Here is a 121,896-nt window from a genome sequence, read left to right as displayed (position 1 = left end):
GACCCTGCAGGCAGGGTGCTGGCCCGGGCGGTCCTGGTCCCAGTCCTGGTCCCGGCTGCAACACGTGCCTTTCCCCAGCCCTTTTGATGCTGGTGGGCTGCATCCTGCAGGGTCAGGTGGGAGCAGCTCCTCGGGCTGGATGGGCTGGTGGCAGGTCATGGCCAGCGCACATCATGGGGGTCTTGCTTGTGGGGTGTTGGTGCTGCTGGGGGGACAGGAGAAATGGAGCACAGAAATGCAGCTGCTACAACGTTTTATTGTTTAGTGCTGTGGGTTCAAGTGTTCAGTTCAGGATTTTCATATTGTTCAGGTACAGAGTGACACCGACAGACAGAGACGCGTTTGGGAGGAGTTGACAGCACAGCAGTTTGGTTTCAGAAAAGACAAACTCTCCATTTCCAGCCTCTGAACCATAAAGTACCAATTTTTCCAGAACAATGAATCACCCAGTCTGTGTATAAAATTAAATATAATTTATGCTTTGCTAATTGAAATCAAATACAAAATTCAATTTCCTGTGTATTCTAATGCTGACATTTGAATATTTTTTAAAAAAAAGTGTTATTAACCTGACTCTCATTTGGCAGGCCACTCTCTGGCCAGATAGAAAATAATTCCCCTGTCAAGGCCCTGCGTTAGCATGGCACATTCGGGGTGCATTTCAGAAAAACAGAAAACCGAATGCCTGCCCCAAGACCCCCATGCTGCCCCCCCATAGGTCCCTCTCCCTACCAGTGCCACAAAGGGGCCGGTGGCACTCTGGCATCTGGGGGTGGGGTGTCCCCCGTGTGTGGGGTGGTTGGTGTCCACAGGGGTGGAGGAGCAGGGTGTACCCTCCCACCAGGTGCTCAACAGTTCCTCTCAAGCTGGAAATCGTAGCCGATATAAAAAATAAACCTCTAAATATATGGCAGAAAGAAGGGGAACAAGAGCCACGGGCAGACAGGTGAGGCACGGGCAGGATCATCACCTCCCATGGACCATGCTGCTGCTGTAAACCATCAGGTAGCCCCTCCTGGGGGGCCGGAGCCCCAGTCCAGCACCTGGTTCCAGCTGTGGGATGGAGCTCCAGATGTGATCGTGCTTTGTCCCAGGGCAGGATGGATGTTCCTGCCTGGCCTGGCCACATGCTGTGGCTTACCTAGCAGGGTGCTTCATTGGGTTGTAACTCTCAGACAAACACGCGTTTTCAGATCCCCTGTCACTCCAGTGAGGGGCATGATGACAGAGGTGACCGTGGCTTGATGGCAGTGGGGGACCAGGGGCTGTTCCCAGAAGCCAGCACAAGCTGCTCAGGGAGACATGGGGCAGCGCTCAGACCAGAGCAGACCGCAGCTGGGCTGTGTGGGGAGACCTGTTGGGTGGGGATGGGCGGTCCTAGGGGCCCTTTCAAGCTCAAAGAGGCCTTGCTAGGAGAAAAAGGCTGCTCCCAGTTAAGCTGTGGATAGGGGCTGAGAGAGTCCAAGCCCTGGCCACAGAGGTGATGCACAGTGCCACGCCGATGGCCATAACACCAGCAGTCACGGGCAGCCACCAACCTGCCACGCGCCAGCCATGCCATGAGCTGGAACACCATCGCCCTGGAGCCAAGCCCCTCTGGCAGCAGCCAGGGCAGTCAGTCCCACCATCTCCACTAGCAGCCTCCGTTCCACACCGTCATGGCCAGCCTGCCGCTGTGTCTGGGCTGCAGCATGCTGGGAACGGGCAGAAATTTCTGGATATCCCTCTGGTGAGGAGCCTGGACACTGATCCTCAATGAGCCTCTCATCCTCCAACTGAATGCATCAAGCAGCTTGCACCAAATTGTGTTAACAACAGTTTTCACTTAGGAGATGATCTGACATTTTAATAATGTGTGAAACACTGTAAAATTATTCCTATTACATACTTCCAACTTTCATGTAGTAATTTGGGAACTTGTGGGTCTGTGAAAAACTGTGTTTTGTCAGGAGCTGTTTTTAAACCTAATCAAGCTAGTAGGAACTAGCATGACATTAGCAGGGACCTTGCGGTGCCCCTCCAGCATGGCCCACGGTGTAAATTTTCCAAATCACTTCAGCTCTTTTTTCAGCCAGTCCAAGGCACCAGCACCACTTCATGGCGTAACGAACCACACGACAGGCCATGAAACCCAGCGTAGCTTCAGCTTGTTACCCAACCTAACAGTGATTTCATTTGGTTAGCTGGATCAGCAGGGATTTCTTGCCACCTTAATCAAAACTGAGTCTTGGTGCTCCCACAGCTATCTCACGCTGCATTGCTGATGCTTTCCATCAGCCAGGGACTCGCTGCCCGAAAGAGAAAGGGGGGCTCGTGCACAGCTACGCTCCACCCAGGAGGCATCCTTACCACTCAGTAAACAAAGTAAGTGGCCAGCAATATTTGAGTGCCCTTAGAAATCACCTGCGTGAAGGGAACATCTCAGCAACAGTAGCTCTGCATTTTTCCTTTTGTTCCCTCTCTTCTTTTTCTCTCAGTAATGGAGATGGAAACGGTGCAGCTGTGTCAATGCGCTGCTGGCCTGCTCTCCACTGGACCCAGCATGCAGCTCTTGTCACATTGCTGGAGGATCCAGTTGTGATATGGGCTTGTTCTACAGTTTCTACCAGGATTTGCAAATTTGGTTGACTTGGTCATTTCCACTAGAAAGCACACATTTTTTGTGTAGAGCAGTGCTCACCCTGGGAATTAATTACATTTTTGTAATTCTGAAGTAAAGATGAAGTCTGCTTTCCTGTTTTGCAAACCCGGCTGTCAACAGCAAGCAGCAGAGATCTCGTTTTCAAGGTGCAAATGAAGGGCAGTGCCAGGGGCCCCGCTGGTCAGCCCTGCCCAGACCCTATGCTGAGGCTGACCCCCACGCCTCTGTCCTGCAGTTCCCACCAGGAATGCCTGGCTCCAGACCACAGAGCCAGGCACAGCACCGTGCTGCCAGGAGGTGCTGCCTGGGCACACGTCTCTCTGCACCATGCCTCAGCAGCCTGGCTGGGTGCTGAGACCCCGGCTCACTCCAAGCAGGTGCCTGGGAATGGTCTTCGCTACGGCTTCCAGGAGGAGGGGGGCAGTCCTGGGGAGGCCCCAGTTCTGATCCCACTGAGCACCCCAGCAAAGGAGGAACACTCTCTTCCAACAGTGTAGATAGATACACCCACTAGTCAGAGGAGAATCGGGCCCAGGTGTTTTGTGGCACTTGGTAAATACTAGTTTTAGTGCAACAAGTAATTGAAACATCTGGTGCAAATGAGATTTCTGTACATAGTTCCTTTGCAGCATAACTGGCTTTATTCCTTTCACACAGAAATACCGGTGTGCCTGTGGATGCACGTGTCCTGAATTTACCAGATCTGATGCTGCTGTTTGGGCAAAACTAAAAGCCAGGTCAGGAGAAATCAAATCTATGGGTTTGTCCCAGTGCTGCTGGGTTTTGTGAGCACCCTGCTGCTCAGCTAGCCATAGCAGAAGATGCTGGTCCTGCCTGCCTGGCTGTGAGGGGGACACCAGCAGCAACATGTCGACTTGAAGCATCCCATCGCCCCGAGGAGCCCCACTCCCTCCACCTCCTCCTCCTCCCACCTGCCCACTGATCCCTCAGCATCACGGTGGGAAGAGCCCGAGTGCAACCCACAGTGACGTGCCACTAAGGTTTCAGAGGTGGAAACATGGGACAGCTCTGGCTGCAACCCTGAGAGTGCAAGAGTCTTGCACTCACAAGGCTGAGCCTCTAACCCCGAGTGAGTTTTGGGTCTCTAATGATGATTCACTTCTCAAAAGAAAAGAGCTTTTTTCCTGATTTCATGGTTCTACTTATCACTTTCTTCCTGCTCCCACTGGAAATCTTGCCCCGTCATTTGGTAAAACATGACATTGAAAGGTTTGTAAAACTTCCGCAGTCTGTGAATGACGTCTGGGTCTATTTTGGGGTGAGTTCGACCCTTAGATTTGCCCAAGCACCGGGGAGCACTGCTGTCCTCTGGCTTCTTTAGACAGGGGAACCCCTTGGTTTTATTAAAATAAAAATGTTTCTCTGTCACAATCCTCTTGAGGCCTAAGAAGTCCTGGACCTTGGCCATTTCCCCAGCCGGGTCAGTGATGAGCCTCTCGCCACTGACAAAAAGGATTTGGGAGAGGGGAAAGTACTGCAGCCAGTTCTCCAAGTGCAGGGCGTAGATGCCGATGCGGATCGCGCTCCAGGAGGCGTCGATCAGCCCCAGGGTCCGGTTCTTGAAGGCCAGCACCTCAAAGGTGGGGATCTCTGGCTTCTTGGAGAGTGTCTGTGTGTAGTCCGAGATGGCCCGGGTGACTGGGTTCCTCACCACCACGATCAGCTTCGTGTCCTTGGCCATGGAGTGAATGCGCCTGGGGGCCTCGTTGGTGACGAAGTAGCTGGGGGTCTTCTCCATTGTGATCTGGCCGTCCAGTGTCTTGGGCATCACATTCCTGCACAGAAGCAGAGGAGGGGAGGTTAGCAAGAGGCCAGGCACGGGCGGGCACCTCGGTGTCCCTGCTGCCCCGTGCAGGTGTTGGCGGGATGTGCGGGAGGAGGGATGCTGCCACACCTGCAGGCCCCAGGGACCAAAGTACTTCTGGCTTTGCTCCTTCTTGGACCCTGGACATGATGGGCACCTAAAGTGTTAAATCAGCCTTGGTAACACATTATACAGTCAATTCGCCATAGGCATATGTAGACAAAAGTTAATTGACAATAAACCTGTACAATACCTGCCTGTTCAGCAAGCCATCTGCTTCCATTTGCTCAATTAAGCCTATTCACTTCAGAGCCTTGTACCAGAGTGGTGCAGTTAGGATTACACAAGACCTTTTTGTTATGATGACATGCTTTTAAATGTCTCAGCTAATAAAACTTAATATAGAATAAGATCCCTTGCTTCTAGTACAATAATTAAATTTATTTACTATCTTGTGTGTGAGAAAGAATGACTTTTCTTTTATCTCTAATTCACATGCTCTGTCAATAATTAATTGCTGCTGGGTTTTGAGCTTCCTGTGCGAGCACTTTTATTAGCCAAAAGGAATTTGCCTACTGGATAAATTAGCATGTAGCAAGACTTTCCTGGATAGCATATTACCATATTGTAAAATGAAACTGCAGTGAGATAGCATTTATATCTAAGAAAATGAAGAGGTAAATGCTTGTCCCAGCTGCCCCCAGTTAAAGATTATCATAGCAAGACGGAAGGTAGTAAATGCTGTCCTCTGCAAGAGCTTTACAGCCTCTGTCACGCCTCCTCAGCCGCCGGGCGCTGGAGAGGTGGCAGGGTCATATCACGAGCCAGGCACCTACCCACCTCCCGCTCCTGAACACACCATGGCCATGGGCAGCTCCAGCCCTGCCGCCATGCCCCCCGCCCCGCAGGGCTCCACTCTGGCACCTGCTGTGTCACCTGCAATGGAGACGCTCCAGTGGGAAACCGGCTGGGTCCTGAAAGCGCTGAGACACCCCACGGCAGCGACCCATGCAGGCACTGACCGCGCAGCGCCGGGGGAGCACCACAGCCTGGCCGCCCTTCCCATCGCCCGCTGCACGGACCACACGAGGTGACACAACACAGGAGGCCATGGGGCCATGGCACCCGTGGGTACTGCCACATCTGCCCGAGTGCTCCCGTGCAAGGCTTCCTGTCTGCCTGTGCAAAGTTTTACAGGCACAGCATTGGCTGCGGCTTCAGTGTATTTTAACAATTTCTTTATCTTAAGCTTTTCAAATGCTCCTGCATAGACACACTCAAATGAAGCATAGTTTGTTTAACTTGTTGCTGGCTTGTTTGCCCCAAAGGCACGATGCCTGCCTGGGAGGCAGGAGGAGCGGTGTCAGCTCCCAGGAAGCACTTGTAGCACTGGCCAGGCCTCCTGCTGCAGACATGGAGGATGGCGGCGATGCTCAAGGTCTTGCAGGATTAGCCCTTTATATTGCAACTATTTCCAGTACAAACATATGGTGAAGGAACAATGTGAATAGGCTGGAAATGGTTCTGTAAGAGCACCTTGGGCACCAGCGACCACAGCGATGCTGACGTCAAACTGCCAAGCCCCAGGAAACAGCTATATTAGCAATTACGTGGCTGAAGTCTGCAAGCAGAGGTGGCTGTCGGGAGAGGACCAGCTAGGTTTGCTTGTCAGTGATGCCTCATACTTGTGACTACTTAAATGCATCAGTTTGCTTTAAACCTCCCTGTAAAGTGTGTATTTAGTGTTGGTGTACTCCATCCACCTGGGCTGGTTTTATGAAGGTGCTGCTGGAGGAGGTGCTGGGTGTCCTGTTGAGGCAAGAGCAACGGTGGGTTTGGTGCTACTGCAGAGCTGCTCGTGCCTTCAGCATTTTTGTTGCAGAGGCTGGTGGGGTCCTGTGGCTCCCATCTGCAGGCAGCATCTTTCCTGTTGAACAACCTCTAGCTGAGTCCTGGCAATGGGGGTTTGTAGGGGAGCAGGCCTGCAGGACTTACCTGTTTCAGGGCCAGCACGTCAGTGGCCAGGCCCTGCCAAGGAGCTCGTCCCTCCAGCATCCTGCCCTGCCAGAGCTGCCTTCCCCACATGGCAGGGCATCTGCAGTCCTGTCTTCTGCCCAGAGCACTTCAATGCTTTGCCCCTGCATTGCATCAGCCATTTGAGTAGCAGCAATATGCAAGAGCAAGCATTAGTCTGAACCATGCATCTTAAGGTATTTTTCCTTTAAGAAAAACCTCAACAAATTAAAAGGGGTGCAAGCACTTGGGAACTGCAGATGCTGCAGAATTACAGAGTGACTTTCATGGGGAGGTATCCAGCACCAGGATTTAACAGCCCTGTGGGAAGGAAGCATCTCTTATGACTATCCACATCACAACAAGGCCCACAGAGTGATCAGGGATTGAGTGCTCAGGTGCCCTGTACAAATAGGGTGCTCTTTGGCTGAGCATGAGGTTGTGTAAGGGAACGGTGTGAGAAAGTGTACAGAAAATGAGGCCACAAGGTTGAGCACATGGGCAGGCAGCATTTGCCCCGAGGGGAACAGGAGGACAGGAGAGCATTGCTGACAGCCAGAGTGGGGCTTCCCCTCCCCAGTGCTGCACAGCACCAATGCTCAAGCTTCCCACCCCAGCTGGGGGCAGTGGCCAGCTGGGCACAGGCACCACTGGCTGCAGGGAGCAGTGGCTGATGACTGACCCTGCAAGGGCATCCCACCAAACCCCCGGAGCTGCTCTGGGGGTCACCTGACATCTCAATCTCTCTGCATGGTACTTATCAGTGTTTGTATTCCCATGGAAATTGCATTCACTCAACAGCACGTCTCCGTCTCCGAGAGCAACTGGCCAAAGACAACCCTCAATTTCATGACATGACCCACTGCAGAAACCTCCCTGCTGCAGAGTTGCACCCTCTGACCTTGGCGGGTACTGCCTTTGCATGCGCAGGGGGCTTGCAGGGCACCAGTCCTTTCTGTGTTGCCCACAAAATACAAGCATGGCTGTGTAAAATTTCTTTTTTTTTTTTTTTTTTTAGTATTGCTTAACAAACTTGGAACTGAAATGCTAGAATTTCTGCACAGAAATTAGGTCTCGGTCTTAACGTGACAGAGTGGTGAAAGCAAGGAAGAAAGCTGCAGGGCTGAATGGGAGGGGGGCTGCATCATCCGTCATCCACCCAGATGCCAGAAGGCAGTGGCACCCTTGGCTGCGCTGCCTGAGGTTTAGCCATTGCAGGCATCTGCGTGTTGCAGCCTGCTCCTCCAGCGAGCACAACTCAGGTGTGGTACTACATCGATCTTGCCAGGGTCCAGGCTCCAGCCCTGGGGGAAGCATCTGGCACTGGAAACCACTTTGGCAGTGGCTGGAGGTAGTTTCCAGCCCTGCTGGGATGAGCACTGCACATAGCCTGAGCCACAGTCCCTGCCCCAAAGAGCTTCCAGAAGAGTGGGAGCCTGTGAGGGAGCAGCAGCCAAGGTGCTGGAGCCTTGGGGCTGTGCGATTGGCATTGGAGAACTCGTGGAGGAGTGAGGCAGAGAACTGAGACCAGGGAATAAAAGCGCTTCCAATCCAGTGACTTTGCCCAGGGCGCTCCCAGAACAGGTTTCTATTGAACCATTAATTACCAAAATCAATGTGTTACTCTTCTGTTCCTTGCTTCACAAAATAGTTATTTTATCATCAGTTATAGCTAGTAATTTGTATGCATTTCCTTTTTAACAGATTCTGTCTCAAGGTAGTTGCAGACCATGTTTCACCCCGCTGCTTGCTGTCCTGTGATAACACCCAGAGCACCTCCATGGTACCAGAGGTGCCAGCCCCCAGGGACAGAGGTGCTGCAATTTTCAGTTTTCACCAGTCAGTAATGCAAGCCCCTGAGGAAGGACCAAGAATTTCTTAACCAGGTATGGGATTACTCTGCCCATGTTCCTTTCCTCCCGACTCCTATCACCGAACATTTAATGAAGTCCTGAAGCAGAAACTTTTATACTGCTTACCAATCTCTGCAGTTAGTGGCAACACTAGAAATGGTTAACATGCACAGAGGTATCCAGTCCCTCCTATGTCTTGCTAAATTCTCTGCTCAAAGACATCAAGCAGCAACAGGGTCCATGGACTCATTCCTCAGTGCTCGGGCAGTGTTTCTCCTTTGTGCCAGCCCTTTATTCACTGCTGTCCTGCTCCGTGAGGATGGGAGAACGGAGCTTCCCACCTTCTCCCTTTATCCCAGTCTTCCTTTTGCACCATGGTAAAATTTGGTAGGGCTGGACCAGCTCCAGTGCTCCCTTTGCCAGGTCTCCACAGGACTACTGAAGGTCTCAGTTCATGGCGAGTTCTCCAGAAGCATCCCTTCCAGGCCAGGGACATGTTTGATCCTGAGCTGATAACAAGGGTGAAGTCCTGGGGAGGCTGACCTGGGGCTGTCCTTGCTTCTCCTGCTGCTGGGAGCTTGGATCAGTGCTTTGAGACAAGAGGGTCAAATGGGACCAACTGGATTGCAGCGAACCTGTGGCACTATGGGGAATGGGATCAGGGAGCTCTGATTTCTGAGTGAAGAGGGCAGCAGCTGAGACAGTGGCAGCCTGGAAAACAGGAGAAGGAACAGTGTGTAGAAGTCCTACCTTGCAAATGGTGCTGGACTGCCCAGCAAGCACTGAACACTGTTACCCCATGGTGTTCAGTTACCCTGACACCCACACAGCGGCACAGCACACTTGTTTGTGCTGTCTTAGACAGGATAAGCTGTTTTCCTCTGCAATTGTCTGAGCAGAAGGAGAGACCAGCACAGGCAGAACTGGCTGGTGTATGCTCCTGTGAGTCAGACACCCTGGCAGCATGCAGCAGGCTGTCAAATGTCAAAACATGGCCATTATGAGATGCTAAAGCTCTGCTGGACGATGAGCAACGGGCTCTTAGACAATAGGGCTCAAGGGGACCATTGCCATGGCCATCTCTGACCCTCTGCATGGCATATGCAGACCTGCCCTGGCCCACCCTGGAGCAGCCGGAGCACGACCTCCACCAGCACATCTGCTCTGCAGACAAGGGCCAGGGGTTGCAGAGGGGCCAGGCAGCCCCAGGTTGCTCTGGGCCAGGGCGTTAGTTAACACCACTCCCTGCTACTTAGCACCTAGGCTGCAGTGTGAATTGGTCTAGTCACAGCCACTAGCTTATTGGTTTTCTGTAATACATCCTTGTGTCTGATCTCTCTCCCGGCTGACAAGATGCTGTTCTGCAAATAAGTGCCTGTGGACTCTCAAGCTAAAAAGCTCAGAGCAAACGGGGGCTGGCTGGACCCCTGCCCCTTGTGCTGATGCTCTGGCTGTGCAGTCAGACCGGAGGGTGTTTACTGACAGGATTTGCACTGCATTTGCTCTTGCTCCCCCCGACCAGCCTCTCCCCAGCACGGCGCGTTGTCCGCAGCCCCTGGGACGTTTGGGCAGGTACCCAGGGACCCGGAGCTCGCACAAGCCTTCATTTGTTCTGTATTATGTATGGACTGTGTCTGTGATTTGTGGGTTTTTAGACCGCAGTGCTCTGAAAGAGATGAAAGTGAATCAGAATTCAGAGGAAGTTCTGCTGCTTTTCTTCACCCACGCTGCTGCTCCTGCCCATCCAGCTGCTGGCAGGCAGGGGCTGGGTGACTGCCAGGAGTGGGGTTCCCTCTCCTTCCAGGCACTGCCATGCCACAGCAATAGCCCCTCCATGGACAGTTTTGTAAACAAGGACTTTGGTCCCCTCTGCTGTAGGGTCAGGGCAAGACAATTGTCTTGCCTTTTATATTATACTTACTTAGGTTTTACTTTAAATTATGGTTTCAATAAGCTGTTGCAAAAAAACCCCCTCAAGCCTCTAAGCCTTCTCTCTGTGGTGGGGACACTTCAGACAATACGCTGCAAGCAAGTTGTAATGCTGATGTTCAAATGTAAACCAAACACACCAGGAGTTTATAAAAGAAGCATGAACAAACTATTAATTACAATGGCCCCTTCCGATGATGTTATCATGATACACAGGAGCCCAGAAATTGCAGAGCTAATAATCTGAAAGTGTTGCCACATTTAAGGACTGTGTTAAACTCCACGCACAATAAAGACAAATGGATAGATAGGTTGGCACTGAGGAGAGACAGCAGGGAAGTAGCGATCAAGGGAAAGAGGAGGAAAAGCAGATTCAGCTTCTGCTGTACAGTTTTAAGGGTAACACTGGGAGCTGCGGTGTGTCCTCAAGACACCCCTGGCCCTGCAGAGCACCAGAACTACTGCAGCTCTGGGATGCACAAGCAGAAATGATTTTTCCTAGACTCTGCCTTGTTTCAGAGTTACTGTCTAGGTGCTGCCTTTCCTGGGCAGGCACACGGATTACCCTGCTGATCTCCCAGCGTGCACAGGCAGCTATGAGGGAGGCTTGAGCCTGTCAGCCCCAAGAGCCAGCACGTCCTGCATGCATCCTGCTGCATGCAATAACTGTTGCCAAGCACGCAGCAGAGAGCAATACCAGCACCATTGGCTCCTGTTGCTGAGAATAACAAGGGTGTTAAACCTGGAGCAGCCGAGCCTCTGGCACGGCAGGCGTACTCCTCAGAGTGGTTAACCTTCACAGAGCTGCTGCCATGTGCTCTGCCCTAATTGCGCCTGTGCCGGCAGAATGCTAACCAGCTCTGCGTGCTTGGGCAGGACACATCGCTCCAGATCGCTCCTCTCCGGTGGCTGCTGCAGAGCAGTTTGCAGTGCTGGGCTGGGGCTTTGCTCCCAGAGGGGACTGCATAGCCTCTTGGACATGCTTTGGCTTTTCTTGCAGTATCTCTTTCCCTTTTGATGCCAGGCTGACTGATGAAGAGGCACTGCCATGCTGCTGACCATGCCTGATGCGCCTCTGCAGAGCAGCCCAGGAGGTGAAGCGCTGGAATGGACACATCTACTCATGGCTCTGCCACTGGTCTCTACTCACCTCCTGCCCCTTCCCTGTCTTCATTGCTACCCACCTGAAAAAAAGGGGCAATGACAACAAGCTGCTGGAAGGAGCTCCACTGCCACCTGGCATTAATGACTCCTTCACTCAGTTAAGGAGATGGGCGTCATTTCTTCATGCTCTTTGGTAGCAGCATCTCTGCGCTGTGCAATGTCAAAATGAAACTTTTATTGCCATTCCTGGGCTTCGATCCAGGAATTACCTGGTCCTTCAAGCAGATGATCAAATATGTATTATTGGCTGCTTGCTTGGGCTTTTGATATGTCTCTCCTTTCCTATTCATTCCCCAGTTCTGTGACCTGGAGGCTAACGAGGGCCAGGCTGCTCTGCATGCCCCCCGGCACCCCCACTGCTCATGCGGCTCCCTTTGTGGGATGGCGGACTCGCTGCCATCCGTTCTTCAAGTTTTTTTGCTCCGTGCATAAAAAGGGCCCCCAGCTGCCGTGCAGCAATGGGCAGGACATCTGGCTCCTGGTCTTCTCTGGTTTGTGGCAAAGGCTGACTCTAAGCCCTCATTGGGAAAATGTGCTGTAGTAATTGTTCTTAACTGCTGGCTTCAGACAAGCTCTTTATTTTCAAAGGATACATTTTATAAATTTGTGAATTTGCATGTTGCCAAAATCCCCTTGTGGTTTATTTAAATCCAGATTATCTTGTTTATTCCTTCAGTCACAGCTGTCATTTATCTCTGTGTAGGCAGCTTGTTCACAATGTTGCAGGTTTCCTGCAATCCCACTCAAAAGAAGTCTTTGTTAACTGTATTTTCATGTTCTCAGCAAGAGAAAAAAGTTCACAGCAACTCCCAGGGCTTGGAGAACCACAGAGAAGGACATGGATTTGCACGATTGCTATTCAAGAGGCAATGGCCAGGTGCTGCAACAGTGTCACCTGCCCGTGGAGCTCATTTCTGCTGCTCCTCAGGGCGGAGCAAACATCTGCTTTTGTCTTCAAAAGACAAACATGAAGTCATTTTCCTTTTTATTATTAACACATTCCGGTATAATTGCTTGAGCTGTCAACTGTGACCTGCCAGTAATACAGCAGGCGTGGGACTTTCAAGGGGAGAACGGCATTGCAACTGAAGACTGCAATACGCATTAAAAGCAGAACCTATTTGCTGTAAGCCCCCAAGTCAAATCTCTTGTTGAATTTGTTCAAACATAAATTTACAGCTGAATTTACATAGGTTTAATGTTTTATAATCTTTTTGGTCTGTGAATCTATATTCAGGACTGAGTGCATTAGCTTAGAAATATTGTGCTTAACGCTGAAAATAATTTTAATCTGTCCAAAGTCCAATCCTTTGCACATCACTAAACCTCAGAATCCAATCCTTTCTAATAAGAGACACAAAACTTGCATCCGTCGCTGCCTAATAGATTCATACTACTCTAATTCAAATGGCTTGCACATGTCTGTTAAACATGAAACGCAAATTGTAAAGCACTTCCAGAAAAGCGGGTGCCAGTTCAGACTGGGGCTAAAGCAAAGCAAACCTCCCCCAGGAGACCCACTGAAGGAATTCAATGGTTTGGAAGCTGGTGGCTGTGGGAGGAGGAGGTGAACCACCCTTCTCTGTGACTTGAGCTCTGCTCTTACAGGACTTAATACCCAAAATTAAGGGCTGCCTGGGGCCGCTGGTTTCCCTCTCCAAGACAAGCAGCTTTCCCTTGTCCCAAAGTTTGTAAATCCATTTGGTATCCATACAAAACACTCTCAAGAGTGGCAGTTTGAGACTGCAAGGACACTTCCTTGCTCCATGCCAGCTACATCCCTGCTGAGCTTCTCCCCAGTGCCTCCCAGGCCGTGCAGGACTAGGGAGCCCAGGACACTACAGCCAGAGCCAGGGGCAGCCCCAGCTCCTGCTGCAGCCAGGGCAGTAAGGAGCAGCTGGGACTTGGGAGCATCTCACTGTCAGCCATGCCCCTGCTGCTGCCGTGCTGCCTGCTCCCCTCTCCGCGGCCGCCTGGAGCCGTGCCTCCAGCAGCAGTGCCAGGATGGAGACTGGTCCTGTGTTGCCATACCAACGCAGGTGCTAACACCGTGTTGACTAACTGCGAGCTGATCCGATCAGAGAATGGAAGCATTGAGTTGCTACGGTAACCGAAATGCCAAATTGGAAATTGTGTCGATAGCAAAGTTATCCAAGAGGAGGCAAGCGTGCATAGCGGGGTGCCAGCCTGCGCCTAGCCAGGGGCTGCTCAGCCAGTGCCTGCCCAGGCCACCCAGAGCTCCTGCTTGTGGGTTGATGAAACAGCTCAGGACACTGTGGAGCTCTTGGCTGCATCCCAGGTGCCAGCCTTGGGACCTCCCTTTCATGGGACACTGCTTCCCTGCTCCCTCCTTCCATCTCCTGCTCCTCAGTCTTCACTTCCCTGGCAGATGTGGCCAGAACATCTGTGCCTCTCATTGCAACAAACCCCAAAGGACAGGGCTGTCCTCTAGCGATGGCCCCGGCAGCCCGGGCTTGCAGGGCATCGCTGGTGCTGGCTGGGCACATGCCTGGAGGAAGGATGCCGCCTGCGAGCATCATTCGAGCTGCTCTCCCAGACGCTGAGGAAAATGCCTTTGGAGTACAGTCTATTTCTAATGTGATTTTTCATCATCTCGCCCACTCTAGAGTCCAACAATTGCAACGAGAGGGATTCTGTGTCTCCACAAAATACAAAATCTTTAACGGCTCATTGGCATGTGCTTAAGTTGGCCTGGATAAGAAGTTACTCCTGAGAGCCCACTATTGATTCTGTCAGGGATTCAGAGGTTTTATAGGCATCGCTCAGGATCTCTTTAGTACTTGTACCTTCTTAATGGCTCTCATCGCCGATAGAACTGAAAACATCCCCCCTGCACACTGGGAAGCAGCTGAAACTGTGCCAGAAGACAGTGCTGCGCTGCTGCTGTGGGAGTGTGGCTGCCTTCGATGGCCAAGCCTCCCAGGCAGCCCTGGGGAGAGAACCCTTCTGTGGTTCCTCTGGTGCATCATAGGAGGTGGAGGAGCTACCAGGGCTGGGGAAAGAGGTGGATGAACTTCACTCAGGAAGGCTCCTCTCCTCCTACCACTATGCAACAAAATCAGTGGGCAGCTGGCTGAGTAGCAGACAAAAATATAAATATGCTCTGATTTCACTGGGACCATCTGGCACATGCATGATAGGCGGGTAAGAATGCTATAATCATGGAGCAGAGAACTAAGCTGATCCATTAAAGTCTTTTAGCAGAAGCAACTATGGAACCTGTATTAATCCAGCAATGCTCTGTGAACAGACATCACAAGGTTAGATCCATTCAGTTGCAATTAAAAATAACCCTCACTGTTCAGGCTGGCTTGGATAGCTATTACAGCATTGTGTTCCCCAAAGACTCTCATGTATATAGATTGTTGATGCTTGCACAATGCAATCTGAAATTATGATCTTAATGCTAAATCTTGCTTTCTTCTGTTCTTTCCTCAAGTGGATCTCCTCTGGGATATGGCTGTTGCCTTGTGCCGAAATCCCTCGCCTATCTGACTGCACAGCTCACACACAAATTGGACAGTCTCCAGTTAGACAGCGCTGCTATGATTTCACTGCCTTCCTAATGGGGGGTGCCCTTAACCACCGCCTTCCACATCCACAGCGTGGTGCATGCACAGGGGTGTTGCTAACTCCTCAGCTGCCTGGCCTGGCCCAGCAGCTTGCCCAGAAACAGCCGCTGGAGCCCTGCAAGCCCCAGCACAGCTGGAAGTGCTCAGCACATCATGCACCGGCTCAGGTGCCTTTGACACCACTTGGCTTCAACTGTGCAAAGCAATCTCACTGCTGTGGATGGAGATGTGTGTTCAGTGTGACATCATTTTACCAGTGATAAAATTGGCCTGATGTCTCCAATTTTAGTGTAAGATTTATTGCTGGTCAGCGCTCAGCCATGAAACAAGTTGTGAAAAAGGCTGGAAATGCGTATTTCTAACCCCACTGCAGTCAGAATTGTTTTGACTAAGCCTCACTACCATTCTCTACAGAAGCACTGCAATCCTATTCACTGGGAAGATCTCAGTGTCGTCTAGCAGATTTAATTACAGTATTAATCACAGTTATAGCAAAGCAGCACTAGTCTGGGTGCCCTGCCTCTCGCACACGTGCTGGAACAGGGACTCGCTGACAAAGGCAGTGATGAGCCCTGCTTCCTTTGACTGAGGATGTTCAAGTCAAGGTGGTCTGTTCCAAGGCCAGGTTTCCCTTCAACATAGGGTCCCTTGAGTGCTAGCTCATTCATTTTCCACTGTCACAGGAGGAAGGGAGGGGACCTGGATGTCCATGACTTGGTATAAATCCAAGGGCTGGGAAAGCAAGCAGCCCACCCAAGAAGAAGCACTCGCCCGCTGAGGACTGTGTAATCATGTTGAGCTCCACACTGGAGGGAGGCTTGGTCTTGCAGACAATTTGGGGAGCAAATAGCAGCTATTTAATGAGCAAATAAATAACAAACTGGCTCTGAAACACTTGGGGTGTCTCAATACCCATGACTCAGTCATAGGCAGCTTACTCTGCAAAGTGGGTCCTGCAGAGAATGGAGGTGCTCCTGTTTCTCCCCACAACTGTTTCCCCACCTGCCCAGAAGACGCATCAAGCTGAGGGTGTCACTGCACCATCACCCCTGGGGATGCACCTGTGAATGCTTGGTGTGGGGCTGGCTGCAGACAGCAGCAGAGCAGGAGGGGAGCAGGGTGCAGTGCCCTCCCTACACCTCCTTGGGAAGTACCAATACAGCTGTAGTGGGATGAAAATATGCCAGGGGGGAAAAAACCCTGACACAAGTGATAAAGTCTTGCTGTTGGTCTCTGAGATCAGCCAAACCTGCCATGCACTGCAGAGCTATCGCTAGCCGGATTGGCCTGGAAAGCCACTTGCAGCCACAACTCCCCCAGCTCAGGCAGGAGCAGCCCCTGATGGTGGTCGGTACCCGGGGCTGCACAGGGGCATGGGGCTCCCTCCACCTCCCCCTTTCACGCCTATGCTTGCAGGACAGAAATCCACTCCGAAACACCAGATCCATTGCACGTTGTTTGTAGTAGGCTGTTGCAAACCTTTCCTTCCCACTTGCTTGGGAAGACCTATTCCCGAGGTGGGAGCTGGCCTCAGTGCCGCAGCAGGACAAGCCCCAGCGCAGCTGGCTGCATCCTCCTGCCCTGAACGCGGCAGGCAGGCATCTGCACGGGACTGCACAGGCACCTGTGTTTCCATCCAGCTTTGCCTTGCTGATTGCTAAGTATTATCTGTGGAAGTTTCAGGACTGTTAATAATACATGCTATTGATATTGCAGGCTACGGTTCCTGGAAAAGCTGTTTTGATATGGAAAAGATACAGCTGAGGAGAGAGTGCTGCAAACACAGTCCAGTTCACTTTAAATACTGATTTGACTCAACTGGACAGTTCAAACCATCCTGTTTCTCAAAGACGGGCCCTTCCTGAGAAGGAAGGCCATGAAAATAGAGTATTAAAATGTAGTAGTATGGAAACATATATTGTGCGGAGTCCTTTTTAATCTTCTGGAATATTTACTTCTGCTAGGAAAAAATGCCTGACAATAATGGCTGCCTAAGTGAAAGCACTGCTGCTGTATCATGCTAAAAGCTTTTCAGGGAAAAACAGTAAATAAATTCCACTCTTCAGATGTATCTGGATGTTATCCTAACACAGTGCCAGAGTAATAGGCAAGCCATCAACAGCTAAAAGGCTGGGAATTGTTATGGAGGGACAACAGAGGAGCGATATCTGCAGAATAGGTTGAATAACATAAGTAATTGCACACATCCTGCTGCTGAGCTCTTGCACCTCCAGCAGCCAGGGAAAGGAGAAGGACTCTCACCCCATCGGCACAGAAAGGTTTGACACAAAACTGCCAGGAAAGGCTGCCATAGGAACTCCGGGCAGGCCAGGCGCAGGCAGCCAGGAGCACAGTCCTCCTGCGGCTTCAAACCTCTGCTGTTACACGTTTGATTTCTAGCTGTAGATGAGATGGGTCCATGCAGGCCCAGTGGTGCCACAGGCAGAGCAGCTGAATGCAGGAGCAGCTGGGGAGGTGACAGGCTCTTGGGGGACAGCAGATGCTGGAGTTAGCAAAGCCAGTCCCAAATCCCTCCACATAGACATTGTGTGCCCAGATCTTCCCGACTGCATTAATCTCTCAGCTGTCCAAAACACAATATCCCACTTATTAATCTACAGCAGGGCAGTGGTTCCATCCAGCCCCTAGAGCCCAGCACATGGCCTGGGCAGAGCCCTGTTGCCCTCCTTCACCATTACGGGGCAGCAACAAACACCACTGCCCCGGCCCCCTTGACTACCTCTTCCCTGCAGCTCCCGACCTTCCCTGCTCAGCACCACAGGCAAGCTGGCTGCATCACTTCCAAAGTCCCCAGAGCACCCTCAAAGCACCAAGAGGTGACATTGTGCCAACTCAGTCCCAGCACGAGACAAGCCCCATGGTGGCCAAGGCACCCCCAAAGTGACTGCCAAGGACTGCGCAGACCTGAGACTCCTCCGTTCCCACCCAGGAGCTGCTCTCCTGCCCCAGGAGGGAGCGATGCCAGGCTGTTGCTGAGGGCACAGCTATTTATTATTTGCTTCTGTCGATTATTTTGGGGTTTAAGTTCATTTATTATGTATGCAAAAATGGTAATACACTGGCATCTGAATGTCTTTTAGGCATACAATATCCTTATTATTCAAAGTGTTTTTTCCTCCATAATTGAATGGTTTACCTTATTATTACTTTATGTTAATGACCCAGCATTTCCATTTTTCTATAGGATGCTTAATTGTAAGCAAAGTGCAATCAGAATCAGAGATGCCATCTGTAATTGACAGCATCATAATAACAGTCAGCATCGCAGGAACAAAGTACCAAAATCAATGGCAGTGGAGAGAAAGCTGCCTCTGAAAATACCCAGGAAGCTGTTCAGGGCTGGGACAGAGCCCCATCCACACAGGATCCTCTCTCCAAGCAGTGACAGTTTGGGCATTAACACAGATAGAGTGCTATTTATATCAGTTTGTACATTTAATCAGTTTTTTTGCAGTTTTCAGCGAGATGTGAACTATATCCCTGTCCAAGGCATTTGGTTCAAATCAGCTGAGACAGAGAATAATCAAGATTTATGATTCTCATTCTGACGCGGATCACACAGTCAGTGCAATCGGTACAGCAGAGCTTCCTCTCTGAGCCCCAGTGACATCCCTTCACTCTCCCTCGCAGAAGTGATTTAACGTCCATCTCAGGAGCTGTCAAAATGCTGCTGCAGCTCCAGATAACCGCGACTCCGGGCTTTCCCCACTGGTCCCCCACTGCACGTAGCCGCACACTCCCTCCCGGGCAGCGACACTGGAGGGGCACCACGACCGCGCTAGGGGTTGTTCAGCAGAAATAAATGAAATAGCACTTTGCAAAATAAAAGGGATTTCATCTTTTTCTGCCTCTCGGTACAGCTTAGAGCAGCCGGGAGAAGGAGTAGCCTGTGGCATGTCTGACCTTCCTTGTACAGAGCATCCTTTGCTGAGGGAACTACATCACAGGTTCTGCACAAGCCACTGGTGTCTAAGTTACACCTGCCCCACTACAAGGGGAAGGGGGCTTGTAACAGAGCAAGCACTGGGTCTGCAGCAGGGAAGGACCCTGGGAATGGCTCAGGAGGCAATTCTAGCAGCAGAAAGGGTTGTCAGCAGTTCCAGCAGACAGCTCTGTTTCCAGGGGCTCAGCACTGGTCCAGAGAGCCAGAGCTGTGCTGTCCAACACCTCAGCTGGGAAGCAAATGTTTGGGTAAAAATTAAATGATCCAAAAGCAACTCTATTAAAAAAGAGCCAGGTGATGGGAACATAGCAGCAATGAGGCTGTTTCCAAGCTGCTTTGAAAGCAGTCATGCCATGTGCTGCAGGCTGGACAGGGTGTGCTGCCGCTGGCATTGGCTCTTGGGATGCTCCAGTGGGCTCTTCCCCAGACATCTGCTCCTGTCAGCACAAGACAGACACTAGCCCAGGCCAGGCAGCTCAGTGACAACTGCTGAAAAGGCTGCTGGCACATCATTTGCTTTTGCACGTGAGAGAGACCCTGCAGGCTACATCCACACCACCCAGCAGACCTAGGCAGGACCACTCTATGGACAGCACAGCACAAGCCATCTCAGCCAAAAAGCCCCATCTCCTGTGTCTGGTTCATGAAAACAGAGTGCTGCAACCCTGGCAATGAAGGCTTGGCAGGGATGGTGGATTCATCCGATAAATGGTGTGACGGGAGCTCTGTCTTGATTGTAGTAGGCGGTGAGCTGGGAAGGGGAACACGAGCTCGTCTTCCCTTTCGCGCACCCTCAAAATAAAGGCAGACAAATATGCCAGCCACAAAAGCAAAATAAATGCTGTTTACTTGCAATACTGAAGTCTCCAGGTAGTGACTTTGTCAGTACAGGTCCCTGCTAATGTTTTGTTACCCTGAAGAGGGTTGGTTTAGCCATCTTTTCCCCACACAGATACACACTATGTGCAGCAGAGCTTAGATTTAGCCAGGACTCTGTTAAATTCACACATGCAGTATAACATTCAAGTAAGCGAGAAAACAGACTGATGCCATTCCAGTCAATACAGTAAACAATTGCTGGTTTGGATAAACAAAATTACTAGTGCTGAAGAGCCCTGGGCAGCACTGCACACTCTGATTAGTGTAAATGCTAAACACAAACCAATTAACACTCTCTAAGTCTGCTTATCTCATGTCACTTAGTGCTAAAATAAAGCCTAACACTAAATACACATATTGATTTAGCCATTAAATCTAGCATCACTCAAAATAGCTCATTATATTACTGAGAAACAAATAAAGTCATCTTAATTTTCAGAACCTACTGTATTATGAACAATGACTGAATTGCTCCATCCATCACCAAAGAGTTACTACTGATACCAAAAGCAGACTGATACTACTCAGCCTAAAAATTAAACCTAGTAGGACCACAGGCAGAGGTGGCATGAGGGCATCCCTGTGTTACCTCAGGTAGCTTCGCTGTGGAAACACTCAGCACACTGGCCTGGCACTTGCCAACAGCTTACAGAGCCAGGATACAAACATCACCATTGCTAAGAGTACTATCGCTTTGCTGGTACCAGACACAAGTCATAGGCATCAATTAGCTCCTCTAAAGAAGGGGACAAGACTTACCACACAGTCCTGGCAAGCACTACCGACTGCTGGTACCCTCTCCCAGAGCACAGCCTGCACTGACAAAATACCAATCTTAGTCCTTGAAGAACCAAAGCTACTTTTGGTTTGATTTGGGTTTTATATGCCTGTTAATTTAGAAACTATCAGAAGCTGGTGATGGGAAGAGCCTGGCTGGAGGTATCCCGCCCTAACAAGCACTGGGACAAGGCAGAGATGGGACATGTGGATGTTAGCAGGCAGTATGTGATGTTTACATTCCTAATTACAAGAGCTAATTCTTCGGTTTGGCCAGGTGTCCCTTCTGCAGACAAGGTTAATGGGATGTGAGAGGCCACAGCTGCCACAGCACCAAGTGAGGAGGACAGGCAAGGGACAGCAGTATTAATCAGCCAGGAGCAATGCAAAAATGGTTATCTCAAGCTGTTTGGAGGCACGGATTAAAAATAAATCTCCCTGAGTTTAATATTCTGCCAGTCAGCTCCTTTTTGTAGGTGGAATCTATTAAAAAATTATCTTTCTGCTAAAATGCTAAAGTATTTTTGACATTTAACAGCTTGCTTCAAGCAAAAAAGTGCAATAAATACATGGGAGAGCTAATTGGCTCCAGTACACCCAACATCCAGTCCATCATGAATAAGCAATGCAGTGCCAGCTTACTGATGGCTTCAGCAGACCCTGAACGCCTCCTCCTGAGCAAAGGCGCATCTGCTCCAGTCTCTCCAGTACACCCAGGGTAACTGGGAAGTTCCCACCGTGGTCCAGCAGCGAAAGAAAACCAGCTGCAAACTGCATGTTTAGACCTGGGGGTACCAGGGGGTGCTGCAGTTTGGTCTTACTGAAGGCTATACTTTGAGGTACTTAGTTTGCAGCAAGAAACAGAAGGAGCTGCTTGGCAATGTAGTCTTCTCAATAAAAATTAATGCTTTAACAAGAAGCCAAATAGCTACAGCTAATGTACTTCTGAATGAGGTCTAAATTTTATTCATAAGCATCAGTGTCAAGACTAAAATAACAGTTTTATGGACACTATGAGCATAAACAGCTCCGCTGATTCAAAACCAGAAACTGCACTTCTGAATGAATCAACTCATTCATTTGGAACAAAAGCATCATTTTAAATACATGCTTCAAATAAAAGAGAAAGCCAGAGACAATGTTCTTCTTGTGAGCCTGCTTCCAAGAAATGTGCTGCAAAGGAAAGGGGAGACGAGCTCCTGGCGAGGGGATGGTGACCGGGGATATGCTGGGGAAAAGGAGCAGAGAACACTCAGAAGCTGCCTGGGACATGGCTGGAGGTGGGGTGGGATGGCGTTCCCGTCTCCTGAATCATCTACGTGTGGAAAAGAATCCCAGATAGTAAAGTGCTATGGTGCTGTGGAAAACTCTGCTGAGCTCCAGCATTTAGGACATGCTGGCTCTGGTTCTTGTTGAAACAGCCTCCATTCATATGGGATGGGTTGCACCGTGTTTAGACATTTCTCTAGACTGCTGAGTACCAGGTATTGGGAAATCAGAAGGAACTGAAAGAAAAATAAGTATCAGGGCTGTGGACATCACTCATGCACAGAGCCTCTGAATGTCCTTCCACATGGATATGTGTGGATGCAAAAGCATCTGCATGGATGGCTGTATCCATGCAGCCATCATATGGGATGCAGCAATGTGTGATATGGCAGCAGCTACACTAAATTTGTGTCTCTGAAAAAATAATACAAATTAAAATAATACAAAGGAGATTCCTGTTTCTAGCATGTGTTTCCAACTGTTGCTGGTCCCAGGTCTTTATGCTCTACCTCTCCCCATATGCTGTTTTCCCCACCCTCTCCCTGCTGCCCCAGCGGCAGGGAAGCTTGGGCACGTTCCACAGTTTCGGACCCTTAGTGCTGACTTACCTGTCATTTCCAGATGTGCTTTAAGTGGTGGCCTGGGGAGTGCTCTGTAGTACATTGCACTAAGGACTCTCCAGAAGCTTAGTCTGGATCTTGATATGAATATTGATAATGCACAGATATCCATTGCTAGACCAACAAAGCTGTTACAAATGCAAGCTAAAAACAGTGACAAAACTGGAAAATGTGGAGAGTTGTACAGCTAACAATTAACTGATAAAAGATTTTTAGAAAAAAAAATCTTTTAGAAAAAAATAGTGCCATAGGGCACAGCTGAAGCCGAGGCAACAGAGGAGCCGTGCCTTGGAGATGGTGACCAGAGTGGTTTGGCTGGGCAAGGGATACTGAGGAGGCACAGTGACACAGGGGATGGGGCTCACTGGGAAGCTGAAGCCCTAAGTCCGCGCTGCTCACCCCCTTGCAGTGCCTCTAAGGAGCGTCTTTGCAGATGTCCAGAGCTCCTCCCGGCCACCTTCATCAAACCCCACCAGAGACCCCGGCAGGCTCCTGACGATGCCTTTGCAGAAGATGCTGAGGGCACCTGCCCTCCCCTGGCACACAATGTGGCATGCGTGCGTGGGCTGTAGCGTGATTGTGGCAGCCAGAAAGACTCCAGAGCACTGTCAAAACTCAGCTGAAAAACACATTGTGTATTCAGTGACAAGTTTGTTAAGTTGTTTGTCTGCTAATGAAACCATAACAGGCTCTGGACAGTTTGTTTATTTTACAAGGCCAATTAGGGGCCGTGCAAAGCTCCCAGCACCCCCCTGCTCCCACACGCTTTCTGCAAGTGGAAACGGGACCAAGCACTTTCAGCTGAGACTGAAACACCCCGAGCGAAGCAATCCCCATTCAGCCCTGAGCAGCCAGAGCTCCTAGCCAGGATGAGGCCAAGCTGAACCCTCCCACACCGGGCAGCCCCTGGTTCCCTGATGCTCCCCATTAGCTCCAGGCACCGCAGGGCAGCTCTCCCTGCACCAGGGCTGGGAGCACAGGCAGCCCGGCTCTTGCCACTGCCGTGTTTCCCGTAACTGGAGCAATATATCTGTGGCCACAAATGAAAGATCAATATTTATTTAACATACACACTACCCTTTAGAGGCCCTTAATTGTAAATTAATCATCATTAACTGACAGTAATTGAACATGCTGAAAGCTATGATCACAGCTTTGCCCTGCAGCGGGAGCCCCTGGCAGCAGAGGGGAGTGGGACGGAGGTGGGAGGCAGGAGCAGGATCCGGCACGAAGCACTGCCAGCCCCGCACACCCGCCTGCCCGGGCAGCAGGGCTGCTCAGGGGATGCTGTTGCTTGGGTAGCCTCAGCTTTGCTCAGCTCACAGCAATCCTGCGCCGGAGGGACAGAGCTCTGTGGCTGGCGGACACTCACCAGGCTGTGCCAAAACAAGAGGAGCAGGTGCCTCCGGTCCTGCTGCGGTCCCAGAGCCCTTGGTGGGAGATGCTTCTGCTTTAGCCCTAGTCTCACCTTCCGTGGGGAAAGGCTTTGGCCTCCAGACTGGACAAGCCCCCATGGCCCGTGTGTCCAGCACGGGGGTCTAAGAAGGGAAACAAGAGGAGTGAAGGGAGTGTCACAGGAGGAGTGCATCGTCTGCGCCCCGCCTGCCCGCCCTGGAGCTCCAGAGGGTCCCAGGCAGGGGAAGCACCATCACCTCACTCGGCTCAGAGCACTGTCTGCCAAGGCACAGCTCTAAATCTGTGAGGATGCCTTTCCTTTGGGAGGGAGAAGCTGCAGTTTGTTTCTTTCCAGATTTTACAGGAATACAAACCAGGAGGGCAAGTGCCAGCTCTTTCCTCCCTGGGCTGCCAAGTGAATCAGGTGTGAGCCTGCCCGCAGGGACCACCAGCAGCAGTGTTTTGGAGTGCTGCGTTTTACACCAACTTGCACACTGGAGGGCTTTTGAGATATTGGTGTCTGGGGGGTTAGAGCAGCTCTACCTTGCATTTCTGGTGTTACAGTGATTAAGCAACAAAATATAACTTAGTCCTTGGTGGGGAGTGCAGGAGAGTGCGGCTGATCTCCAGTGCCAGCAGGCTGTGCAGAGTGAGCTGACAGAAAGAAATGCAAATTCCCTTTCTGTAAGGATGACAGTGGCACGAATGCTGACTTTATTAAAATGCAGAATTATTTCAGGGCCTTTTGTTTAGCTCAGAGCCTGGAGGTAATTTATGCGCAAAGATGAAGCAGTGAGGGCTGTGCTTAGCTGCCTGGCACTGCCAGCATTTCTTGGCTCATGCTCCTGGTGTGAAGGCTTTCCAGCTCTGGAAGGAAGGTCTGGGAAGCTCACAGTCTCCCTGCTTGTTCTTGCTGAAGAAGTTTTCCTGTCCTCACAGCAGCTGCGTACGGCTCCTAAGGACTGGGCATTGAACATTCAGGCTAATTAAGTGCTCACTTATCAAGCAGGCTGGTCTACTACTCCACCATGCCAGAGCCTTTCCCTCTCAGCTTGCCCTTCACCGGCTGCTTGGAGAATGGCAGCCTGACTGCACTCAGGGCATGGAGGCTGCTGCACGGGAGATGCCATCCCTGAATGCTACTGTGCGGCGTCCACACGTGCCTCCCCTGTGGTTCCCTCAGGACAGAGAGGGGAGCATCGCCCCCACGCAGCCTGGCCAAGGAGCCCTTTGAGTCATGGGCAGCAAGGAGGAGACCTGCTCCCAGCCTCGCTACTGTGGCTCTGCCACGCTGCCAGGTGAGAGCTGCGCCTCCGGACCTGGGAAGGGCAGAAATGTTGCCTGCTACGGCCACTGGACTTGGCATTGCTGCTGGATCTGCCCCAAGTGCCCTCAGGCCAGGCAGTTCATGGACTTTGCAGCCCATGAATTCTGTTTGGATTTGGAGACTCATAGCTGGCAATCAGAGCCACTGCAAGCTCTGATCAAAATCTGGGGCTTGGTTGGCTCTTCCACAGCTTTGGCCTCTATATTGAAGGGAAGCTGGCAGCATTTGGCAGAAGAAACTCCAGAACCTGGCATTGAGATGACAATTAGTTTCTTATGATGAAATACTAAAACTCAGAGGGATGCAATTCATTTGCCCAGGTCAGGACTCCGGTGCGGCTCAGAGTAAACAACCTGGTCCACAGCAGACAGCTGGGCGGGTTCTTGGGAAGGGACCTGGAGAACATGAAAGGGGGGGTTCCCACGAGCCACATGAGGTGGACGCAAAAGAGAGGAAGATGCTGCCTGAGGTCTCTGAAGCGCAGCAGCAAGCACACTTGCTTATGACCACAGTCCTGGGAGAGACTCCAGCCAAGTCCTGGATGGCCTGGGGGAGCTGGCAGAAGGTGCAGGCTGGCGCATTTCAGGCTGGTGCAGGCTGAGCTGGGGGGTGCCAGGGGTGAGGCGGCACAGCCAGGAACATGGAGGGATGTCAGGGCAGGGGCTGGGTGCTGCTGAGGCAGTGCTGCGGAGATGCACTGAGGCATGGGGACCGACACCAAGCACTTCACCTCCGCCTGAACCATCACTGCTAAGGCAAACAAAGGCTCCTGGAGCTTGTTGACAGGGAGGTTTACCGAGATGAAATCTTTGCATCAGGTTATGTGCTCTTGTTTTGAGGAGCTTAAACTATGTCCAAGATCAGGCTAGATTAAATCTTTGACTTCCACGGCTGTCCAGGAAGCCTCATCTAGGCTGATTTGCATTTTCATCTGCATACTAATGCTAGGCTTATAATCAGCAAGAAAACCTTCCCAGCTCATTGGTCTGAAGGTAAACATCTGCAGTGGAAAGTAAACAGGGAGGAAGGGTTCTGCCGCGGTGCTGCTCGAACAGAAGCTCCCCCTGTGCTGCACGTACAGGATTTGCCGTATCCTGACTGACAGGACATCGGGGGCTCTGCTGCCTTAATCCGGAGAGCTGTGTGTCTGGCATTAGGATGCACACTGCTGGGGCTGTGTTTCGAGAATATTACAGTGTGTTTGACACAAAGTCTGGCTTCACTGAGCCAGGTTTATCACCTGATAAAAGCTGCTACACCCAGACATTACAGGCAGAGCAGAAGGCCCGCTATGAACAGGGGAAGGAGCCAGGAATAAATCCAGGACTTCTGCTTTCGTGCAGGTGGGGTGCAGATTTAGGCTGAAGGCGAAGAACCATGCTCTCTGGTACCTCCTGAGTTACACCAGGGCTGTGCATACATTGATCAGCAGCAGCTGATGACAAGCTGCAGGTCTGCAGGAGTCAGGGGAGGAAAGGGGGTGCTGTGAGCGTGTGGAGCTGAGGCTGGAACCAGCCACCCTTCTGGAGGGAGAGGCTATTCTTAGGTGGGTATTTGGACACAGTTCAGAGGAACCTGCCTTGTCACATTTAAATTCCTCTCCCTGTGGTGGCACGGTGACAGAAGCCTTCCCGTATGGTGCCATGAGAGGGAAAGCTTCCGCCTGCCATTGTCTGCGGCGGATACCAAACGGCGCACTGGGCGCTTGCCATCGGCAGCGGGCTGGCAGCCACATGGGTCGGCACCACTGAACAGCCAGCAAGAAGCCCCGTCCCCACCTCCCGCCCGGCCAGGAGAGCACAGGGAGCAAGTGTCACACACATGGCACGGACCCTGGCCACAGACCATCATTTCAAGGCATTAAATACACCATTTAACTTCCCCAAACACTCCACTAAACCTCTTCACTTCTAGTTTCTCTGCGTTTTGATCTCCTCACCACACATGCTGCCAATTACTATGCAAAATAATCATGTTAATTTCCAACTCCGTTAGCAAACAGCCAATAAAAATCTCTGACGTTTGCCAAGAGCGGGGGCCCTGGCACCCAGAGCGCGAGTGCGGTGCTGCCTGCGGGGAGGCTGGGCCAGCAGCGATGGGGCAGCACCACCAGGAAGGAGCTGGAGAAGCCCCAGGTTGCATGGAAGGAACGTGGCCACGGCCTCGGCAGCACACACGTTCTATACTGTGAATGGCTTCCAACCAGCAGGGCTGTGATATGCCACAGGAGTGCCTACCTGTGCCCTGTCCTGCCTGAGGCAGCTGCCCCAGTGCACCGTGTCCCACGGCGGCTCTCACACTGCCATCGCAGGGCAGCGCCATGTCACCCCTGCCCCGACCTGAGCTCATGCCTGCCCTGGTTCCCGGCTGCAAGGGTCAATGTCAACAGGCCTGGTTCCAAAAGTGGGCGCTGCATTCCCACAAACTTTCCTAGAGGAAATATTTCTCCTGTACTTGAAAGCATCCTGAAAGTTTCCAGCAAATTGGGGCTACAGAGAAGCAGAGCAGGGGTCAGCCCACGCTGCGCCAGAGGCAGATGTACAGCCGCGCCGTGGCACACAGTGGTACGAGGAAATTAATCACCATGGCTAAGCTCCTTTCCTGCCACTGTGTCACTGCCGAACCACCCTAATTGTGCTTGTTAAGTGGAGTGTCTTCCTTGCACTTGCTCGGGGCCATGGCTGTTTCAGATAAGACAGAGCCTGGATCAATGCTGTTTGACAGGTGATGCACTCCCAGCCAGCCTGTTCACGGGGCCTCGGGGTGCTACCGGGTGTTCGCAGTGCGCAGTCCCTGAGCAGGGAACATGGCACAGCGTGTGCCCGAGAGTGCTCCCGCCCAGCAAGGAGGGACAGCCTTCCCAGAGCCGAATGACCCCAATGTCCCTGGTGCACCGTGGGGAGGGACATCACCAGCATGGCTCTGTGCTGCCCTGCTAACACCGCTTATCTGCACTGCCGTCCCTGCGCTGCTTCTGCTGGGAAAGCACCAGCCTCCCAGGGAAACCTATTCTCATTGCCAGGAACGATAAACCCCAACACTGTCCCAGCCCTTCTGGAAAGGCCGTTATTTCTGTTTGACTCCCTGGCCTCTGAGAGGCTTTGCCACAGAGGACTCTGTGGGCTCTGCCCGTTTGTTTCTGCACTTAGCACAGGACAAAGCCACACACACATTTAATGCTTGCAGCATTGGAGGTAATCCCATTAGGTGTTTCTGTGTTATCTGAGTGGTCACAAATACCTTGTTCCAAGGAAGAGATGGCTGTGCTGGCTCCAGCTAGCAATGCTGGGTTTCAGTCTGGTCACTGCTGCCTGGGGGCAGGTGCTCACACTGCATCCCAGCTAGCAGTGGGCTTGGGAGCAGGGAGAGGGCCATGGAGCTGTGGCCAGTCTGAGCACACATGCTCACCAGGGTGGCCACCAGAGACTCCTTCCGAAAAACCACTGAAGCCCCCGGCTGACTGGCTGCATTGCCGCTTGACCCCAGCAGCAGCCCTGGTACCCAGCCCCGGTACCCTGCTGGACCCGGCTCCCTGTGCCTGCCCTGTCACACCCTGTGCCCCGGGGGAACCGTGGGGGGCCTGTGGGGCCAGGGCCAAGCGGCTCTTCCTGCTGTCACCTGGGGCTTTTCCAAACTCCAGGTATTTGCTGTGCCTTCTGCAGCTCGTGGGCACGGGCAATGCTTGCTGGAGGCAGTGGGACATTTTGCGTGCCTAAGACGGAGCTCCCGGGCAGAGCGGTCTCCATCTGCTCCGACCTGCTCAGCTGCCAGGCACCGTGGGGATGCATTTCAGACCAAATGCATCTCCAGTTTGGGAGTGCTGGGGGACCAGCAGTGATGGATGGTGGTGGTGGCGGCCCCGGGCAAACTCAGGCTTGTATGGAGAGACATCTTCTTCCTGTCACAGAAGAAAAAAGCCATAATCCGCCCTAAGTGCTGCTGTGATTTTCTTATCCATCACAGTGGCAGCTTATTTCTACCTGCCTGGGACCTGTTAGTGCTCAGGCAGTGGAGAAGGTGAAGTGGGGCAGCTGGCAGGAAAGCAGTGGGAGCACCTGATGGGCATCCCCTGCTCCCACTCACTGCAGCCAGACCAGCAGGATGAGTCCTGCTGAGCAAAGCCAGAAGCAGGTGCCCGCAGGTGAGGTCCCAACCACGCCAGGGTGGGGGTGCAGCATCAGCTGTGTGCACACCCCACCCCCAGGGTGGTGGAAAGCCCAGGTGGGTTCCAAGAGTGGGAGAGCAGATCTGGGGAGTTGGTACAGCAACAGCGTCACTGTCACGCTTAACAGCCCGGCAGCGTATGCCAGGGCAGGGTGGGGGCTGCTTGCTTGCTGTGTTTGCCAGGAGCGGTGCAAGATGCCGGCACGAATTGGCACAGGGGGCAGGTGAGGCCAAGGCAGGCAAGAAGGGTCTGCACCATTGCATAGCCCCACCGCACGCCAGGACATGTGAACAGAACTCCACCATGATTCTTCCCTTCTTCGGTAATCAAACCTGGGGCAGCACTTCTCTGAATTCAGTGGCTTCCTCTGGATTAGCTCCAGAACGTACCGCACTGCCTTTGGGAATGTGAAACATTTTCCTGTAAAGCTACAAATTCTTGTTTGTTAGCTAGCAGTGTGACCAGAAATGCTATGCTCAGTGAGCTCATCTGCTGACAGTGTCTCTGCTTGCTGTCTCCCATCTCATCTCTTGAAGGGTTAAACTGTAATCTTGAGGCAGGGAAAGGGTGCATGCTAGGCAAGGTCTGGGGAGCTGGGATGGCTGTGGGGACTGGGGATGCCAAACAGACTGTCAGACTCCAAGAGATACACGTGGGGAGACGTCACCACAAAGGAGCAGTAAACGGTCTCAATACTGGGCTGAAGTTTTAGAATCCTCATTTTACAGTGGCGAGTGTTCCTGTATGTGTTTGCATATGTCTGTATGTCTCCATCCCTGACGAGAGAGCAAACAGCCCAGCAGCAGCAGTTGCTCGAAGATGCACACAGTGAGAGCGTCCCCAAAGGAGTGCATCCAGCTTTGGGAAGGGCCTCTCCCTGTGTCCCCTTCCCTCCCTCACTGGCCTGGCGGGTGCGGAGCTGCAGCCTTCCTCTGCTTTCCCCACTGGCTGTGCCAGGGGTGGCCCTGCAGATCCCAGGCAGCAGCACCTTTTGTGCACTGGGTTGGTTTTGAGCCACCAACTAATCCAGCTGGCTCCGATGAATTTCTGGAGAGCAGCTAGACTCCTGGCCTGGGTCTGCACTGGAGCTAGGTGGCCCTGGGCTCTGCTGCTCCCAGCCCCACTGGGCTGAGGGGCAGCTGGCAGCTGGTGGCTCTTCCCTGCCTCAACACCATCCTTCAGCGCAGCCCCTGGGAAGCTCCATGGCCTCAGCTCCACACAGCGATCCTCAGCTGGGCAGCAGCAACCTGTGGCAGATGCACAGGCACTGCCAGGAGCGAACCTTCAGCCTGTGAAGGATCCACCCTTCACAGCCCACTTACCAGTTACACCTCCTGCACAGCTCCTCTCTATTTACAGACATAAATCCTCAGCATATCACAAGAAACGGTTCAGCTTTGCCAGACAGACTTGTAAACCACTTTACAGTAGCCCACGACTCTGACAGACATTTTAATGTGGCACCACTGTGTACTGAAGCTACACCTGAGTCAGCAATTGCCTTGTGAACCCCTGTTCCGGGGCTTGTGGCACTGCCACGAGACCTTCAGCATGGGTTTAACTCCCTGGATCCTGCCACCGCTTGCCAGACCCCCGATGCAGCTGTGGGGGGTTGCAGCTGCCCTGGCTCAGGACTCCCAGCCAAGCCTCCAGCCTGCCCGGTGCTCCCTGAGCCACATCAGCAGGAACCGCTGAGAGAAGTTCCAGGGGCTTCTGCCTGGCCCAGGGAAGGGAAATAGCAACTTTTAAAAAAAGTCAGTTAGCTGTCGATTAGTTTATGCTGAAGAATGTAATTTGTCGCTAGAGTACTCCTGCACTCCTGGAGAAGGCAAACATTCCTCCTCCCTGCCTGGCACAAATGATGTGGGCATGCGACCACCAGCCTCACCATCCCACTGCCCGCGGAGTGATGGCCAGCACTGCTGATCTGGGTGCCCCCTGCCATGGGCTGCCCTGGCACAGCACCAACGCACCCCAACCCACGCTGTTCCTGGCAGATCAGGCTTTCAGCACTTGCAACAATCAAGAAGAGAGTGAAAACCAGAACTGCAGAGTGACTCCCCGCTTTGCTCCGTGGCAGCTGCACGAACGGCCGCCAGCTGCTGGCGAGGGGCTCGTGGCAGCTCTGGGTCAGGCTTGGACACCGACTGTGCTGAGCCTCTTGCTCCCACACCTGATTCTGCTCTGTGCCCATGCTCATTTGCTCTTTTCTCTCCTGCTTTTTTACAGATGCTTCTCCACACCCTCCCCAAGGGCTGCTGTGCTGCAGCCTGTGGCTTAGCCAGCTCTGGGTGAGGAGAGGGAGGGATACACTGGGTGCTCCCACATCCCAATGGGATGCAGCATCTTATCCCGGTTGGCAGAGCCTGGTGGGCTCTTCTTTGGTGTTTTGCAAACACCACTGTTTTCCAGGCTGTTCCCTGCAGCGATGGCTTGGCAGACCCACCACAGAAACAGTCCCAAGTTCATAAGCTCCATCTCCAGAGGAAGATGTTCTCCTTACAGTGGCTTGACTTGCAACATCTGTGGCCAAGCAGCGTATCGCAGGTGTGTCAGGATAGGAAATCACCATTAAAAAATCTCCATAAAAAATAAAGCAAAATAAAAAGGTTCCATTGTAATCCTATTAATGCATCTCCACACAGGTTGCTATCTCCTGAAGAACACTTCCCATTAAAGAAATCAATTTAGTATTCAGCTTTCTTCCTGTGGTGCATATTGAAGTGGGATTTGACAATGATGGAAAACAGATTTGTGTTAAATACTGCCAATAATGTCTCATAGCTCAAGGTTACAGCTTCTTGTGAGCGACAGACGCTCGTAATCCAACGCGTTGAAAATACTGCACTCCACTATCAATTATCTGGAGTTATTAGGTTTTAAAATAAACTGCACATCCGGACTTCAGGCCACACGTTTATTTTACATTTTCCTTGCAGTTGCTTCACCGTGTTCTGGGCTTTCTGAAGCCGTCTGCTGCCAGCCCTTGCAAAGCGCAGGGCTGCTCTGTGGCACAGCTGTGTCCGGCTCCAACTGCAGACCCACCCCAGCCCATGGCCCCAAAATCCCACTTGGTGCAGAGTCTGCATCCTTGGTGCCCCCAGATTTCAGACCCGGATGGAGCTCTAGACTTCAGAGAGGCTTACAGCAGGTGTGTAATTTCCTGAGCCTCTTCTGTTCAGCTAAACACAAACTGCAGGTTTCAGATTCACCAGTTTAGTCAGGAATTTCAAACAACTGTTTTTCTTCCTCAGGTTTCTCAGAAGCCCACAGTAAAGCAGTTTGCTTTGTGTCCTAAATCCTAGCTTTGATGCTTGACAAAAGCTTTCTTTTCTTTGATAAACAGAAATGAAGCTAAACATTAATGGATCCTTTTCTTCTCACTTGAGAAGGCAGGGGAGCCTTGCAGGGGACTCAGAAGACCTTTCGGAGCATCTTTTTATTTTGAGGCTGGGGAAGTATCAGCTGAGCTGGCACCTGTCCCCATGAACTCGCTCGGCAAAGGAGATGCCCAGGCAGGAGCACAAAGCGACACCGATCCCACGGCAGCCAGGTGCCAGCATCGACACCTGCTGCCAAGCGGGATGTGGGGAGCTTGGTTTCAGCGCTGCCACAAGGAAGAAATGGGGCAACGTGGGCAACGCACAACAGGCTGGATTTCAGCCCCTGCTTGGGGATGCACGGCGTTAGGTGCCTGCGGAGGAGGTACTGCTGAATGCCAGGGAGCAAAAACAACAGCCAGAGCTGGGGAAACAGAGACGTAACTGACAGGTTCATCTGACAGGTGGGATGTGCAAAATGCATGCACACTTAGGTATTGGGGCCAAGGAATCTGGACCCCTGTGCACTCACTGCTAGGCATCTTCCCACTGATCTCTAATTTACAAGTCAGTAAAGCCATACAGAAGCCCTGTCCCATTTCTGGATTGCATTTTTGAAACAGTGTTCCCTGGGACAAGAAGTTTGTGGCATGAGTCCTTATGGACATCACTTTCCCCAAGCAATAGCAACAAAGTCAACCAGCTGCAGAAGAGACTACAAGGGTGAGCAGAAGGCTTGAGTTAGCCCAGTCTGGCTACGAGGTGATCATAAACTGGGGCACAGCCGAATCTTTTGCAGACCACAAAGACGTTCATTGGTCCTATAAAACCCAGGATAACAGTGAATTTTCTTGATTCCTATCTACCAGCACTTCATTAAGCAATTACAGATCTACAGACATTTCTCTTCTATAAAGTGTTCCTGCATCAATGGCAACAGCCTGCAAATATTCTAGAGGCATAAACAGAGTAATTAATCAGGGTGCTGTAATGGCAAGAAATTAACATAAGGAAAACACAGACTGAATATCAGAGAAAGTTTTCTGGCAGCAAACCACGTTAATCAGAGAATTGCCATCCCAGGGAATGGGGGAAACTCCACAGCATGATACAGGTCAGAGATCCCTGGCAAATTTCCTAGAGGGAATGCACAAATGCTAGCTCATGAGATGGACAGGATGATCCAATATATCGTATGACTTTTCTTAATATCAGTCACTGGGTGATTTCTAATGATGATTCACTGCTCTGGGTAAAGGCACATTCATTCACAGCTTTCCTGACAAGGCAGCAAAGTGCTCACCGAAGTGCCCCCCTTGATAAGAGCATTTGCTACCCGAGTCTCTCCATGCTCATTCTACCACCCTGCCACAGGCTGGGCTTTGCAGCAGGTTATTCCTTTGCAGCATCAGTCCCTGTGCACATGCTGTCAAAGCTGCAGACTCCCCAGGTCGTCAAGAGCAGCCCAGAACGGGTTGGCCACTGTTTGCTGAACCCAAGAGGCACAAGGTGCTGCCAGTGCTGGCTTCTGGTGGACTGGCTGATCCCAGGCCGGGCATGGCAAATGCTGTCTGTAGCTGAATGCTAGAGCTTGCACCCACCGCAGCCCCCTTGCCCCGGGATGCAGCTGTGCAGGTGCAGTGAGCACTGGGAGGGCTCCAGGACCAGCTGCACTGGCTCCTAGGAATTTCTGGTCCCACAGAATAAAAACAGTTTAATAGTTTGGATTGGCCTTTGCACATGCATTAATATTTTGGGGCAGGAACAGGGGTAACTGCAGTTCTGCGGAGGAGTCGCAGCTGCAGCCTTGCCTGGGAGCGGAGGCCTGCAGAAAGCGCAGTGGGACAGGGCTGGTTCCAGGTAGAGCGCGTCTGCCTGGCGGCTACCTGGAGCATCCCGCAGCTCCCCAGCAGAGACCAGCTCCTGCATGGCAGCTGCCAGCAGGAATGCTGTGCTCTAGCCAGCCTTTGAAAGAGTAAAAATTACAAGATGAAGGAATAAAATTACCCCAAACCATAAATTCTATGTTTACAGTGGCTTTTCCAGAAATTTGGGCACACTGTAGTGAGTGCAAGGGCTCTGCTGCACCTGCACCGACCTCCTCCTAGGAGACCCCTGTAGGCAGTGAACCCCATTTCTGAACTCACAGACCTTGGCTGAGGTTGAAACCCACTGGTGGTGGTACCCCACCTCTTCTCTGCTCATGTCGCCCACACAGCTCTGACGATGCTGTGCAAAGCTTGCTTGCTACACGCGACCATGCGCTTTGTGCATTCTTCAGGTGGTTTTCAAGGAATGTGCCCAGTGTGCCTCCCAGCCTTCCTTTAGCCAAGGAGACTCCACTGCCCTGTGCCACGGTGCCTGTACACAGGAGGGCCAGAGCCTGTACACAGGAGTGTTCTGCAATCATGGAAACCAAAAAAGCTCTCGATAGCTGTGGCAAAGATATTAATCCAAAGGGCTGGGACATTCAGTTGCTGCTGGCTGCTCCCCCCTTGCCTCCAGAAGGCTGGACCCTACCTGTCTAGATGCTGGAGGCTGAAAACAGAGAAGACACCGGCTGATTTTACAGCACATGCCAGGAACTTGGTGTAGTAACAACTGTCGCTAACACAGTCTTGGAGTGCAACTTGTGCAGCTACAATGGATGGCAAGGTTACCTTTACCTACCATCATGGGGGAGGCAGCCGCTTGTAGGATGCGTCCCCTCAAACACTGACAGATCATTTGCTCTGTGCATCCTGTTGCAAACAGATGTCTCTGTGCAACAGAGCAGCCATCCGAATGCTAAAGCAGTTTGTTCCCAGCGCTCCATAAAGTTGTTATATTTGTTCCCAGAAGTTAATCTTTAAAGATTTTTAGAGCGATCAATAACCAGTGGATGTATGCAGAGCAGTCTGGAGTGGCATCCAGGAGCACCCTCGCGCAATGAGCACCCATGCAGTGCCAGATGGTGGTGACTGGCCCCTGCAGCATGGGACTGGGGGGCACAGTGGCACTGGGGGCCTCAGGGGAATGGAACACTGAGCCCCACGATACTGGGGGCTCTTGGCGCTGAGCCCAGAAGCCATCAGGGGACCTGGGCAGCTCTAAGCCAGGCCAGAGGTGGCGGGGGTTTCCAGGGCACACCGAGTCCTGCTGGCTACAGTAGCTGGGGGCACCCCGATCCCCAGCTACACTGAGGTTCCCACATGCCTGTTCTGAGCTGCAGCCTCTGGCTGCTGCCCACTTCCCAGACAGGCTGTGGGAACACAGATGTCTGCAAGGAGCAAGGGGAAGTTTGGCTTCAGTGTGGCAAGCAGATTAGCAGGGACCGGAGAGCTCAATGCCCGGAAACTGGAAAACCACTTCATTTGCACTGGGCAAACAGCGTGATGCTGGGCTGTGCTGCTGGCAGGGATGACGCATGCTGAACAAAACACGACTGTTTCCACAGATCACGTGGTGCACCCTGGTCCCACAGTGACTGCTGGAAAACCAGGTGCCTTTGCACAGGCACAGATAATGCTTCTTCACCCTCACGGAGCTCCCCCAGATGATTTCTTGGGCCCTTACTCTTCTCCTCCTGAGAAAGAACTGGCCCAGCTGGTTCTCGGTCCCTGCTCTAGCACTGCCGCTGGCTTCCCAGACCCAGGAGGGTGGGGTGCTGCCTGTGAGGGTGCTCGCCCTGGGGGCTGTTTCAGACCTGAGCTGCCCATCACTTTGGCACGTGGCTTTCGAAGAAAGCAAGGATGTGAGCATTTCAGGAAAACACCCCAGGTCCCAGCAACCCCCCTTCCATCCTCCGAGAAGGATTTCCATATTCATGAGTCTTATCACTCCCCTCAAGCTGCTGTGTGAACGCAAGCAATTCAAAAAGCAGCACCACACAAAGGCAGATTTTGAAGCCATCGGGGAATCAGTAATATAGTTTCTCAAAGGCGCTCGCCCTGTGCCTGTCCTGCCTGATTTAAGCTTGTGTTCCAGCACCGCTAGTCCCAAGGCAGTGACTTAGTCCCCAGCAAGGCCAGTGCGGGTCTAACGTCCCTCGTGGCACTTCCCGTTTACAGCCAGCAGCAGGATGAGTCCTTGTGCTGCCTGCAGAGCCGGACACTCAGACTTCCCACGGGCACCGTACCCGCGCGGGCTGGCTCCTTGCTAGAGGCAGGGTGGGAACAGGCTCCTGGTGAGGTGCTGGAGGCGACGGGTGCCAGCTGGGACAGAGCTGGGGCAAGCCTCCAGCTTGCCAGATCAATGCTGTGACCAGCTACAAACTGCTGCACTCAGCTGGCCCGCGGCTGGCCTGCCCGGACAGCGCTCCTGGGCTGGGATGGCCACGCAGCCTTTGCTGTTTGCCACCTTTAACCCTGCAAGAGTGTTATATTTAGCATTTTACTAAGAAGAGCCATTATCATTTGAAAAAACATTCCAGACTTTGTCAGTGCTTATCCTTGTCTGACTCCACAATGCTTGTTCAGGCTTTTATCTCCTGTAGACTAGATTACAGTAATGCCTTGCAGCTTGCTGGCTTGCCAGGAGGACTGATTACCAGCCCTCAGCCCCGCGGGGCAGTGCCACTGTCAGCCCAGCGCCTTATCCCAGGGTTGGTCTCAGGCGATTCTCCCTCTTGGAAAGGTCTCAAAAGAAGAGTGCTCCGGGTTGCCAGCTTTAATGCGTGCTCCGCACAACTAGTGCTCCTAAGTGCCCCCATCACCCCAGCTGCAAAGCACTGCTGGGACTCTGCAACCATCACTGCTTTCATTCAAGGTTTGTCCCGCAGCAGAGGAGCCTTTGGTGTTTCATCGGCTGCCTTTCTGCTGTGCCAGGAGGGTGGCTGCTCTTAACAGCATCCCAGTTGTTTCCCTGCTCGCCCCTCACTGCAGGCAGCGATCTTACCTGGCGCTGCAGACTAAAATTGTTCTGGCATTCATGTGCCAAACACATCTGTTAATGCTCCTCTGGACTGGTGTGAAACTGCCTGGGCAGTGACTGCCAGAAAACCTCCTCCTCCCAGGAAAGGTCCACTTGCACCTTCAGGCAAGGACCGCAGCCGGGGCCCTGGGGCCAGCCACTCTGCCCGACCCTTCCCCTGCATGTGCCCACGGGGAAAGGAACATGCTGGGCACCGTGCTGCCCCATCACACCCGCAGAGCCCACTGCCCCACACAGGGCTGCCCACACGCACCGGACACCCGCCAGAGAGCAGGTGGTGCCATGGCTGGAGCGATGCTCCTGGGCCATCCCCACGGGACTGAGCCGCGGGCTCTGCTGGGCTGGCTGGGCAGCTGCTGGGGAGCAGGGCTGTGGTGAGACCTGCCCTGTCCAGCTCCTCGGCTTGCAGTGCTGCCAGCTGCCCTTCCCATCCTACACCACCTCCTGCGCAAACCGCCGTGCTGCTCTCCCTGCACCATTCTGCTGCAGGCTAAATTAATTTATTTCTAATAAACCCATGTTCAAATTACAGAAACAGGCAGGGGCCACCTGATTTGAGGGCTTTACACTCCATTAGCCTTACTGCAGTCAGCTATGGGCCAGGCAAAGCCCTCCACTGCAGCCCCGCGATCGGCTGAGATGGGGTCCCACAGCCCCCCTTCCTCTGCCAGGTGGGCTTTTACAGCTGAGGATCTCAGCCACTTCTTTGGGCCTAGGGACAGCCCAAAGGGGGTCACCGCACGCTCGATCACATGCCCAGCTCTGCGAGATCAGGAGCAAACACCGCATCTGGTTTATGCCAGTGACAGAGAAGATGACCCAGGCAACAGGGAGATGGAGACAAGCTAGCAGGCCTCTGATCAGCGCTTGCAGCTCCTGTTTCAGGGAAAGTGCAATGGTAATACACAATACAGAAAGAATGTGAATTTATAGCCAGCGCTGCTTAATGAGCAGGTGCTCCCAACAGGCAGCTACAGTCAGCAGGATTTACAGAGGCAATGCTGCTTTGCAAAGGCAGATACTGGGAAAGGGGACACACCACAGGGACAAAGGCTGAAGCACCTGGGTGGGATTTACCCCTCCCAGCCCCAGAGTATCTCAGCTTTGTCAGCCTGAACCCAGGCAGGCGAAGCAGAAGCTCTTACAGGCAGCAGGTTCATTTCAGCACGTTGCAGTCAGTGCATCTAAGCTTGTCTGGCTCCCCCCACAACTTATCTGAACTCTTCCCAGATGGCTTTTATCTTTAAACTACTGTACAGCAATACAAAAAAGACAACAATAATTTAAGATCCTCTTTGACTGCAGGCTTATACCAATTCACTCTGTTTGCCGAAGGATGTTACTTCCCCTTCTTTATATAGCCTCGGTGATTTTTTCAGCGTATGCAGATAATCTCATGCTCCTCATAAATGCAGCCATAAACTTTCCTCCCTCTGCCCCTTCAGAAGTGCATAAAACCTGCAGGATAACCAGCATCATCCCCGGAGGCCTCTCTGAGGAGGCAATGGCTAAAATGGGGCAGCAGCAGCTGGGCAGGTCTCGGGGGGGAGCTCCCAGAAACTGGCCCCCATCACTCAAGCCTGAGCAGAGAAGGGAAGATAAGTGCAAACTGAGGGACCTGAATTTGTGTACATTACAGTACTCCACAACTGTGGCTGCCGTCTGGGAAGGTCTCCACGGGCAATGCTCCTGGCTGGGCATGTGCTGGGCAGCGTGGGACCTCCGGATCCAAAGGGCTGGCTGGCTTGAAGTCCACGCCGGCTCGCTCTCAGAGCCTGCCAGGTTTGTCTGGACACCTCTTAGGGCCCTCTGGAAGGAAGCCCTGCTTACAGACCAGCTGGGAATGGTTCTCTTCTGAAGAGATTTTGGAACACAAAAAGCTCTTCCTGTATGGATGAAAGGTTGACATCTTGGAAAAATGTTATGATCTTTCAGCGAATTATTTGGGGTTTATAGAAATGTAGCCTTCCCAGATTTGAGCCCTGTTCGTTTTGGGTTTTTCTCACGTGCTAGGTCTGAATTAATTAAGCATTCAAATTCTGACTAATTTTCAAACCTGTTCACTAGAGAAGCTGAAAGAAGGCATTCTGTCAACAATGGAGCTTTTCCCCCAAACACTTTAAAATCAAAGGTTCATCAAAATCAACTTTAGTTTGCAAACTGTTTAGATTTTGACTTAGCAGCTTTTTTTCATGGCAAAAAGAACGGTTAAGAAATGCTCCCAGGCATCTCTGCTGCAGATTCTGGGAGAGCAAAGGGGGCTGGCACAGATCTCTGATCCTCAGCCAACTTCTCCAGCACCGGATTATAAGCATCCTTCTTCCTCTTGCTGGAGCGTAGACAAAAACTGCATGTTCTTGTAAAAGCCTCCAGCCATAAAGAAGACAAAATGGTGTAATGTTGAACAGAGCACGATCTCCTGGCTATGGCTCTGTGTCCTTGGGGTTACACAGTGGCAGCTTGGGCCACTGCTGGCCCCCATCGCTCTCAGGTACCCCTGGTGTGGAAGTGCATCTCTAGCTGAGCAGCAGGGTTGTGCTACCATGGACATCTGGGTGCGCTGTCCCCAGACAGCAAGTAGACCTTTCCATGGGGGCGAATTATTGAAAGCCCCTTCCCTGGCAGCAGAAACCTCTTGTCTCTCCGCTGGCTGCTCTTTCTTAATTCTTCACTGAGAGCAAGAACTAAAAGGAGCATTTGCATTTTCCCTTGGCGTCTGACGGTGAAGCTACCAGAAGTACGAACATCTCACACTGCTGGAAAAGGGCGCTGACATGCACAGGACCTGCACTCAGTGCCGACCTGGGCTCCGCAGTGCCCCGTCAGTGTTGGCAGCGAAACTAAAGGTTCTTTGGGTTCTCTTGCAAATGTCACGCTTGACCATCCCTATCGCAGGGATCGCCCAGGATCCCTAGGTTCAGTGCTGCATGTGCAGCTCCTCCAGCAAACATGTCCCACTTTGCTCCCTGCCAAGAAGCAGCATCTAGTTTTTCCAGGAGTTGTCTTGCTCATTACAGGTGTCTCCATCCTGCAGATGACAAATCACTCCCTGAATGTACGGGCTGCACAGCATGTCTCTGGTTGAGTTGAGATTTCACCCAGAACCACATCCCCAAGAGTTATTATCTGTTTCATTAGATTAATGATTGCAGAACCACCAGCAGCATAGCAGATGAGGCGTTTACTTTTGCATTCGCGTACAGTAGCAACAGTTGCATGGTTTTGCTTAAATCAGGGCAAGAGACTGACTGGAGACTGACAGAGTGAGGCGTGATTTCTTGCTGGCTTTAGCAGCAAGAAGACAGATTTATGATGCTTAAAAAATACCAACTGGACTGGGAAACGGACAGAAATCTTCTCGGTCTGTGCATAATGACACACAAAACTTTAACCCCTGACATACTATAAATGTCTTCCCAGTCTGTTCTCAGATTAGACTGGTGGTAAAACCCCTCCTAATATAATGGGGTGAGGAAAGCAAATTAGAAAACATCCTCTCACTGCCTAGTCTGTCATCTGCGCTGCTAATAGTCATGAGCGGACCACATGGTGGGCATGCTGAGATAAAAGGAAGCTAAGAGATTGTTTGTACCATTAATACATCTCATGATAAATGATGTGTAAAGTTTTACTGCAAGGTCTTAAGGAGGCTGTGAGCATGGAATACCAGCTGAGGGAATGCCAATTTCGGGGAAGGCAAATCTGGGGAGGCTGGGGAAGGGCTGGGAGCACCCCGAGCCCAGAGAAGAGAGGCAGGGAAGGTTAATCCCATCTCCTCCAGGTCCATGTGATACCCCAAAGCCAGACTCAAGGCACTGAGATGCCAGATCTGATGGGAGGCAGATGAGGGAGGTCAGGACATCACATCCACACCAGGGAGGTGAAGCTGGAGATTCCTGCGATAGCTGAAACACTGAGGCAGCCAAGGCTAATCCCGGTAGCTAAATATGCTCTTAGTGGGTTTTCTTGCTTTATCTTTTATTTTTTTTTCCTATGCTATGACCTAGTGTTAAATGGAATAAAGTAATTTTTCATCCTGAAACCTTGCCCGAGATCTCCGGACCCTCCTTCCCTTTGGGAGTGGAGCATTATTGAAGAGGCTGTACTCTGCAAAGTCACGGGGGCTGTTCAGAGCACGAGCTGCAGAGATCCCTGGCGTGGGGGCTGTGTCTGCAGAAGGCACAGGCGCTGGGTAGGGTGGGCTCCCTGAACCACTCACACTGTGACTCCCGGAGCGCTGTCCTTTGGAAACTGCTCAGCTTCTCCTTAGCAAATGCTTATGAAACTCAGGGCTGTTGCTGGTGTCTGCCAAGACTTCCTTGAAACAGCAGCTAAGTAGCAGCAAGAGAGACGCTGGCAGAGTCTACGCTTTCTGTGCTCATTCAGGCTAACTCTTCTGGTGCTTTGTCCCGGGCTCATGGCTGTCGAGAAGCAAGTGGTGGGTCAAAAGGCCCTGGTGCATATCGGTGAGTTGGAGCAAGCTGGTGTCTGTGCCTCCATCCAAAGCCTGTGTTTGAGCCTCTCAGCACTGCTCCTGGATCAAACCTGAGCGTCCCTGGGATGCTGCCACCCACCTACATCTGCTTCTATGTGCTGCGTTTATCGGTACTAGGTCCTGCTGTGTGGATCCTGATGCTGGTGCAGACACCTGTGACTGGCAATACTGCAAGGCCCTCTCCCCAGCTGGGGCTTTGTGAGATTCCCAAAGCAGAGGATTAATGCCATGGCTATCTCGTAAATGCCATGCAAACATGAAGAGAATCGAGCAAATGATAAAATGGAGATGAATTTTTGGGAGCAGAGAGATTGAATAAAGAAACAAGGCATCAAAATATGCAGTTTATGCAAAGGGAAGATATATCTTGACAAGGACTAATATTTTATGTGGAGCAAATAACTCACCAGTAACAGATACGCACATTTAAAAATGTGGTATTAGGATGAAGGTCCTGGTTTCCCCACTTCTCATCAGAGTCCCTGACAAGTACAACCTCCTCACCCTGCACTCAGCATTGCCTTGTATTTAAACATCCTCCTCTTCCCTGCCCGTCTCCCTCCCCAGCAACTCTCCTCTCCCTGCAGGAGCCTGGTGTGCTGTGACGGGATCTTTGCTCCAGCTCTCCAACGTGGAGGAGCGCTTCCTCCCGACGACCAACAGAGACAACTCTGTGCATAGGTTTTAGGTGCAGAAGTGCCCAGCCCACATGCTCCGATCTCCCCATCACACCTGGCGCTGCACCGTGCCCACTGCTCCCTGCTGCCAAGGACACTTCTGTCTGCATGAGGCATGCTCTTCACTTCAGCAGCGTCGGTTATTTATGCTTGTGCAGTTACTATACATTGAGACTGTTTTGAGTCCACCCCAGAGGAAGACAACGTGCTAAGGGACCTGTGAAAACAGCGACCTATGATGGTGGAACCCGGCCCGGGGTGTGACTGGGAGTCAGGACTCCTGTTAAGCTCACCTTCATGTCTTTAAAGGACTCTGCCACGAGGCAACCAGGATGCCTTTTAGAAAGTGTGCTTTAGCAGGCTCCCAGCGTGCTTCCTGTGCCAGACCATCTGTCTGTGCTCCCCATCTCTCCTTGCCACAGCCAGAGATTTACACAATCGAGCCCATTTAACTGTCACTGGAATCTTCCTACCTGGCGCGAGGGCTGTAAGCCTTATCTGCATTTAGGAATTGCACTAAGCCAGCAGATCTCCTGCATATTTGCTCTTTGAAACCATGCTATGAAAAGCTCTGGCAGGAAGGCCACATAAAGGGAAAGCCCTACATCTCCAGCCTACAGATAAAGCTTTGCACCATACAAGACATTTTGATATTTTATGCTAGAATTTGGCGTTGCTCCAGAAGAGCTCTGAGTTATCTTAAGCTTCATAAATGCAGAGCTAAAGCATTAACGGGGGAATTGCTCCCAAGTCAAGGGTTAGAGCCACCCGGCAAAAAGGGTTCTTATGGGGTAGTCTTCCACTGGCTTTGGGGGGATAAGTGCATATTTACATGCCCCCAACCCTGGGGAAACCACAACACACTCACCAGCACTAAGCTGAAGGGCTTACTGAAAAACTACAGCAAATCAATTTGTCCAAGCTCCTAAGTACATAAAAGCATCAAAAAGTGAAAATGTATTTTAAACTACGGTGATTAATTAGGATGATGGATGGGGACACAAATCTGGTTATGTGGCTTCCTTTGCACAGATGCAGAAGCTGTTCTGAGCAGAGGAATCCGAGATGTTCAGAACAAGATGTTGCTCCGGATGGTCATAGCTTGCGCAGCCACAGAGAGTGGTGGGATGCAAGACCACGGCTACTGAAAATGTGCAAGAGGCTCCTGCCCGCATTAGCACAGCTACAAGGTGCAAGTGAATCAGATCTGAGCTCGCGCCCACCCTGGGTTGCCCATTTTTGCAGGAGCGGATGGTAGGAGCTGAACAGCTAAAATAGGCGGTCTTTAAATAATCTTTAAGGAGAGAAGCAAGACAGCTGCTCAAAGGCTTGTGCCAGCCTGGAGCTGAATCTCGCTCAGGGAAAGGTGCCGCAGCAAAGGAGACCTTGCGTCTGATCAGGAAGCTCAGTCAAGAGCTGGAGTGTTTAAACAGCAACAGCAAAGGAACTGGGAAACAGAAAACAGGAAAGAGCAAGCGGCTTTTAAATAGTGGAAATGTTCTGCTATGGAGGAGGAGGACTGAAGAGGGAGGATTAGCCATCTATAAATACAAGCAGCACTGAGTTAAAAGGCTAATTAGAATAGCAAAAAGAAATACAGCAGGACATTTCAGAGGCTATTTCAACTAACAAAGAGTTTTTCAAATCTGTTTGCAGGAGTGAATATGAAAGAGAAAATTGGATCCCTGTGAAATGATTTCAAGAATTGGAGGAGGAAAAAGGTAATGGCAGATCTCTTAAACAGCTAGTCAAGGTCCCTGACATCTTCATCTGTTGCAAAGGTAGAGGGAAAGATGATGGGCCTCAGTTTTCATGTCTTGGGAAGAAAAAAAGCTGGTAACAAAGGATGGGTTTGTGAAGAGATGGGGCACGAAGGGAAAGGCCAGGCATTCTTCCCCAGGCAGCCTGGAGAGAAGCAAGCAATCAAATTCTTCCAGGCTGAGCTGGAAGGGCCTGAGCCCTGCCCTCTCGCAGGAGGCTGGGGGGCTGCCGTCATCACCCCATGCCACTGCACAGAGTGGGGCACAGCCTCTCACTGCCACCCCGCTGCCATCCCCAGGCCTGGCCCGGGCTGCTCCTGGGGAGGGGGCTGCAAGTCCCGGAGGTCGCCCCAGCTGCACAAGACCAGCTAACAGGCGTCAGAGCCCACACGGAGCACAACCATGCTCTGGAAGTGAGTCATTGAGCCTTGGTGATGTATTGCCTACAGCCTCAGCATATGCCAGAAATGGCTTTTAGCTTCCCCAAAAGCTGAAACAGATGGTCCTCAAGTTCCTAACCTATTAAACATAGACATATGCACACATACATGTACATACATATACATATATAAATACACCGCCACCTCCCCAGTTGGACACCCCCTACCCACCTCATCCTGCAAATACACGGCTGGCCTGGATTGCTGCAAAGCAGCACTGTGAGCTGCTCCGTTCCCCAGCAATGAACACCCTGTTCTCTTTCTCTGTGACAGACTGGTTTAAATGCTCCTTGACCTGGTGGCACTTCTGCTGAGGCAGGCGCGCAGCTGGCCTTCCAGCAGTCTGGTTTGCAGCCCTTACCCAGCTTAGGTTTTCTGGCAGAAATTGTGATCACATGTGATATGTTCTGCAGCTCTTCCTGGACTGAGGGTGATGCCAGAGCGGCTGTGAGGAAGGACATCTCCCTTTATTGCCCAGTACACTCTGATTTGGGACACAGGAGCATTTCAGACCTGCAAAGAGCCCAGAGCTATCCCGAGACAGTTTTTCCCACATAGCTGCTGGCCAGAGGCAGCATGGAAAAGGAGATTGCCACTGGAGCAGAGGCTAGTCTGGATTCACATCCTTCATCTGAGCTCCCAGTAGTCCAGGCTGTAGCATGAGGGTGTCATCCAGACTCCTCTGCAGCTGGAGAAGAGGGACTGGCAGCCCCAGAGCTCACACAAAGGTAAACAGCTGGGGATAAATGGGATGATTTTTATTCTTCATCTGTTCCTGATATCACTGGTGGCTGCGGTGACCAGAGCCACAGGTCATGATGACATCAGGCTGTTAATTGGACAACAGGGTGACAACTGGGAATGATTCAAGAACCAGGGATGGGGCAGGGGGGAAGAGGTGGTCACAAGGAGCAGACGCAGAGTGCTGCTGTCTCCTCCCTGGTAGACAGCGTGAGCTGGCTCTCCATCAGCGTGTACATGGAGCGTGCAGACAGGGACAATGCAGTGGCTGGGAAAAGGGCTGTCTGGGAACTTTTGAAATTAAACTAATTGCATTGCCTAGCAAATCATAGCAGCTATGATACTTTGCTCTTCTCCAAGGATGCAGAGTGGCTTTATGAGCGTTAATTAACTCAGACTCATACAACACGCCTGTGAGGCAGGTACAATTACATCCATGGAGAGGGGAAGTCAGCAGCCCTAGGTCCCACAGCACGGCAGCCCAGAGGCAGCGCACACAACCCGGGAGATCTCGCAGTACCCGCAGGACTGGCACCCTCCCCAGGGTGCGATTACAGCCCAGGAGTTCCCACTCCCAGGACTGCACTCTAATTAACCATCCCAGCTCCCTGCACACATGCATCCATATTCATCATGACTTCCTAGAACAAACATAATGCAAACCCATGAGGAATAGTTTTACTAATAAACAGCCATCAGCTGCAGCCCTCTGCCCTGCCTGGGTCCAGCTGGGTCTGTCTGTCCTCTTCACCCGAGTCTCCTGCTGCGTCCATTCCTCTGCTCCTGCCCAGCACACCCACCCTGAGCAGCCCACAGGACCCTGCAGCTCCATGTCAGGCTGTTCCCAGCACCTGGTGTGTGCTGGGCTTGAGGCAGCAGAGGTAGGACATAGCGCACAGGCCCTGGATGCTTGTGGCTCTGCATCCCTGTCCTCTCCCCACTAAGAGTCAGAGGACTCTATCCAGCAAGGCACCTGGGTTCCAGGCAGTGTTTTCTGTGGTATAGAGGCAGAAAAATTCAGAGACATGCACCTAAATAAAATATTTTTAAGTGACTTTCCCGTGAGGTGTCAGCAGCTCTTTAATATTATGCTGCCTTTGCTGGCTGATCATGTCATCACTCCAGCTGGTGGGGAGAGAGGCTGCCAGCTGCCTACAGGAAAAGGAAGATAGGAACATCTCCTCTCGTCTGGAAAACCTGTGCTGGCTCATCCTCCAGCACCACTCTTGACTCTACAAAAGAAGGGCTTCTTGCAGTGGGTAGCAGGGCAGCAGTAAGAGGGTTGGCAGCAAACGTGTGCAGCAACAGATTGCTGCCCTGTCCCCAACAGGGAGTGAAGCAGCAGGTCCCAGCCACAAGGCACACAGGATTTTGCTCAGAAATGAAGAGCTTTGTCTCAAAGGGGTGGAACTTGATGTAGCCTTCTGCATCACACCATCCCTCCAGCCCTGCCCAGCTGACAGACTGGGATGGCTGCCCTGTCCCTGGAGAGCTCTCCCTTCCTCCAGCAGCCAGCAAAGGATAAAGCTGCACACTGTCCTGCACTGGGTGCCTAGCTGGCCTCTGTCCTAACCCTTGGGCTGAGGACGTTTGTGATTATTAGGGGAGAAACACCATACATGCTAGGAGCAGTACCTTACACACACAGGGATGCCCTGTCCTGCATCCCTGAGCATCCTCCTGTGGTCCCTGCTAGAAGGCAGTGTACCAGGCTTGGTGACCTGCCCGTGCAATGACCACTCGTGAGGCGTCATGTCCTCCCCACTGTGCTGGTCACTGTTGTCACTCCAGCAGGTGGGAGGCTTTTGTACAGCATGGGGATGCCTGCTATGAATGTCAGCTTTAATAGCAGACTTCACCTTAGCTGGACAAAAAAGCTCTTTGCCCTGTGGCAAAGCCAATGCACCTGAGCTGCATAAACTCACCAGGCCAAATCTGGCCATTTGCAATTTGCACTTTCTTAGCACGGGGAAGAAATAGTTATTTTGCCTAATTACAAGTTAAATGCCAAATAAATGCCCTATCCTGTATGGTAATTGCAATGTCACTGAGTGATTAATGCCTGCTCTACAAGCTGAGAATCTGCACAACATTAGCAAACTGTAATAACCCAGCTCCCCTGAGTTACCAAGCTCTGCACAGCCTTTCTGTCACCGGTCATTTGCTGGGCTCCGGTGAGCCAACACAAAGGGTGGTCTCCAGACGTGCCAGAATATGTCTGTGGCAGGACACAAGCTGACAAATGAGGGCTGTTCTGCACTAGTGTCAAAAGCTGTGGCTATGCCTGACTCATGACCTAGCCCAAAAGTTACCCCCTGGCCACGGTGCACTGGGGTGGGCAGCTGAGCTGCACTGGTTGTGTGCTTTGCACAGCACCAGCTGCCTGGTACCTGGCCCACAGCAAGATGTGGGAACATACTGGGACGGCCCCGCTCCCCACATCCCCACAGAGAGTCCTGGCTGGTCCCTGCAGGTCAGAGCAGAGAGCTCCGGCACAGGCTCCCAGTGCACTGCCAGACCTCAGCCCCAGCCGCTCCGTGTCCCTGGGGCATACAGGCACCTGTGCCCATGCCAGAGTGGAGGCTCCTTGAAGCTGCTCACACCACAGCCAAGCGACCCATCACGGCACTGACTGATATAAGGCTGAACATTAAAATTTATTCTCCAACCGATCTCACGAGCAGCACCCTCCTCCTGATGATTTCTGCAGAACCGACATTATTATTTGTACCCAACGACAATAGTTCAATCCAAGGTGAACGGGGGGGCCCAGCCCCATCGCGCCCCACCAGCCACCCATGGGGGCTGCTGCTGTGGGAGGCCAGGGCTGAGCCCCGCTCCCTCGCCTGCAGCCACTCCTGAGCGGGCAGCTGCCAGGGAGAAAGAAAGGCTTTCAAATTTGGTTCTATATGTATATGAGGGTCTCAAATGGTGACGCTTGCTAATTACATTTTAGAAAACAACAAAAGAAAATTCTAAAGAAAAGCTCAGCATTTAGTCTTCATCCCTCCCCACACACATATTTTTTCCCTTTTTAAAAGAAATAATCTTTTTTAAGTATTAAAAAACTCCCCAGTGCTGCTGGTACAAATGCAGTATAACCTTGAATTATATGTAGCAGGGCTGGCTTTCATTATTTATTAGCAAGATCAATTAGAATATTCTGTTTGCAGAAGAATATAATCCAATATGTACTTCAAGCACCAACAGCTAAATATATGCTTATTTAAAAATCAATCTAAAAGTCAAGGTTTCCTTTGTAAATCCTTACTACAGATTAAAAAAAAGCTTTGAGTGTTACCACCTGCTGAATGCTGTAGTCTCAAGGAGACAGTTACACATTTTAAAACATGTCAAATGGGAATTGATTGTAAAAGGCAAACAATTTCCAAAAGCCCCCAGCACAGAGGTCTCCTGGCTAGCTGGCACGTGTGAAGGCTGCGTGGCTCCCACAGATGATCACCCTGGGACCACAGCCCAGCCACCCTGTGGAGAGCAGGGACAAGCACCCCCCACCCAGGCAGCAACAGCCACCCACCACCTTCTTGTCCCTGCACACCAGGGAGGGCACCGGCAGCACCCAGCTCCCGCCGGCACCGGCAGCGTGCCAGCCATGCCCAGTGACTCACCACCGGCTCACAGCATCCCAGCGGAGGCTTATTTTTCATTGACTTGCCTGGGCTGACATGGAGCCAAAGCATCCGCCTGACAGCCCAGCCCAGGATCCGCAGTGTCCTCGCCTTTCTCCCCCGAGTCGCAGGTTTCTAAGATTAATTGTCATGTATTATTTATTGACCTCAGCCACGACCTTGGCCCGGCGTCGTTTCCTTCGCGAGTGCCTCTATGCCATGGCTGCGACAAGCCCCGCTCCGGCAGGGCGGCGGGCAGGCGAGTGCCAGGTCGGCACCCCCAGCCGTGCCATGGGGCTGCCCCACGACCCTGTGGACAACCCGGCCGCTCGGTTCCTGCTCCCTTCCCACCCTGCACAGCCCTGGCACCGTCTCCCTGGCTGTGCCAGCACCTGCTTTAATCTCTCCCCTGCTGCAAGCCAGGCGCGGGTATGCTCAGTGAGCTTGCAGGTTCTCCTTCTTTCTTAAGCTCTTTCTCTTTCGTCTTTCATTTTTAAATCTCATCTCCAGGTAAAGAGGGTATTTGACGGGATCAAAAGGTGACCTTTAACAAGGTTAGCAGAGCCTCAAACAATATCCCTGCAAGTTCATGCACACTCAAGCGTTAAAGGAAACTGTTCTCTGATCTCCTGTTCCTCGGTGGAAAAGTTGTTTCACAAAGATCTCTGCCAAGAGTCCATGCAGCGGGCTGAGAAAACTTTCTTAAAAACCTAACACCTAGAGCTAGGCACAGATTGTCCTCCAGTTTCTGAGAAAGCAATCATTAAAAACTTCTCATGTATTTCTTCCCCTGTTCAAGTTCCCAGCCTCTTGCCAATTCCCTGGGTCTAACAGATTCCTGACTAACCCCCATCTTTCACTTAGCTAAATAAAATCACTCAAATGCCTCTTAGGAGAAGCATTATTGCCGTGGAGGGAGGTCAGACAGAAGTAATCAGAATGATTAGAGAGTGATTAGTGGGCTGGAAACCCATCCAGAGTGTGGGACCGAGAGCCTGCGGCTGCCTGCTGGGCAGAGACAAGGCGGCAGCACTGCCCAGGAACCCCTCTGGTCTCATCCCGCTGGGGCTCCCCAGTGCCTCCTTGGCAGCCCTGTGCCCCGCACCAGCCAGAGCTCCTCCCAGTCACACCAGGAGAGATGTGGAGAGGGACCGGCAGCATGAGCTGGTGGATGGCAAATCCCTTCCTGAGGAGACTGGGCTATTTGACCGACAAGCTGGAGGTCACTCCAGCCTTGGCCAAGACCAAGACCTGCAGACCTCTTCTAAGTACCTTGTGGATAAATTTCAGGCGGGAGAACAGCCTGGCCTGAGGGACGATGTGGGCACATGGCGGCATAGCTTCAGAGCTTCCACTGCATTGTGGGGTCAACCAGCTGCAGCACCACATCCCTCCAGGGCCTGGGCAGACGAGGATGGGAGCAGGGAGGGCTGGTGGCCAGGCTGTGCTGGGTCAGCACGGTAGTCCCATTCTCTCTGGTGACAGCCCGGAGCCAGCACTGGCAGCGACAGGACCCCTGTGCCACCAGCAGTGCGAGGGGCCATGCACGGCCCCCCTGTCTGCAGCAGAGCTCACCGTGTCAGGGCGCCTAAAGCAAAGTGGACAGACGGGAGCGGGTAGGCGGGTGGGAATGATACCAGCATTAATCATTTCCGTGCCACTGTACACAAATGCAGCAGCGCACAGCCTGCGCCGCTCCGCTGCCAAGCACCATGCATGGTGGACAAAGGCACGGGTCATCAGCTCTGCATAAAAGCCACCTGTTCAGCATAGCCAACGTGGCATGGCTCCACGGGGTGAGACCAGGTCCCTTCCGCATCTCCATACCTCTGGGGAGAGGGACAAGAGGCACCAGCTCCAGGTGCTCTGGGATGGGACACACCAAGCTGTGCTCCCATCTCCAGCCTTGTCGCTCACACACATCCCCACAGCACCTCGCAGCAGGGGTGGCAAAACCACCCCAGGCAGGCCAGCAGCCAAGGGGTTAAAGTGCCTTGTTATTCCTTTCATACCTGGTCTCCAGGTATTTGCAGACCGAATTTCCCAGAAGCCAAGGCTTTTTACTAGTGGATCTGCTGTAGAACCATGTTATGATAGATTGCAAGTTCCTTAAAGGTCAGATAACACAATACAATTGGATCATATTAGTGAGCGCAGCTACTTGGTTTTACTAAGAAAACCTGTAAAGCAGATTGTTTGTTGCAGAGAAACATACATCGTATAATAAAGTCAGTGTAATTGTCTCCAGTAACAATCAATTCCTTTACGAAAAATAAGTCCCGTAATTGTGGGTCAGCGCAGGCACTGCCAGGGCAAGGCACCGGCAGGGTATGAAGTGCAGGTATTGCAAGTCTCTATTTCACAATTTAGGTTACAGTACATAAATGCATTGCAGAAGACCTAGTAGGGAAATAAACAATTTCCAAGTGTATTGTTGAGAGACAAATATTCAATACTTAATTTAATGTATGGTTTGCAGTTAGCGGTTAATCTAAGACAACGCAGAGTGAGTCGTGTTTCACACTGCTATTAAGGAAATGCAGAATTGATTGTGAGTATGATTGAAGATTTCTGAAGAGCACAGTTCCCAAGTCCGTGATGACCCCTCCTTTTTTTTTTTCTAATTTGCCTGTAATCTACTCAGACAAATCCTTTTATCACATTTATTTCCCTTCCAAGTTACAACCGGTGTGATTAATTACTCAACTTTGCGGTCCTACTTACCCTGCTGTACGCTCTAATTTTTCTTCCTTTTAAAATGGTTTTCCACCGTCCCACTGAAAGTGGCTGTTAACACCCAATCGGGCTGGCAGGAGGTTCCCCCCACCTTGCCCAGCAGCCCTCGTCCCACCCACATCTGGCCATTCTTCTGGAGGCAGTGGGCACCCTTACCCACCCTGTGGGGCGAAGGGCCTCGAGCCTCTTCTGTGGGGAGAGGAACAGCACAAACCTCTTTCTCCAAAAAGTCCGGCACTTGTCAGACCCAGGAGGGTCGCAACCACTCTGCCAGCCTGGAAATTCTCATTTGGTTCTAGATTTAATCTTGTAATGAAAAAGGAATTGGAACCAGCACAACTGTTTTAACCTTCCCTAATCACAGAAAGAGGAGGAAAAGTAATTTTTTAAAACATGTATATTTGAAAACACAAAGCCACGTCTCCTCTCATCCACCTTTAACACCCGTGTTGGCTGTTTGCCATCCGGGAGGAGGAACGCCGCGCTGCTCCCACCCCGTCCTGGCTCCCGCTCCACCACGTGCCATTGCATCCCAGCCGAACAGCAGCAAAACAAACGCAGAAAAGCAATTAGATTTAAATCTAGTTTCCTCTTTCTACCTTGCCTTTCTCTTTTCTCTACTTAGATGCTCTTCAGTGTTGTAACTAATATGATTTGTGTTTAGCACAGTGTGAAACAAGAATGATTTATGGGTCTGTTTGCACTACACAGCTACCTGACGCCATCTCAGCCCCCCGAAAGGGCATTCCAAGAGCAGATTGACGAGAGAGTTCTGGCATTACGTGTAATTATTTGTATACCCTGCCCACATAATCACTGTTGCTCTGGCTCTCACGATGCCTGTGTACTTTCCTTATACCACCCCAGGCCCTGCTTTGGGAGAAAAAAGGACCCTTGACCAGCCCTTGCCCACGCTGTTTCCATGAACTGATCTGCTGGGTTTAAATTGACGTTTCAGCTCAGATTAACCTGTGCCTTGGCTAAAACAAATATGGGCTCAGTCTGCATTTCATTACCAAGAGCTCATGCGAAGGCTCTGCATGCTTGGGAACAGATATAGCTCAGTGACTCAGGTGCCAAAGTCCTATTGAAAGTCTCTGATCGGCCAAATTTTGTCTGTAGCTCTGAGTGGCTCTGTCAGTGAGGATCCTGCGCCTCTGCGCTAGCAAGTGCCCTTCATTAATTCTTAATGCTGCCCCAAGTACATCCAGTGTCCTCCCTGGCTTGGCAGCCCGCCCCTGCGAAGCGGGGCAGACAATAAACAGAGCCCCCTCCCTTTCCTCCAACATATATCAAGAAGCCAAATGAAATAATGAAAGAAACTCATTTTAATGCCACAGAGGGAATTGTTTTATTGCTAAAGCAGCAAATAGAACTAATTGAATCTGCTGAAAAAAAAAAAAAAAAAAAAAAGAGCAAAGGAAAGGATAGGTGCAGTACACAGACAGAAAGGGCGAACTGGAGCCTGAATATTCATGGGCCTGGAAACTGCAAATCCTTGAATGCAAAATATCTTCATAAATGATAATACTGCCAGTGGCGGTGCATGCACAGTGCTTGGAGACAGGGAGTCGGGAATGTTTGCATTTACCATATATATTTTTTAAGTAATATTATGGAACAAGTTCTCTGGTTCATTAAGCTGCTTTGCACCTCCCTGGTAAAACAAAACAGGCTGGAAGCAGGCACCCAGCCGGTGCCGATTCCCACTCACAGCAAGTGCTGGACAAGGTGCCCACACTGCCTGCGTCCTGCCCGCAGGTGGGCAGCAGCACCTAGAGGGGCTCCACCAGCCCCGTGGTGCCACATCTGCAGGGAGCAGGCACGCCTGGGACAGTTCTGCTGCCCACCAGGGACAGGCAGCTGCCTGCTGGGTGAGGGGGCTGCGAAGGCAGCTGCGATTCCCCCTCCCTGCTGTGGGCTGAGCGCAGTCCCACATGGCTGGGCTGCAGAGCTGGGGCACTTCATCCCAAATCACTTCCCATTTCACATGCCGCCAGTTAAATCTGCCACAAGCTTTTAAACTCACTGTTTGCACTGAACCTTAATTTTCAGTGGCAACCTATATATTACTGTAGGGGGTTGCATTTTAATTAAGGTAGCATTCATGTTCTTCATTACAATACTAAGTCATCCAGCAAGAAACACCAAGGATATAAATCCCAGTAATGAAGAAGGAGCTGGATATTCCACACATGTAAGCACAGAGGCACCAACACACAAAGTGACCATTACATGAAGTGAAGGGGGTGCTTCGGGAGAGAATGGATTAGAAATGCAGTTTATACTCTGAAGGGCCACACAACATTCATTTGGCACCACCACAACTGCAGGCTCCGGGCTCGCCATCCCAAAGGCGCAGCAAGCAGCCTGTGGTACCTCAACCCACTTCCCCCCTGCCCCCTGAAAAAAAATAGAAGGCACAACCAGGCTGCACAGGGGGGCTGCCCCGTGCAAAGGCTCCTCCCAGACCCCGACACCCACGGGTGGGAGGGTCGTGTCTGCAGCAGGGACCCTCCACTGGCAGGAGCCAGCAGAGCCACAGGAGGGGGGGGGGGGGGGGTCCCCTGCACCAAGCCCCCGCAGAGTGCCACACACCCAGCATTCGGGGCGACTCAGGGCTGAGCTTGCCCCAGCTCGCTAGAGGACAGAGCTACAGGATGAAACCTGCCTGTCTGCAGAGCCCCCCTGTCCCTTCCTGCACCAGCATCCCAAATCTGCACCCTCTGGGCACAGCAAAGAACTTCAGGCTCTCCTGCACCTGCCACGCACTCCAAGCATTAGCAAAAGTTAATAGGGGGCATTGGCAGAGCCGCGCTAGGAAGCACCTCACCAGGCTACCCTGGGGAAGGACCTGGAACCAGGCAGCAGAAGACTCACATCCACCGCAACGCCCTGTGGAGACCTGGGCCAGCAGGACTCCCTGCTCCTGAATACATTACCCCCACCACAGTCAGCAGCTTTGAACTTAAACATTAATAAACTAGCTTCTTAAACACTCTGGCAATGGAAAAGCACTTTCTTACCATTGCCTACTGCAAAAAATGGCTGAAGAATTTGTGTTTGCATTTTCCAAATGAAGCAATCTGTGGCAGAGACGTGGCCGGTCTCCCATAGAGACAGCCGCATCCCAAGACGAGTGTGTTTCAGAATATTACATGGGAACAGGGTAGTAATAAAACACCTTGATGTAACTTTACCAGCAGTGGCTCTAGCAGAAAAGCCTGTAATGATCTAATAACACATTTCCCCTGCTGCCACTCCAGCCTCAAGAAATCCAGGGTAGTCTGAGCCTTAAATCCATCCCAGCTCTTCCTTTGTCATTAATTGTTAGGCTATTTATGTTACACATTTTACATACCAAATAGACTCCAATTTCATGGTGGGCTAGACTACAGAAATGCTTCTTTTAATCTTTTTTAATTCTAAAGTAGTATCAAACTTTAATATTTTCTAATGGAGTATACGTTTACTCACATCTAACAATATCACTACAATTTAGGAGCAATAAAAGTCAAACTCCCATATGCACGATAAGCTTGCAGCTTTATTTCCAAAGTTCAATCAGTTAACCTAGGAGAGCAATAGCTTCCCTACAATGAGTGACGATGCAGAATAATATTTAGATAGCGATAAACCCCTTTTTGCATAGGAAATTGCATTATGATTTGCTGGGTCTCAGAAATTCTCAGCGAGATGCTTTAGTTTACCAATGAAGTTACTGCCTCAGGCATTTTTCCACAGTGCTTTGATTTTTTGGGGGGTTTCTAGAGGATTTTGAGCCGAGTAAGGAACCTTTATTGTTTCTGATCCCAGCGTGTGTAGCAGACCCAGTGGCACTGCCTGCACACCCTCCTCCCATGCTGACAGCGCTAAGCGGGTGGAGGAGCATCCCAGAAAGCTGCGGTGAGCAAGGGCCAGAGCCCCCTCTCAGGCTGGGGCTGCTGCCCCTCCGCAGGGCAGGCAGGTGGGCACTGCCACGCTGCCAGCCGGGGCCTTCCAGTGCTGCCCTGGGCTCTGCCAGGCCCAGCTGCCCAGGACAGAATGCACACGTCATTACAACAGCAATTGCAGCAGATGCCTGGCTAGCTTGGATTGCTCTGGTTTGGCCAGACATTTAATTTATCTTGGGTAGCCATTAATGAAGACTAGCAAGCAGGAGTGCTGCCAAGTGCCTTCCCTCCGCTGCCAGGCCCTGGGCAGGTTGAATCCCCTGCTGCCCATGGCATCCAGCACCAGCCACCATGCTTACATCTTCCTTCACAGCAGCTAAAGCACCTTCCCCCTCACACTGTCCAGCTCCCCCAAGAGCCTTTTCCAGTTCATGCTTGGCCATCAATTGCAACACTTGCCCTTTCCGCATGATTTTAATGGTGAAGGTAAAAGAGGTAGAGCCCTTTCCTAGGGCACCTCTGTCTGCACTGCACACCACTTCGCTCTGCAGGCCCCCAGCGCCACGGAGCAGAGGCAACAGTCGGTGATTTGGGATTAACACAGTTCAACTAAATAGCCCAGAAATTAGCTTGGAGGTGCAAGTGCGGACAGCACAGGCGAGCAGCAGCAGCAGGATCAATGCTGGGGGTCCCCAGGGGACAAACCAAGTGAGGGCGAACCAAAGGCCAATTAAAGACCTCCAGCAGCAATAACGGCAGGATCCATGGTCTGCCATCAACGTTTCATGAGTCAGCACTTTGGATGTAAAAGGGTCAGTTTGTTTTTAAAGAAGCGGGACTGGAGCCGAGTAATTAACAATTAATAACCTGCCCAAGAGACACTGCCCCTTCCCCTCCCAGATGAGCCAGGAGGCAACTCCTCCTCAGCATCTGAGGGCTCAGAGGTGGGTCCTGAACATGGAGGGGGGGGGCACAGCTGATACCCCAGGGCGCAGGGGCACCCAGAGGAGCCCTGAAGCCCCTGGACCTGGTGCCTCCTTGTAGTTGGTGTTACACAGATTGGGTGGGTTTGTCTTTTCCTTGGCTGGGTGATGGCAGCTCATGCTGTCAGCTGCTGAATCCAAATGAGAATTTAACACATGCTTCTGACGCTGATGTTAGCTTTCCACGAGCATGCTGGCTGCTCAGCTTAATTATATGAATGTCCATCAAGAACAAATACAAAAAGGGCAGAGCTGAGGCTGAAATAAAGTTATTTGCAGATGTGGATGAACACTAGTAGAAAGTATATCATATTACTGTACCCATCTCAATGCAAGATGAAAGGAAATATGCTCTAAAACAAAGGAGAGCTGCAAATTCAGGCTAGCAGAGCAACGTTGCTCCACTCAGATCCAAAATGATTACCCACTAATAAAGGAGGGGGCCAAGTCCACTCCAGCCTGGCTCTGGAGGGAATGGAAATCAGATATTGGCTTGAAATGTGTTACAGCAAACTCCGTAATACAAAACAAGGTCTGGCAGATAGAGTTATTTTTATCCAAAGCCAGTTCTGTTTAGTAGGTCCACGGCTATAACTGATGTCCCTTTGCTATTTCCTCTTCCCTCCAGTCCCCCTGTCTCAGTTTCTCCAAGGCACTGGTGAGATTGGAGCAGACAACCACGGGTATATTTTGGGAGGATCCTACATCACTTAGCTGTAAAAATCAATTGTAAATTTTGCATCCACCCTCAGCATTTGGCCTGTTTATATTGCCAAATAAATTCTTTAAAGAAGTACTGTACTTCACAGGAGAACTTGTCAAGGTAAATACCTTCATTTACATAAAATGTGACTAGCAATTGAAATGTTAAAGCCATAAAGAGCAAGTTTATGATCCATCCTTGATGCTTGGATATATAATATGACAAGGGGGAAAATAGTGTGCCTTGCAACATTTACTAAATTGGTGTGTTGACTCTGGGGATGGAAATGGAAGATTTGAAAAAACAGGTTGGAGGGGTTTTTTTGAAGTTAGGTTGGGGTTTTTTTTTCCTCTTTTTTCCATAAATATGAATCCTTTTCACAGCTTTCAAACAGTTGGCTTTTAAATACTCTCCTTCAGCTTGGAAACAGCAGTTGCCTAAATAAGCAGACAGCCAGGCAGGGACTTGAGTGGGAAGGAGCTATCTGGCATGTGGGACATCCTGAGGGATGCTCACCTTGGGTCACAGGGGGGCAAGACCCCAGCAGGGGAGGGTCACCCTGGCCATGCACTCCCACACACTGGTGTACCCCAAGAAAATGGAAGCAGCAAGTGGTGCCCGCATGCTGTTACATGTGCAGCAGAGGTCTGAGAAGCAGCTCCTGCAGCCCTATTGCTCACAGCTGGCTTCGCTGCTCACAGGGAGGCTGAGCTACTCCTGGCATGGGCTGCAGGGCCTGATCCTGCCCACATCTCTCTACCTCCCACGCCCCAGGAGAAAAGGCAAAGCCACGCTTTGCTGGGGCTGACCCCCTGCCTTCGATCTCTACAGTCATTTCTCACTCTGATTGAGAAGACTCTTCTGATTTAGGGTTTTCTTTTAAACTTTTAAAAAGGGAGGGGAAACCAATTTAAACCACTTCAAATCCTAAATAGTACTGTAAAAAAGTGAATAAAAAGGATAAAATGTACTGTTACCTACATACATACCACAGTGAAATTATAATATCCACACTTAACGCTCTGGAAAGTTTGAAAGTGCATGTTCCTCACCTGAACTCAGTACAAACATTTCAGCCCTTCATTCATACTCATACCCTTCTCAATTCATTGAAACCACTTCAAGCAAAAATCATTTGAAAGAAATTACCTCTGTGTATTACACCACGAACAGTGAGAAATGTCCCACATGAGCCTCTCCAGCCCCCAAAGCAATAAAATTTCCGCTGAAGTGCATGATATAATGACTCAGGGAAAAGAAGTCCCCATGACAACAAGAGGTAAGAGAAATCCATGAAAAGCAGAAGACTCCGACCTCTCTCGATACAAGGTGTCACCGATTTGTGCTGGAATTTTTACTTTGAAAATCAAAAGCCTTTGTCCATAACTTTGAGAACCTGTTGTTCCTCCTTTGCTAGTCTGGGCTTCGAACAGAGCAGAATGAGTCTCGCTAAATCAGAAACCGAGCAGGGGGCAGGCTCATCATTTAAACCCATGAACACAACCACCTGACTCTTTGCGTCTCTTTTCCAAAGGGGCTGTTTTTCCCCAGGCCTATTTTGGGTTTTTCTGTAGCATCTACATGCTTGAGCAATACTGCATTCACACGCAGAGCAAAGCTCACGAACTTTGACACTACAAATAACACTTAAACCACTAGCAGCAAAACGCTGTAGCGTTAGCGCATTATTGAGCAAAATCCTACAGAAAGAGTGTTTTTGAAAGCACAGTGCAACAGGTAGATGATTTCAGGCCTGGCAACATACAATGGTTCCCTACATGCTCCAGAAGTTATTGGAAGAGGCGTCTCCACCTTCCTTGGCCAGTTTTCTGAGCCTTGGGTTCACAACCTTCCCGAGCGCTTCTGCGGAGAGGTGTTGGGCTGCTCCCACCTGCGGGGTCCAGCCATGCACTAGGGCTTGGCGTGGGAGTGGGCAGGACCCAGGCAGGGCACTGGCAGGACATAGCCCTAGTGCACCCTCCTCCACCCTGCAGAGCCAGCGGTGCCAGCCGCATCCCTGCCAGGGCTGTGGGGCAGCTATGTGGGGGCTGCCAAGGGGCTTCAGCACACGGCCTCGCTGGCTCCCACTGGCTCTCTGCACTGCATGCCCACCATCACCGCAAACAAATACATTTTACACGGAGGCAGGAGCAGCAACGAGCTCTGCAGGAGCAGGCGCTCCAGAGCTCTCCCCTGCCAGCGTGTTGTCCCTCGCACTTCTTTCATGCTCTTTGCAAGAAGAGTGAGCACAGTGCAGAGGGGCTACAGGTGCTGAAAGCAGCTGCCATTCCCATGGCTACAATCAAGTAGCCTGTGGATAACCATCATCAGGTGACAAAACCCTGCAAAGAGGCCACATTCATTCCTGCATCCCATCCCTTCAGCTGAAACAGAGCAGAAAGGCCGGGAGGAGACTGCTGCCCAGCAAGGGTACAGGGTGGGTTCCCCTGGCCCAGCACACAGGGTGGGGGCCAGGAGACTCCCAGCTCTGGCATGTGGCAGAATCACTCCTGTAGCTCTGGGTGCAGAAGAAAATCCACGCCTGATGCTGGAGTGACCTCTCTCCCAGACAGATGAAACACCGGGACCAACCAGCAAAGAGCCTGGCTCCCTGCTCACAGCCTCCAGCCTATAACCCACCGGAGCCCGGACCCTCTGCCAGCTTTACTGAGAACCAGATCCAGGCATCAGTGGGAGGTCACTGCTGCACTTCTGTGCTTGCTCTGCATGGAAGACTTGGGCTAGAAAAAACAGTGCACATGTAGGATCTAACCCAGACCTAAAGGTTTAGGAAAGGTGGAGGGGTCTAAATATTGAAAGAGCTATGTTACATGGAAATACTTGTACAGTCTTCAACCCACATTAATCCCAATGCACTGGATCTGCAGAGGAGAGAGGGCAGCTGAGTCACTACATTTCAGCAAAAGCCGACTCACAGCAGGTCCCAGGGATTAAAAAAAAAAAAAAAAAAAATCAATACACTTTCCTTAAGTTACCAGAAGTGCAGAGGGCACAATATACTGGGAAGGCCTTTTGCAGAGAAACACGGCAGTTACCAGGCTTCTGCAGTGGTGCCCATCATTAGCGGCAAACCCTGATCTATCTGTCCACTGTAGGTGTTCCTGTAGTGCCCATCAGTAGAGACTCACAGTGCTGATGGAAGTGGTTTGATTTTCTGAATATCCTGAGCTGATCAGAGAGGCCACAAGCATTACCCAGCAATGCAATTACAGCTCACAGTGAGGGTCACGCTGTGTGGGACCGAGGCTGGAATGGCCCCAAGCTGTTGCTGTCCAACAGCTGTTAAGGGATGCTGCAGGGGGGTCTCATCACACATCCTCAGACATGACCGGCACCATTTCTGCCAGCAGCCACAGTGGCGAGAGCCGAGAGCCGGGCACTCTGAGGGAGGTTCAGGCCCAGTGCATGCAGAGACGGTCCCACCACACACAGCAGGAGGGTGGGTGAGATGGCCTGGGGCCCCCGGCAGAGCAGAGCCTGCTACAGCGATAACAGTGCATGACAGCCGCTTCCCCGATACAGACGGGTTTCATGTCCATAGGGATGTGCCTGAAAGCATTGGCTCCACAGCACAGCCAGCTGCTCCTTGGAACCGCTGGCTTGAGAGCACATGTTTATTACTGGGAGAAGAGTTCCCTGTCATGGCATTATTCATTATTTATATGAGGGTAGCAGCTCACAGAACAACACACAGGCCTGACTGTTAGGCAAAATGCTCCAAAAAAACCCCAGACAGGCGGTGAAAACAGCATTAGACATGCAAACCATTTCATTGCCTGTCATGGTGACTGCTCCTTGCAGTGGCTGCAACAGGGCCGCTCCATGCATAAAGCTACACCCCTGTGTAAGTGCTTAGCGTGTGGAGGCCTAGGGCAGAGCAAGAGAAACGTGGTCTAATTACAGAGACATTGCTGCAGCTTCTGTGTGAAGGCTCCACGGAGAGGGAGGCAAGGAGTAAAGCAATGTGCACGTACACATAGAATTTAACTCCTGGTTATTTAGAATAATCTTCCAATCAGTGAACTTTGAAATGCCGCAATTTAAGTTCACCACTATCAGATAGTCTCTGCATTCTGGAGATCATATTTTTGTTAAAACTGTAAATTTGTTTTCAAAATACTGTTACAAATCCCTAGTTTTCGGCTAAACATAGGATGCCAAGATAGCCTTGAAAGTGTGAATGGACAAAACTGAACCAGCTCACTGTGCCGAGCCTGCGGGCAGCTGGGAACAGCAGACTTGGAGCGCTGGGCTGTTCTGCTCAGCTCAGGGAGCTACTGAGATGCTGAAGTGCTGAGGTCTGCTCTGGCTGGTTGCACCAGCAGAATGACCCAACTAAAACACCATCTGTCCCAGTGCTAAGAGCCCTCGCTCTCCCCACAGCCACCCATAACTGTATCTCCTTCAACACCTGTAGATTGCTCACCCAGCAGTGTCTGAGCATCTGCACACATGAAACTGTCCCACCACTTAAACCACTGGCAGCGCGGCAACTGCACAACACCAACAGGATCACCTCCCCTTCTCTTCCAGTCACATGAAGCTACTCGGGACCACACAGAAGCCAGGGCTCCCCTGCAGACCCCACATCCAGCCCTCCAGTACACAGCCACTCCAACAGCTGTCACAGCACACACCAATCCAAGGGCTGCAGCACCACAAGGTGACAAATCTGTCCAAGTGTCGGACACTGCAGGCAGTTTGCAGTTTCCATTAGCCACAACATCCTCTCATGCTTGTGTCCCCTCATTTCATGCCCAGGCAAGGAACTCAGGCATATCCCAGATAGGGCTACCATGCTGGTAGTCAGCTAAATTCCTTCTGTGCTCAGAGGCCTCCAAAGTCTCCCCATCATTCTGCTGTCCTTGTTGCACTCTCAAACAGGGTCTCACAATTCATTTCCAACCGCAGGATAGCTTGGGGCAGAGCTCACGGCATGGGACATGCCCACTGAGGCATGAGCATCATGCGGGAGAAAGCATGTCGCCTGTGCAAACGCCTCCGGTCCAGCCTGGCAGCAGGGAGGTGACCCTGTGCCTGGGCGTGCAAGCAAGCAGAAGGACACTCGAGCGCTGGCTAAGAATCAACAGCAGTTCCTACAGGGAAGGATGGCGTATCCTGCAGTTTAGAAGAAATGAGTAGGTGAAAGAGCGCTGCCAGCAACTTCCAAAGGAAAGGCAGATACCTGCTCCTTGCCACAACCTTTGTCCATGGTGGGACCAAGTTCTGTCATATTGTAAAGGATGAAGTTAGCAAAAGAGAATATTTTCTGCCAGGTATCAGTGTCCTGGACTCGAAAGAGACAGACAAAGACATGCAAGTAATGCATACACCAGAGAGAAGTATCGCCACACCATTAACAGAAGGAAAGGTTAAAAGTCAATTCCTACTCAGCCTTTAACACAATTTAATAGTAGTCAGGTTATGTTCTACATTAAATTTCCTAGCTTGCCTCTTTTTTTTTTTTTCTTGTCAACAAAACTTGATGTACATGGGGGTATTACATGCAGTTTAAGGAAAGCTGTAACATTGAACTCATCTTTCAGACCACGCAACATTAGGACGTACGGAATCACAAATAATTACACAAACAATTCTGGCAGCATAACACTAACCAATCAAAACAAGCCTTCGACCCCGTTCACGTCAGTACATGTGTAGGAAGACCTCAGTTCGGTGATTTTTACATAAACTTTGACCACAGCGCTAAAGCAATCACAACAGCACAGCTTTCCCTAAAGGTTACCAGGAAAACAGAACAGACTGCAGAGAGCTGGTGTAACAGGCTCACCACACTGCACCAGCCAACAGGCAGAAAGCTGTATTTGCAACAACTTCAGCCTGAGCGCTGTCCCAGTATAGATTCTGGCCACAGGATTTATAGCTGACTAACCTCAAGGCAGAAAAATCATGAATGGGACACATATAAAAGAAATGGTAGTGCTTAGGTGCTGTCTCCATTTTACAGGCAGAGAAACTAAGGTGGGGAAACTGCTTCTCTTCCCTACAACTCTGCCAGACTGGAAGATTTTTTCAGTGTTGAATGACAAAGCAAGGGAATCCTGAGGGTCTGCCGTTTCCTTATTTCGCTACACAAGAAAAAACTCGACAGTATTAGAAGCTAACAGTTTGTAATGCATAAGAAGAAGTGTTATATGCAAAATATAAACAAGTGATAGAAGTCACTGTAAGGAGATGCTGGTATAAACACTTCAATAGTTGCTTCCTTGCTTAAAGAAAATTGACATTTCTGTGGATAGGAAAAATCTCCAATTACTCTACCTGGGACACAGCTGCAAGCAGCAGTCTTCTTGGTGCACTCAATCAGTAATCTCAGAGGAGGTCAGGAGGAAATAGTTGCTACTGTGGATGGCGATCTCTCCCCCCTCCATTTTTGCTCAGTATTTGCACAGCACCGAGCATACCAGCCTCCTGGACCATGACAACAGCCCAGCAGCAGTACCACACCAGGGGAAACCTGTTGCTGCTGCTAAGGTGCAGATTGCCAGTGCCATGCGACCTGGTGTCCTATCCCAGCAAGGCTGAAAAACTTTTGCAAGGAGGAAAATGCTGTTTGGGTTGGGCAGGTGTCAAGATGGCTTTAGGTTAAACAATCAGGGCAAATCCTCAGGGCCACAATGACAATTAAGCAGCAATGTAATTTATTTATCCCATAGCCAGAGAATCCATCCCCCAGCCTGCTCTGCCCAGGACCCTGACAAGTCAGCTGTGACCCAACCTTTTCTTCTTCCACCTCTCTACCAGTGCAGCACAGCACCAGTGCTAGAAATCAGCTAAACAAGCCACAGAGCTACTGCAAGGATGAAAATTTTTAAAATGCATTCTGCAAATGAAAACCTGTGTGTGCCTTTTACTCTACGAGAGGAGTTACACCCACTCTCTAGCCCTTTTCTTGTAGCACGACTGTAAAGATGAAAAAGCTGCTGCTTGCCATATTCAGTGCTTGATCTTCTTCTGCCTATTTTGAATAAAACCAAACCTTTTTGTGTGCCACTTTCTAGCCTCTTCTAGCAAGTTTCTAAACTTATTTTTCAAGGTAAGCCTTTCTTGCAGGAAAACTCAAGAAAATAAGACACTGTCTGAAATTGTGTGTGTATATATATATAAAACCACAATAGCCACAGTCAACCCTTTATTCCTTCCTCATGTTTGCACAGCACCCTGAAAACACTCCCTGAGACAAACACACTTTCTCAGTGCTGATGTCCACTTCACTGAAGACCCTCAAGAAAGTCCTTCAGCATTTTAGCAAAGCCAAGTAAATGCTACATCAAATAAATGTTATGAAGACACTGCTTCCACAATTGCCACAGAAAATTGCCTGGAGTTCCTCACATTTAAATACCTTTGACATGAAGACTGTGTACTCTATTTTAATGGAGAATGACCAGAAAATCCAAGCAGCAACTAACTTGCTGTCGCTATTTATTCTTCCCTTTGTTTTCAGAGCAGCTAAACATGCTAAGCACAACAAAAAGAAAACTTTATCAGCTTAGCCACAGACTATTTCTTACAAAGAAATTGGTACGGGTTGCTTTTAACTGTAAACTACAGAACTACTAGTAATTTGCCAGTTCCACTGATGTACTACATTCTTTTTAGTTTTGAGATTTTTAAAGAGAGAGAGAAATCCCTGAGCCATCACAAATCCTTGATTTGCTAAACCTGCCAAGGCACTTCACTCTTCATTACTGCAGTCCAGTATTTTTTAATAATCAAGACTTTTAGCATAAGATTCCCTTAAAATGTTACCCTATATCGGACAACAATATTCAGAGACTTCTTCACAAACAGAATTAGATCTTGTCAATGGAAAAAAAACTTTGACGTGGAACTTGTTGAATAAAGAGCAATCTTATTTGTGAAGTCAACCCTGCAGCCTGCCTGAACGCAGGCAACCTTCTTCGTTTCAAAGCCCCCAGCACCACCTGGAACAACTTGCAATCTTGTTTATTTCAGTAATTATTAATTACTGACCTATTTAGACATGTTTCACACCAAGTGCAGCTGAACTGCCGAGTGCCGCGTGTACGGCAGTTACAGCAGAGGGATGTTTTTACACATTTTCTGCCCTCCCCCCAAGAACACCGCATTTCAAACCACCACGGCTGCCAGGCGAGGCACCCACCCGCCCTGCCCCGGCGGCGCGGTTCAGCTGTCGGGCTCCGCACCGGCTGCGGCCACGCAGACCCGCGCAGCGGCCCCCGCCATGCCATCGCCCAGGGCCGGGGTCCCACCGCCCAGCCGCCTACCGGGGGCATGCGGGGGGGCGCCGTGGACCCCCCGCCCCACGGCCCCGCGGGACCCCCTGTGCCAGCGCGCACGGACACGTTCTCCTCCCGCCCACCCCCCCCCCACCGCCGCGGGGTCGGGACCCCCGGAGCCCCCGCGCCCTCACCTGTACCACTCCAGCCCCTTCTCGTAGTTCCTGTCGAAGAAGTGGGGCTCCGTGCCCACGGCGCGCACGTCGGGGTGCGCCCGGATGGCCTCCAGCAGCGCCCGCGTCCCCCCCTTCTTCACCCCGATGATCAGTGCTTGCGGCAGCCGCTTCTCCCCATAGTCCGGCGTGGTGCTGCCGCCGCCGCGGGTCCCCGGGCTGCCGGCCCGGCTCAGCTCCTCGTCCGTGGTGCTCGACTCCTGCGGGTCCCTCTCGAAGGCTCCGCTCTGCACCGTGATCACCTCCCCGGGGGCCAGCGGCGTCCGCAACCAGGCGCCCGCCGCCCCTTCCCGGCTGCCGTTGGAGGCTCGCGTCGGCGCGGCGGAGGGGGCCGGGACGCCGGGGCTCCCCGGCGGGCTGGCGGGGGAGCGCGGGGCCCCGAGGGCCGCCGTGCCGGGGAGCGCGGCGGGGGAGCGCGGCGCCACCGTGCCGGGGAGGACGGCGGGGGAGCGCAGGGCGCCCGGGCCGGTGCCCCCCATGAGGCTGTAGCACAGGTAGGTGAGGCAGAGGGAGAGGCTGCACATGCAGAGGAGCTTCCGCGCCGGGGGCACCTTAGAGCCGCGCCCGCCCGGCACCCCCGGCTGGGCGGGGGGGGACATGGCTGCTCCCCGCTCCTCGCCCCGGGCACCGGGCGCACATGGTGTCAGCCGCCGCCCGGCCGCCCCAGCCGCATGGGGCGCCGCTGCCCTCCCGCCCCGCCGCCACCGGTGGGGGGGAGCCCCGCATGGCACGGTCGCCGCCGGCCCCCGCCGGGCACCGGGGCGCCTGGGCTCAGCGCGGCTGCGCTCCGGTGCCGCCGGCTCCGCACTGTTGCCGCCCGAGTTCCTGCCGCTAAACTTTGTGGCGGGTGGGAGGCGGGAGCGCGCTCCCGGCGCGGGGAGGGCCCGCCCCCGCCCCTGCCGCCGCGCCGAGCGCGGGGAGCGCGCCGGGCCCCGCCGAGCGCCGCGCCGGCACCGCCGGGCCGGACGGGGGCAGCGCCGGGGCAGCGCCGGGCGGAGCGGGGCAGCGGCCGTTCAGCACCGCGGACAGCGGCGGGAGGAGCCGGCGGCCGCGCCGGCCCGGTCAGGGCCCGCCTGGCTGCAGCCCCGCTGGCGCCGCTCGCCGGACAGCCCCCGGCAGCCCCCCGCCCCGTCCCGCCGTGCCGTCCCCAGGGCTGCCGGGGTGCGAGGCCTCCAAGGAGGCAGCGCCAGCCATCCTCTGCAAATCCTGCTCCTTCCCCTCAGCAGGAATCACCGTGCCGGGGCCCCTTGTCCCGGCCTGCTCCTCTCCACCGCCCCCAAAGCCTGTTCCGTGCCCTCTTGCCCCACTGCCCCCAGCCCACGGCTTCCGCCAAAATCCTCCGGCTCCCCGGAGAGGGACGTGCGGAGAGGTCCTCTGGGACGGCCCCGTGCAGCAGGGCCGGCGTCCCCTTGCTCTGAGGATCTCGAGCTGAGTGGGTGGGTTCCACAGGGCAGCGTGCCGTCTCCTGGGAGCTTGAGAGGCGGCAGACCATGGGCAGCGACAGGCAGTTGCTGGTATAGTGGAGGTAAGGGCCATTTGGCACGTGGAGAGTTTGTAGTTTAAGTGCCAGGAGCTGCACTAGTAGGTGAGGTCAATCAGAGCCTCTCACACTGCTCTTCCAGGAGCTCTGTCCCCAGCCTCGGTGGAGCAGACTGGGGCTGAGAGCCTCCCTCCTCACAGTTTTCTGGAGCAGCCACCACCTCTTCCCAGCTCCATATTTTGGCACTTCCCACCTCCAGTTCTCAGCTTTGGCTTTAGCAAGGAATTTGTGAGGGGAAGAAATGCCTTAGTGTCTCTCACCTTCCTCCTATCCCTCATCCTGGGGTCTCCCAGGAGTCTCTCCCTCAGAGGTGTTGCCCTGTGGCTTTGGGGCACATCACAGCTTTTAGCATCCTGGCCACCATGGTCCCCTTCACCAGAACAGTTCTGGCTTCTCTGTGGTACAGAGATTAATTGAGGAACACAGTAGTTTGCTAAAGCCCTCACAGATGAACAAGCAGTAGCCTAACCTTTTGCACCTGAATGGCTGCCTGCAAGCCACCAGCACCAGCTGAATGCTGCAGGTTACCCAAAGAGCCAGCACCTGATCCAGGTAGCAAAAGCCACAGAGCAGCTGCATGTCAACACATAATGAGGGCCACAGCTGGGCTTCTGAGCAAGCACTGGAAAAGTGCAGAGTGCACTTCCAGCCTCATGTGGCTGTGGGTGCTGGGTACCTCATCCTGCCCATGAGCAGGAGGAGTATTTGAAGGCAGTAACCCTTCTCTACTAGCCTCCACTTTGGGAAACTGCAGAGGTGTGCATCCCATCGTGCAGAGGTGCTCTGGGTGAGAGCTGGATGAGAGTGAGCTGATGGAGCTCCCTCATGCACCCCCAGCTGACAAGCCATAGCCTAGATTCTGCAGGTGAAGTCCGGGGATTGCTCCAGATCTTGCTGTTACTGTGTGAAGCTCAGCAGGGAACACAGAATCACAGAATAGTTTGGTTTGGAAAGGACCTTTAAAGGTCATCTAGTCCAGCCCACCTGCAATAAGCAGTGACATCTTCAACTAGATCAGGTTGCTGAGAGCCCTGTCCAACCTGACCTTGAATGTTTTCAGGGATGGGGCATCTACCACTTCTCTGGGCAAACTGTGCCAGTGTTTCACCACCCTCATTGTAAAAAATTTCTTCCTTATATCTAGTCCAAATCTGCCCTCTTTTAGTTTAAAACCATTACCTCTTGTCCTATCACAACAGGCCCTACTAAAAAGCCTGTTCCCATCTTTCTTATAAGCCCCCTTTAGGTACCGGAAGGCTGTAATAACATCTCCCTGGAGCATTCTCTTCTCCAGGCTGAACAACCACAACTGTCTCAGCCTTTCTTCTTAAGAGAAGTGCTCCAGCCCTCTGATCATCTTTGTGGACTCCTCTGGACTTACTCCAATAGGTCTTTCCTGTACTGAGGGCCCCAGAGCTGGATGCAGTACTTCAGGTGGAGTCTCACCGGAGTGGAGCAGAGGGGCAGAATCACTACTCTTGACCTGCTGGCCATGCTGCTGGTGATGCAGCCCAGGATACAGTTGGCTTTCTGGGCTGAGAGTGCACATTGTTGGCTCATGTCCAGCTCTTCATCCACCAGTACCCCCAGGTCCTTCCCTACAGGGCTGCTCTCAATTCCTTCATCTCCAAGCCTATCTTGATGCCAGGAGTTGCCCTGACCCAGATGCAGGACCCTGCACTTGGCCTTGTTGAACCTCATGAGGTTCACATGGGCCCACTTCTTGAGCTTGTCCAGGTCCCTCTGGATGGTATCCTGTCCCTCTGGCATGTCAACCACATCACTCAGCTTGGCATCGTCTGCAAACTTGCTGAGGGTGCACTTGATCCCACTGGCTATGTCGCTGATGAAGATATTAAACAGTACCGTTCCCAATACGGACCCTTGAGAGACACCACTTGTCACCAACCTCCATCCAGACATTGAGCCATTGACAACTACCCTCTGGATGCAACCATCCAACCAATTCCTTATCCACTGAACAATCTACCCCTCAAATCCATAACTCTTCAATTTAGAGAGAAGGATGTTGTGGGGGACCATGTAAAAGGTGTAAAAGAAGTCCAGATAGACAACATTTGTCCATTTATATAGTCACTTCATTATAGAAGGCCATAGGCTGGTCAGGCAGGACTTGCTCTTGATAAAGCCATGCTGGCTGGCTGGCTGTCTCAAATTGCCTCCCTGTCCACCATGTGCCTTAGCATGGACTCTAGGAGGACCTGTTCCATGATCTTCCCAGGCACAGAGGTGAGCCTGATAGGTCAATACTTCCCAGGGCCCTTCTTTTTACCCAATTTAAAAATGGGTGCAGTGTTCCCCTTTTTCGTCTCCAGGGACTCCACCTGACTGCCATGTCTTTTCAATGAGACTGGCTTGGCAACTATATCAGCCAATTCTCTCAGGACTCTGGGATGTATCTTGTCAGGTCCCATAGATCAGGTTCCTCAGATGGTCATAAATATGATCTTCTCTTACAGTGGGAGGGACTTTGCTTCTCCAGTCTCTGTCTTGCTGTCCATCCACTCGAGAGGTGTGGTAAGAGAGGTTACCAGTGAAGACTGAGGCACAAACGTTGTTGAGTAGCTCAGCCTTCTCATCTATTGTTACTGGCTTGCAAATCCTGTTCATCAGGGCAAGTACACTTTCTTTGACCTTCCTTTTCTGGCTGACATACCTTGTAGAAGCCCTTCTTATTATTCTTTACATTCCTTGCCACATTCAGCTTCATCCGCACCTTGGCCTTCCTGACCCCATCCCTACAAAACCAGGCAGTGTCTCTATACTCTTCCCAGGATACCTGTCCCTGCTTCCACTGCCTGTGCATTTCCTTCTTGCCCTTCGGTTTGATCAGCAGGTCTTGACTCATCCATGCCAGTCTCTTGCCTTCCTCGCCTGATTTCTTAAACCTGGGAATCAAGAGATTCATGGAAAGTATCCTTAAAGATCTGCCAGCTCTGTTCTGCTCCCTTGTCCCTGAGGGCTGTTTCCAGGGGATCCTATTGACTAACTCCTTGAACAGATGGAATTTTGCTTTCCTAAAATTCAGTGTCCTGACTTTACTCTTCACCTGACACATGTCCCTCAGGACTGCAAACTCCACCAGAGCAACATGTCATTGGAGTCTAGCTATGCTTGGTCTTATGGCAAAAGCAGCATTTGGAAAAAAAAAAATTGTCAATATTAAGTAGATACCCAGAGCTGGGAAAAATATTAATCAAAAAAGAGGAAGAGCACAGACTTTTCCCATAATGAACAAAAGCTCAATGCTGCTCTCAGCTGGACATGTGTTCTCTCTGTGCAGCTCTAGTTCCGATAGAGATTATTCCTTCATAATATATTTTTTATGGTACACATGAGACCTCTGAAATGTAGTGTCTTGTGTCCTGTAAATCATTTCCTGTAACTTGTGGATTCCTTTTCAACTGCATTACGGTAATGTGAATGTTAAAGGACTAACTTGAACTGACAGAAGCAGTCTCGCGTGCCCCACTCAGGCTTCCTGCCCTGCTGCTGGAAGGGGCTGTACAGCCCGCGCCCAGGGAGCAGGCACTTGGCCTGGGGGTGTCCCCAAGAGCTCTGTGGAGCACCCCGGTGAGGGACATGCTCCCTGCCCTGAGCAGGCTAAGTCCACAGAAAGGGTGCTGCAAATTTAGCAATCAGACTGAAACTTTAAATGAAAATCCTGAGTAGGTGCAGGTTGGGTCATGGCTGGGGGAGCACATGCTGCAGGACTGGGGACAGACTGGTGTTCTCAGGAAGCCCTGAACAGAATGGGTTCACTCTGGTGCTCTGCTTAGCTCATATACATGTCCTTTCACAGATCTATATGTATAGATTTACACTGAGAGATGAATCCCTCTCATACATGGAGATACATTTATTCCAAACTGGAGAACCCACAGAGTCCGCTGGCATCAAGAAGACTGCTCTCAAGTTTCCCAATATCACACCAAAAAAACAACAAAAAAAAGAAATTGTTTTCAGTTCCAAAAATCTAAGATAAACCTCAAAATAGACACCATTTAATGAAGAGTCACAGTGCTTTGGTCTTTCTTATACTGAGCACATATCTAAACTGCAGTGCTTAGCAAAATGCCCTGGTTTGACATCCTTGTGTCTCTTCTGCTGTGACATGCTGCACAGAAGACTAAAAGGATTTGCAGGCAAATCATACATAACGGAAAAACTATTTCTTCTCGGGACCAGCTTCCTGCCCAGAGGAAATTTTGCAACCAGAATGTAAAGCCCTCTAAAACAAATGGTTTAGCCTTAAATGCCTGCTGTCTGGGCTCTGACTCTTTTTATTCATCATAGAATGTGTATTTCTCCTGCATGGATGTCAAACGCATCCATGAGCAGATCTGAGTGTTATCCAAGCGTCTGGTGGTGTTCAGCCAGTGGATGCAATAGGAGCTGATGGAGTGTAACAGTTTATTTGACAGTTCTGCTTTTAAAGGCTTATGTATTTACACTGCATACCTGCACACTTCTATTCGCATTAATTAGCAATAAGAGTGCTTCCCAAGCATTCAGTAAGTGTCCAGTCTAGCAAGGCCAGCTGATGCTGTTAGTCCTGTGGGGAAATTGCCAGGGTAGGTCAGTCTGGTGGATCATGTAGTTCATGCCCAAAATTTTGGCAGGGATAATGACCAGTTGCTTTGGAGGAAGATGGAGGAACTCTGTAGTGGGCAGCCATGGAGCAGCCTCCCCTCAGATGCAGTTTCCCACCATTTAGTTGACTTGTGGCTGTCCCAGCCTGGGGGACATGTCTGTGATGCTCTTGCCTCCAAAGGGACAGCAGCACTGAGATTCGTGCCAAAATCTTGGTTATGGGGATATGTGACACAGTAAGTCATGGCAGACACGGCAGGGTAAGACATGGCAGGGAAGGGCAGCCCTTCCCTGCACCAGCTGGAAGGGCCTGACTCTGCATGAGCTAAAGTTAGGGCTGTAATTAGAGCCATTTTCCTCACAGAATAGGCTGGAAAGCCCTTTCTCAGATGTTGCAGCACCTCCAAGCAGCACGAAGGTCTCTCACCCCTGGCTGGTACCATGCAAAGGCTGGTGGCCTGGCTCGAGAAGAGGAAGCAGAACTCCACTCCAAGGCAGTGACAGGTGAGGGCTGGCTCATTCGCTGTTTAGAGATGGGACCGTCCGCCATTCTTATCACCTCTGATCCAGGAATATAAACTGGGAGAGGAACAGGGGCAGAGCCAGACTCCAAGACCAACCTCCAGACTGAAGAGCTCATCTGAGGGGACCTGGGCATATTTAGCCAGGTGAGAGGAGGGCTGGAGAGAGGATCCCTGCCCTCTGAACGCACAAGCAGATGAGCACCAACAGAGGAAGAATATGGCCTCAGATAACAGAGTGCTGGCACAAAAACAAAGAGGTATGAATTGGCACAAATACATTTTGGCTGGAAATCAGATGGTTTCTAACTGTGGGAGAAATGTTATTCTGGAACAGATTCCTGAGAGGAGTACTGGGGGCAAGGCATGCAATTAGTTTTAAGATTGAGTTTGAAATGGACTTTATAACATGGTTGCCAGCAATTGCAGGGAAATGGGATTTGATGGCCCAAGCTGTCCCTTCCAGTTCTATGCTCCTGTTGTGATTCATGAGCACCAGTCTGAGCAGACGACCTCTGACAGGAAACGCTTTTTAATCTATCAAAGGCTTAACAAGACCCATTGATGGGAAGCTGGAATTAGACGCGTTTGAGTGAAACGAAAGTGTGGTTTTTAACAGGGACAGTAATTTCCTTTTGTAATAATTTTTGAAGGAATATGGCAGGTTACCTCTCTTGGAAGGCTTTACACTGTGACTGGAAGTCTATTGAAAGAAATGGTCCTGCTGGACCAAGCTCTAAGCTGGGGATGCGGTCCCTGCAGGAAAGCCTCTGGCCTGTGAATCTCTACATGTTGCTATCCCAATTACTGCTTCTGATAAGAAGTAAGCTTCCAGAGATTATCACCTTTATTTCCTGACTTTTACAAACAATAGAAATATATTTTTCAGAAAACTTCAGAGGTTAACCTCCCATAATTCATATTATTTACTTGTCATCAGAAGCAGTGAAACACCTTGAAAAGAGGTAGATCAATTCACATAGTGCTCTACCACCTTCAGGGAATGAATGAAGTTTGTAAACATATGCTGAATAGAAGATAAACAGTAAAAATGCAATGACATTTAAACTCTAGTCTAAGAAGGCACTCAAGATGTTTTGCAGTGGCATTCTACACTATCAAAGCATTTTCCCATTCATGGAAACAGCTTCAGGTTTAGAATAAGTATTTGTTCTGATGGCTTTTAGTAGTGGCTCCTGTGATCTGAACTATACAGCCTAGGAACCTACATCCATCTTCTTTGCCTAAAATTAACAAAAGGTGGAAGAAGAGCATCTCTGGGCAAGCTGCTCAGAAACCAAACCCCCTGTTTCACTGGTGCATTGTTCACAGTTGCTACGAAAAAGGGAACAGCTCTTAGACTTGGAAAAGTGTATGTGCCACAAATACATTGTGATACATGATTTATACAGTGAATAGTCCTGAAAACATAGCCAAAGGGAAAGCCATTCAGCCTGAGAGGTGCCTGCTGGCAGGGGCAAAAGAGGAGGTTAGACAAGGGGCAGTCATAGGTGACACAGACATAGGGATGAACTAGATGGTCCCCCAGGGTACCACCAGCCCTTAAAGTCTGCTTCTGTACACCTCACCTGGCCCTTAGGAAAGCTGTGAACAACGCCAGGAAAATTCCTTCCATTGCTGAACACCTGAATGACATATCTGCTCCTTCTAATCCTCCCCATGCTTGCAGTGCTGGAGCTCTCCCTCCTGCCCCTTGCTTTTCCTACAAGCAGCCTGCTGCCAGCCTGGGTCCATGCAGCACTATGGGGAAAGCCAGCCTCTCCCCAGGGAGGACCCTGTCTGCAGGAGATGTGGATGCAGAAACATGAAGGCTCCCACCAAGCCCAGCCTGGGGCTGCCAGCCACCCCAGAGACGTGGCCCCAAGCAGCAAAGCTACACAGGGCTCAGCCTGACTCGTGTCCTGCTAAGGTGGGGGCTGCACATCGAGGTCATGCTCTGCCATAGCCAGACACTCAGACCTGATGCTCCTGAGCAACCTGCTCCCGCTCTGCAAGGCCCAGTTATTGCTTAGGACCCAAGCCTCCAGTTCCCCTCACAGCTGACCCCGGTCTCACTGATAAGCACAGGAGCGGACTGTTTTCCCTGTAAGAAGGGTGTTGCAGGACCTATCCCATCTGTCATGTACTTACTCAGTATAAGTGCATGAGTGGCTCTATCTGCACATTATCAGGAGATAATCTCCTGTTCTAATCTCAGCTCTTGCAGAATGAGGACCAGGGCTTGCAAAAGAAGCCTTTCACTGATTGCACAACAGGATGACATGGCAAAGCCACACTGAACACAGTGTTAGCTGGCTGTCTCTGTCCTGTGCTAAAGTAGTGACGATGGTAGGAAAGAAGAAAGCACCAGTGGCAGAGAAGCCATCTCATATTTGCAACGTGGCTGAGTACATTATCGTTTGGCTACAGAAGGGGAAACCGAGGCAAGGAGGGAGGAAGGCATCTGCCTATGGCCACAGAGTGACCTTGATCCCAGTCTTGGCAGGCACATTTCCATGTCCCAGATCAGGTCCGGCCACAGTGTAGCCCTGTTCTGTCGTGGCTTTCAGGGCTCAAGGCTCGCAGAGGCTGGCAGTGCCTCACGCAGAGACCTGCCCCAGCTGCTGGAGTTGTGGCTCTGTGGATAGTGCTGCTTCCAGGGCAGCTGTGACCAGAGCATAGACGTTTCCTGCTGCTGATGTGGACTGCAACACTGCTGGCTGCAGTGAGCCCATTCTGAGCCATCATGACACCATACAGCCAGCCACCTAAGGATGAGAGATTAGCAGGACAGCCAGGAGACCGCCTGGCCTCTCCACCTCACCATCTGAGACCCTTGATTGACGCTTCTGGTGTCCTGCTCACTTGGCGCTGGAAGAGTCTCTACAGCACTGGGACAGATCCTGAATGGGGAAGGAGTGGGAGTAGGACCCACAAACAGCACAGAGCCCAGGGTATGGCTTATCTGCAGCACGGCCTGCTGCCAGCTTTGCATCAGGATGCTGGAATAGAAGCATTTTGCCAGCATATGCTGTGCTTTCTAAAATGCCCTTCACCAGCTGCATGGTTCACTCCAGGAGAAGAACACACTGGCTGCACATCGTAACCTGTGATTCTCCAGCATTGCCCCAGACATGGCTCAGCCCCTGGTGTCTTTGATCTCGTGGTATGGGGTAGCCATAGAGACCTCATGACATCTGCTGCTCCTTGCCACATGCCTCAGCCCTGGTGGTCATGGGTGCTCAGCCAGAAGGGCTTTCACCCTACGGTCATGGCACAGAGTTGCCCCCCTGAATCAGCCTCAGGTTTTACAGGGATGTAACAATGAGGCTTCCCAGGACCTGCCCATGGTCTACTGCCCTTCACCGGCAGGAGCATTGCCCAGTGTGAGTCTTGGTAAATCATCCATTCTTACTCATTCTTTCCCTTCCCTGCACAGTTCCTCCTCCCCTCTTCACTTGCCGCTCAGCCAAGCCCTGCCAATTTCACTAATTTAATCTCTGCTCATTAGATGGATCCTCCACCTCCCTCATCATTTCTGTAGCTCTTCTGTGAGCTGCCTAATTTATCACTCTCTGCCTGGTAACGAGGTACCCAGCGTGTTCCCGCTGAGATTTATTCTTCAGAAACACCCATGCCACCTACTCTGTGGGGCTCTGCTCCTTTGACTGCTTAGGGACTCTTTCTTTTAGGATTTTGAATGATTTTACTCGGGATTGAAATAGGTTTAATAAGTGATCATGACTATTCATTTACTAGATTTTGATTCTACATCTGCTTTCCTTGGTTTTGGTGTCTTCTATAATCTTGAAGAAGAAACCTCTGCTGATGTATCCACAACCGCTGTGATGCAAACAATACCTGGATTCCAAGTGGGGAAATGAACTTTGCTCCATGCCTTAAACAATCAACCAGACAGCAGGCTCTGAGCAAGACAGCCATCACTGTAGCCTGGGATGGCGCTCAGGGAAGTCTGAAGTCTTTTCTTTTCTATCAAAAATGAGAAGTTCTTGTTCTCTCATGTTAGAAAATCTATACTAAATTTTACAAACCTGTCTGTTTCATCATCATCCAGCTACCAGTTAGCTGCCAGCGTGGGGTGAGAGCCTTGTCTGGCCAGCAGCACTGCAGCCAGCTCAAGACCTCTTGGGAATCTGCTGCAGTGCAGAGCCAGTTCCTGTTACCCCTCCACCAGCTGCAAACCAAGGAAGGCAACCACCTGTCACAGAGGAGAGAGGTGACATTGCCAGTGCTTGCCATAATTGGTGGTGGGATGCAGTCCTCACCACCACCAAAACATTCCCCAGAGGTGGAAGGGAGAGGCAATCACTGTTCCTCACCACGGATGTCTCAGAGCATCTGAGCCTTTTTAGAGGCAACAGAGAAGAGAGGAAGCAGGAAGGGAGCCAGAGCTTTTCGGATAGTTTAGTTGAAATGAAACCCTTATTGATCACAAGTATGCAGGACTCCTGCCTCTGAAAGCATTCCATGGAGACAACAGTTCACATTCCTTAGCTGCAAATGATGGAGCAGTCCTGCTCTGGGGTACAGAACATCAAGGGATTAAGGAAAGAACCAGGAAACATAAGGGGTGTTTGCCACTCATTCACCAATTTGCATGCAACCCTCTGATAAATTTTGCAACCTGAGCTTGTCCTCTGCTGGGTCAGAATACAGTAAATGTATTCAGCCTGTAATTTAGTCCAGCTGTAGGTGTGATTTCTAGGTAGAAATGACTCATGTAAAACATTTGGCTTCATCTGGGAGCAGAAAACCACTGCAGTGTGTCAAGTGACTGACTTTCGCGAGCTTGTGTCACCACATGTCAGGATAGAGCACTATCTGCAGCTAACGCACACGGTCCAAGGGAAATAGCCCATGCTTCCCCAAATCGCCTCCTTTCAAGGCTGTCCGGAAGGGCAGAATGGCTGCCCACCTCCAGCAGCCTTCGTCACCCACCCACACCCCCAGCCTTTCCCTCCAACAACCGCTAATGGGATGGCCAGTGTGGTCCAGTGCCATCCTTGCTGTGCACTAGCTCAGTTTCCAGGACTTCTCAAATCTTCAGGGTGGATTTTGGGGTGCTCCCTGGGCTGGCTCCAGACTAGAGGCAGTGATCAAGCAGGAAAGGCTGCTGCCTCCTGCCAGGGGCTCAGGACACAGCAGGGAAAGGGTGGAGGATGGGAATGCCTACACAGGGATCCTTGGTCCCTTTTGCTGTGAGGATTTCCCACCCTGGTCTCCTCGTCCCCATCCTGTGGATGGCAGGAGCTGTGCTGGTGGCCAGCGCTTGCTTTTGCAATCCCCTGCCTCATTCCCCATGTCAGTGTTTCCAGCTGTGCAGCTTTCTGTCACAGCCAAGCAATGTGACCTACTCCTGGCCAGGTTCAGTTTTTCTTCAATGATGTTGGAAGTGACAGCCCATAAACTTGAAAGACTATCTGAAATGTCTGAGGAAAGGAAAAGCAAAAAGGCCCCACAGTGCCAAAGCAAGGGACTAGGTCTGGATATCTGGCATTTTGTGATTCAGAAATCCACTGTGCAGTGAACAAAGTGGCTGCCTAACCGGCTGCTTAAACAAACTTCAGATTCATCTGAGAAGAGTTTCTAGAGACTCAGATATAAAGGTCAAATAGTCCTTGCCAGCCCATGAGCCTCTTTTACAGAGAAGAATCAGCTATAGCCCTCGTTACGGAAAACAGTCAAAATAATACAGTGATGCTATGTCCAAGAGAAAATAGATAGTGCAAGTTATTCCATCTTCCCTTTCAGTGATATCAGTTTAGAAAAAGCTGGGCTATTTACAGAGAGCATTTTGCTTCCAGTACTTCTGAAGTAAGTGAATTTTGAATTAGTTTAAGTGCAGGATAAATCAGTGAAAGAGGAACATCTTTACACTCCAATAAGATGCTATTACTCATAAGCATATTGCACTCTAGCTTGTGGACTAAAATTATCAGTGCATGATAGGACACCAAGGGCATGAAACACAGGGGATCCATGAAAATTAGCAAAGCACCTTCAGTATGAAGAGGTAATTTGGAATATTGATTGGTGGTGATGGCAGCCCAATGCTGAGATAATCTGGCCAGATCCTGTGATCCTGGGTGCTCCTGACAGCTGTGAGAACTCCCAAACCCCTTCCAAAAGCAGTCCGTATTTCTTCAGATTTCACATCAGGGGGTGAATTAGGAACACAGAAATAAATGTGGTGCTGTTGTTAAGGACACTGTGTCCACTGTTACTCTTGTTTATCACATCCATCACACTGGCATGGAAGAACCACAGGCAGGAGCTCGCCTCCTTGTTGGATACACTGAAAACACATCTGGTGACAGGGTCTGGTGACATCTCCATGGCCTGGGACAGTGCTTCCCACTTGTGGCTCAGCCACGCCATATCAAAGCAGCAAGCTGATGTATTTTGTGCTGAGATATCCATTGGGTTCCCAGCTGCTTTCTGAAGCTAGCCAGGTGACCTTCTCAGGGGCTTGTATTTGGTTCTTGTATTTCCAGCTCTGCAGCAGAGGTGTCGGAGACCTTTCTGGGAAATGAAACACAGCCGTACACTGGATGCAGAGAGGCACGGAGAATCTCTCCCTGCTCCCTTGACATCTTTCACCCTACTCCTCACAAGCTGCTTGGATTTTGTGTCAAGAGGGTGATTCTGCAAATTAAATCGGTTCTTGGCTCCTCTTTGTTGGCATGGCAACCTGGGAGGATAGATGGCACAGCCTTGCTACAGCTCTCATGGCTGGAGACACATCCCGGCTCCTTTGTGCCTGTGCTCCCACTGATCTAGGCAGATGATGCAAAAATTCCAAACAGAGCAGCTCTGTGAGCAACACTGGGCCCATCTCCTGGGATGGCTGCCCAGCATCCGGGCTTGGATTCCCTCTGGTTGAAGGGCTGAGCTCAGCTCAGGGTGAGGCAGGAACAAATCCTCATGCAGAAAACTGGTGCCCAGGCAGCAGAGACTCCGGAGCCTCTGGAAACAACTGCAGCAAGAGCTGCACATCAGCACTGTCACCTCCCAGCTCTTGGACCTCCCGGTCCTTGGCAGGGATCTGCTTTTCCCTGCTGTCTCAATAAATGAATTTAAGCATTTTCTAGCTCAGCAACTAAAGCCTTTGCTGGTCTTGCATTTGTGTTTGATTAATGAGATAGCCAGCAATCTAAATATCTCTTGAGGTCTCTGTCTTTCCTGAGTAATTCTGAAGTTATTGCTGTTTACATAGAAGAAAACCATGTTGCCTTACAGAGAGCATTACTGTGGTGATAGGAGTGGAAACTGATCCTCAACAGCAGAGGCAATGGCACTTTCAAAGATTTTCAGTGAACGCTCATCATTTCCTGGAAGAGAAAGACACCTTTTGCAAGCTGAGAGTTGCCCACCCAAAACCCTGCTCCATGCCTGAGTCTGACTGCTGCTTCCTTGGCAGAGGCATCAGCAAGCCAATGGGGCCAGGAGTCACCATCACGAAGGTTGGACTCGATCTTTAAAGGTCTTTTCTAACCTAAATGACTCTATGATTCTATGAAAGCCCCTCTATTGTTGATTTCTTCAGGCTGGGGTTGGGAGGATTAATTTCCACAAGCAGGCTGGTTGTCAGACCCATTTGAGATAAATTCATTTGCAAAATTATCATGTTAAAAGGTTTTAATTATTAGGGACACATTAGGAAGACAGCTGGGATTTCCCTTCTGTTGTTCCCACCAGGTCTGATCAGTCCTGTTTTTTTCTCACATCCCAGCATAAATCTGGAATAATCCTCCAGGTCAGAGGAATCAGGCTGCTGTCAAGGCAAAACCCAGTCTGGAAGAGAATGCAGACAGACAGTGATGATTTGGGGGATACTTTTACAAAACCAGGACTTGTTCCTGAGCAGCAGACGTGGGATTAGTACTGACGCTAAGCCACGCAGATTTATGCATGTGTAACCTTGAAGCTGCTTTGCCTTTGAGAAGAGCGTGCTGCAGCCAGGCGTCACACGCAGCTCCCCAGTCTGGCTGGTTTTCCATGAGAAGCTTGGAGCCAGGTCAGATCCCCAGGTCTGGTTGGTAAGAGCTGTTGTCCTGCCTTGGCTGCCATCAATCACAGTCCTTTCCTGGGGCTGCAGACCCGCTTGGGGCAACTCCTGAGCAGACAATTGTCTGTGCTTCTTCTGCTCCTTTACACAGAGACCCCCAGCAAAACCTGCAAAAGCCACTAAATCCATCTGAGGTTGGGATTGAAACACCGAGTGAAAAAAAGGGGCTAAATTAATGCCCCTATACTCCCAGTGTCCTCTACTTTTTTGAGCCATCCCTTTGCATCTGGCTGTTACCAGAAGATCACATTCCCTCCCATGTGTACCAGTCAGCCCAGCATGCCTGAATGCTTTATGAATGCTGGGCAACTGGGAGCTGTAGGGTTGCCTGAGGGAGCAGTGCTTGGCTTTGCTGACACAGATCGCTCTGCTGCCAAAATGCAGGGCAGCCTGGTGCCAGGCTGGGTACGGCCACGTGGGGCCTGGCACCATGGCAGTGCCTTTAGGAATGGGTGGGTGGGAGGTGCCCCCCAGGTTATTTATCACAAGGCTTTCCCAGAGCGCCCCGCTCCCACGCTGCTGACCCTCCCACCAGCATCGCCATGTGGGACAGTGGGCTGAGCCAGGGCCAGGCAGCCAGCCTCCCACTCATGTCCTCTGCTCGGGTGGACATGAGGCCAAACTTTGCCAGCAATGCAGCGTTTGATACCTCCCTGTTCTCTGGCAGCTTTTTGCAGGCATTCTCTCGTGGCCCTGTATGAAATAATTTCAATTTAATGAGCTCAGTTAGCTGCAGATTAATCGAAAACAATTTTGTACAGGTTCCTTCTTCATTATAAAAACATTCTGGTCTGTCTTCTCATTTCTCAAACTGCCTCTCTCTGGTCATCTTCCTTCTTTCCCCTCTTCCCTCATGCTACCAATACAAATTACCCTTCCCTACATGGGCTGTCTGGGAGAGCAAAACCTCAGAAACTCCTTAACTCCCACATCTTCCCATAAGAGCGGTACAGAGAGCTCCTCCCAGTGCCGGTGGAGTCATCCCTCAGGACAGACACTTAAAATTCCTGCCATGGAACAAGGAAGGCAGCGTTTGCTGCAAAGCAGCCTCCTACCCTGCATGCCGAGAGGTCCTGCAGTGGAGCCACAGCTGGCAGCAGCTGGAAGAGCCCTGGGCTGGGCTTGCATGGTGATGGCAGAGCAGCCCTGGCTGGGACGGCGAGGGAGCTCCCAGCATCCTGGCCTCACCCGCCTGCGTCTCCCAGTGCCGCTTCCTCCCGTCAGCCTCCTGCACACCTGAGGTCTGGGCAGGTGAGGGGCCCGCAGCCCTTCTCCTCTCTTCTCCTGCACCCAGCAGACTGTGAGCTCTCTCTTTTTCACAGCGCCCACACCGCTGGGTTTCTGCCCTCACGAAGGCCAGCCTCAGAGCTTTGAAGTCTCCTGGTGCTTTTGATGTGCTCACAGGAAAGAGAACGTCTGTGCAATCCCACCTCAATGCTCTGGCCAGTCCAGGAGTCCCTCACTCACTAGTTTTCATTCAGGCCCCCAAAACTGCAGCTTCTGCTGCCAACCATGTTGCTGGTCCCTGGGAAGTGGCAGCACATGCCAGGCTAACAACGCTGCAGCCCAAGGGTTTGCAGTGCCAGCACCACGAGGCTGTGTGGCACACACTGCAATCAGCTTTTCAGCCCACTGGCTCCCCTCCTTGCAGAACCAGCTCACCCAAGTGATTTCCTTCCCCCCGCAGCAGACAAGCTCTTCTGCACACCCACCCACTCGGATAAACCCCTGCCAGTGGCTGCAGTGCCCACCCTGCTGGGAGCTGCTGCTCCCCGGGGACATCCTGGGGCTCCTGTCCCCTGCGCAGCTGGGCCACTCCTCAGCCATGCATCACTGTGCCAGCTCCTGGCTGCCTGGTCTAACCACCATGCCACCCCAGGAGGGACAGGGGAAGGGAGCTGGGGACATGGGGCAGATGGGGCACAGCATTTTCTGTGGGGATGGATCACAGGTGCTGCCCCAGTGTGTGTGCACTGGCAGGATGGATGGTGCAGTTCATACTCCAGTACTCTCTCCTCCTCTGGTGAAGGGGGCTGGGAACTGCCTTCAGTAAAGCCAAGTTTTTTGCCCCAGAGACGCTCGAGTCTGTGCTGGCCCACCCTAGAAGCAGGTAAGCAGACAGAAGCTTTGAGCTTGATTTTTGGCTGCTCCAGGAAAGAGGAGAAGTGATGCCCTGGATCGAAAGTCTTCAAAGCCCCCGCTCCCTCCAGGTGCTGGCTGCTGCCCCTTGGAGAAATTCCCTGGACTTTCCCCTGCAGCTTTGCAGAAATCCCCCGTGACGGCATAGTTACAGCTCAGGCATAAAGAAAATATTCATTATCTCTATTATCTCCCAAGCAAATTAGCCAGTGTGTAACATAAACATCCCTGAGCCCTCCAGCTGCAGACGGTGTGGAGCCGTGTGAGCAGGGCTGGGTCTCAGCTCCACCGGTGCTGTGGGGCAGGAGGAGCTGCCCCCTGGCCACCCCTCCAGCAGGCAGGCAGCCACTGCCCCAGGCACTGCCATGTCCCCTGCCTGGGGCCGGCAGTGACCATGTGGCCACTGTGCTGTTGTCACCACCTCCTCACTCACCAGGAGCCACTGGTTGAGGTGAGTCACTGTCCCCTTCGTCAGCTGGGCCCCGAGCCATCCTCCCAACCAGGCAAGCTCTGGTCAAAAGGCAATCCATCCCGCAGCCTTATCGCCGCATGCTGCTTGAACCTGATTTACTGTTATTGGCAGTCAGCAACCTTTGCCATTTATATTCAATGCCAAGCTTCAATTTACAGTATAGTTTCTGCTTCAGCTCACCCCGGCCTCTATCTCCACCTTCCACATTAATGCAGGTTATGCGTAGAATTCATCTTGGAGTTTATTTTTTAAGAACGTCAGCCAGGCTGGCTTTAATACATTCCCTCATCAAAGCAGCACAAAGCTCAATTTAAATTAAAATTAGCAAATTGCGGATTGTTACCCGAGCCAGCACCCCATCCAGTTGCACTGAGCTGGCAGTGCCACCAGTGGCACGGTGGCCACTCCGCGCTGGTGGCACTGGCCCAGGGTAGCTGCAGTCACCTCTGCTGGGAACCACATGAAAGCGAGGAGGAGAGGAGCTGTAAGCTTGCAGCCAAACACAATTCCTCCGGTTGCAGAAGATGGCTAACCACCACCTGTGGTATGTCTCTCCGGCATGTCCCTCAGCAAGCCCCATGTCCCCGCACCCCAGCCCACCCCATGGAGCTGCCCAGGGGCTCCTACAGCCCTCCCATGCAGGGGGACCCCCACGGGTCACCCCGTGCCTGCCACACCAACCCGGACACAGGAGTCCCTGCACCCAGAGCAGCACGTGACGGGCGATGGGGCAGCTGTGGCTGCAGCCGCGGAGCCCCTCGGGGATAATGGGGCGGGTGGGAAGGGCGGGTGGGCACAGGGCGTCAGGCAAAGGTGAGAAGGACAAGAGCCTCCCCGGGTCCCAGCTCAGAGGCCTGCAGGTTGGGGGCTGTCTGCTCTGCAGAGGGTTGAGAGGAATGCGCAAAGTATTTTCATAGCTATAAAACATTAAACTGCGTGTCAGCATTTCCTGCCAGGGGAAGAGCCATGCCCAGATCAGGGCACGCTGTGCAGCGATGGAGACCCTGCTCCCCAACAGCATTTAGTTTAGAATGAAGGGCAAGAAGCAGCAGCTGGGCATGCAGGGGAAAGCAGTAACTGTTGATTAGGATAAAAGAAAGAGAACCCATAACTGCCTGTTGCTGCCTGTTCTTGTGTTTGGGTTGGGAGAGGGGACAGTGGCTGTGCTATGCCAGGATCTTCCTTGGAGCATTTTATGTCATTTGACTTAGTGGTTTTACTGGTGGGGGCAGGCAACAGCTCCTGGGTTTTGTGGTTTTAATTCCAAGTATAGATTTGCTCTGGTGGTGGTTTCAGCCTTGGTAGGAGGCTCAGTTAAGCCTGCACTACACATTTAGATGTGAGCAGCCCTCACTTTCTTTTGGGAAGGAGAGAAGCTGTGAAGGAGCCCTTCATAGGGAGCACTGCCCCGAGTTTTATCAGAGCTTAAGGAAGAGTCTCCACCTTTACAGTCGGCAGAGGTGGCACCTCCTGGTGCAAGGGGCACACAGCACTTTCTCATGCTCTGGTGGTGGAGAGCAAGCTGCTCTGCCTTCAGCCTGAACCTGCCAGCAGAAATCTGTAGTCACTGCTGCTTTCCTTAAAAGAGAGTGGAAAACGGGTTTATAGCAAAAAAAAAGAAATTAAAATACTGAAGCAATAGCCTGGTGGTGAGGAGCACATAATCCCCCTGCATTGCTAGAAAGCTGAAAGCAAAAATGAGCATAAACAGAAAATCTGTAATTGTTCTCTGAGCTTTGCTGTCTCAAAGCTGTTCAGAAACCCTCATGAGATGTGCCTGCAGAGGACATCCTGAGGTGAGTCACCTCCTGTGCCCAGACCCCCGGGTGTGGGGGGGAGTCTGGCAGAGCGGGACCGAGGGCTCTTAATGCTGGCCAGCTTGGGTGCACTGGAGGATGCTGGAGCCACCAGGGCCTCAGAAGATGATGCAGTGGGTTTGTGTGTCTTCTGCAGAGAAATGCTCTGTGTGGCCATGCTGACAGAGACCTGCAGAGACCCCATGGAAGAGCTGGGGAGTCCCTTGTGCACCAAGGCAGGAGGAGGCAGGACTGAGTGGAGCTGGCTGAGCTGGAGACAGTGTGATGGGTGGCAGAGTGGGCTTTTGAGCTGGATTACACAGACCCATCAGTTTCTGTGCAATTAAACAGGCTTGGTGGTTTATGGTGTGCCCCCCACTAGAGCCAGTGGGCCCCCAGGCCAGATGCAGGGTGCTGCAGCCCACCAGCACCAGCTGCTCTGTCTGGGCTTGAATGCAAGAGACGCAAGAAAGGGTTGGGTAGGGGTGGGGGTGGTAGGGGTGTGCTGAGCTCCTTCCCTGGGGGAAGCTCAGTGAGGATCTTTGGCTGGAAACTTGCGGGGCGGGGAGATGCGAAGGTTCCCAAAAAGGCTCCCCACCAGCTGGGGAAGGGGTGGGTCTGTGTTCACTGCTGCAGGGAAGAGGTTTCTCTGCAGAAAGTCATGAGCAAACAACAAATATAATTGCAGAAAAATTCTCTTTCCCACATGTTGCATCAATTAATATTCTTTTGGAGAGCTAACCATTGCTCCTTTGAGAAAGGGACAAAAGAAATATCATTGACAAGTTTTTCAGCCTCATTACAATATTCTGTACAACAAATGTGCCCAGTGTACCAGAAAATACAGATGTTGCAGCTGTCATTTGGGATAACCTGATTATCCTTTTATTTCTAGCTTTGTTCAAAATAAATTAGCTGTGGTAGTCTGTTCAGAGAGATAATTAGAGTCAGGCTAAACATCAGAATGTAAGAAGCCTTCTCTTGGTCAGAGACTTAACTGAGGCCAAGCCAGGCTGAATACTCAGCCCTATGCATGAGTTTGCACAACCCACCACATTCGGGACATACTTTTCTCCTCTCCTTCCACAGCCTTTGAGGACAAAGAACTACCAGTGGGGGATGAAGCTACTGCAGGCTGCTGCGTGCTGCTGCCTCTGTACTGTAGCAGGGCTGCTGGGCAAGGTCTCATTTCGCCAAGTGTGGTACAAGCACCCCAGGAAAGAGGAGTCCTTTGCCTGCAGCTGCTGGTGGGCAGGAGAGTGTGGGGAAGGTGTGCGGGCAGTGGGGCGGGAGGGCTGCGTGGAGCTGAAGCTCTCACAGGATGCTCCCTGCCCAGCTCCGTGTCACCAGAGGGTTTCAGGAGGCAGAGGAGGTCTCTGCAGGAAGATTTTCCCCGCACTGGGAGTGCTTTGGGAGGGAGCTGCGGGATGCTGCGGCTGCAGGTGAGATGGGTCCGGCGAAGGCTCCCGGCAGGTCTCCAGCCAGCACCTGGGCTCTGGCTGAACATTTAGGCTTGAGAACTGCACTGCTTCTAAGGCCCGATTTGCAGTCTAATTAACAAACAGATTCAGCACACTCTGTGCACCAATTAAATGCTTCCATTCCAGTTATTAACTCTACTCACTTTTTAACAATCAAAAAAAGTGAAGACATTTTCTTTTTAAGGCTGATGTTATTTTGACAGCTGTTGAACATGTCAGTCTTAGCAGAAGCTAATTCTTCTGAGTCAGGCCATAGTCAAATCTCTGTTTTCTAACTGTAGATGTTTAAAGCCTGAATGATTAGATAATCCAGAATACAAATGAATAAAGCCTGAGGAAAAGGAAAAACAAACCGTGTTAGTGAGGTCCCATCCCATATGTTCTGACAAAAATAATGCAAATAACTGCAGATGTTAAAGGTCTTTTCCAGCCTAAACGACTCTGGTGCATGTGTGGCAGAAGACCAGCGTGTCACCTTACGGTACTGGGTTCAAATTGCTGGTCTGCCTGTACTCAGTGTGCTGCTTTCTGGAGTGCTCCCCCTGTCCCCTCTAAAAGGGATCCCTTTCAGTGGTGCCTGCTCAGGGCTGATCCAAGCTACAAACTAGCAAATTGAGTGCGTTGCATGGAGCCAGCTGTTGTTAATTAGCCTCTCACCTCTGCTGCAAGCCCCTGCTGCAGGTTATTAACGTGGCCAGTGGCTGTGGCTGCTCCTGCCCAGCTGACAGGGATCAATCCCAGCCCCCGTGCCCTGCAGCTGGGTCATGGGGAGCCACGGCCGCTCCCTGCTTAATGAAATTACAGTTCATAAAATTTGCTGTCTTACAAATCAATAGTAAATACATGCCGAGCCTTCCCAAGGAGGGTAATAATGTGCTTACCGGTGTTGGGGTTGTGGAGCGAGGCCTCTGCCGTGGGCACAGGTGAAGTGAGTTAGGCTGAGCCTCACAGCACCTGGGGATGCTGAGCTGTCCCCAGGACTTTCCCTCCTGTGGGGCTCTTTGGGGAGGGTCCCGGCTCAGGAAAGGTGAAACACTTGCTCTGAACCAGCTTGTGCAAGCAGCCTGGATCTCCCAGGAGTTTATTTGCACCATGGGGAATTAGAGGGGGGGGGAGAGCAGCATCTGAGCTGCCAGCCCAGCATGCTGGGTGCATCCCAAGCCCTGTGCAGTGGCTGCACTCGTGTGTGCTGCACAGAGCTTGTGTGTGTGTAGCTGCTCCAGGTGGCCCAGGAGAGGCCAGACATCCCTGCCTGCAAGGGGACACGTGGATCACACATGCCTCGCAGTCACCTTTTCCTGCAGGCTGGGGTTTTCTCTTTCCGAAGGATAGATGTTTCTCTGCTCCCTGTGCATTGCTGTGCATCCCGCAGGTCCCGCACACCTGTGCCAGCCCTGTGTGGAGCTGGTGGGATGTGTGCTGATGAGCTTCCCCTGTGGCAGAGATGGGCAGCCCGAGAGTGGGAGCTGGATGTGGTGTGAAACAGCAGTAGCGTTCTAGGAAGGCTGCCGGGTTTGATTAGGAAACAGCGTTTCTGGGGATGCTCATGTGTGCTCTCAGCAGAGCGTGGAGCTGTTGAGGCCGAGCAGCCTTCCCCAACGCGGTGAGAACAGTGGAGGGTTGGTAAGGGAAGTAGCAGGAGCACCCAGCCTCTTGGCAAGCTTCACCGAAGCTATCGTCCTCCTGCCAGAGCCCTCAGCATCACACCCAGCACTCGCCAGGCCCTGGCTGTCAGTGCCTGCCCCCCTGGGTGTTGGCGCAGGCTGGGGCTGGCAGAGGAGCCACGTCTCCTCGCCCTGAGTTGCTCTTCCCAAACTGCAGTTGTCCCTTGGGCATGAGGTCTTCTTGTCCCCCTACAACCCTGCCCAGGCTCCAGCGAGAGACCCCATGTTGTGGGGCTGCTCGGGGGCAGCTGCACAATTTGGGGTAAATCCCCTGGGATAGGGTCAGGTGCTGCGAGCTCCAGGCCCAGCGGGGGGCTCAGGAGGAGATTCGGGCTGGGGTTGCAATGTCCTGTGCACGGAGGCAGGAAGGCCCCAAGGTGTGTTCCACCGGCTGCAATAAGCAGGACGAGCTGTGGATTTGCAGGGTGGCTCCCTGTTGCCTGCTTAAAATCATCTTGCTTTAGGGAAGTCAGGAAGGGAAACTGCCTGATGAGAGACTCGGTAGAGACAGTTCACATACCCGGGAGTGGAGTGGGAGACCCTGCCTGGACGGGCCCGCAGGGGCCGGTGAGGGTGGCTGCAGAGCAGGTACCCAGCAGTGCTGGGGCTGGGGCGCTCGCCGGAGCAGAGCTGGCTGCCTGTACGTTCATAAATATTCTTGATGCAGGCAAGACTGGCTGGGCTTTGATTGTGGTTTTGCTAGAGAGCTTTTGCAAGGATCTTTATCATTCAGTGTCTGTGTAAAACACTTTCCAGAGTCTAAATTCTGCTATAGAAAAACTATTTATCAAGTGCCCCCCCCTCTGCTGATACACTGGACAGGAGTTGCCAGCACGCTCTGACAGCCGGCTGGAGGCAATATGATAGATATGTGGCTAATAATCAATCGATACTTTTGTTTAGGCCTCTGTCTATCACTCTGGCATTGTGTGAACTAATTAGATGATAAAATGTGATGAATGTGTATTAAAGTCAGCTTCCTCCTGTTAGCACTCCAGGGACCCTTTCCATTTTCTAGCTGACCTTTTAGATCTCAGCTTTATTGTACGTGAACGCAATTAAATCAATTTGTCAGATATTTGCATTGCTCCTGCTAGTTCAGAATTCAATTAGTCAGTGTCACCTTACCGTCCTTGTCAGCCTCTGCACCAGCTCAGGTAAAAAAAAAAAAAAAAAGAAAAAGAAAAAAAACCAACCTCAAAAAAAGCCTGTTAAAACCAAACCAAAATCTGCCAAGACTCGGATCCTCTCTCTCTGGCTGGTTCCTCCATGGCTGTCACTGTTTGCTGCTGCTCCCCAGGCCCTGTGCAGGAGGCTGCATCCCCACCGAGCGTGCAGCCGTGACACCCGGGGTCTGCCCTGCGCTGGAGTAGGGGGAACCTGCCTGGAGCAGGGGAATCACTTGGGTCTGATGGGACAATTAGCAGGCACCCCTCATTACCTCTGCTGTGGCTGTGCCAGGTAGAAATCCTGTCTAGCAAAATTATTCACACAAGCAGAATGAAACTGTAACAGCCATTTCCATGCTACAAGGGTTTTAAACAATATTCAAATTAGAGCCAACCTTGGCAATTATTTTTTCTTCCTGCTGTTCTAAAGTGCTGGCTCCTTTATCCATATTTTATCAGCCAGCAAGGAGCTCTGATAGTTAAGATTCTGTTGCTTGCTTAGATCCATGAGAGCACATCCAGAAAGTCTGTTTGAAATTAGCATACAGGAATGTGTCTGGCAAGCCAGGACTCAGTCCGCACCCTCCGCACTTGAATTTGGAGTTACTTCTTAATGGCAAAGCAGCTGCTTGCAGCTCCAATGCAGCGTGCTGCCCTTCCTCCTAGGTCTGTGCAGGGGCTTTCTCGGGGGCTGCATCAGGCACAGGCAGCAGCGGGTGGAACAGAAGAGCTCTTGTCTGCAAAGGGTGGGTGAAAGGGATGGTGGCTGGAAGAGTGGCCAGAGCTGGCAGGATCAGGTGCTGGAGGGCTGTCCCCCACTGCAGGGCTGGTCAGGGGTCAGGGCTGGGTGCTGGGGGGCCAGTCTGGGCCAGCGACAGGCATTGCAGGGCTCTGGGTGAGCAGCAGCAGAGCTGGCAGGGTCAAGAGCTGGACTGATGCGCCCCACCTGGAAGCGTCCCTCATGCTCTGCTCCTCAGCACCGTCCCTAACCCCATCCCCGGTGCCATGCGCTGCCTCCACCCTTACCCACGGCTGGTGTGTGGCGAGACAGGCACAGGTTCTTTTTCTCCTCCAAGGTAAAAATTCAGATGTGGGAGGGTGCAAGCACCAAGGCTGCTGCCAGAGCTCTGTGTTAAAGTCTCTGCTCAGTCCGTGCCAGGTTCAGCCTCGTCAGTCACCAAGTCCCAGCCTCATGTCTGACCTGAACCTCCGCCACACTGGACTCATGCTCTGACTACTGCTGTGGCCAAACCCAGCTCCCAAGGGCTCTGAGGGAAGTCATCTCTGGAAACCACCTACCAAGGGCTCTGCAGCTGCAGATGCTTTGCAGGTATTGCTGGGGCTTCCCAAGCCAGTGAAATGCCAGCAGGAGGGCACTGGGAAGAGACCCTGCGAGGGGACTGGAGTGGCCGGAGGAAGGGGAGCTGCTGCACTGCTGCACCCTGCGAGCACGTGGTGCCTTTGAGCAGCAGCCAAGAGAGAGGGGATGGAAGCTTGCTGGATCTGCTGTTTGGATGACAAGAGTTTTGCTTGCACAAGCTCACCTTCCTCCTCTGAGTTCTGGCTGAGATATGAATATCTGAACCACGGCAGGTATAATTAACAGATGGAACTAGCTAATTACGTCCTTTGCATGTGAGCAGAAGATGCAACTGTTAATTGCTATTTGCACATTTATTATTCCAAGCACTGGGACTGCTGGCATTTACTGTGACATGTGCCCTGTTTAAAAACAAACAAACTGCACTCCTGTCTGTGCTGTGGTACAATTTAAGGCCTAATTAATATAAGCTGCTATGTTGCCCTGTTGCTTTGAGAGGGTGTGTGGAGGGGGTGTGCTGGTGTCGGTGGCAGCCCCCAGGCCCCATAGACAGCTGTGTTGGGGGCTGGTGGCCCAGCTGCGCAGTGGGGACAGCACTGCAAGCTGTGCAGGGGAAACGTGCGGAGCCATTCGTAGGGAGCCAGCTGTGGCCCTTGTGCCAGCGCTGCAGGGCTGCAAGTGCTCCCAATGAGCCATACTGGCCTCCAGCAGCGCATCTTCACACAGTTATTCTGGAGACTACTTGGGAGCCAGCATGCAAGCTCTGGACATCAGCAGGGGCACCCTCATTTGCCACTCTGTATCTGGCAGCTCAGAGGTCTGAGACCAACTGCAGTTCAGGAGTTTCTTCCAAAATCCCCATCATGAGTTCGAACATCCTTCACGCCGAAGCTCCTCCAGTTTAGGGTAAGTCCCATCCCACACCTCATCCCTGCCTCTGCTCCAAAACCAGCAGCAGGAGCAAAACTTCCCATCAGGGGAAGATTCCCTTGGAGCCTCTGCCACGCTTTGGCAAGGACCAACCTGCACGGTGAGAAGTGACTCCTCTGGCTGGGGCTGATTTGGGTGCTGCAAAGACCAAGGAAGGGTTCATCAGTGCAGCCCCCTGCTCCCCAGACGGGCACAGGGTGCGCAGCATTGGAGCATACCCGCAGCAAACCCTAGGCTGGTCTGAAAAACCCACTCTGCCTCTCTGTGTCTCTAAAATATAATAAAGAAAATAACCACCATGTTTTCAAAAGTAATGATTAAATCTCTAGTTTTGAATAGATATTTGTTTGAGACCAGTGCTCAGAGCGTACCTTAGCTAGGTGGTTTAGTTATATGAGTACTGAGATGAATAGCAGAGGAATTTCTACCTTTTTCTATTAAACAGTTGAGATGGATTTCAATGACCACACTTACATCAGGGGGTCTGAGCTAATATTCTCTAGGTGGAGGCTTTCTGTTGTGATTGGAGAAAGTGGTTTCTGAAGTGCTGTTATTCCTTAGTGAAGCAGGACATATTGCACCAACCTCTGCTTTGCTATTAGCATGAGGTGAGAGAGCAACTCCCCTGCCGGGGCTCTTGCCAGCACAAAAAGGGTCTGAAACAATGACAGGAGAAATGACGAGTTCAAGTCCTCCACCCCAGGCTCCAGGAGGGGCCAAATACCATGGAATGGTGGGCTGGGAGTGCGGGGCTCCCTGGCTTGCCCCAGCTGGGGACAGAACCATCCCAGAGCCACTGTCCCTCCCAGGGGCTCTGCAGGCAGGGAGCACCCAGCTCACTGCCCTGGGGAAGGTGGCTCCCTTCCGTTTTCCCAGAAGGTTAGCATTTCCTTGGTGTTTCCAGTGAAATGGTTCCTTCAAGCCCCTTTTCCTGGAACAGGGGCTGCGCTGGCCCCCAGCCCTGTGTGCAGCCCTGGCATTGCAGCGCAGAGTGGGGGCGATGGGTCCAGGTGCCTCTGTCCCCTCCTGCTCACAGCCCGCAACACCCCTCCGAGGTGACCTTGCGACTGCAGAGTGAGAGCAAAAGCATCCTGTGACCTTGGGACCCTTCCTGGCTGTGTCAGAGGATCCTTTCTTCCGGTGAACGCATTTCTGGGCTCATTAGCAAGAGAAATAAACTGGACTGAATAAGCCTCTGGATAATAGTCTGCGAAGAAGTGCCCAGTGCTGGCAGGCAGCAAGCAGGGCCGTTTCCCCAGCCCCACGCATCTCCCCAGCACGGTTTCACACAGTAGAGCTAAGATCCTCTCTTCAACAATGTTGCTGGTACCTCAGGGCTCTGTGGCCAGGGTCTGAGGGTGCTTCATCTCCAGCAGTGACCGGCCCAGCGTAGCTATCCCTGCAGCGTGCTCCTGGGGCCAGGCAGCAGCACTTTCCCCATCACCCCACAGGACTGCAGTGTCAGAGCCCCGCAAGCCTCTGGGAACAGATACAAATGGCTGTTATTCCCTTTGGGGCCAAGGAAGCAAAGCCCTGGGTGGACTGGTCCCACAGAATGCTGGTTGTCATGGGTGGGGGACAAAATACTTTGGAGGCAGGGGAGTGCTCAGAGGGCATTGGAATGAGCCCCAAGAAAACAAGTCTGGGAGGAGCACAGGGGAGAAGGGTAAAAAGTTGTGGGTCAGTAGTAGGACTGTCAGAACTGGCAAGACAGCCATCCTACATCTCCTAAAGTAAGTCTCTTGTTTTCAAACATCTGCACTCAATGATGACAAAGCCAGCCCTGGCCAGGCATCGTGGGGCTGCAGCAGAGCTGTGGCAGACCAGGGCTGGCATTGCAGGCTTGCACTAGAGATTTGTGCAGTGTGTTTTGGGGTGCAGCCTGCAACTGCTGAGTGAGGACAGGAGGTTAGCCCTTTCCCTGAACATGCTGGGGCTGCAGGGGTAGCCTGTGGTCAGGGAAGCCAGGTGCTGCTCTCTGAACAGGAGCTGCAAATCATTGCCATCTGCCTTCCCCTTCCTTCAGTGTAATGAGCTGTGGTGCTAGCATTCAGATGCTTGTGCTGATCATTGAAATATCTGGGGAAGGTCAGGAGATGGTCTGCATAGATCCTCACTCAAAGAGCTCCAGCATCTGTGATCATTCCTCATTGGTGCCCTTGCTCCCTCCTGGCAGAGCTTCTCCCAGGGCCTGCCTGGTGCTGCTGGTCCCCAGGACATCATCGGGACAGGGCACCATGCCAATGCACAGGGCAGGCGCCCAGGGAGCTGCAGCCTGCCAGCATGAGGCTGGCCACCCACGGAAGAAATTCTAGCATGGTTTCTGATAGTTCAGTAGCCACCACATACAAATCCCACAGATGATATTCCATGTGCATCCAGTATATTGGGTTAATGGAAACACAGACAGAGAGCAAGTCCAAAGCCACAGGCAAGATGCTTCACATGCGATGAATCCCAGCTGCTGCAGCTCAGCTCTGCACAGCGATGCTGTTGCAGAGCTGCCCTCTCACCGCCCTGGCCCTGCCTGGCGCTGGGAATAGGAGGAGCACTCCTCCAGAGGCTGTGGGATTCAGTGCTTCTGCACCATGCACATTGCCAGCACCGTACTCCTGAATGGGGCTGGGGAAAAATAAAAGGTACCGTTTAAAAAAATATCTGCAGCATATTAAAAATCAATTGAACAGATGTGTGTAAGTGTTGTCCTCAGCAGATGGGCAGTTGGAAACCCTCCGGGATAACAGCAGCCTGGTTACCAGACCAAAGAGGAATAGACATGGTTATAAATGTATGTCTGCTGGGTACGAACAAGGGCTACAGAGTGGGATAGCTGTGGGTACCTCAGAGACACATAGCTATATGTAATGCAGTAGCCTGTTTGGTGCTGCAGGAAGGTCTCGTTCTCTTCCTGCCAACATCCAGCAGCACACAAAAAAAGCAGAGGGACAAGGGTTGAGTGAATTTTCAAACCACTCTGTCTCCCCTGAGCAGCATTTCAAAGCAGCTGTCTCCCACAGGAGTGCAGGGAGTGTCTGGGGGACGTGGCACACACAAGCCCTGTGCATGCCTGGCACAGGGAACAGGGCTTGCACCAGTGCCCGTAGGGGCCAGCGTGGGCTCAGCCCTGCTCTCTGTAGTCTCTGTTAGAAGAGGAGAGGAAATGCGCAGCCGGGGCGTCAGGCCCTAGCCTGACTATAACTAACGCTGATAACCTTGCCTGCTGCTCCTGATTGTGTTCTGCCATGACCGTGCTACTGTCTTAGAAAGCAATCTTACCAAAACCCTTCACCCTCTGCATGTTGAGAAGTGGCACCAGCAGTCTGCAGCACCTGGCAGAGCCGCAGGCTGCAGGCGAAGCCCCTGGGTGCAGTCAGCTCTGTGGTGCCTGGGGCTGTGCCCTGTGGGCGTGCAGGAGGATGCTGGCAGGGTGCTGGGTGCCCAGCTGATGGGAAACCAGGCTGGGGAGAGCAGAGCAGAGGGGCCAACAGCTGGGGCTTCTCCCCACACAGTACTGGGCAAAGCCCTTGGATGCTGGGGAGGGGCTGAGGGGTAAGGGGCAGCATGCCCAGGGTGAGCTGCCTCATGCCCCAGCATCCAGCCAGGCTTCCTGAGACACGCACCCACCCATGTCCGCTGGATGAGCCCCTCTGGGGCAGATCAGGCAAGGCAGCCGGCAGAGTTAATGCTGGTTCGCTTTGGGAAAGGGGCCGCGGATGAAGGAACAAGTGAAATATTTATAAGGATGTGGGAGATTCTCTTGTTATATGCAAACCAACAGGCTGCACAGCCTCTGAGCAGATCTTCTGAGTGTGACTCTGACAGGCTTTGCAGAACTGGTGTGTACAGAGCCGATGGGCCACACACGGCTCCTCACAGACCGTGCCACACGCCACCCCTACGCCCGTCATCCCGATCCCTGCTGCTCACAGCTCTCACACCTTTGGGTTACCCATCTGGCCGATCCTGCCACCAGTCCCCAGTACCACTGCAGGCTGGCTGGCACACTGAAGGGGCAGCTCCCATGGGGAGCGCTCCACAGCTGGGGTGGCAGCTGGAGCGGTGGCACTGTCCTGCAGCCTGGTCCCCAGATCCACCGAAGGAAGGTGGCCAACACGTCTGAGCAGCTCGCCCGTCGAAAGGGGAGTTGATGTGGTGAAGGAATTAAGTTATCAGGAAGTAAAGAAGTGACGCTTCTGCTGAAGGGCGGTGAGCAGGGCAGGGGCAGGTTGCCCCCAGCCCCCGGTGGGTCTGGCCCCCCTGTCCTGCCTGGCTGTCGCTGGGAGCCAGGCAGCACTGGACCTGAGAGCAGCCCCTTGCTGCCATCAGATCACTGCTGCCAGTAAATACCATCATTTGTATTAATTGTTTTGTGTTTCCTATGAAGGGCTTGGGCTTTTTGAAACTGCAGTTAACTTTTGTGGGTATCTAATGAATATATTCCACACCTAATACCGGTAACTGCCATGAAACAGATGTTTGGGAGTGCTGGGCACTGGTGTACCACTTATTTTAGGAAATATATTAAAATTACCCTTGTGAAGCATGGGGACCCCAGATATCAAAAGCAATCTCTTCAAGCTTACCTCAACAGGGGAATTATGGATTAGAAATTTCAAAGAGCTAAGAAATGTAAAAGTTAAGTTTGTAGTACTGATGTTAACTCAGACCCAATTGAATTTAACTTGTCCATTTTCCATGATATGTCTTGATACACACTTTGTCATGAAACTCCAAATAGGAAATATTTAATGTTCACAAGATGATTAATTTTGAGTTCCTGTTACAAATATGTATTTTACATGCCTCTGATGACTTTCAGAGTACAGCTTAAGTGTTGCAATGCTATTTTATAAAATCACAAAAAGGGAGGGGCAACATGGAAAAGAAGGAACAAACCCAAACAAAGTACCTTGGCATTAAAACTGCCTTCAGAATTCATATTTAATGTCCATTTGGGGCACACGTCCTGCAGGTGTGGGTGAGCAGCTCGGCAGCAGCACCTGGTCTGGGGCAGTGGTGCCTGAGCGGCCAGGGCTGATAGGACCCCACTGCAGCGGTTTTGGGGGGACTTGAGGGGGATTCCTGGTTTGCAGCTGCTCAAATCCAAAGGTGGGCTCCTGCAGAAAGGGAGAGGTTGTGGAGCTGGTGATGGCTAGCAGTGAGTGCCCAGGCCCTGAGCTGGGATGTTCAGGCATGAAATGTGTAAGCTCTTCTCAAGGAATTAATTGCATTAAAATAACTCTGTCCCAGAGAAGCATTAAATTCTGTAACTGCTTCTTTAATTGTTATTTTTTCTGTTTCTTTATTTAAAGACTCCAGAGTTGGTCCTGGGTACTTATAAATTGATCAGATATTGACTTGGTGAGTTGAATAAAATAACCACAAAGCAAAGTGGGAGCAGGAAGCTTCTGCTTTCAAGGAGGCCCAGGTGGGTGCGGGGGCTGCGGAGGAAGGCTTTGCCTTGCAAGGTGGGGAGGGCTTTGGGGGTGCCAGAGGGTGGTGGCTGCAGGAGAGTGTGGTGGACTGCTGCAGGGCTATGAGATGGGCACAGTGATGCACTCCCTCCCGGCAGCCTGGCACTGCTCCCCCGTCCTGGGGTGGGGGGCATGGGAGCCGCCTGTGGGCTCTGACAGCACCTCCCGCTACTGTGCAGGATGTTTCATCTCCTGCCTGTCCCTTGCCTGTGCACCTGCCTTCAGACAGCTACTCTTCATTCCAGCTGGTCCCACCGTGATAAACAAATGTTTTCCGGAGGTCAGGTCTAAACGTCCTTTTGTAGAGCTTGCTCCTGTTCATCTCTCCCTGCACCGCTGAACGCAGCTCTTTACAGCGTTGTGAAGAATTACAATTCTGCACCACAAAAACAGGAAACAGAGCTATTAATTTCCTTACAAGTCTGCAGGGCACTTCCAGGACGGATGCTGCCTTAAGTAAATGTTACCCATTTCAGGAGTGAAGGGGAGATGCATCCCACAGGGCCAGGTCTCTGGGGAGAGCCACCCTGCACCGCACCCGTGAGGAGCATCGTGGGGGGCCACACAAAGTGTGCCTGGGAAGGGGAAGGGAGTGGCAGGGTGAGGGGAGAGCTGAGCCCCTGGAGCAGACCCTGCTCCAACCAGGGGTCTGCAGCAGGGATGGGTTATGTACCTGACAATCTGGAATGCCAGGCACGGGAAGGGTGGAAAGCAGGTTAGGTAGAATTGTCTAAACACCCCCATTCTTATAATTGAAGCAATTGTGAATCATTTGAAATGCCAAAATCTTGACAGGATAATGAGTTAAATCCAGGAGTGTGAATTCAATTACGTCTCAGGGTGTCGCTCAGCAGGAGCTGCTGCAACACACGCCTGAAGCTCAGCAGCATGGGGAGCAGGGACCGCAGCCTGGGAGGTTTCCCGCTTCCCCCAGGGGCTGCCTCCCATCCCGGCCGGCTGGCACCTCGGGTGCCGGCAGCACTGCCCGGTCTCCTGGTGCTGCAGCTGGGACAAAGCAGAGCCGCAGCTCCCTGAGGTCCTGGGCAGCCAGAAATCATGGGAAGGATTTCTTAAACCCACCCTGCCCCTCACCCACTCCCATGGAGCCTGGGCTGGCTCTTGCTGGGGGCAGAACTCAGTGACAGTCAGCTGGGATCCAGCCTGTACCAGTACCCTGTGCTGATACATACTGGGTGAGGAGGCATTTGTCTTGCTGTCGGCTCCTGCCGCGGCTGGGCTGGCTGCACCCCCAGCTCCCAACCTCAGGGCCCCATCACACCACCCCAGCACTGCCAGCAGCAGCCACAGCTTTGCATCTGGCTGGTTATTAGCTGTGCAGCAGCAGCTGGGGACGTGCAGGGCATTAGTCAGTCAGTCAGTCATGCTGGCAGAAAATATGTTCACAACTTTCTCTCTCCTCAGTGCTGCCCCTTCCAGCCCGCACACTGGCAGCTTCTCCATAGTTATGAATGCTTGGATGGATCGATGGAAAGAGGGAGAGTGTGCCACTGGACCGGAGATGGATCAGCAGCCAGTGCCCATGGGACCCTCACGCTGAGTGGACAGAGCCCACGGTTCTTCTCCCCATATGCCCTGGGTGCCAGCAGCCTCCAGGGTGGCAGAAACCTTGGCTCCAATGTCACTTAAATCAGGGACCAGTTTATTGACAGAGCCATTGTGTGAGAGGAGAGGGGAAAAGCCAGGGCAGCTGCAAGGAAGCATCCAGGGGGCTATGGGGGGTTGGGAGGGTCTCTACACGTGGAGGACAGTGCTGGCCAGCAAACCCTCCTGCCCAGGGCTGCACAGCTGTCCCCCACTGTCACACTGAGCCCCGAGGCTGTCACCTGCAGTGGCAAGACCTGCCATCCCTTTTTCTCCCTCTGGAAAAAGTGTCCATCCCCACCACACACTCCCTGCCTGCTGCCAGCATTGCAGGGGGGCTCCCCTACAAAACCCACAAGGGTCCTTTGTAAGCACATGGTCCGCACGCTTGGGAATGGGCAAAATCTGCCTCTCTCCAAGGGTGCTTCAGCACCGATATTGCAGGAGCATTTGTAAAGCAAGCTATGGTGGTGCTGAGGGGTGGGAGGGGTGTTGTGCTGTCCTGGCACACTCTGGGCTCCATCGAGGGGCTGCAGTGCCCAAGCCCCCGCAGCCACAGGCAGCACAGGCTGGCAGCCCCTGGCTGCCTGCCCTGTCCATTCACACAGTGAGGAGCGTGCAGGGGCCAGGCCTGGGCCATCACTGCCACCCGCTGCCTCCCAGCTGGTTGGATCTGCATGAATTTTCCATCTTGAAAACCATCAGCCTTGCTTTCCAGCTTTACCAGATCCAGCAGGCTGTGGCTATTTGAAAACACTGCAAGCTTTAAAATAGCAGTGGCTTTGCAGGATGATGGATTTCAGTGTCTTTCTGCTTCAGTTTATTGAACAGGGTGAATTTTTATGGATATCTCTTTCCTCTCCTGATCTCTATTTGAGTATCTCCAGAAAACATGCGATTGGGCAGCACAAAACCAGAGGACATCAAACTGGGGCTGGCCCAAGGGTAGGAGGGGAGTTGCCCATCCTTCCCATTGAGGTTAAGTGTGCACACACCAGCATGCTGTTTCCAGAGCCCATGTCACAGCAGCCCCTCCACGGGGAGCACTCTGCACCAGGAACAGCACAAATAGGATTTGTCACCTTGTTAGGAGTGGCTCAAAGACATCCTTCCTGCAGTCACCCGGGGCGCAGCTATGGGCCAGCTGCAGCAGGCACACGTGGCCGCCTTGGGGCTCAGTGAGCACCGAAGGCAGGTCCCATGCAGGGACCTGGCACCGAGTGGCTGCTGGTGCTGCTGGGACAGGACCAGCCTGTGGGACCAGCTGCCTGCGGGGAGAAGCAGGAGGCCAGGTCCCCAGGGCAGGGGATCCGGTGGTGCAAGCTCCAGCCCTTCCTCCCAGTGTGGGGGCCAGAGCATCCAGCTGGGCTCTGCTGCTGCTCAGAGCCAGGAATCAAATGCCAGTGGCAGGAACATGTGTCAGCACATTGCAGTGGCATTTCCAGGAAGGGACAGTGGGGCCAGCTGTGGGCTGCATGGTGAGCACCCGGCAGGTCCCTGTCCCTGTCCCAAACCTTCCTTCCCATGCAACCACGCGAGGCCGTCTGCCAAGCAAGTCAGTATGAATCAATCAATGTTTGCACCCTCTCAATAACTCTATTACATCCTCAAGGACAGATCTAAACCACCCAAATGGGCCTGAAGCAGATGCTTTGCTGCCAGAAGAGCAAGCGCATAGGAGATTGTAAATCACGCAACATTAATATTGTCACTGACAATGAAAATCTCTGTATCTCTGCATCTGCCTGTGAGTGGTGGCTTTCAGATGTGCTTAATAAGCTCCCGAGCTCCATTGCCCGCAGTGGAGGGTGGGTGAGGGCCACACGGAGCAGGCTGGGGCCACAGAGCAGTATGCCGGGGCTGGGTTCGTGTGGGGCAAGCCCCAGCCTCGGGGCTATGCGGGGTTTAGGAAGCACACCCTGTGCTGCCCACCTGGCACTTGCACAGGCTCGGAGGGTGAGCTGCAATCCCCAGGGTTATGTAAATAAAACCTTTTCTGACATATTTGGAAGAATAGAGAGCCTTTTGCCCCACTGCACATCATCCCAGCCCTGGGCTCTGCCCTGGGCTCCCAGCCTTGCCCACAGCACAGGGACGCCTTTGCCCGGCCAAAGCGTGGAGCAGGGCAGAGCACCCCCAAGATGTCAGGGACCTACAGAGCAAGCAGAGGCAGAAGGAGGAGGAGGAGGAGGAAAGGGCACTATGGCTGCAGAGAGCTGATGGGGACATGCACACGTGTCTCCAGCCCCTGGTGAGGAGCAGGCTGGCCTGATGGATGCAGAGCTGAGGCACTCACCAGGCGGGAGGGAGTTATTTCAGGAGCTGGAGAGGCTGGTGCAGGGGAGAGCCGGCGCTGCAGGCAGGGCCCTTTGCTTTCCCTCAGATATTATGCAAAGTGCCTGGCTGGGAGATTGATCGGGACATGCAGCTGATGGAGGCGGCTGAGCCTGGGCCCAGGGGATGAAGAGACGAGATAAAGCGCTTAGAAGGATGGCGGAGAGGGGAAGCTGGGGCTCAGCAGAGGCTGCCTGGCCCAGGGAGCCCTCCCTGCCCACTGGGATGGAAAGCCAGCTGCCCAAGCCCACAGCACAAGCACTGCTGGCTCTAAGTGTTCCTCTCAGCTGGAGCAAACACAGCCTCCCACGGTTCCACCAGCCCATCTTGCCACCTGGGCCAGAGATTCAGCCCAGGACAGCATCACTTTTGGCATTCTTTGGATGTGCAAGAGGCTATTAGAGCTGCAGCTCCAGAGCTGTCCTGGCAGGACTGAAAGGTCAGAAGACATTTTGTCACTTGTAAATAAATAATAATAAATTACCATGTTTGAACACACTCAGGAATGCCTCTGTATGCAGAAACATCAGGCTGGATTAGTGCACAGCACTGACATGGGGACAGGAGGGGTCCTGCCACTGCCTCTTCCCTGCCTGTGGCTAAGGGCTCATCCTGCTGCTGTACGCAGCCCTGCCATGGCTAAGCTGTCACTGTCACGCAATGAGCAGCACAGGACAGCCCCAATCCTCCTGAATGCACCAGAGATGCAAACTGAATGGGGATGGCAGCCTGGTCCCTGCTGGCACTGGGTGACAGGTGGCAGCAGGCAGGCAAGCCATCCCATGCTAGCCACAAGGCTGCACAATGCCCATCCAAGCAAGGTGGCTCTGCAGCCCCCACGCCCCAGGATGGTTCCTCAGCCCCCTCTGGCACCACGGCCCCATCCCCACCAGCCCCATGATGGGCTCTGCGTCTGGCTGCAGCACCAAGCTCCTCCGTGCCACTCAGGCTGTGTCGCTCACATCGTGCCTGAGCTGCCAGCTGGATGTCAGCAGGGCTCCGGCATTTGGGGGCAGTCAGGGCCAGGGCCCGGGCTCCTGTCAGCGGGCAGCAGGGCAAGGACAGGGCTGTGCTGGGCCAGCGCTTGGCTGCCCTGGGGCAGGGGTCCTCAAACTACGGCCCCCCAGGGTCCTCAACCCAGCCCCCGGTACTTACAGACCCCCCCCGCCGGGGGCTGGGGGGGAAACCAAGCAGCCGCAGATGACCTCCTGCCCCTTCATCCGCGCCGGCCCCCTGGTTAAAAAGTTTGAGGACCCTGGGGGCTTCGTCTGCATGGAGCTGCTGGTGGAGGGGGAGCCAGAGGGAGCCGTGCTGCTGGTGCCAGCAGGCAGGGAGAGCGGGAGGCTGCTCTTCCCAGCCCAGAGAGCCCAGCCCAGCCCCCAGGAACAGAGAGGACCCCAGCTGGGACCTGCTCTTCAGGGCAAGGTGGGAGGCAGCTTTGCAGCAGATCCCAAGGGGACAGCGGTGCCCTGAGCAGAGGTGAGGGGCTTTTCCCGCTGCATCCCCCAGGAGAGGGGCCTGCAGGGAGATGAGCCCTCAATTCCTGCAAGTTTCAGATCAAGTTAAAACTCAGTTTATTTTTTACCTCCGTCCATAGCTTGCCTCGGCCCTGGCAGCTGCTCCATCTATTGAGTGTCTCTGTTCAGGGTCTATACGAGCATTCATATGGAAAAGATCGGTTCCTTTGAGTCATTTTTCATTAGGTGCAATACTATGGAGCAAAGCAGAGCTGGTTTTGTAAATTAAAATGGGTTGCAGTTCAATACAGAATACTTCATTTGCAGCCAAGTTAAATAAGAGAATTGACATAAATATAATGCAATTACTTTTGCTACTTTCATAATGCCTTTATGAGGAAGATAACCATCCACATGAATACATTATCCCACAGTATCTCTGCATCATTTCTGGACTTAACTCTTTTGAGTAGTTATCAGAAGAATGGATACATTTAATTAAGTATCTTATTTTAGAAGTCAATTTTACTATGATCAGGAAGCAGTATCTTTAATTTTCAGTCAAAGAAGAGGCTTCCCTTTCGTCTCCAGACGGTTGTAATTTTAAGGATGCAATCTTGAACAGAGCCACTACACGTGTGTGTCTTGCAGGAGAAGCTGTAAGGTCTGAGTGTCCCCTTGCAGCCCCAGAGAGGAGAGAGTTCCCAGGGTCCCCTGGCGTGCAGACCGCCTCTGGTTTCCCAGCCTGGCCGCAGCCCTGGGACAGCAGGTGCTGCCCTGACCATTCTGCTGGGTCATCCTGTCTGATGGCCAATGATGGGGCTTCAGCAACGGGGAGTAACTCCACTGTGGGAGAGGGTCAGTGCCAAAGCTGGGGTGCCGTGCCTGGAGCAGCCAGGCAAGCAGAGCCCTTTGCTGGGCTGGGTGTAACACAAGCCCCCTTGTCTGGGGTCCTCAGTGCCCACCAGTGAATCCCAGGGAGCTCAGAGGGCTGGTGGGTGGGGTGCTGCAACAAAGCTGAAGGGCAGCATGGGGGACCTGGCACTTTGCTGACTAGTTAGGCTTACTGTGGCTTTTTTACCTTTCTGCTGCCTTCACAATTAATTCTCAAGTGCTCCAGTTTGGTTATTACCTGCTGTGCCCCAACCCACCTCCACCAGCTTCCTTCATTAGCAGTGACTTCTAATCAGCACAGAATTAATTGCAGGTTTGCTGGAAGAAAGGTGAGTTTGATAAAGCACATTTCTAAGGGGACTGTTGTATTTATGTTGCTCTCAGCAAATGTTTCATGTGGGGACCAGGAGAGACGTGATGGGACAGGGAGGTGTGATAGCAATGCAGGGAGACAAGGGACAGGGAGCGAAGGGACTCCTCAAGCTGTACCATGGGTGCAGGCGAGGAGGGGGAGAGGCATGGGGCCAGCCCCAGCCCCTGCCCCAGCCGCTCTGGGCTCCCCCCGCCCTACCACGTTCCCACCGCCGCAGTGCCAGTGCTGAGGTGCAGCAGCCTGGCCACTGTGTCGGGAGCCCAACTCCACCACGAGGGAAACCATAGAGCTGCTCTGGCTGCAAACGCCATGCCAGGGGCAAGGGGGTGCTCACTGGGGAAAAGAAGTTTTATAATTAAAAAAAGAATCCTTGAAAAGCATAAATCTTAGTTAAATTAAGAAAATGTAGGTCTTAAAAGTGACAACCACTCATACTTTTATTGAAGGTAAATTAACTTGTTTTGTTAAGAAAAAAGAAAAAGACGTATTTATGAAATGCCATTTTTTGACAAAATCAGTATTTCATTAAAAGGCATTTGCCCGTGCTCCCAAACGAACCCTCAACCCTCAGAAGCTGGTGCCTGGCCTGGCACCACATGCACCTCCTCCAGCTGCAGTACTAGAGCCAGCGTTGTAGCCACGTCGGCCACCCGAGGCCAGCAGGCACCAAAGCCCAGGACCCGAAGCACCAGCCATCACTTTCCACATGAACGCCATGGCAACAGCTGGTCCCTGCTGCGGGAACTGGGCTCAGCCGAAACCATCCACCTCCTGCGAGCCAGGATTACTGTTCCCCGCTTCAGAGCAGATCCTTGGCTCAGAACAAATCCTGCCCATTTTGTCTGCTGGCTGGGTTTGGAAAAGCAGGGCTCAGCCCCACACTGCCCTCACCACTGCGTCTGGCTCTGGGGACTGTGGGGTCACTGCTTCTGCAGCTGTGTCTGAGGGACTCGAGTGCCTGGTGCTCTGTGGGCAGGGAATGAGCCTGCTGGGTGAGGAAGCTGCTGCCTGTGCTGCCAGACCCAGGGCACATGGCTGCTGCAGCACTCCTGCCTGCCCTGCCTGCACCCCTGCCAGCGCAGGCTCTGCCCCCGCAGCAGGAGCTCACAGAGCCCCAGGCAGCACCCGACAACGGGAAGAGGCTTCTCCCATTCTGGCTGCATTTCGTGATAGGCCTCATGATTTCTGTCTCCAGGAAAGAGCCTCTGAGGGCAGAAAGCCCCTGGAAGGTCCTGCCACCCCACAAAGACCCACGGCAGACAGCCTGGCTGAGGCTGCTTCGGGCTCCCCTGTGCCAGGCTCTGCTCATGAGATGGGGTTTGCTGTGTGCATGATAAACCCCTGCTCACGTCATGCTCACTTCAGTCTTAAAACACCGAGTACAAAGAGAAAGAACAAAATCCCTGAAACTGGACTAAAACCCTTTTGAAATGTGCTTGGTGCCAGAGCAGATGGAATCTGTTTCCTTTGGGAGGGGCCTCTGCAGGCACATTCCCTATATTTGCTTCTACATCAGTAGCTATTTTAGTTTGCAATGCCACTTCTCTGTAAGCGGCCAATAAAAATATCCTCCTGGAAGTGATGGGATTCATTCCTCTCTACCTAGAGCAAAGCTGCTTGTCTTGAGTGCTAAGTGCCTTCAGCTCCTTGGGGCAAGCAGCATCTTCTGGGGCCACAGGACAAGCCCCTGCTGTTGGGGATGTTGGGGATGGCCATGGCACCTCCACAAAGTCTGCCCAGTCTCAGTTGCCTGCTGTCCCTGCTCCCCTCGGCGCTTCTGGCCATGCTTCCCCCAGCCCCAGCTGGCTGCGGTGCCCCATGAGGACACGCCCTCAGCACCTCAGTGCAGGCAGGATGCCAGCTTGCCTTCAGCCCTATGCACTAACCAGGCGAGAGGCAAGGCATCCTCCAGGCCTTGCAGGTGGGCAGGTACGTGGTGCATGGGGGCAGCCCTGGCTCACAGTGCAGGATGGGGAAAACAAGTCCTGGCCAGCTCTGGGGACAGAGCTCTGAGCACAGAGGGACACAGGTGCCACAGGGATGGGAGATACAGTGTCACAGCCAGGGTGTAGGTCATGGTGTGAGCAAGGCTTGGGTCTGGCTCAGCCCAGCAGCACGGGAGGGCAATGTGCCCATCTCCCGGGGTGGGAATCAACTGTAGCTTGCTGGCTGCAGCTGTCCTCAGTGGCATTTTAATGCCACAGCTTTTCATCTCAAGGCTGAGCAGCTAAGTTTTTAAATATAGAATATTAAGGGTTTATGACAAAATCAAACAACACTTGCTGGAGAATTGATTCTGCCCCTTGTTTCCCTCCTAGCTGGTGCCACTGTATTACTCCTTGGTGAGCAATATATCAGCCTTGCAGCAGTGCAGGATTTGGTTTTCAGGACACTCTTATAGCTGGCTTTTCAGCATGAGGAATAGCAGCCCAGCTGCAGATGGGAGGATAAAAAGTCCCTCTAAAATTCCTCCGGCAGATCCATACTCCATTTCTGGTGGTGTGAAAACAACTGTACAATTGATTGGCTCTTAACTCCAAATTTGTGAGTTGCAGAAAGTCGCTGGCTCCAAAGTCACTTAAATTGGCTGTATGTCCCAGAGGTGCTGTTAGTTCTCAGGAAGCTGCAACAGCAGAGCCGAGCCCCTCTCCCGCACACCCACCTGCCTGAAAATCATCTGAGCCTCAGAGCGCTCACGTAATCCAATTGCCGGGGAACGGATCCCTGCCCTGCACAAGGCAGCTTCTGCATTTGGTTATGCAAGAGCAGATGAAGAATCCCAATCTTCCCCTTAGTTATTCCTTCCCTACTTTCTCCCTGATTGCTCAGTACAAAAGCTTTGAGTCATCTTTAAACCAAATTGCTTCACAAATGACAAATAACATGAAAATAGGCTTCATAACCAGGAATAATGAAAGAAATCATTCACTTTGATATCAGGAGATGGTCTGTGTTAAAGGAGCCCTTCAGCCTGAATAGCAGAAAAGCACATTGCAATTTTCATGTACTTACTGGGATAAAACATGTGACTCCATGGATGCTGCAGCTGTCATTTCGTGCTGGTCTTTGCACTTTGATTCTGAATTGCATAGGTTATCTTGACACTTGCTGATAAATTTTAAATCACCTCCTTTGCTGTGTGAGAAGGGACAGGGAGAGCATATCTGACTACAAACGTTAAGTTAATGACATTTTTTAGTCCTATCCAGAGAGCAGAAACAGCCTCGGGGATGGTGTTCAGCGATGTGTCCCCATCTCTGAGATCCGCCTGCCACAGCAGCTGTCCCCATCCTGGGCCTGCACCAGAGCGCCGTTGCCTGCACAGGTTCTGTGCTGGCAGGGCAGCTGGGCTCGCACCGGTGCCATCGCTCACGGGGACAGGCTCCAGGCTTGCCCTCCCACGTGCCACAGAGGCTGCCCACCCACCGCCGATGCTGTTGCACTGGGGCTGCAGGAGCCATGCCCTCTGCACGCCCTGCCACTGGGAGCTGGGTGCCAGCAAAGCCAGCTGACGGGGTGATGGCAGAGTCCTCATGAAGCTGGTGGGACTGTAGCTGTCTCGGTTCCTTCCCCAGCAGGAGCGTGGCAGGCTGGAGAGCGGTGTGGTACCTCTGCAGTGTGCTGTTCCAGAGCCTGGAGCTCAACGAGCATGAGCCGGTGGCCCCAAGCTGCCCGGGCTCCTGTTGCAGAGCAGGGGTTGCCATCTCTGCCAGCCCCTGCAGAACAGCAGCTGGAGGAGACTGGAGGCCAGCAGGACCGAGTGGAACTGGGGCCAATCTGAGCTGCAGACATTGCCTCAGGCTCTGCCCCCCAGAGCCCTGTCGCAGGAGGGGACCCTCCACTGCCCTTCCCACCCCCTGCTCTCAGGTCTTCACCTACACACCATTGACCAACACAATAATCTTGGTGTAATTAAGCAAATACCTGAGCAGAAACTAATAATTTTCTAAAGCTTTTATCTCAGCAGCTATGAAGTTAATAGCTAAAAATAGGTGTGCCCATACCGACTGGCAATTAAAACATCGTTATTTTGATTCCATCCTGTTTTAGTGCACAAAGGGTTCTGCTGGGAGTTAGATTACCTTGATGTGGCAAATTTACTCATCAAAATATGTATAAAAAGTGGGACAACTCAGAGAAACACCAGCAAGCAGACCCTTGCAGAGCTCCCTGGTCAGGGAGAGCCACACTGCAGGGAAGCAGGTGTTGCTGGTATCCAGCATCATGCATCCACTGTACAGGTTCAGCCAAGTGAGGCATGGGGCTGGTGCCCAGCCATGGCTCCCAGAGCACAGGGTGGCCGTGCCCCTCAGGGCAGGTCAGTCACAGCCAGAAGCAGGGCTCTGCACCAGCTGGGGGGCTCACAGCACCCCCGGGCAGCACCACTCTTCCCCAAATCCCTTCTGGTCTGACTGGAGCAGCAGCAGCCCTGCTCTACCTTGGCAATACCTTTGCCCTTCTCCCCTTTCTCTCCCAGTTCATACAGAACAGCTCAGGGTTCAGAGAGGAGTTTTTCCTGAAGTTCAAGTGTTAAGAAAATCTCCAGTGCAAACAGATTAATTAATCTAATCAGATCCATCTCTCTAGAGGAATTGGATTAGTGCTTTTTGGATAAGGATTGTATTAAGCTGATAAGATAAGTTAGAAATGCAATGAGATGCTGATTTATTGCAAAGAGAGGACTTGACAATTCTCAGAAGTTCATGATCTCATCCTTAGGGCTGCAGGTTGCTACTGAGCAAATAAAACAGCATCCAAGATTCCTTTGGCATTGCAGAAGCCACAGAGCCCTGTGTGGCTGGGGAACCACGGCTGCCCTGGCACCTGCTGCGCCGCCAGGGCTGCACGGGCACTGGCCTGGCAGCCTCCATACCCAGTGCTGTTGGAAAACCGAACTTCAGGATCTTCACACAACACCTGCCCATGCCCAGGGGTAAAGAGTGGCTTGTATTTGTGGTGTATTATACTAAAACCCAGTATTTGCACGCTGTTATTCACCCTGCTGTTAGGTCAGGGGGCTGTAGTGGGGTTGTGATGCCCTTGGGAAGGCCGTGGGGGTGCTCAGAGGGAGCTGCAAAGTGTTTAACTGCCCCACAGCATTGACTGCTCTTCCTTGATGATTGCAGCTCAGTTCCATGAGGGCAAAGGCTGATATACAAATAAGGACAGCCAAGATTTGATTTTTTTAAATTTATTGCCAGCACATGAGCATATTTGGGGAAAGATTTTATTTGAAGATACAAAATTCTGCTCCTTGCCTAGCTCACGCTTTAAGTGCCAAAGAGACTTCTCTGCTCTCATCTTGTGTGAATGCAAAGCACCATCTGTTTCCTCTTGTACCACAAGTCTTGGCATGCAAAGAGTTACCAGGTGCTTCACTGTCTGTCTTCACTCTGAGACAGAAAAGTCCCTGAGACACTTAATCAGGGCAGCACATCCTTTACAGTATGTCCATTAAGTGACTGTCCATGGGACACCAGGCATCCATTGCCCATTTAATCAAGTGTTATTGGTAGTGTCGCCCCACATTCAGCATGTTCAAACATACAAGGGCAGCCCACTGCCCATTGGATCCAGTGCCATTTCAGCAGCTTCCCTCTGTGCCAGCTGGTGGCACTGGGACTTCTTCTGGCTCTTCAGGAATGGATGGGAACGTTTCCAAGGTCCTTGTCTACCGGGCAGGGGACTCCATGAAGGTACTGTGGCACAAAGGAGCTGGCTTCACAGCGTGCCCTGGGGCAAGAAACAGTGCGTGCATGGAGGGACAAGGTCACCTTGTGCTTCAGCACCTGGTGACTGGTGTATGGAAGGGGACAGGCCAGGAGGTCTCCTTGGCGGGTAGGGCATGGAGTGGGCAGGAGTGCACTGGCAGGGCAAGGTACCCTAGCACGGTGCCAGCATTCATTAGGTGCTCAGTAAGCCATGCCACGACGACTTTGTTAGCAGCTGTTTTCCCCGCCTCCGGATTTCCCTACAAGGCTGTTGCTTTTCTTGCTGCAGTTCCCTCAGCATCATTTCAGGAGCCTGAGCGAATGTCTCTACACAGCGACACTTGTCCTTTGCTCAGCTCTGTGCTCCCAGCACAGCAAAAATACAACTGAAACGCACACAGCAGCAGCTGCCCGGGGAAGTGCCATCGGTCATAGTTACAGGGTGCTTAACAAAGTGTAATGAAATAGCAGGTGCAGGCACTGAGCTTTCCGGAGTCCCATCTATTAGCAGGGAGGGGACATGAATGCTAATCCTCCAGCCCCGCTCCCCCACTGTGCTGTGAGCTGCGGCTGCACCCAGCAGCGGGCCTGGCTCTGACAGGGACAGGGATGTGGCTCTCCAGGTCAGCACACCGGGCCTGGCTCCTCCCAGCCTCAGGGCACACACTCAGGCCAGCTGAGGAAGCACCATGGCACCTGCTCTCCTCCCTCCTTTGCTTCTTCCAGCCACCTGGACAAAACCAGGTGATGGAGAAGGCTGGCTGGACACACCTCCTTCTCCTCCTCCTCCTGAGCCCGGTCTGACTTGTTTGTGCCCACTCGAAGAGCCACACAGAGGCTGCCTGCAGGAAATGCAGCAAAACCTCCTCTTTTCACAGCCCCCACATCCCCTCTGTCACCATTCCTGGGGTGACTGTGCAGCCTGGGAAAAGGCAGCAGCTGCCAGCACTGCGAGGACAGAGAGGATCCCTGAAATCACCACTCCACAGGCCCGTTCGTGAGCAGGGATGCCAGCTGCCTGCATGCCTCTTGAGTTTGCAAGGTTAATTCAGCTGGGAAAGCCTCTTTATGAGCAGGCGGCAAACACACCCACTCACCACTGCCTGCCTCGCCAGCCATGGCCTTTCTTGCCCCAGGAGAAGAGGATGAAAAGTTCACAGAGTGAATCTCTCAGCTGGAAGAAAGGCAGAAACAAACACAACTTGAACCATCACAGCAGGCGCATTGTTGCCTGCTGTTCAGGAACCAAACAGGCAAGCAGGCAAGTGGCTGATCTTAAATAGAGGCTGCCACTCCCCAGCAGCCAGCTGGGGCATCCAGGAGAGGTGGAGCTGCCTCTGGCCAAGGACCAGCTTTTGTTTCTCCACCCTGGGCACCAAACAGGGCTGGAGCTTCCTGCAGCTTCAGCAGGCAAAAAGCTCAGCCAGCCCCAAAGGTAGCCGGGCTCTCAGGCAGATGCAGAGCTTCTGCCCACAGTCAAGGCAAAGCCTTTCCTGAGCAAGCAGATCCAGCTGCAGTGCTCCTCTGGTCGGGAACAGCAACAGTGGGAACTGGAGACCCAGCTGGGCTGGGCATCTGGCTGGCCAGCTGCTCCAGAGGGGACACCAGCTCCCTCGCACCGCTTGCCATTGCCGCTGGCCTGCCCGGGGCGAGGGAGCTCCCCCCCCGGCCGTTGCGGTTTGAGCATCTATCCCTCTCCAGGGTTTTTAGTGTGCCTTCACCACAGCAGTAAAGTGCCACACAAAATTAAAGAGCCCAGAACAGAAAGTTGCTTTTCTTTCTGTTCCTTCGGGCAGAGGAGATAAAAGGAGATGTCGTTGCTACCCAGCTTTGCTCCACAAGAGTATATTGCGCCCATATACCCAGGCAGCGTGACAGGCACTTAGACTCCACCACGCTCAATCACAGTAGTACAGCAGCAGCACACAGCCTGCAGGGAGAGTGGCTCCAGCTCAAGCCTGGCAAGTGCATCAAGGGGGTTTCTGCTACAGAGTACTATGCAGCACACTGCTTTCCTCAGGGCCAGGCAGCTGGCGGGTGCTGCGAAGATGCAGTGTAATGGCTGCGGCTGGACCCAGCTCCCCCATCCCACCAAGCCTCCAGCCAGAGGCCATTTGGTGGCACACCACAGGGGGCTGGCAGGATACAGAGCCACACCAACGGGCAGCACATCTGAGGTCTCACCTAACACCCAGGGTGACCCAGGCATTTGCAGAACCAGAGCTGAAGTGGACAGTGCAAGCAGTGCCCCTGGCTCCATGCAGCAGCTGCGGCACCGGGCAGCACCTGCTGGCACTCCGCCTCAGCAGCTGCTGGCATGCTTTTTTCTGGGAGCTGGGCAGCCCACATCCTTACTTCCCTTGCCTTTTCCAGCCACGTGAGTTTGCTAACTGCAAAACAGCCACGTGTTTTCTAGGTAAGACAGAAATCCAGCAGAAGTGGCTATTGTGCCGCTTCAGCACAACCCGTCATTGTCCTGGGGCTGACAGAAATTTTATCTCTTTTCCCTTTCCTCGAAGAGATCCCCGGCCAGCGCTCCAGCAGTGCAGCTGAAGCCCAGCCTAATCCCGCTGCACTCGTTGCCGCAGAAGCTGAGGGAAGGGTTTTGTTGCTTTGAAGCCTCTTCAGAGGCTCTGTGGGGGGCTGATGTGCTCAGTACTTCCCGGTACCGTTGGGAAGGCGGGTCCGATGATGAGCAAAAGCAGCTGCTGGAGGCGCGGGCGACCCGAGTCCCCGGGAGCGCCACGGGCAGAGGCGCCAGGAGGCTCCGGGGGAGCGGGAACAGGTCGGTGACCGGGGGAGACGGGCCGCCTTCCCCCAGGCAGGCGTTGTGCAGGGCGGCGGGCTCGGCTCGGGGGCGCCGCAGGGAAAGAACGTGCGAACCTGCCCGCTGCGAGGGGCCGGCAGGCGGGCGGCGGGCGGCAGGCGGGCGGCGGGCGGCAGGCGGGCGGCGGGCGGCAGGCGGGCAGCGGGAGCAGCTCCCGAGGCGCGGGCGGCGTTGTGCGAGCGCAGAGCACACTCTGCCGAGCCACGGCCGCACCGCAGCCGCGGGGACAAGCGCCGGGCACACGGCGGGCACGTGTGGGCGCGCGGCGGGCACACTGCGGCCGGGCACACGGCAGGCACACTGTGGGCACACTGCGGCCGGGCACACTGTGGGCACACGGCAGGCACATGGCAGGCACGCTGCAGGCACCAGGAGGGCACACGGCGGCCAGGCACACAGAGGGCACACGATGGGCACGCGGCAGGCACATGCAGGCACACAGCAGGCACATGCGGGCACATGGCAGGAACATGGCAGGCACACTGTGGCCAGGCACATGGCGGGCACACAGCAGCCGGGTACACAGCGGGCACATGGAGGGCATACGGCAGCTGGGCACACAGAGGGCACACGGAGAGCGTACGGTGGCCGGGCACACTGCGGACACATGGCAGGCGCACAGCAGAAACACTGCAGCCGGGTACACTACTGGCACACTGCGGCCGGGCACACGGTGGGCACACAGCGGGCACACTGCGGGCATGTGGTGCCAGCAGCGTGGCCCCAAGGCTGCCCCGCAGGCAGGATGCGGGGGCACTTGCTGGCCCCGGGCTCTGCCTGCTGCAGCAGAAGTGAGGGTGGGTGCTTCACCAGGAGGGTGGCGAGGCACCGGCACGGGCTGGCTGGAGGCGCTGAGGGTGCCCCATCCCTGGCAGTGTCCAAGGTCAGGCTGGATGGGGCTTGGAGCAACCTGGGCTGGTGGAAGGTGTCCCTGCTTATGGCAGGGGTTTGGAAGAAGATGCCCCATGCAGTGGTGCAGCCGCAGCGGGGACCCTGAGTTCGGTGCTGGGCCCCCCGCTCCCAGACAGACACCACGGGGCTGGAGCGCCCCAGGGACTGGCACGGGGCTGGGGAAGGGGCTGGGGCACCAGCCCTGTGAGGAGCAGCGGGGGGAGCTGGGGTGTTCAGCCTGGAGAAAGGGGGCTCAGGGGGCCTGACCGCTCCCTACAGCTGCCTGAGGGGGGGTTGCAGCGAGGGGGGGGTCGGTCTCTTCTCCCAGATCACAAGTGGCAGGGCAAGAGGAAACAGCCTCAGGTTGTGCCGGGGGAGATTGAGATGGGATATTAGGAAAAAATTTTCCCCGCAAGGGTTGTGCAGCCCTGGAACAGGCTGCTCAGGGGGGTGCTGGAGTCACTGTCCCTGGGGGTGTTCAAACAACACACAGGTGTGGCGCTTAGGGACATGGTTAGTGGTGGCCTTGGCAGTGCTCGGTTAAGGGTCAGACACGATGATCTTGAAGATCTTTTCCAACCTAAATGATGCTGTAATTCTGTGATTCTGTCTTTAAGGTCTAAACCAAATCATTCTATGATTCTGTGATTCTGTATCACCCCCTTCCACTGCAGGGCAGGAGCCGAAAGTGTCCCTGCTCTGCAGAGCTGGCAGGGTGGGCAAAGTGGTGCAGGCCCAGGCAGGGCAGGGCCAGAGCTGAGCCTGGTCACAGAGACCTCATCAAGAGGCCTGGCCTGTCACCCAGCAGCGGGGACATGGTGTTCTGTGGGGCTCCCTCAGCACCCCCTGGGCTCTGCCCTGCTGGGTAGTGGCCCTGTGTCCCACTGCGGGGCCCGGGCTGGCTGCCGAGGGCTGGGACTGGGGAGCTGTGGGCTCTGGGGTCCCACAGAGCCGGGGGTCCCGCATGGTCGGGTCCCCACAGCACGGCGTGGGGCTACGAGCATGGCCTCCCCCACCTGCCGTCCCTGCGCCCGGGGCAGCCGTGCTGAGCAGCACCCTCCTCGGCCAGGTCCCCGTCCCCGTCCCGGTCTTCATCCCCGTCCTGACCCATTACCGGTTCCTGTCCCCGTACCCATCCCTGTCCCCATCACCGTCCCCATCCCGGTCCCCATCCCTCTACCACTCCCCATCCCCGTCCCCAACCCGATCCTCGCCCCGCTTTCCGTCCCCGTCCCGGTTTCCCTGCCCAGCCCCGCCGCCGTGCGCCCGGCAGCCGCCAGAGGGCGGTGTGGGCCCGCAGAGCCCGGCGGGGCGCGCGGCGGGGCCGGCGCGTGGAGCGGCCCCGCTGCTCGGCTGGGGGCTGCGGGCGGGGTGCGCGCAGGGGCATCAGAATCGTTTCCTCCAGATTAGGAGATCGAAACCTCCAGCTAATCAAGTTTTATGCAGAGTTACTACTTTTCCTGTGCATAACCCATTTACAAATCAGTCTGGCTTGAACGGCAGCAAAAATACAGGGCCGCAGCTGCAAGCCTTCCAACAGCGATGTGTCACCTGCGGTACCGCGGCGGGGACAGCTGCACGGTTGCGTCCGTGTTCTCGTCGCACCGGGGGCAGAAGCTGTGCCAGCGCCAGCCCAAAGCCCGGCTGTGCCGGCAGAGGGATGGGGTGCCAGGGCACGGCCGCGGTGCCCAGCCTGGCTGCAGGAGAGGTGTGAGGAGCCCAGCCGCCTCCCCCCGCATGGCACCTGCTGCCCGCGCCTCCCCAGAGCTGCTCTCCTCTCTGGCAGCAGATGGCCAGGCAAAAAGTTATGCCATGTCACTTATTCAATATATCGATCACTTAATATTTAAAAAATAGCCTTCATTCTTCCCTCAAAGATTTCTGAAGGCCTCAGTGACAAAGACTTATTTTATAATCGATAACTGTTAGCAGCATGTAGGTCCGTAATTCATGCTAACACACTTGGTCCATCAGTCACCAGGTTACGACGTTCATGGGTCAAACTGCTAAAATACTGCCTGCTGCCTCTGCAGCTGGAGCAGGGGAGATGTGCTGGCACCCCCTGCATGCTGCCTGCCAGCAGAAGCTTGGCTCCCACCTTACTGCTGCAGCACCCATAGCAGAGGGTGTGAATTCCCAAGGCTACTGTGGACCTCAGGGTCACTTACAGTGCCTCCGGCTGCTCTTGGTGCTTATGGGGCACCCACCAACAGGTCCCCGTCCCCTCAGACTCCCTCCAACTTATCTGACATCAACATGGTGGTGAACAGAGTGTGTTTGAGTTCTGGTACATTGTTAACACAGCAGTTTCTCAGTGCCTGATCAGAAAAGGACATGGCAGCTCTGCCGCAAAAGGTTGTTTCCCTGTGGTCATGCATAGGAAAGGTTGGAAATCCTTTAGCCTTTGCTTCTCTTGTTTAAAAATTTTTGGCCGGGTTCATGCTTTGCAAAAAGTCAGCACAGAAGATGGGTGCAAATCATGCACAAGCCATGAGCTGCTTTCTGCCTCTGAGGAGGATGCACCATTGCTGGGAGCTCTGGGATTTAGGGGACCACTGCGGGGGGGGTCACAGCTTCACCCCACAAGGTATCACAGTGTAACTAGAACACATGCAACATTACAGCTGAATGAGCTGAAAACAATGGGGCTTTTTAAAGCAAAATCTTCCCATGTTGCTTTAGGATCTGACAGAGGCTTTAAAAAATGTTTTGTTGATGGAGCCCTGCAGGACACAAGATAACATCTTCCACAACCTCTGTTCCTCCCTGGGGCCTGGGAGAGTGGCTGCTGCTTGTACAGGCAGGGAGGCTGGCTGGAGTGACTGCAGGCAGCGTTGCTGTCGATGTTCAGTTTGGACCTGTGCCCAGCAACTTTAGCAGCGGAAGCAAAACGGCAGCACTGAATACACTGAAAAATAAAATCAGTGGGAGAAGACCGTAACAAGGAGATTTTTGCACCAAAGCCAGGCAATTTGCTGCTGTGTCCCCATCCCTGAGAAGAGCCAAAGCATCCTGCAGCCACCCAGAGTTCAGCTGAACCAGCTGGGCCAGGTTGCCTTCTTGAATGGCTGAGCTGAATTCATAGCCCTGCAGCTTTCACACTGTATGAAATCCTTTTGCTGACCTCCTCTTGAGTAAATTCCTCACAACTATTTACCTCTTCCAGCTACCCTTAAACCCTTCTTTGGGCTTTACAACCCAACTGCTGCAGTTTGTTCCAGTGTGGATGAGAAGAGCTTTGCATTTTCCATGAAACACCATTTTCATACAATGTTTCATAGTCACAAAGCCAGACTGGGGTATAAGGCCTACCTTCCCACCAGCTGGGCTCTGGCTGGGCTCTTGCTGGGCTCTCTGGGTTGCTGAGAGAGACCTAGGCTATTTTTCAGCTCGCCCCCCCATGCTCCTCTGTGCTGTCCCAGTAGCACATGTAGGACATGCTCCCAGTCATGGCTCAGGCTGTCAGGACTGTCCCCTGCACAGACACAACCACAAGCCAGGTTAATACTGCAGTACTTGTGCTAAATGCTGTTGGTGGGTGTGGGATGCTCTTGCTCCACCAGCTACTGCCCCAGCCCTCCTCCTCCTCCTGCTTCTGCTGGGTGCCAGGCCATAGTGCCCAGTGCCCTCGGGAAGGCAGATACCCAGCTCTGCATCACGCTGTGGTCCCTCATGACTTTCGTGGTGTTGCCCTCTATGCCACTACCTAGGAGAGGGAGTTTTGCTTTTCCCTTCCCAGCCTCCCTCTCAGCCTCCCTCCTGCCCCCAGCGCCTTCCCAGCCCTATAAATACCTGCTGCTCTGGAGGAGAGCTCTGCGCCGTGCCTCCGGCTGCCCGCCCCACAGGCTCACACGTCTCGGCACCTTCGTTCTCAGCATAAACCCTTTAAATCACACCTCGTCTAAAAGCATGAGGGACTAGCAAACAACACAACTTATATTGGTTCCTGGGCCATCTGGGAACCTGATTTAGATGTAACATTTTCTGCAGTCACCTGGAGGAGGCTTTGGATGAAATATTTCAGAGCTATTGATTTCTATATCCATCAGTCAATCCCCTTTATTCTTCCTTGTTACTTCCAAAGCCATTGGTGCCTAACAAACCACCTGGGCTCCCCAGTGACTTAACGCTGTTCTCTCAAGCGTGCACAGCCAGCCTGCCCTGCTGCCCACATGAGATGACAGAGCACACTTAGTTACTGGTCCCAGAAACAAGCTGTCAGAAACCCCAGCACAGTCAGTGTGTCCAGCCTGCCAGGGTTACCTCCTGGAAATAATCTCTCCATCATGGTTTTGGCCAGAGAGCTGCTGGGCACCTGGCGCTGCTGCCCGAGCAGGCATGGCCATGGTGGGTCACTCGCTGGGCATGGCGATGACTGGTGTGACCGTGGCTGGCAGCATGGCCACCAGCTGTACCTCTGTGCTGGGGCGTGGGTCCTCACAGATGGGGACCCAGTGCTGCTGCTGCTGGGGACGGAGTGAGCTGTAAAGAGCGCGGCAGTGCCAGGGTGCAGGCCAGGGAGCACGGCGCAGGAGGGCAAATCCCAGCTGGCTGCAGTGCTTTAGACAGAGCTGTGGCTCGGGGGGGGGTAAGAGGTGCAATAGAAAGGAGTGCAGTGCATGCTACAGTGTCCTTAGCACTCACTGATGGGCTTGGGAAGCTGGAGTCCTTCATAAACGCTTCACATCGATCGTTCAGCGGTTGCAGGCCTGGAGCTGGGGTGGGCGCAGCCAAGCTGTGTGGGCCATAGTAGCAGAGAGGGGAGTAAATCCCTGGGTTCCTGCAGTAGCACAAGCTGCTGTTCCTGAAGCTGGTTATTGCCAGCGAAGTGCTGCACCTGAACACTAGAGAGCAGTGGGCTTTTGCAGGGACGGCGCTGCCCGCCCTGCCCAGGCTCTGCCTCTGTGTCTGGGGGATACCGGCCGCAGGCTGCCTGGGGGGCTGTGGTGGGAGCGGGGCTCAGGTCCCGCCGGACCCTGCCGGCGGCTGCCCTAGCAGGTACCGCGGGCCCAGACGACTCCTCTGGCCGCAGCTCCCCGCTCACCCAGCCCGGTTTTACAGAGCCCTCTCCCGAGGTGGAGGCCAGGGAATCCCCCCGGGGCATCCCCAGCTGCCGGCCCTCCCGGTGCTCCTGCTGCCCGGCCGTGCCCGCGGGCACCGGCAGGCAAAACCAGGGCAAATGTAGCGTGGCAAGGCTCGCTTCTCCGAGGCCTCCCTGGATTCACCTGCCTGACCCTCGGCTTTTCCTACTGGAGATGCCAGGGTCCAGAGGAGCAGGTTTCTTTAAACAAGGGAGAGGCTGTATGCAGCTTCACACCGAGCTGCTCGTCCAACGCCTACCGAAGGTTGTGTGTTTATTTTCCTAAGTCAAGGACTGAAAAATGAGCTTTCTAAGTTCACCTGAGTTACTCCAAATTGATTTTTAATGAGAACAGTAACCTTTGGCAGCTGGGGCAACACCATCCTGGCTATGCATTCAGTAATAGAGACACTTGATAACAAGGGCGTAACTGCACAGACATGGTCTGGCTTTAACCAAATTATAAGCTTGTGCAATTTCAGATGCACAGTCCAGTCCCTTGTCACCTCTGATTTTTCACTAACGTTTTACACATCAAACGCAAAAAATTCACTCATACCTCTCCTCCCCCTCTCACCCTGATTGGGGCGGGGGTAGATGGGTGTTTAATGAGCCCCCACATATGAAAGGAAGAGAAGAGAAGAGGGAAGAAATCATTATTTAGCCCAAATCTGAAGGCTGCGACTGGCACTTTCTTTAAGGGAAATTGATTAACGGGCGCTGATAGTGCTTGTTGCTCTTCATGGCTGCTGTCAGGCCGAGCACTGCTGGGGCTGTGCTGCATGGAGGTGCCAGGCTGCAAGGCTGGGCTCGTGGAGCCCAGCTCTCTGGGCTGCTCAGCCGATGTGTCCCTGATTCACCAGCACCCAGGGAGAAAACAGCAGGCAGCTCCAAACAGACCCCACGCCACTCCGAGTGCGAGGGTGGTACGAAGGGTGCCAAGGCGAGAGCTCTGCCAGGGGAGCGAGCAGGGGAGAAGGACCACTTCTTGGGCACCAAAGCAAGAGGAGCTTTAATTAAATGAAGTTAGCAGCTTTTTTTGAGTCTAGTAATTTTCATTTCATAGGGTGTGCTGCAAAAGTGTGTCTGCTCTCAGAAACTTAATGTTGTGTGAAAGTCTCTTAATTAGGAGAAACAGGGCCAACATGTCCTCATGACCTCACAGGGTGCAGACGGAGGTAATCGCAGCCGTGATTTCAGTTCAGGTACTTCATTACATAGGTGGCCAGACGGCGACCCGGGTAAGGGTGGTCCCCCAGCAGTGATCTTGCCCTGCCAACTCACGTAATCAGTGGAACTGGCTTTGGCACCCACTCCACACAGCCACCCCGGGGACCCCATGGCCCCACAGCACAGCCCCGTTCCTGTCTGAAAGACCTGAGGTGGGGTGTGGCTCAGGTGGCAGCAGCAGCTGGAGCCCCAGTGTGCCATTGTGCTGGGCCCTCCACAGGACACTCGGGGCTGTAGACCCCATTGCTTTGTTCTCCAGCACAGCCAGCATCCCTGCCATGCTCTGGTGATTCATGGGTTTGTCAGCGAGCAGGCAGCATTGGCAGCCATGAAAAGCAATTTGTGAAGAGAGGGAGAGAGGTCTCTTGCTTTCACAGCCACCTCTGCAGTTTAGTTGCTCAGTGTCTCCAAAGTTCGGCACTGGCTGAACCTGGAGTGCCAGTTCTGTATGATAAATATAGCATCTGCATGCTGCTGCTGGGGGTAAAAGATTGTTGATGACCTTTCTGAATGAAATCTTGGAGCGTGTGGAATAAATGTAGAAAAGGTCATAAGTAGAAACTTTTATTATGTGGTAAAGTCAAATGTCATTCCTAATCAGTTAGTAGACACCTGGGCCTGCGGTGCACGCCTGCCTGCCACTGCGTCCTTCCCCAGAGCAAGGAGAGAGGCTGCCAGGCACATGCTCTCCTGCCTGCCCAAGCCTGCCCACGCAGGCAGCCATGCATCTTCAGCCACCCCACTGCAGTAAGCGGGGTGCTCAGGGGAGCCGACCCCCAGGGACCGGGCTGTCCCACCCCAGGGTGCTCGGGGGAGCCATCCCCTGGGGACCGGGCTGTCCCACCCCACCAGCTGCTCACAGCTGCAGGGTGTCCCCCAACGCTGCAGCAAGGCTGAGAGGCACAAAACCCAGAGTGGGCAAAATTAGCTGGGAAAACGGGGGCAGCTCTGGCAGATCTCATCTTAAAATGAAACCAGTGGAGCATCTGGGGGGTGTTGTTGATGTTGTTGTTATTACTATTATTGCTGGTTTTGTTATTGTTGTGATTATTATTTTTAGTAGTAGTAGTAGTAGTAATTTTTATTTTTATTTTGTATTATTTATAGACAATGTGAAGTGGCTGAAATCTTAGTCCTGGATAAAGCGGGGCAGGGACGAGGTGCAGTGTGCCACTGCAGGACCCTGCTGGGTGATGACGTGATGGGACCTGCCGAGAGGCTTGGTGACAGTCTGCACTGTACATCAGGGAACAGCCTGCCAGGGGAGGTCTGTGACCTCACCTCTGAAAAGTGCAAGAGCCTGGAAATGTTCTGACCTTAAAAGCACTACACAGAAGATGATGCAGAAGAGGTGAGGTCAGGGAAAACTCCCGTGAGCTACCTTGTGCCCTGGGCCCAGCCAGGGAGCAGGAGGGCAGTGCCTGGTGGGGGCTGTGGAAGGGCTGGCCCAGTGCCCACTGCCCACCTGCCTTCTGTACCTGCACCCGCCAGAAGCGAGGGAAAGCACGTCTGGGCGTGAGCAAGCGGCAGAAAGTCTCGGTAGCACTCGGATGTCTTGGTCCCAGACCGCTGTGGGTGGATATGATAACTGTGCTCAACACAGGGCTTTAATGTTCGCTTTGGTGTTGAAACAACAGTTTCAGTTGCACGAGAAGCAAAATGTAGGCAAAATGTAGACAAAGCATTTTGTTTTCAAAGGCTCATTAACTGCAGCTGCAAGCCAAAGTGCTGCTGAGAGGAATCCTCAGCAAGCTTCTCTCTCACCGGGTCTTCTCTTGGCTGCGTTTCACAAATGTTTCTAAGAATGTGAGTTTACTTTGTGTGAACATTTTAAGAAAGAGTGTAATTGAAATTCTCTTCCCAGTGCTGGGGAAGATGACTCATACATCACTCTGTTATTTTCTGTATAATAAACAAGATGGAAAGCCAGGGTTGGAGGAGCTGGACTTAACAAATAGCTGAAGCTCTTTGCATTCAAACAGAAATGACAACAACATTTAAATCTCAAACAACCCTGCTAAGATTACATTTGCAGTCAGTGTAAAGAGCCCAGACAGCCAGGAGCAACGGTGCCAATGCATGTTTGCATTTATCTTTTGCAATAAA

At 52.6% G+C, this 121,896-nt stretch overlaps 1 protein-coding gene across 1 annotated transcript; it reads right to left on the bottom strand.

Moving 5' to 3' along the window:
- Positions 1-249: 249 nt before the first annotated feature.
- On the bottom strand, positions 250-67,023 carry HS3ST4 (heparan sulfate-glucosamine 3-sulfotransferase 4). The gene is made up of 2 exons (XM_055806969.1): positions 66,143-67,023; positions 250-4,437 (listed from the first exon to the last, which is right to left on the bottom strand). The coding sequence occupies exons 1-2, from the start codon at positions 66,778-66,780 to the stop codon at positions 3,801-3,803; spliced, it is 1,275 nt and encodes a 424-aa protein (XP_055662944.1). The 5' UTR covers positions 66,781-67,023; the 3' UTR covers positions 250-3,800.
- Between the last annotated feature and the right edge of the window lie 54,873 nt (positions 67,024-121,896).

The sequence above is a fragment of the Falco peregrinus genome, chromosome 5 (genome assembly GCF_023634155.1).
Source record: "Falco peregrinus isolate bFalPer1 chromosome 5, bFalPer1.pri, whole genome shotgun sequence".
In the NCBI taxonomy this organism is placed as follows: Eukaryota; Metazoa; Chordata; class Aves; order Falconiformes; family Falconidae; genus Falco; species Falco peregrinus.
The sequence above is the reverse complement of the archived record's forward strand: the minus strand, read 5'-3'. Positions and strand labels throughout refer to the sequence as shown.

Excerpts from the sequence above, each read along its gene's own strand:
- HS3ST4 (XM_055806969.1), bottom strand. The coding sequence starts at position 66,780 with ATGTCCCCCCCCGCCCAGCCGGGGGTGCCGGGCGGGCGCGGCTCTAAG. Across the intron at positions 4,438-66,142 it reads AAGGGGCTGGAGTGGTACAG|GAATGTGATGCCCAAGACAC; the intron begins GTGAGGGCGCGG and ends GCTTCTGTGCAG.